The sequence below is a fragment of the Homo sapiens genome, chromosome 1, assembly GCF_000001405.40.
Source record: "Homo sapiens chromosome 1, GRCh38.p14 Primary Assembly".
Taxonomy (NCBI): Eukaryota; Metazoa; Chordata; class Mammalia; order Primates; family Hominidae; genus Homo; species Homo sapiens.
The window spans coordinates 117128119-117272297 of NC_000001.11; the positions used below are offsets into that span (position 1 = coordinate 117128119).

The 144179-nt window shown below is 42.5% G+C and overlaps 1 protein-coding gene, 1 long non-coding RNA gene and 1 pseudogene across 8 annotated transcripts, besides 6 other annotated features; 2 read left to right on the top strand and 1 right to left on the bottom strand.

Annotated features, from left to right (window-relative positions):
- Positions 1-652: 652 nt before the first annotated feature.
- Positions 653-15083, top strand: LOC124904387 (uncharacterized). Its single transcript, XR_007066500.1, has 2 exons — positions 653-923; positions 11697-15083. It is a non-coding gene; the product is annotated as an uncharacterized LOC124904387 (long non-coding RNA).
- Positions 10047-10530, top strand: RPS15AP9 (ribosomal protein S15a pseudogene 9; annotated as a pseudogene).
- Positions 11655-11855: a silencer, noted in NCBI's record as "peak386 fragment used in MPRA reporter construct". NCBI's record gives its function as "represses an SCP1 promoter by STARR-seq MPRAs in K562 erythroleukemia cells {active_cell/tissue: K562}" and the evidence as "EXISTENCE:reporter gene assay evidence [ECO:0000049][PMID:32103011]".
- Positions 15084-15468: 385 nt separating the features above from the next.
- Positions 15469-82809, bottom strand: VTCN1 (V-set domain containing T cell activation inhibitor 1). Of its 7 annotated transcripts, XM_017002335.3 has the most exons (7): positions 82706-82809; positions 43777-44054; positions 41989-42053; positions 28456-28803; positions 24973-25251; positions 19495-19664; positions 15469-17107 (listed from the first exon to the last, which is right to left on the bottom strand). In XM_017002335.3, the coding sequence occupies exons 2-6, from the start codon at positions 43821-43823 to the stop codon at positions 19540-19542; spliced, it is 864 nt and encodes a 287-aa protein (XP_016857824.1). In that variant the 5' UTR covers positions 43824-44054; positions 82706-82809; the 3' UTR covers positions 15469-17107; positions 19495-19539. The 7 variants fall into 7 exon arrangements, 5 of the variants coding, with proteins under 5 accessions (XP_016857824.1, NP_078902.2, NP_001240778.1 ...); NR_045604.2 differs by lacking the exon at positions 43777-44054 and having other exon boundaries at positions 24973-25131; positions 28542-28803; NR_045603.2 differs by lacking the exon at positions 43777-44054 and having other exon boundaries at positions 28456-28893.
- Positions 18325-19524: an enhancer, noted in NCBI's record as "CDK7 strongly-dependent group 2 enhancer chr1:117689065-117690264 (GRCh37/hg19 assembly coordinates)". NCBI's record gives its function as "activates an origin of replication core promoter dependent on BRD2, BRD4, P300/CBP, MED14 and CDK7 cofactors, with strong dependence on CDK7, by STARR-seq in HCT116 cells {active_cell/tissue: HCT116}" and the evidence as "EXISTENCE:reporter gene assay evidence [ECO:0000049][PMID:35650434]".
- Positions 43435-43997: an enhancer, noted in NCBI's record as "H3K27ac-H3K4me1 hESC enhancer chr1:117714175-117714737 (GRCh37/hg19 assembly coordinates)". NCBI's record gives its function as "activates a minimal SCP1, AML or CMV promoter by ChIP-STARR-seq in naive H9 embryonic stem cells {active_cell/tissue: H9 hESC(naive)}" and the evidence as "EXISTENCE:reporter gene assay evidence [ECO:0000049][PMID:30033119]".
- Positions 43998-44559: an enhancer, noted in NCBI's record as "H3K27ac-H3K4me1 hESC enhancer chr1:117714738-117715299 (GRCh37/hg19 assembly coordinates)". NCBI's record gives its function as "activates a minimal SCP1, AML or CMV promoter by ChIP-STARR-seq in naive H9 embryonic stem cells {active_cell/tissue: H9 hESC(naive)}" and the evidence as "EXISTENCE:reporter gene assay evidence [ECO:0000049][PMID:30033119]".
- Positions 140529-140823: a silencer, noted in NCBI's record as "tiled region #504; HepG2 Repressive non-DNase unmatched - State 24:Quies, and K562 Repressive non-DNase unmatched - State 21:Repr". NCBI's record gives its function as "represses a minimal TATA promoter and a strong SV40 promoter by Sharpr-MPRA in HepG2 and K562 cells {active_cell/tissue: HepG2 | K562}" and the evidence as "EXISTENCE:reporter gene assay evidence [ECO:0000049][PMID:27701403]".
- Positions 140785-141303: an enhancer, noted in NCBI's record as "OCT4-NANOG-H3K27ac hESC enhancer chr1:117811525-117812043 (GRCh37/hg19 assembly coordinates)". NCBI's record gives its function as "activates a minimal SCP1, AML or CMV promoter by ChIP-STARR-seq in primed H9 embryonic stem cells {active_cell/tissue: H9 hESC(primed)}" and the evidence as "EXISTENCE:reporter gene assay evidence [ECO:0000049][PMID:30033119]".

The following is a 144179-nucleotide window of genomic DNA, read 5'->3' on the forward strand; positions in this document are numbered from 1 at the left end:
TTAGAGTGATATATATAATCTCATATGTATATATGGTTTCCCATGACCCTGCCTCTGCCAGCCCAGTCAACCTCATTTCTTGCACTGCCCCATCCAAACCCAAGCATGCACACTGGGCTTCAGCCTTCTTTTATGATTATACAAGCTACTACTTATTCTGCTTCGGACACTCTGCCCACTCTTCTTTGCCTAATGAATTCCAACCCATTCTTCAAAGCTCAGTTTAGACATCAACTTCTTTAGGAATCCTCCATTCACCAAGTCTTCATTAGGCATCCCTCTGTGTGTTACCCGTGGTACTGTGATGATCTCTATCAAGTCTTTAACATTCTGCATTTCAATTTTCTACTCGCTTGTCTGATTCAGCCCTCTGTTCTCACTGTTCCCCTCCTCTTCCACACTGGGAACTCTTAAGCACAAGGGACCTTGTCCTGTTTCTGCATCCTTAATACTGGGCACAGTGTCTGAAACTTAATATGGTTTAATAAATGTTTGATAGTGAATAAATGGCCAAGATTCATGTTTCATTTCTAAGAAACTGATCATTAGGACAGATGACTGGAGAAATTTATTGTTTATTTCAGACAGATCATTTTTGTCTTCTGATTTTCTTTTTTAAAAGGGCCTGATTCCTGAAACACAGAATCTTTAGTGCCATCTAGTGGAAACAGCTCAATAAAAACGCTATACTATGAATAAAACTCAGCTTCCTTTGTTCTATTTTATTTATTTTGAACCAAGACGGACAGAGAAGAGAGGGCTAGGTTGCATAGACTCCAGGGCACACTGCATGCTGGGTGTTTTTATTTTTATCTAAAAGTTCACTCTACCCGAGAAGACTCTAGTTGTGAGATCTAACAAGTATAAATAGTCCCTTATCATTGACATTTTGTGAAAATGGGCAACTCTTCAACTTTGAGAAGGTAAGAAGGAAACAGCTAGAATAATGTGAGCTTTGGAACTCTCCTTGTGTAACTGCTTTTAGGTCAAACTAGAAGTACACAAGATATCAGTTCCATTATTAACAACTATCCTTTTAGAAAAAAATTCTGTACTGTTTTATCCAAGACAGACTCCTTAGCTCTTCTCAATTGACTCCTAGTTGTCTGATCGATTGTCTGTCATGACCCCAAACAATCTGTAGTTGATGTAGTAAGACAGGAAGCTGCACCCAATCTTAGTTGGTCTGATATAAATATAAGCGGTTCTTAGACATTTACACTTTATTCATCTGTTTCTCTGAACTCCCTTGTTTATGTTTATTACATAACAGAGCTCAATATTAATGTTGTTTGAAATACATGTTTTAAAAATTACCTGCTACATTCTGTTAATGTATTTTATTTTTAAAATGTGGATAAATGTGTTGTGATTATATTATTTTTACATAAATTTATCTTCCATATAAAATATTCATAAGTAAAATGAGTAACAGTAAGAAAATGGCACATTTTAGAGATTGAGTTTCGTGCTGCATTTGGCAATAATGCTTGTGATTAAAATTAGTACAGTGCTCATGCTGCTGTGTTAGAGAATTGATCATAAAAGGCTCTTGATAATATTGCATTATAATTTAACACTTTTTTCCTTTTAGGATTCTTTCATTACTAGTACTTATTAAACATGACAACTTTAAAGATTGATTTTGAATGGAAAGTTTTGGTTTAGAAGGGGCCCTTCGTTTGGAATATGTTTGCCCCAGTTATCTTGCTCTCTGTCAGAATGCTAAGTCAATGAGGGCAATCTGTTGAGTTTTCTGTATATCCTCAGTGTCTAGTTGGATGTCTCGCTCATAGTTGGAGCTCAATAAATATTTATTAAATGAATATATGAGAAAATTGAGGTGCAGCAAGGTAAAGACACTGATTTAAGGTCACGTATGACATTACTGGCAGAATTAGGGCAAGAATCCATGTCTTCTGACTCCCACTCCATTGAGTGGTTCAATATAATACTTTGTCTTGAATCAGTACTGCTTTTCGATTCAGATGCCTGTGGCACTTGCCTGGACCCTTTGCTTTGAAAGAACCCATCCTGGCCCTTCTCCAGCCACACCTCTTCCCATGGGCCAAGGAATTCCAAGAGTACATCTCTCCCCTCACCACCCCACCCTCACCTCCTTCAGACTAGGTTCCAGCCACCTACAAGCCCAAAATTCTTTGACAAATAGCCAGAAGCCCACTCCCAGGCCCATGCAGTTGTAGACTGCAGGGTAAGTGTGCACACACTTAGGCCTCAGGAGTGGTGAAAGGACAGCTTTTGGGGATGGTGGAACTTGATCAAGCCTGTTGGAGTGTCCACACACATATGCAAGGGCCTCTGGTAGGATGGAGAAAGATGAGAACAGGCCATGGGCTGGATGCCCCTGTTTGTCCTCTTGCTCATGGCCACTCAAATATTAGGGGTAGGCCTGCCTCCTATATTAAATCTAGTTTCTCCACATATTTAATATAATTTAAACCAGCACTAAGTGAACGCCAGTATTATGCCAGACACTGTGCTGGATATTTTCAAATGCATTACCTCATTTAAATGTTATTCTTCCATAAGAATGCTCAGAAGTAACTTACCCAACTTACCTAAGGGCAAGCAACTGAGAAGTTAAATGCATAACCCGTATCCTCAGGCAGTAAGTACAGTACCAAAATACTGGTGTGTGTGTGTGTGTGTGTGTGTGTATGGTATGTGTGTGTATACATACATATATACATATACTTTTTCTTGAGTAAATAATGTATCTGATAAAAACATGCAAACAATTTACAAGAATATAAGTAAATAGTAAATCTCCCGTGCCAGGCCTCGAGTCAGAGACAACCAGTTAATAATTTTTTTAATTAAAAATACCCACATATTTTAAAATTTATCATCAATAATTTTTAAACTTTTTTATTTGGGAAACTTCAGATATATGATATATACAAGCATAGGGAAAAGTATAAATAACCCCTAAGTACCCCTCACTCAACATCACCAGTTACAGCATTCTGTCACTCTTGTTTAATATACTTCCCCAACTTTTATGTTGTTTTCTCTGCTGGAGGTTTTCAAAGGAAATACCAGATATCATGTCATATTATTAAATTATATTAAAATATTAGATACTTAATTTATAAAGGTTTTGATGTAAAGATGGAAAATATTTTGAATTTTCCATGAAGACCTCTTAATTTAAAAAATGCCACATAAGATTATATATGCCATATAACATTTTACCAATGTTATTTAAATTTATTTATGTATTTATTTAGAGATGGAGTCTCGCACTGTTGCCCAGGCTGGAGTGCAGTGGCGCAATCTTGGCTCACTGCAACCTCTGCCGAGTTCAAGCAATTCTCTTGTCTCAGCCTCCCAAGTAGCTGGAACTACAGGCGCACACCACCACACCTGGCTAATTTTTGCGTTTTTAGTAGAGACAGGGTTTTGCCATGTTGGTCAGGCTGCTCTCGAATTCCTGACCTCAGGTGATCCACCTGCCTCAACCTCCCAAAGTGCTGGGATTACAGGCCTGAGCCACCATGCCCAGCCCTAATTTTTAAATATTTAATGTTTCCTCCTTTGTTCCAAAGGACTCACGGGGGAGTTAGGCAATAATAATTTTGTGACTATAAATTAAACTTAAACGTGCATTCCACCTCATGCCATGCAGTTTTCTCTGCAGAATTCTGTGAGACTGTGTCTGTTTTTATTTTATAGTCCGTCCACTTTTTATCTTTCTTTCCCTTCTTTTGGAAGAGCTGTTGAAAATGGTAAGCAAATAAATGCCATTTTTTCCTCACTTCTCTGAGTGATAAAACCTGAAAATGATGAATATATAAGGGCAGACTATGATTTAATGTAGTGCCTTTTCTAATTCAAATGACAACTAACTTTTCTGAGCTAAAGTGTGCCCATGTCGTGATAATAATATTTAGAGGATGAGTAGGTTATAATATATCATGGCATACAGAGAGGTCTATACATTAGTTCCAGGAATGTTGCTAGGAAATATTAAAAAAAAAAATGTTCCTAGATGCAAGGAAATATAAATAATCCCCACCAACTAGGGCAAAGCCTAGGTATTTATTTCTATATTGACAGCAACTATTTTTTTCTTAAGTACCTATTTTCTAGATGGCATTTAAATCTGCACTGCATTTTAGTAAATTTTTCACTTTTTTGCACAGTGTTCAGGACCTGAAAGCTCCTTCTCCTATTATTAATGAGGAGTATATGATGTCTTCAGGAAATTCTGAAGTAATAAAAGCCCTTCTATTCTTCAGTGTTCCGTGCCCCTCTTTTAGGCAGAATCCCGTCAAGAAAATCTTTGGAACAGTACTGTCTGGAGCACTGGACTGGGGAGGGCCGGGTGAATCTCTGTGTTTGAGGAGCTGAGAAGCAACACTCTGGGTGGAAAAAAGGCTCAGAGACTTGTTTGGAAGCTGCATTTGCAGAGTAAAGCACTTTTTGATATATGCATCTAGTGTGGCCTGGAGCAATGCTGATAGAGATTGTGAGGTAGGAAGAGTCTAGGTGGGTAAAGTCCCTCCAAGCCACCTTTGGTACTGCCATTGCTCTAGACCTGTGTTGTCCAATATGAGGACTTCAAATGTGTTTGGTCCAAATTAAGACAATGCTGTAAGTGGAAAATGCACACTGGTTTTGGAAGATTCATTATGGAAAAAAAGAATGTAAAATATCTCGTTAATAATGTTTTATATGAATTGCATGTTGAAATGATAATATATATGATATATTTTTATTTTTATAGCTTTTAAGGTATAGACTATTTTTAGAGCAGTTTTAGGTTCACAGCAAAATCAAGCAGTTTTCCATTAGAAAATTTACAACTTATCTTACGTGTATATGTTATTACTATATTAATATTCTTTCTAAAAACTAATTGTAATAGGAGTTCATTCTATTATATTCTGATTTATTCCTTCTTTATGTTAGATCTGTTTATCTCAGACATTCTAAGTGGGAGCAATATTGCCCCTAAATGGACAGAACTTGGTTCTTGGATTGTTAAAAAAAATCCTACTTTTAAAAAACATTTTTTATTTTAGATGGGAGGTTACTGTGTCACTCAGGCTGGAGTGCAGTGGCACAATTATAGCTCACTGCAGCCTTGAACTCCTGGGCTCAAGCAATTCTCCTGCCTCAGCCTCCCAAGTAGCTGGGACTACAGGTGCACACCACTATCCCCAGCTCTTTCTCTTTTAGTGTACAAAGCACAGATATATATGTAGTACAAAACCAGAGATAGATAGATAGATAGATAGATAGATAGGTAGATAGATAGACAGACAGACAGCTAGATAGATAGATGATAGATAGATAGATTAAAGTTTCCTGAGGGGTGATTAGGAAAAAAAAGAGTCTAAAATTGTTCCTTAGGGGGTTGGTCATGAAAGGCTGACTAACACTGGTTTATCTACACTAGATATTCTTAGAGTGTGTGCACATAACAATGGAACTTTTTAATGAACTATCAATCTCCAAAGTTTCCTAAGGAGGGAAAAATGTATAAAATAGATGAAAGTATAGAAAGATTTACATTTGCAGATTAGTGGGAAGGAAGTATCTGAGGAGTGTTAGAAATCTCTACCACTGGCCGGGTGCGGTGGCTCTTGCCTGTAATCCCACCATTTTGGGAGGCTGAGGTGGGTGGGTCACCTGAGGTCAGGAGTATGAGACCAGCCTGGACAACATGGTGAAACCCTGTCTCTACTGATAACACAAAAATCAGCCAGGTGTGGTGGCATGCACCTGTAATCCCAGCTACTCGGGTGACTGAGGCAAGAGAATCGCTTGAACCCAGGAGGTGGAGTTTGCAGTGAGCCAAGTTCGTGCCATTGCACTCCAGCCTGGGCAACAAGAGTGAAACTCCTTCTCAAAAAAAAAAAAAAAAGAAAGAAAGAAAGAAAAAAGAAAAAGAAAAAAGAAAAAAAGAAATCTCTACCACCAACTAATCACCAGATGTTAACCTTTTTGCCAATTCATTTCTCTCTGTGTGTGTGTGTGTGTGTGTGTGTGTGTGTGTACATATGTGTGTGTACGTGTGTGTATTATCTAGGTGAAGCAAACATAAATGTTCTTTGCATTTATTTTTTCAAATGTTTTCTAGGTGTGAAATTTTTCCAAATGATAGTTGGGGAAAGGCTGGGCACGGTGGCTCATGCCTGTAATCCCAGCACTTTGGGAGGCTGAGGCAGGTGGATCACAAGGTCAGGAGTTTGAGACCAGCCTGGCCAACATGGCGAAATTCCATCTCTACTAAAAATACAAAAATTAAGTGAGCGTGGTAGCTGGTGCCTGTAATCCCAGCTACTCAGGAGGCTGAGGTGAGAGAATCGCTTGAACCTGGGAGGTGGAGGTTGCAGTGAGCTGAGATCGCACCACTGCACTCCAGCCTGGGCGACAGAGCGAGACTCTGTCTCAAAAAAAAAAAAGGGGAAAATGCCATACTTCCCCACACCCTCTCTCTACCCATTCCTGTACTCCAGTTCTATACTGGGGTCCTATGGAACCACAGTTTCTTGGTAACATGTTTTCTTTCACTTCTAGATATTTGCATATATTTCTCCCTCTGCAGGGAACATATTGTCTGGCCTCCCACTTTGTCCTTCACACACAGCCTTTGCCTAGATAACTCCCAGGGGTCTTTTAAAGTTTCACTCCCTCCAGGAAGCCTTTCATGATCACCTAACCCCACTAAAGTCTGCGTTAAGACTCTCATATATATTTCCTTTATTGTAATTGTTCTTATTATTGTCCTTGTCATACAATATTATACGTGTACATTAAACTTGTCTGTTTTCACTGCACTATGAGTTCCTTAAAAGCAAGGATTATGATTTATCTTATTCATTCTTTGTCCTCTGAAACTATGACAGGGCATCTCACAATATTTATTAAAGTAATAATTGATTTTTCAATAAAATGCATAGTTGCTTTATATAACCCCATTCGAAAGGAAGGAAAAAACAAGAAAAAGGGGGGAAAAAGAAAACTTTGATGTTTTATTTGGTTTGTAAAGCTTTACTGATGACAACAGCATAATTTCAGGTTAGACTTTTATAAAATATTGAAAATAGCTCCTAGATCGCATTAGCCATGTAAAACTCTGGGTGAAATATCCCTGACAGTCCTAGAAAAAATTGGTTGGTTGTTTCTCTCAGCTCCAAAAGAGCTGTTTCTGCCTCTGTCTTACTCTGCAGGAGGTGCGGTAGGAGGTGGGAAGTCGGGGAGAGTGGGGATGGTACAAAGATGAAAAGTAAGGGAATGGTTTTTCAGGAATTTGGAGTTTAGCAAGAGAAACAGACTCATGAGTGATACTAACAGTTCTACCTTACATATGTATCATGTTTTTTGTTTGTTTTTGTTTTTTTTTTGTTTTTCTTGCAGTTTACAGTGCAATTTCCCATCATTTATTCCTCAAAAAGCCCTTTAAAGTAGGCATTATTAGCCCCATTTTAAGGGTGATTTTAATATAAGCCAGGATGTGCCATGAAAGTAAGATGTTCTTTTTTTTTTTGTTTTCTTGAGTCCAGGCATTTCTCCTGTATCTAGCGTCCATCATTTAAAATCTACCACTCCTTACCATATTCTACACCTTTCCTTTTGTATAAAAGTGTGAGGTATAACCCAGGCTGCAACTTCAGCCCTCAACAGCAGGAACTATTGTCTAATGAAAGATGTACTCCAGATGGAAAATTTCTCAAGTGAAATGGATGGAATTGGTAAATCCATTGTTTTCTAAATTAGCAAATATTTGGGTATGTAATAATATACATTTATTCAAGACAAAGGCTATGATCACAGCTTTTCAAAATATGTATGCAAACGGATGAGGACTAAAGCATACACATTTTGATCATTATTAGGGAGGTGGATTTAGGAGTAATTATTTTCTCCATAAATTAAAAATCGTCAATAATTTTTAGCTTATGTACATACCCAAGTTCTTTTGCACATTAATTAAAGAAAGCTGAGAATCACCTATTTTCAGTCCTAAAGGATTCTTGGCTTATTTAACCCACTAGGTGAGTGGCCATTTTCTCTCTGTCTTCCCAGCTCCAATCAAGACAATCTTCCCACCTTCTCTCAAGAACATGCATAGGACTTTGCCAGAATTATTGGATCAAACCACCGCACCATGACACATTGACCTGGGAAAGAATTGTTTATTTCTCAACTTGATCACTCTTCTGTTTTGAACCTGCAGGCGTAATGAATGCTTGCTCTCCTCTTCCTGAAGCAAATTACTTGTATTTTTGTATTATCCCTTAAAGGGGTGGTTCTCGGGCAGGGGTGGTGGCTCATGCCTGTAATCCCAGCACTTTGAGAGGCTGAAGCAGGCAGATCACCTGAGGTCAGGAGTTTGAGACCAGCCTGGCCAACATGGTGAAACCCCCGCCTCTACTAAATATACAAAAAATTAGCCAGGCATGGCAGTGGACACCTGTAATCCCAGCTACTTGGGAGGCTGAGGCAGGAGAATCGCTTGAACCTGGGAGGCGGAGGTTGCGGTGAGCCGAGATCGCGCCATTGCACTCCAGCCTGGGCAACAAGAGCAAAACTCCGTCTCAAAGAAAAAAAAAGGGTGGGGGGTGGGGTGGGGGGTAGGGGGTAGTTCTTGGATCACTAATTGGAAGTATGAAGGCAGGAAGACTAGTTGAGAGTCTGGGGCAATTGTTCACCTGAGCGATAATGCAAATCTGGGCAGAGTCCTGCAGGCCTCTTCTTCCCATACCTGGCAGGGAGCTGGCAACATGCACATGTGGCCACACCCATGTGGTCACCCTTTGTGTTGCAGTTTCAGCTGATCAATAGTTCAATGACATTTGTATGTAGGGAGGATTGCCTGACCCTCCTACAATGGCTGTTCGGGAGGTGGGATTATTCCTTTTCTTTATCTGAGCAGATATACATCTGAAAGGCCCTGGAAGTCCTTGGAAGAACAACCTAATAACAGCTCCTGAGCATTGGGGGTTCCAATTTCCAACAGGGCTATTTCTTCAACTGAGGGCTTGCATAGCATCATGGTTGCCTACTTTTCCTGCAAATATAATATAGACCATTACTGTGGGGAAGGGTCACTCTCTACTGGAACACTTGAACCTGATGAGTCCAGTACAGCTATACCCAGCCTAAGTGCTATAAGGGCCCAGAGATTACCCTGCTCCTTGAAATCTGATTGTGTTTCCCCAGAAAAGCCCTCTTTTATGTTTACACTACGTAGCTCTAGAAGTAAATGTGTCTGTATCCCTTTTGCCTGACTGGCCAGCACACAGGTGTTTTCAGTCTTCAAGGACTACAAAAAGTTAAGGGTGAAGGAAAGAAAACACACACACACACACACACACACACACACACACCGGTTTCTATCCTGAGAGCCCCAGGACAGAAAAGATTGTAATCTACCTCTAGCCTAAAAACATCCCTAGCACTCAGCAATTTAGTTTAGTCACATGGAGACAAACTGCCCCTTTATCACTCAATTCTCCTCCTTTGAAGATTGGACCCACACTGGTTTATTTTTTATCTTTTCATGATCTATGGTCTTTTGTAACATTTAAAATAGTAACCTGTGGTTTGGGGAGGCCATTAGCCAATTCTGTTCCCTTAACAGCATCTACCTGCTGAGCCATTGTGCTCTAGTTTTTAAGTGTCCTCTGGCCTGGTTTGCTATCAGTAGCTATTTGGACAAGACTTTCTGTTGTGCCGCAGCTGTTCAAGCATTAAACATCTATTCTTGGTCAAATGGAGGGAAAAAAGCAAAGTTCATGTTTTTTCTTTTGTGGTTCCTTGATGTTCATTCGCTCTGACCACCACACGTACTTAATAATAGCTAATTTTTATTAGTTCCTTCATATATGCCCATGTTATGGATGGAACTGTGCCCCCGCCCCACCCCAGATTTATATGTTAAATTCCTGACCTCCAGGATACCTCAGAACATGACTCTATTTGAAGATACAGCCTTTAAAAAGGCAATTAGGGTCAAATGAGGTCATTTGGGTGGGCCCAAATCCAGTATGGTGGGTGTCCTCAAAAGGGGAACTCCATGTGCCCTCCCTTCCCATCCTCCTTCCGCCATCTCTACATGCTGCCATAATGGAATGCATGAACGCCCTGGCTGATGCTCTCAAGAACATCAACACTGGAAAAGGAGGCAAATGCCAGGTTCTTATTAGGCTATGCTCCAAAGTCATCATCTGGTTTCTAACTGTGTTGATGAAGCATGGTTACATTGGCAAATTTGAAATCGCTGATGATCACAGAGCTGGGAAAACTGCTGTGAACCTCACAGGCAGGTTAAACAAGTATGGAGTGATCAGGCCCAGATTTGATGTGCAACTCAAAGATCTAGAAAAATGGCAGACAAATCTGCTCCCATCTCGCCAGTTTGGTGTCATTGTACTGACAATCTAAGCTGGCATCATGGACCACAAAGAAGTAAGACAAAAACATACAGGAGGGAAAATCCTGGGATTCTTTTTCTAAGGATGTGATACATACTTACAAATAAAATGCCTCAGTGGAAAAAAAGAAAAAGAAAAGGGAGCGACATCAGGAGTGCACACACACAGAGAAAATGCTGTGAGTACACAGCAAGAAGGCAGCTGTCTACAAGACAGAGAGGCCTCAGGAGAAGCCAAATCTGCTGACACTTGATCCTAGACTTCCAGGCTCCAGAACTGTGAGAAATAAATGTCTATTGTTTAAGCCACCCAATCTGTGATATTTTGTGATGGTAGCCCTAGCAGACTAATACAGGCAGGCAATGTAATAACTGCTTTTTATGAATTATCTCATTTAATTGTCACAGTTACTAGATGAAGTAGGTACTATTTAGACAGGCACTGCTAATATAAATTTTGCCCAAGCAGGAACTCTGTTCAGAGTATGCTCAGGCTTGACCCTGAAAGTAGGTAAGTAGAATACTCTGGCTCATAAATGGATGAGGTGGGGAGAGAAGTTTAATGGACACAAGAATTCCCTGACACTTGTGTATCTTTATCCAGATTGTATCTACCCGTTTGCTCCTTGTTCATTAAAGGAGAATGGTAATACCCTAATTTACACCAGGAAGACTTCTTACAAGTGTTTATTTATTAAACTGAGAAATCCTTTTTGATTATTCACTAATAATTTCTAATTTTTTCCTCTATTTTGTTCTTTCTTACCCATCTCCAGGGAATGGCTGGGTGAATGTATGTGCACATAGCATTTTCCTTTCTGTATATGCTGGCTAAAACTGTAGGTCTCAAAGGTTATCAAAAGTTCAGAAACAGATACAAGTATATGTAAGAAAAATACATATAATAAAATATTTTAAAAAGTCAGTGAGGGTAAGGATAAATTAACAAATGGTATTATAAAATCACTTGAAAAAATAATACTTAATTCTTCTCAGAATATACAAAAAATTAATTTCAGATTGGATTAAATATTTAAATGTTAAAAATAAAACATGGAAGCATTAAAATGTAAAGATTAATTTTTTGTATAATTGAGGGCTACAGAAGGCCTAAGTACTAAGGGAAGTACTTAAATATAAAGATAGAAACCAAAATAGAAATTATTGATAGATTTGACTATATAAAAGCAGTGTGGTGGGTCATGGCAAAGAGGCTAGAACCATATGTAATCTATTCTCAACATTAGTAGACTCAGGAGGATTTAATAATTAAATCTGTTCTTTCCAGGTATACTTGAGGCCAACAACAAGGAACACATAATCTGGTCTCAGGAAACATTTTGCATCATCTGGTAAAGGGATTTCTGCCTCATCAGATTACAGACTACATGTGAAGCCTTGAAGGATAGCTCCAAGGAGATGCGTGAGCACAAGGCAGTGTCCTCACAGTGAGCTAGGAAGAGGCTTGCACTGTCACTGCCAGTCCGTTTGTGCATCAGAGAAGGCCTAAGCGTAATTGAGCAGTCATTGCTGTCTCCTCCAGGGAGAGGAACCATCCTCCTCACAGATGGCTGAAGATCTTATGAAGCTGAACCTCCCAACAAATCCTCATATTTCGATACAAATAAGAATATGATTGTCAATATTCATACAATGTTTTAAACCTTATGTAGCAATTTTGCACATTCTTATACTCTTTCAGAAATAGTGTGGGTTGTGATGATAGATTTGGGTTTGAATTCTGGTTAACCTGTTGGCTATGTGATCCTGGGTGAGTTACGTAACCTCTCAGAACATATTTTCTCCTCTATAAAATGGTGATGGTGATGGTGCTAGGGTCAAAATGATACCACCTTATGGGATAAGGATTGGATGAGAGAAATACCTAGCTTGACCCATAAGAGGCACTCCATTTCCTTCCCTTTTATAAAGGTGGTTATTTGCATCAGTAGACCTCAGATTTCCACAATAGTTACATGTTTATATAGGTGATGTGTTCTCTTCAAACATGTCTCATGTTACATGGTGAATTTTTTTTTAAGAGATAGGGTCTCACCCTGTCACCTAGGCTGGAGTGCAGCAGCATGATCCTAGCTCACTGCAGCCTTGAACTCCTGGGTTTAAAATATCCTGCCGCCTTAGCCTCCTGAGTAGCTGGGACTACAGGTGCATGCCACCACACTTGGTTAATTAAAAAAAATTTTTTTTGTAAGGACAGGGTCTTGTTATGTTGCCCAGTCTGGTCTTGAACTCCTGGCCTCAAGTGATCCTCCTGGCTTGGCATCCCAAAGCACTGGGATTACAGGCATAAGCCACCACACCTGGCCTCCCAGTGATTCTTAACTCAGCAATGGGGCATGGAGGCGTTAATATCTGTATTGCTATAAAGCACCCCTGAGCCTCCAGACTGAGAATTGTCAGTCTACAGTATGATACCCCAAGTATCTCTCATGAGTTTGATATTTTTGTGATACCTTATTCTTCACTCTTAGTAGGTTTATTTCAATAAAGTAAGGCTTTGCTTATATGGGAGGGCAGTGCATTAAGCTAATGCAAATTATAGTTGATAAACTACCTTCTCATGTATCGCTGAATGCCAGGGAGCATTTTTGTTGGGGGCAGTGCTGGCGGGAGTTTTGATGGAAGTAATAGTAGAGAGATGGAGAGTACACAAGACCTAGAGGAGGGTTGATTGAACCATAAGGAAAAACAGATAAAAGGGAAGGTGAGAGGAATTGAAGACAATTATCATTTTTCTCATACAGCCTCATTTAGCAGGCTGAGACTTGGCTGTTTCGGGAGTACCTGCTGCCTCTCACTAGAAACTGCCATCTTTATGCTATCACCCTGTCTCTCATCCAGTCTTACCTACCTGAGGTATAAGACCTGGACTCACCACTTGAGTTATACATGGCTACCTGATCCATCTCTTCAAAGTCATATTAAATACTATAAGATTCTCAGATTTAATCTGTCAAAACCTAAATAGTTCTCCCTATAATGATACACGAATGGTTACAAATAAAGTTTGGAAACTGCAAATTAGAAAACTAGAGAGAAAGGAAGTGGTTCCAGTCTACCATGAGCAGCTCATAGGCTAGATGAACTGAACATAGCTTTTGGTTTGTTCTAAGGAAAGGATATAAGACCAAAGTGTCCATAAAGTTCTTATTTAAAGTAACTTTTAGAGTTTGGGGTAAGAGATCTTTCAATTGAAACTACTAAGAATACTTCTTAGGCCAGGCAATTTGAATTGATGAGATAAGATAAAGCTGAAGGTCAAAGTTATGACTTTGAGAAGAGTCAAGGCAATGCCATCATCAAGGGAGCCAATCTTCCAGTAGACAGGGGCTCCTGGAGTGAGAACTACAGACCTGCTGTTTCCAGGCTGCAAATTAATTGCATTGGCCCAGCAGACACCATCAGTAAACAAGCCTGCCAGGGAATATCTACTTGATCCTCTTTCACAGAGCAAACTTCCAAGGGCTGCCTGGGTCCCATCCTTATTTTGTTATCATCTTCAAGTGAGTCCAAGTGCACAGCAATGAAAAAAATGCATGTGTAGACTAAAGAAAAGAGTAACATAACGGTGCGTTGGACCATGAAGTGATAGATAGCTTCATGAGGAAAGAAGAATTTTGGAGGGACCTTGATTATGGGCAAAATTTAAAGAAAGATGGGAGACAGCAAATGTATCCATACTTCTGGAATGTTTTAGCTTTTGGCACTTAGGTTTGAGCATCCCCAGATGTCTGTGGTGTACCTCATAATCTGGTCCTTGCAGTTGGGCTGATGTGATAACATCTGTTATCTAAGGTATCTACTGTGTGCTCATGGACAAGGCATCTGTTTCTGTGACTCTGTTTATTTTCATTGATGACTCCCATATTGAAACTCCTGGGAATGATTCCATGAAAGATGAAATAAGCCAAGGTTCGAAGGAGCAAACAGTTCAAACACATAGTAATATAGTGGGAATTAGAGCAGCCTGATGGATGTGTGGAGACTTCACCAGCTGGAAGCAGACTGGGAATTACAAGTTTCATCAACAGAACCAAAGCACATGACATACGCCACAGGGCAGAATCCTTATTATGTAATAATAACCCCTGCACACTTCTCTCCCCCAGTTAACAATGCACAGATTGAGGTCATTGTGTATTTACAACCTGGAGATAGCTGACAGCCCATACTTCACCTTGAAGTTTGACTTGTCTGTTCCCTCAAATGTGTCGACACTTCTGAAATGTTTTCTCCTTTGGCACATCGGTTTGAACATCCCCAGATGTCTATGGTGTACCTCAAAATCTGGTCCTTGCAGTCGGGGTGATATGACACATCTGTTGTCTAATGTACCTACTGTGTGCTCACGGACAAAGCCAAATAATTAATCTGGGCCGGGATTGTTCATGCTTTCACAGTTCGGTTCGGCATTGATCTCTTCTTGCAGAAGGCCTATATTGGGACCAAACTGGGAATGCAACAGGGCAAAGTTGGTCTAAAAATCCTCTGGGAATTTTCCATTTGGCAATTAAATTTTCTGTAGATTACATCTCTCTATCAATTACCAGTGTGGCTTTTATAATGTTATAAAATCTGAGCATAGCCAGTTACATTTCTTTTACCCTGAGTCTCTGGGTCTTTATCTGAAAAATTAAAGGACTAGAAAAGATGACTTTGAGTTTTTTACAGCTCTAATGTTTGAGAATTTAATAATTTCTCAGTAGTGAAAGTCAGATTTCTTGACAATATAGCAATTAGTTTGTCCACCTGTATGTACTCTCCTACATGTATCTGCCTGAAGCCCATTGCTACTGGTATCTCCCAAGATGGAAATGTGCCAAGCTGGTATAAGCCCAGTGGAATTTCACTAAGAAACTAGACCCAGCCACTCAGCCCATACTCACAGTCTTATCTTTCCTCCCATTCATTTACCCATTCACTCAACAAACATTTATTGAAGGCCTGTTAAGTGTTAGGTACTAATCTTTAGAACCTGCTCTATGGCTTTTTAGTCCATCTTCCCTTCACTCACTTTTTTTGACAAACCAGGCAGACAATGGTGTAGGAAATGTATATTTAATCATTCTCTTGAACGATCAGAACTCTAAAATCAGTTTTCTATAACAACATGTAATACAGTCACCGTGGCTCCAAGGTCCAGGAAGGCAGTGGTTAACACATGAAGAGTGTGGGAAGGGGGCTGGAAACAAAGTATTCTTTTCCTTCAAAGCTTCATTCCTCAAGGCCTCAATTCAAGCAGTCATTGTCCTTGCTTTCAAAAGTCTGTGTGTGCTTCATGGAAGGTATATGTTTGTTGCCTTAATTTGAATTGTGGCCAGGCAGGGTCTGGAGATCTAAATTCAGAGTAAGAAAACCTGAGCTAGAACTCAGGCATTTCTCTTACAGAACTTGGCTTGCAGGGTAGAATGAAGGGAAAGAAACTTAGAAGCTCAACAAGCTGAAGATAATCCCATCAGGCATTTCCCATAGGCCTTGTCAACTCTGTTCACTGAGAGATGTTATCCTGGTGCCCGATAGAGTTCTGGCTCTCTGTGCTGAGGCAGCAGCCAAAGAGACAGAATGCTTATTTGCCAATGACTAATGTGAGGAAGCAGACAGATTTGTTGGCTCCCCTCTTTCCAGGCCCTTTTCTACTCAAAACCAGGGTTTCTTAGCCCTGACACAGTTGACACTTCGGATTGGGTAGTTGTAATGGGGAGACGTCCTGTACATGGTAGGAGGTTGAGCAGCATCCCTGGCCTCTATCCACTAGTTGGTAGTAGCACTGTATCCTCCTCCACTCCCTCATTGAGGTAACCAAAATTGTCTTCAGACATTCCCCCGGAGATGGGGGGCGAAATCACCCCAGCTGAGTCCCACTGCTCTAGATGCTATTGAAAACTGAGGTCTTAGCTGTCCACGCAGGATGGAAAGGAGAAGCCTCAGAGCTTGTGATGACATAATGCCATATAGACAAGGTGAAAGGTCCTTCCCTGGACCATTCACGGATGAACATCATCTGAGAAATAAACCCGCATTTGTTTGTTTAAAAAGAAGGTGCTCAGTTTATTTATAAAATCGGTGTCGCCGACTGCTCTGTTTATGCTAAAATTATGATCATTTTTCTCAACTTTGGCATTTGTCAGTTGGGAAGAGAAGCCAAGGCACCTTTGGAAGCATCATAAAAAGTGAATCATTTGACCCATTACTAAAATGCAGCCGCCCCTGAGTTGCGAAGTGGCAGTCAATTAGCAGCGTCTTAGGGTACATACTACAGCTTAATTTGTGGAATATAAGATGTGGATATGTTGGGATAGACTTTCCAGGGGCTTCCTCAGAGCAACATTACAGCACATATAACTAAAAATTCAGAGACAAAGAACATGCACTATCCTGTCCTCTCACTCCCCAGGTGACAGGCAGGGGGAGGTCCCTGAGATCTGGGGATGCACTTGTCTCCACGTGCATTTTACTTATCACTCTTAACACACTTGTCTAGTTCACATGAATTATTTTCCCAACTTCTAATATGTCTTTGAAGATAGATTTATCTTGTTCATATTGGAGCCTTCTGCTTTTGGCTTCTTTTTGTTTCTTGCTCTTGTTTGCTCACTCCAGACTTCTAGATATGAATTCATTTCCTCCCAGAAATATAAAACTAGGTCATATCTGGTGGTGAAATAGTTCTGTAGATCCCTGGGATTGTGGAAATAACAGCAATAAGATACCATTATAGCCATTCACAAAACAATTATTGAGAACTGAGAGCTTCCCTGCCACTGCGTGGTGTATCTCTTGTTTAGAAAGGGGCTTATTTTTCAGTATTTTGATGTTGTTCTATTGAGGCCACATGGTCCCATGGGTTGCTGGGGAAAAAGAGATGGCTTGAATCTCTCCTTAACGGGGTATCATCCCAGTGGCAGTCTCAAGGAAGAGAAGAGATGGGTCCTTATAGTAAATGAGAACTGAGAGGAGTCTGGGCAGGCTCCTGAATAGAGGTGGAAAGGTGGTTTCTGCCTCAATTCCTAACCAGGGAGTGTGTGTGGCCTAAAATGCCATTACCCATTATAATGTGTGTCTCAAATAATGTTCTATTCATTTACTTTTATCATTATTTTTTTGAGACAGGGTCTCACTCTGTTGCCCAGGCTGGAGTGCAGTGGTGCAAACATTGGCTCACTGCAGCCTAAACCTCCTGGGCTCATGCAATCCTTCCACCTCAGCCTCCTGAGTAGCTGGGACCACAGGTGGACCTCCACACCTGGCTAATTTTTAAATTTTTTTGTAGAGATGGGGGTCTCACCATATTGCCCAGGTTGGTTTTAAACTCCTGGGCTCAAGCAGTCCTCCCATCTTGGCCTCTCAAAGTGCTGGGGTTACAGGTGTGAGCCACCATGCCCAGCCTTACTCATTTACTTTAAAAAATCTACTTGATTTATGGTTATTCCTCTATGGTGCCAGGGAGAAAGAGGTGGACTGCAGCTAACTGGGTAATTGTATATAAGCCTACGTGTGCTGCATGTGAACATTATCCATTAGATGTATGTCGTGGATATTTTTTTAAAGCTGTAAATTATTACTCTAAGGGAATACAAGGTAAAGATGAGTCAGCTATGTTATATAGGACATATTATTTAGTTGCAGGTTATTAAACACTCATTTGCAGTGTTGTGGGGAATCAAGGAAAGAAAAAAGTGCTTTTCACTCTACTAGTGAGATTCCCAAGGGACAGTTTCCTTAGGGAAATCTCTGCTGACAACTGTGGAGGATTGGAAATGATGAAAACTGGCGGGTTTCCTTACAAAGAATCTCCTTTGTTCACTGCACTATAGTGAAATCTTGGAGAACAAGAGAAAGAATGAAAAGAAGCAGATCAACAGATCTTTACCTGCCTCTGAGGACTTAGCAATGTAGGCAAGGAATACATGTACCCTGGAGAGTGTAAGACATAAATCATACATGCATGCCAAGAGGATATAAAATACAAAGACTCTTGGGGAGGTGGGATATAAGCTAGGAAGCATTTTCCTAAAATGGATAAAGGAAGTAGTGGGTATAAATTGCCACAGAGTAGAGAAGATTTCCAGGAAAAGACAGTGAGGGAGGGAGCAAGACCAGAAAGTAATGGTAGTTAGCAGGTAGTGGTAGGCAGCAGTAGTGGTAGGTAGTAATGGTGGGTAGGTATGCTTCTGTGACTTTGACTTCGATATAGTTATGCCCAGAGAGTCACTTTAGGCTCTGGAGCAAAGGAAGGCTATGATGAAATCGTGTTTCAGAATACTTCGATTCTGGCACCGTGTTTCCTATCAGCTAAAACAGGGAAAGGAAGGAGCAGGTACAGTGTTTCAAAACCAGTCGGGGTGTGAGATGATGAAGGCTGGATTAGGGTCAATCTGAGAGGCAACACAGGGGAAAATGTGATAGGTAGGGGTTGATAAGAAATTGACATGCGGGACAGAGGGGAGACAAAAATAGCTCTGAGGCTGTAACCCTGGAGGCTTGGTGGGGATGCCACTGAGTAATATGGGAGTATCGACTGGAACTTCATGATCTCAGCTTTATACACATTTCATATGCAGAAGAATATTCAAAAGGAAATATCCTAACAATAATTGGAGCCAGAGGACTGAAGTGAGAAGGAAATCTCAGCAGGAGGGCTAGTTGGTGAGTCATCTGCCAACTGTCCACAGGGGCCGGCTGGAAGGGCAGGGAGGGGTTTTATGTGAATGATGATATGCTTTATAAATAACAGTGGAATCCAGGGTAATTACTCAGGGCTAAATATCTCTTTCTCTTCAATAAGTTATTTTGCCTTCATTGATGACTGAGTAACTTAAAAGGTATTTGAATTTACATAAATACTTGAATTGTATGTTATTTTTCCTATGGGTCTGTCAATGAAGTCTATGCTGTTTGCTGACCTAACAAATGATTACCTTTCCCAGTACTAGTGGAAATAATGTCACAGCCCTGGTGTCATTAAATGTTTCTTTCTGTGGCTGATGCTGAAGGCTATCCGACTCTCATTAGGAGCACAAGCACCCACAGAACCAATATCCCACACTATTTGTGATTAATCTCACCTGTTGTAACAATGACTTTGCATGCTTTTTTGTGGCCGAGGCACATTATTTTAGCATCAGGTAAGGGCTGAGAGGCAGAAGTGCCCAGCTGATGGCAAAGAAAGAAGAGACACACAGAGAAGCCTTTGAGTTTAGCAGCTGTAGGTGACTCCGCCTTTTGATCTCCGATTCTGTGAAGTGAGAGAAAAAGTTTAGGGTCATACAGGAGAAGCTGGATGTCTTCTTCACATGACTGGTTAGCAAAGAAAAGTACCTGAAAAACAGAACAAGTTGTTCCTAATTCAGGCAATTTTTTACCCCTTTGCCCACCTCTCCGTAACTGGCTTAAAAGTAGAGCTTTCTCTTTCTTCAAAGAAAATTCCATTCTGTGGTCCACTCCAGTGAACACTCAGCCGAATGAAAAACTATACCAATAAGAGATTGTTATGGGTTACCAAATAAAGAATAGGCTAAACAAACAGCCATGGCCAGTTCTTGGCTTGAGACGCATTTTCCCTCCAGGCAGTGATCTTTACAGGATCCACGTCATTACATTAGCTTTCATCATACCACTATAAAGTGTCTAGGAAGTATTATTCTCATTCTGAAGCAGAGAATGGTAGATGTAAAGAAATGAAATCATACTTCTTTTGCTCAATTTCCTCCCTAGACAATCCTATCTCTTTTATTTCATTTCAGCTCTGTCACTTACCAGCTGTGTGACTTTAGGCAAGTTACTCAATGTATGTGCTCCAGTTTCTTCATCTATAAATAGGGCTAGAATACTAATAACCTACTTCATAGGGTTCTTATGAGGATTAATGAGTTAGTGCATGCAAAGCACTTAGAACAGTGTCTGGCCTATAATAAGCACTCCATAAGTACTGGCTGTAAAAACGACAATAAAGCCAACATCACTCAAGCCTAATAAATATCACTTTCATGCTAGTCATTTCCAAGTCTACCTCCTTAGTTTGAACTCTGTCTTGAGTTCCACATCTAGATTTCCAGTTGCTGCTAGATATGTCATTTAAAAACATAATTATTCAGTAAATATTTCTGAGTACCTACTATTGGGGTTCAAAGAAGTCCAATAAATAACAGCCTCTTCCCCAGCTTAGCTCTGAACCAATTAAAGAGAAGGACAAAAAAATAAGGCAACTGGAAGATCAAAATATCACCTTTAGTGCTGAAAATATGTTAATAGAGAATGAGGCTTTGTAGTTAGGCAAGTGGGCTACAGCCGAGACTCCCCACTGTCAGACAGAACCAGACTGGTGCAAGTCTCCTGCAGGAGCAGATTCTACCCCTGAACAACTGACGGCCTGCAGGAGCACAGCAGAATGTACACGGGCTTCCTGAGAGTTAGCAAAAACAAAAAGAAAAAGGAGGAGCTGAGCTACTTATGTCCAGCTGCTCCTAATATACTCATCAATCAGATAAATTAATTCCTTGTTCTCTCAGGAAGAGTGAAAGAGGGAGGAAGAGAGAGGCTAAAAAGATGACACTGGTGGGGATCCCTTCTCATAAAAGGAAATATATGGAGTAAGGGTGTAGTGTTCTCCCCAAAACCTATCACATGCTGGCTATTGTGCTAAGCACTGGGCATCTCTACCTGGGTACACTATGGGCATTTCAAACTCGACATCTCTAAAACCCTTATCTACTCCCCACACATATTGCTCCTATGTTTTGGGGTGGGTTTTTTTTTTTTTTCTGGTAGCATCACCAACCTCCTAAGTATCCTGGGTAGAAATATCAAACCCACTTTGACTTGTGATTTCTCTTGACTTTCACATTTGCATCACCAAGGACTGTACATTATTTTGTTTATGCAACTTTTGATTCTTCCCCCTTTTCTTTCCCATTGCCCCTGCTCCAGTTAATACTCTCATAATTTCTCCCCCAGACCATTACTGTAAGCTCCTGACTTCAGGTCTTCCCATTTTATCCAAACCATTTTTTTTCTTCTTCAAAACCCAGCCGGAACTCTGCCTTATCTATGGATCCACTTCAGTCATAATTAACAACTCTTTCCCATAGGTACTAAATCTACACTGTGATTAACTTCTCTTTTGATACTTATGCTATTCATTTCAGTATCTCAGGGGGCTTAAAAAAGTACTCTGAACATACTTGGCACACAATAGATATTTGTTAAATGAATGACCTAAATTAGCAGTATAGGCAGAGAACACAATATGTAAATCCCATGGCCCTACTTGTTTAAAAACATGCATGGAGCACCTACTTTGTCTACAACAATAAGAAATTCTGCTATTTTCTTAATTTTGAGCTACCAAAAGTTGTATTTCATCCTAGCCTGACACTTCGAACACTTGTTTTGATGTATCCAACAAACATGTAAAGAAGACAGATCTGTTAATTGAATAAAAGGTGTGCTCAATGTCTATGTCTTGTTCAGTTGTGGCCCTTGCTACTAGAAGACATTATTTACACAGCTTGGAGCTTTTTACTGGGAACTGGACTGAGATACTGTTGTCAGCACCCATTGTTTTAAATGACCAATACTTCAGTCCCTCCTTCTCTTCTGGGAAGGCCTTTCATCAGATACTGCCTCATTGGCCTAGGTATGGGCAGCTGACCCAAGTGGAGTCAAAGTCCTTCTTGGGAATGTAGAATGAGACTGATGAATTGAGGTTCAGTCTCACCACTCTCTTGAGTAAGAGATTTTTAAATATAGGAATGCTTGGCAATCACGTCTTGCCATATGGACTAAAACAAGAGAGTAAAGAGAGAATTAAGTAGAAATGAGAGAAAAAGAATCTCAATGGGATTTAAGTTCCTGGTTCCAGTTGATCCTGAAGTCAACTGAACTTCCTGTCTTTGGTTCCACAACATTCTAGTACACTTCCTACACTTCCCTTTCAGACTAGATTTATTTATATTGGTTTTCTGTTACAGGCAACTAATAATCCTAACCAGGATAGTTGCCAATTTGTTCCTCAAGATGGTGCAAGAGCTCTCGCTCTCATATGTAATTTTTTAGTTAGATACTTTTTAAAAATTGCAGTAAAAACAACAAAATTTACCATCTTAAGCATTTTTAAGTGTACAGTTCAGTAGTGTTAAGTATATCCACGTTGTTATAAAACAAATCATTAGAACTTTTTCATTTTGCAAATCTGAAACTCTATACTCATTAAACAAAAACCTTTCTCCTTCAACTCTTCCACCCTGCCCTCTGCTAACCACCATTCTACTTTCTGTTTCTGTGCATTTGACTGCTTTAGATGCTTTGTTTAAATCATATAGTATTTGTCTTTTTGTGACTGGCTTATTTCACATAGATAATGTCCTGAAAGTTCATTCATGTCATAGCATATGATAGGATTTCCTTCCTTTTTGAGCCTGAATGGTATTCTATTGTATGTGTATACCATATTTTGTTTATCTACTCATCTACTAATGGACATTTTGGGTTGATTCTATCTCTTGACTTTGGTGAATAGTGCTACTGTGACCATGGGTGTTCAAATATCTCATTCAGACTCTGAATTCTTTTGAAGGCATACCCAGAAGCAGGACTGTTAGATCATATGATAGTGTAAGTGTGAGCCACCATGCCCAACCTGAGTGTTACAGTTCTTTTTTTTTTTTTTTGGAGAGTGTTACAATTCTTAAAGATGGTGTGTCCGGAGTTTGTTCCTTCAGATGTTCAGATATGGTGCATCTGGAGTTGTTTGTTCCTCCCAGTGGGTTTGTGGTCTCACTGACTTCAGGAATGAAGCTGCAGACCTTCGCAGTGAGAGTCACAGCTCTTAAAGCTAGTGTGGACCCAAAGAGTGAGCAGCAGCAAGATTTATTGTGAACAGCAAAACACCAAACCCTGCACATCACAGACAGCAGCCCTACCGGGTTGCTGCTGCTGGCTCCAGTGGCCAGCTTTTATTCCCTTATTTGGCCCCGCCCACTTCCTGCCTATTGGTCCATTTTACAGAGCGCTGATTGGTCCATTTTACAGAGTGCTGATTGGTTCATTTTTACAGAGTGCTGATTGGTGCATTTACAATCCTTTAGCTAGACAGAGTGCTGATTGGTGCATTTGCAATCCTCTAGCTAGACAGAAAAGTTCTCCAAGTCCCCACTCGACCCACGAAGTCCGGCTGGCTCCATATCTCAGTAGTTCTTTTTTTTAATTGTTTTGATGACACTTTATACTATTTTCTATAGAAGTTGCACCATTTTACAGTCCCACCAACAGTGCATGAGGGTTCCAATTTTTCCGCATCCTCACCAACATGTTATTTTCTGTTTTTGCCTTATTTTGTTTTTAGAGTAGCCACCCTAATGGGCATTAGGTGATATCTCATTGTGGTTTTGACTTGCATTTCTCCAATGATTAGTGATGTTGAGCATCTTTTCATTTGCTTTTTAGCTATTTTTATATCATCTTGGGTTGAATGTCTCTTCAAGTACTTTGCCCATTTTAAAATGAGGTTATTTGATTTTTGTTGTTGTTGAGTTGTAGGAGTTCTTAATATATTCTGGATTGAAACCCCTTAAAATGATTTACAAATATTTTCTCCCATTCCATAGGTTACTTTTGTGTGTGTGAGTGTAATTTATTTTTTAAATTGATATATCTGAGTTGTAGATAATTTTGGGTTCATATGTATAATTTCAAATTAAAAAATCATAAGAATATGATTTATTCAGTTAGATTCGGCAAACATTTATAGGGTACTTATAATGTGTAAGGTATTTTGTGCCCAGTGCTAGGCTTGATTTAAATGGCAGCCTCCTGACGTACTCCTTTCACTACAGTTTGAATCCAATTTCGCCCCAGGAAGGATGGTCTTAAAAGTCAGAATTCAGTCTATGCATTTTCTTGATACTAGCTCAACCTAAGGTTTTGTATGCACTAAAGCACTGCAGGGAGACTAGGGTGCTGGGTCTTCTCAGCCAGCTCTCAGCTAGGGTGCTGGGAGACCAGTTCCATCTAGGGGTTTCAGATTAATCTTGAGCCAATATTAGTGGGATCATGAGTCAGTCTCATGAGGGATGAATAAAACTAAGTCAGACTCCAGACTTTTAGTCTTCAGATTCACAGCCTTCTCAAAGGCAGGGTGGAAGCAAACCTTGGTTTCTAGCCTAAGTTTTGGAGGGCTTGAAGTCCAGCTGAACATATCAAAGATGTCAAGTAATTATCACTTCCTCACTGCTGTAGCAAGGTAGTCCTACTGAGTTACACAGAGCCTCAGAATCCTAAACACTGTTCTCCAGACAACCAGTCAATGAGAAAGCATACAAGATGAAACCTAATTGCCATCTTTGACCTATATGCCATACATATTGTTTTGTGTTGGGCTTTCTCTTATGTAATACAATCTCAACTGGAATTGAGTGATCAAATTCTTAGTGAAGAGGACTCTAGAGATTTTTGTGCCTTGGTATATATCTATTAATGAAGTTAAATTTTAATTTAGATTTTACTCTTTCCCCAGTAAATCCATACAAAAGCATGCAGGAACCCACCTGTCACTTTGATATCCCCTGTTGCTTTGGCAATGTCATTTTCAATCATACAGGAGTATGTGTTGTTGATCGTAACATTGTAGAGCACAGACACAACCTTCATGGTCACATTCTCAGAGTTCAGCTCAAAGCTGGTATTGGAGACTTCCGAGAAGTTGGCTCCCTGGTCAACTTGGGATGCCCAGACCACTGTGGGCTGGGGGAACCATCGGGGAGCCTCACACCGCAAGGTCTCTGAGCTGGCATTATAGTCCACATTCACTTCCGGCATGCTGAAGGCTGCAGGGTCAAAAGTCAGAAAGGGCAGATGCCAAAGTCAGACACGTAAGACAATATAGCCTTTGAAGCGCTAGGCCTTAAAAATGCAGTCATTTTTTTTTTTTTTTTTTTATCATTGAAGCCACTCAGTACTTCCTCAGAGGTCCACCTGTGTATAGCCCATTGTATTATAGGTGCGAATAATTATTTGCTCATAGTATTGCTATACATCACAACCCTTTGGCCAATCACAAACCCCAAGGACCTAAATTCTAGGTATATTATGGTTACAATAGAAAATTTTCTCCAAGTAAGAGGAACTTCAGTGGTCATAAAAAAGCCTATCCCTTAGGGAATTAGGCATTTTCCTAGGGATCTGTGAAGCTTCTGGATTTTATGTATTTTTCTCCCTGGAGGATAAAGTTAGGGTGGGTAGGGAGAAGGAGAAAGAAGAAACAAACAGCATTCATCTATCACCCACAGAAATTCCATTCACAAGCTTTGTCATCACAGGGATTTGGAGTTTGCTTGGGTAGAGATTGTCCAGCTCTGGTATCCAGGGATAGAAACAGACATTTGTTTTCCTCCAAGGTAATTCTCCTCGCAGGAGAGTTAACTGCATTTTGAAATTAAGACTTAGCTTCCCCCCATATCCAGGCAGAGAGACAGTTGTGGGAAAATGTTTAAGCCTGGACTTTTTATTGGGGTAAAATATAATTTATTAATTTATTTGGCGTCTTCCTTTACCTGGGACTGAGCTGGTGCTGAGTAAGTAGTAAAAGGAAAGCCCTTGCCTAACCCTTAAGGAGTCTGTTCTCTAGCAGGGGAGACAAGACTCATGCTCGGAGCAGGCAGGGAACACGCTCTTGGGCGATGATGTGGGAAACTAAGTTTACATGACAATGAACCACCATTCATTGAGGGTATATTCTGTGCCAGTACTGTATTCCAGACCTTATTTCATTTGATCCTCACAACACTCCTGTGAATACTATCATCCCCATTAAAAAAAAATCAACTTTTAATTTTGAAATAATTTCACGTGTACAGAAAAGTTGCATAGAAGGTATAGAGTTCTGGCATAGGCCTCACCCAGTTTCCTCTAATGTCAACATCTTAACCAATGTGCATTAGTCAAAACTGAGAAACTGGAGGCCAGGCGCAGTGGCACACGCCTGTAATCCAAGCACTTTGGGAGGCTGAGGTGGGCAGATCACCTGAGGTCGGGAGCTTGAGACCAGCCTGACCAACATGAAGAAACCCAGTCTCTACTAAAAATACAAAATTAGCCGGCTGTGGAGGTGCATGCCTGTAATCCCAGCTACTTGGGAGGCTGAGGCAGGAGAATCACTTGAACCTGGGAGGCGCAGGTTGCTGTGAGCCGAGATCGTGCTGTTGTACTCCAGCCTGGGCAACAAGAGTGAAACTCCATCTCAAAAAAAAAAAAAAAAAAAAGAAAGAAAAGAAAAAAAAGAAAAAACGGAGAAACCGCCAATGGTATATTACTATCAACTAAATTCCAGATTTGATTTGTATTTCAACAGTTTTTCCACTGATGTTCTTTTTCTGTTCCAAGATTCCTTCCAGAACACCACCATGCTTTTAGTCATCATGTTGCTTGAGTTTCTTCTAGTCTGTCATGTTTTCCCAATTTTCTGTATATTCCATGACGTTGACAGTTTTGAGGAGTACTGGTTAGGTATTTTGAGGAGTACCGGTTAGGTATTTTCCATGACCTTGACAGTTCTGAGGAGTACTGGTTAGGTATTCTGTAGGTTGCCCCTCTGTTAGAATTCATCTGATGTTTTCTCCTGATTAGACTGAGGTTACAGGTTTTAGAGAGGAAGAGCACAGGAGGTAAAGTGCCCTTCCCATCACATTATATCAGAAGGTACATGCTGTTAACATGACTTATTAATGATGTTAACCTGGATCACCTGGCTAAAGCAGTGTTTGCCGGATTTCTTTGGAAGCTGGACTTCACTAAGTCCAATATACCCTGAGTGGGATAGGGAAGGTTTCAAGCTCCACTTTTTGGAGGGAAGAGATCTAAATAAATTATTTGGAATTCATCTGTAAGGGGAATTTGTTTCATATCCCTCATTTATTTAAATAAGTATGAAGTCATATGTATTTATTCTATACCTTTGAGTTATAATTCAATACTATGTTACTTATTTTGTTGCTTAAATTGTTCCAGCTTTGCCATTGGAAGCTCTTTCAGTTGGCTCCAGTATCCCTTTGACATGACCCCATTTTAAGATGAAGAAACTGAGGCTCAGAGAGATTGCTTTGCCCAGGCCACTGTACTTACACAGGTCTGATTCTAGATCTGAGCTTCGAATCATTGCATATGCATGTTATGAGGTGTGCAAGAAAGACCTGTGCATACTAGTTTAGGCTGGAAAGGCCCGGTTTCTGCCTATCCTTCAAGGCTCCCCTCAAATGCCAGCTTCTCCAGGGGGCTTTCCCATCCCTTCCCTCCTATGCATTTGAACGGGATCTCTCTCTTCTTCTCAATCACTCCATTTATATTTCTCTTAAAGCATTTGATACACTTTACTAATTATTATCATTTACAGACTTTTATTATCTCTGTCCTGACCCCTAACTCTGTGAGATCTATATTATGAGCTCTGTAAGGGTAGGGGAAATCTGTTTAATCATCTTTATACTCTCACAGTACCTGAGTCCCTTGTATATAAATTCAGAAAACATATGTTAAATTGGGTTGGCAACAAAGGGTGGATTTCATTGTTGCAGGGGAAGGGGAATTAATGAGTTTATAGGACAATGTTGTTTTCGTTTTGGTTAGTTCCCTTTGAACTTCTAAAATGCACTCACTGTCATGAGTCTCTGAAGATACTGATTTCAGGATTGCGCTTGGGTCTACTTAGCGTGGAAATGTCCCAGGCTAGGCTGCTCTTATTAGCTGTACCAGGGGCTACCACAAAAGAGGCTACATTTATTTTGTTGAATAGAGAACACACCTGGAAATTCTGAAGCAGAGAGAACCCAGAACAAAAGATTTTTAAGGCCTCTCTTATAGTTGGCTACTTTTGGGGTTGGTGTGAGTCTTGGCCATAAAATGGCAAAAACAGCTGTTAGCAGAATTGGGAGCATCATTGTCTGATATTGGTCACAACATATTTCATAAGCAACTCATAATCTTTAGCCTCAAATACTTTTGGTGCTTTAAAAAATCTCTCTCCAAAAGTAACTCACCTCCAGTTTTATACTCAAGGTTAGCATTCCCCTTGCCTTTAGAAGTGATGATATAACATTTGTAGGTGCCAGCATCTGTGAGTTGCACGTTTTTCAGCCGCAAAGAGGCATTGCCAACTATCACTTGATCAGCAAACACTGCTGTCCGGCCTCTGAACATTTCATCCTGCTCCGACAGCTCATCTTTGCCTTCTTTGAACTCATGGACCAAGCCTAAAACACCTTCCTTCAGCCATTGTATCACGATATCAGAAAGTTTGATGTCAGGTTCAAAAGTGCAGCTCAGGATTCCATCCTCCCCAATGTTCCCAGCTGAGGCGACAGTAGTGACTGTGATGGAGTGTCTCCCTGCAGTTCAGGAAGCAAAGATCAATGCTAAGGGAAGCCTTGGAACTTCTACAACCAAACCCTTCATTGCTGAAAGCCAGACAGAGACTTCTGTGATAAATTAAAAATACAGAAGAACATGAGAGGCAATAAGAAGACAAGAAGAGAAAGAGCAGGAAGACAATCATTTTGATATATATATATATATATATATAGCAGATCTGTCATATATAATGGCTTATGTAAGACCAAGTAACCCAAACCTTGAGAACACATTGGACTTGGGGTTTGAAGATGAAAATTCAAGTCTTGGCTTTGTCACTTAATAGCCATGTAACCTTCAGTAAGTCATGTAACCTCCTTGGATCTTAGAAAATTGGAGGTAACAATGTCTGTCTTACCTACTATATTAGTCCATTTTCATGCTGCTGATAAAGACACACCTGAGACTGGAAAGAAAAAGAGGTTTAATTGGACTTACAGTTCCACATGGCTGGGGAGGCCTCAGAATCATGGAGGGAGGCAAAAGGCACTTCTTACATGGTGGTGGCAAGAGAAAAATGAGAAAGATGCAAAAGCAGAAACCCCTGATAAACCCACCAGATCTCATTAGACTTACTCACTACCACAAGAACAGTATAGGGAAACTGCCCCCATGATTCAAATGATCTCCCACTGGGTCCCTCCCACAACACATGGGAATTATGAGAGTATAATTCAAGATGAGATTTGGGTGGGGACACAGCCAAACCATATCATTCCATCCCTGGCCCCTCCAAATCTCACGTTCTCACATTTCAAAACCAATCATGCCTTCCCAACAGTCCCCCAAAGTCTTAATTCATTTCAGCATTAACTCAAAAGTCCACAGTCCAAAGTCACATCTGAGGCAAGGCAAGTCCCTTTCACCTATAATCCTGTAAAATCAAAATCAAGCTAGTTACTTCCTAGATACAATGGGGGTACAGGTATTGGGTAAATACAGTCATTCCAAATGGGAGAAATTGGCCAAAACAAAGTAGTTACAGGGCCTATGCAAGTCCAAAATTTTAAAGCTCCAAATGATCTCCTTTGACTCCAGGTCTCACATCCAGGTCATGCTGATGCAAGAGGTGGGTTTCCATGGTCTTGGGCAGCTCCACCCCTGTGGCTTTGCAGGGTGCAGCCTCCCTCCCAGCTGCTTTCATAGGCTGGCATTGAGTGTCTGTTGCTTTTCCAGAAGAACAGTGCAAGCTGTCAGTGGATCTACCATTCTGTGGTCTGGAGGACAGTGGCTGTTTTCTCACAGCTCCACTAAGTGGTGCACCAGGGGGACTTTGTGTTGGGGCTCCGACTCCATATTTTCCTTCTGCACTGCCCTAGCAGAAGTTCTCCATGAGAGCCCCACTCCTGCAGCAATCTTCTGCCTGGGCATCCAGGCATTTCCAGACATCTTCTGAAATCTAGGTGGAGGTTCGCAAACCCCAATTCTTGACTTCTGTGCACTCACAGGCTCAACACCACATAGAAGCTGCCGAGACTTGGGGTTTGCACCCTCTGAAGCCATGGCCCAAGACCCTTTTGGGCACAGCTGGAGCAGCTGGGATACAGGAAACCAAGTCCCTAGGCTGCACACAGCATGGGGACCCTGGGCCCGGCCCACAAAACTATTTTCTCCTAGGACCCCAGGCCTGTGATGGGAGGGGCAGCCATGAAGACCTCTGACATACCCTGCAGACATTTTCCCCATTGTCTTAGGGATTAACATTCAGCTCCTCATTACTTATGCAAATTTCTGCAGCCAGCTTGAATTTCTCCTCAGAAAATGGGTTTTTCTTTTCTTTCACATTGTCAGGCTGCAAATTTTCCAAACTTTTATGCTCTGCTTCCCTTATAAAACTGAATACCTTTAACAGCACCGAAGTTACCTCTTGAATGCTTTGCTGCTTAGAAATTTCTTCCACCAGATACCCCAAATCATCTCTCTCAAGTTCAAAGTTCCACAAATCTCGAGGGCAGGGGCAAAACATCATCAGTCTCTTTGTTAAAACATAACAAGAGTCACCTTTACTCCAGTTCTCAGCAGGTTCCTCATCTCCATCTGAGACCACTTCAGTCTGGACCTTATTGTCCATATCACTATAAGGCTTTTGGTCAAAGCCATTCAACAAGTCTCTAGGAAGTTTCAAAATTTCCCACATTTTCCTGTCTTCTTCTGAGCTCTCCAAACTGTTCCAACCTCTGCCTGTTACCCAGTTCCAAAGTTGCTTCCACATTTTTGGGTATCTTTTCAGCAGTGCCCCACTCTACTGGTACCAATTTACTGTATTAGTCCATTTTCACAGTGCTGATAAAGAAATACCCGAGACTTGGAAGAAAAAGAGGTTTAATTGAACTTAACAGTTTCACATGGCTGGGGAGGCCTCAGAGTCATGGCGGGAGGTGAAAGGCACTTCTTACATGGCAGTGGCAAGAGAAAATGAGAAAGATGCAAAAGCAGAAACCCCTGATAAAACCATAAGATCTTGTGAGACTTATTTACTACCATGAGAACAGTATGGGGGGAACCACCCCCATGATTCAAATGATCTCCCACCAGGTCCCTCCCACAACACATGGGAATTATGGGAGTATAATTTAAGATGAGATTTGGGTGGGGACACAGAGCCAAACTATATCACCTACTTTAAAGGTTTCTTGTGAGGATCAAATCAAATGGATATTAACCTGATTTGCAAACTGTAATTACACATATAAGGTATTGTTATTCTCAGTTAACCAGAAGTAGCACAGAAGTGAAATCTCATGTTAACTAAATGTGGCCTAGTCATTCTGAAAAATGCTGAATTCTAAAGTGCTGTAACTTTTATTTCTGTTTGAATGACATAGAAACTAAGGCAGTGAGAAAATAACTGATTTGATCAAGTTTACAGTGCTAGCTATAGCATAATGAAGAACTGTATTTAATTCAGTTGATTTTTGGTTTAAAATGAAAGCCACCCTCTCCTCTACTGACATACCACCAGTAGAAATATTAATTATGTGCCAGCTGTATCCAACTGCTTCCTCCTCACTTGGCCAGCCTACAGCCTACCCAGTCAAGGAAGGATCAATCAGCTGTTCATTGTACACTGGGGGCTGCTGACTGAGGACACCTATTGGGGTGATTTAATTAACTGAATCTTCTTGAGAGGCTCTTTCTGTGGCTTGGATATGAAACTAAGGGCAGATGGCCTTGGAGCCCAAGAGGAGAGTGGAGGAGACACAAAGAAGTATGGGGGAGAGACCATGGGAGAGAAAAATGGAAAGAGTCTTTCATCCCCAGAGCTGTCTTGGATCCTGGGGTGTTCAGGTCTAGTTCCTGTCCTAATCTCTGCACATCCTTTAAACAACACCTGATATTAAAGTGGCCTGCACAAGTCTCTCTTTCTTACAGCCAAAAAAGCCCAACATAACGGGTCCTGAGCACTTCCTAACTGGACTTATCAGCTTCTTTATTGGTATTTCTACCTTTCATCTTCGCCTCCATCCAATCCATTTTACATGCATTAATCCTACAGGTAGACCTTCTTACAGTACAATTTGAACATATCTGTTTTCTAATCACTCATCTTTAATGGTTCCTAAGAGCTGTGGAATGGATTTCAGATTTTCCAGCCTGGACTTCAAAGCTAAACACTGCCTGCTACATAGTAAATGCTCCATACATATTAGCCCTTATTGCTGTCTTTGCAGCCTTCTCTCCAACTACATCCTTTCATAGTCCATTCTGTCTGTCTGTATCAAATTATTTGTTGATTTTCTGCCTTAAATAAAAAACATACAAACAAAGCAGACGTGTTTGTTGTTGTTGTTGTTGTTGTTTTAATGTGAGAGGTAAACATTATCAACATAAGGATATCCTTGGCTCTTCTCCTCTTCCAGCCTATTAGGGGTTGGAATTATCTCATTGACTCCTAGACCTCTACAAAGTAAATGAGGGTAATGAATGAGGAAGAGAACTGGAGAAGCTAATCTAGATGGATTTGCAGCAGAAAGAACAGAAGGCTACTGATGGAAGAAAAATTATAGCTAGAAAAGGAGGAAGAGGAGACAAAAACAAGTACATAGCCTGGTTTGGAAGGATGTTTTGGAGGCTTGAGAGCGTGAGAAAAGACACTTTGGAAGCAGCTGCCATGCATGGCCATTCCTGTGGGAGATCTGGGAGACGAATTATGAAAGAGGACAAAATGAAGTTTTTGCTGTGTAATAAGAACACAACACACCTCCATTCCCTGCATTGGTATTTTCTTGAACATTGATTTAAAGATTCAGTTTGCTTTGCAAGTATTGTTACTTAGAGAATGATATCCAAGGCATCCCAGGCTAGCATGGGTTACACAATTACACTATGCGCCTTCACACTGCTGTTCATCTTGTACCTATTAATTCATAGCTCACACTTCTTTAACACCAGTTATGCAAATTCTACTTATATTCAAAGTCCGTTCAGATGGCAGCCCTCCCATGAAATCCTCTTTTAATTCACCAAAGGAAAAATTAGTAGATTCTCTCTTTACTTTCCTGTAACTTTTTGTCTTTTTGGCCTTTATTATAGCAGCTGTCTCCCTCTACCTGGTCTCTAATCTATCTCTGGAACTAGTTTGTGAGCTTTTCAAGAGCAGAAACTGTCTTAATCCTATCTGTAAGTCCTGTAGTGCCTAGAGCTATGTTTCTGCAGAGAAAAATAATGTTTGCTGAGTTTATGAATAAATGAATAAATAAATGGAAATCAGTAGAAATCAAAGCATTGTTTGAGATAGGCTAAAATTATTGTAGGAGTAAGGGACGTTTGGCAGGATTACCACATCTAAACTTTGGGGAAATGTGATCCAATGAAAAGGAAGGCAATAAAAATACTGAGAGGTTCACAATAAAATCATGAATCAAATACAACTATGTTACAGCAAAGGTAAATTTGATGGTTGTTGATAAAGTGCCATTAAAGTTGAATTGAAAGATTACTTCTCAGAAAAAATACATGATTAGCACAGTTTATGGAGAGAATGAAATGGTAATGACATACCTTAGTTCAGCAACTGTATTACTGAATTAATTTTAATATGTTGGCCTTGAGCTCACAGTTAGGGAATCCGTTGAAATATCTCCCAGAGAAGTTAATGATTAAAAGTAGGCAGCTGTGGAATGCCCTAGGGACCTGCTGCAGGTTCTAGTCATTTAAGGTTGCATTAATGATGTGGCAGATGGAATGAGTGTAATGTTGATTAAATCCCCTCCACCCCAATGTCAAATAAAGAAGAGAAATAAGAGCCAGTGAGAACTTAAAAAAACCACAGGGACCTAGCCATTGCTTTGCACCCAGAAAGCAGTCAATAAAATACTTGTTTGTTAAGTGAATAAATGATTGTTAAAAGTGACAAAATTTAATTTGCAAGCAACCACATGTAAATATTACTTCTCACAAGAAAAGAAACTATTCAGACTTGCAAACAAACATAGGCTCAAGGAGGATTATGCCATCTGGCCTCCTATGACTCTCCAGGCCTACTGACCACCAGAGATTCTTTTTTTTTTATTTTTTGGAGACAGAGACTCACTCCACCAGAGATTCTTGTGTGACTTGTTGAGTCAAAGGACAAAAGGACCCCATGGAGATGGGCTAGAGGCAGGTACCTATTGATAGAGAATTCTATTAAATGGGCACAGATTTTAAGCATTTCATTTACCTCTAAGATTTCATTAAACCCCTTTAAAATTGGAAGACTGAGCCACTTACTGAAAATTAATTATCCAGCTTGTGAGGGCTAATTAACTACCACAGCTCCTGTCTGCATGAGGAAAGTGGGGCTGTTAAAGCAGGGGCAAGACGAAACCTGAGCAGCTCTGGGTTCACACAGTGGGAGTACTATTCAATCAGCGCTCCGTTGTAGGAGTAGGAATATCTTGAAGTGGGGGTATAGGTAACACAAGACAAGGATTCTTTACAGAAACTATGATGCTGGGGCAGCCCACAGCGCTGGATAAAACCTGGAAAATGAGCTGTCCTTTGAAATGACTCAGAAAGACAGGTTCGTACATTCCAGTAGCATAGAGAGCATGCTAGATGTCTTCAGCAGATGGTCACCAGCATCTGCTAAAACTCAGCTGTCCAGATGGGCACCACAGTACATGGCTTACAAGGTCGAAATGCAAAGCTTAACCTTGGGGTCAAACCTGTGAGTGTCACTCTTGCCAAAGAAGACGGTGGGGTGGGGAGAACAGTTGCTTCCGTGAGAAGAAATTTAAAAGGACACTGGGCAAGGCCAGATACGGGAACAATGTAGGAAAGCAGCAGAACATGGTGTTTGAGAACATGGCACAGGTACAGGCTGCCTGGGTTGAAGTCCCAGCTCTGCCACTTATTGGATATGTGACCTTGGTCAAGTTTTCTAACCCTTTATTTCACCATTTTTTAAAATCTGTAAAATGGGGATGCTCCCTTAGAGGGTTCCTGAAAGGACTTAATGATACAATGCAGGTAAAGTGCTAAATATTGTACCTGAATTGCCACATGCTAAACCTTAAATCAGTATTGATATTAATAACCATTATTAACTACAATCATTTGGAAAGATTGCAGATCAGAGCCCCAGGAGGTAAGGAAAACAACATTTCACTAAATGTTTGCTTACAGAGACTCATTTTAAGCCATGAGAGAGTAAGAATGACCATTATACCCATTTATGGATGAGGATAGAGACTCCATGAGGTTAAATGGCTTGCCGAATGCCTTGGATCTAGCTGTTAGTAGAGTCAGGGTCAAACACAACCTGGTCTGGCCCTGAGCCTATGCCCTTTCTACCATATTTTGCTGATACCCAGGGCCAGATTGAGACATGTAGAGTGCCAACCCAATAAGAAGATATCCCTACTTCACTTAAAAATCAAAACAACTAAAAACCACAAAATAAGTGTAAGAAAGGCCCACAGCTGTTTATTTTCTCAGATGACTCGAAGGTTTTTTTGGACAGATCAAATATTTTCTAAATAAACTGTGCAATGTTTCCATTTTGGTGTTATCAGCACACACCTAGTCGGTTTATCCAATGTCTGAAGCTGGAGCATTACTGTAGTGTGATAGGTCACTCACCAGGTTATTTAGGGGTGTATGTCTGCTGCTTGAACCCCAACAGCTGGGTGGTAAGCCAAGGCCTTGGTGCCCAGCTGAGGAGCAGATGTCCCTGAGAACCTAAACATCCCAGAGAGTATCTGAGAACACACCAAGAAAAACAGTCTCATTGCAAACACACAGCAGGCAAAGAGCCAGAAAACCAGCTTAAAAGCAGCTTAGATATGGGAGATGGCACAGATCTCTAGGGCTGTCTTGCTGCCACCCAGGAGTGCCCTGTATGTAAGTCCTAATAAACTCATTTACTCACCAAACTGGACTTGTCTAAGTCATTCTTTGGTCTTTCAACAGCTTCCCAGTTCTGGCAGGGGGGTGGGGTTGCGGGGGCGATACGGGACACATGTTACAGTTCCAGGTTTTGTTTGTAACAATTATTAGGAGGCAGCATCCTGTGGCTTCAAAGGAGGCCTTTCCTGGTTGACCAGGAAATTGTGCAGTTCCTAGGAGGTGCTATATGAATGCGTTAATAATAGCAGATTTTTACTAAAAGCATTGATGGCATCAATATAAATAACAATGGCAGCTGTTTATCACACACAGGTGTGTGAGTGGACTCTCCTTTAATTCTCACAATGACCCTGCCTATTTTACCAATGAGGAAACATTTAAGTTGTATCCCAAAGGATATACAGTTAGTGTGAGCGCTGAGATTGGAATGGCTCTGATTCTGAGATTCTTCCATTATACAGAGCTGTTCAAAGTCAGAGGGTGCGTGATAGCGCAGGGACTGGGCTGGGTATGGTTAGGGGCCTTTCCATCACGTCTCCTTCCTTCTCGAAGGCTTATCCACAAGGGTTGTCCTTTAACCAGGGGCTGATTGGAACCCCTCAACCTCTCTTTCAAATGGTCCACCGCAAATGCATTTTATGTTTTCTGGGGTTTTTATTTAGAATTTGTAAGGAGGAGGATGGCTATGAGAAGGTGGCATATACAGCATCAGGAGAGTTACAAAGAAATAGAATTTCTTTCTGTATTGGGGAAAAGTTTTATGTTTTCAAAAGCTGTGGTCTCAGGAATCATGCCTGCAAGGCAAACCATAAAACACCCTTCTCCACTACAACTCTGTGTGAACGTTGTCATTGGTATGGGGTGATGGGTAGGAGTGTAGGTTCGGGAAACAAATTCCCAAGGCTTGAAATACAGCCATGCTCACTTGCTGACTGTTGTGTGTCCTTCCACACATTTCTCATCTCATCATAGTAATAACATCTACCTCCTATTTGTTGTGTGTAGTAAGGCAAATCATGCATGCAAAGTTATTTAGTACAGTGAAGTGCATGAAGAAAGGATTCAAAAGATATCATCATGATAAAGTTTAGATATTTGTCTTCACCCAAATCTCATGTTGAAATATAATCCCCAATTATATTATATTGGAGGAGGTGCCTGGTGGGAGGTGTGTGGGTCATTGGGGCAGATCCCTTATAAATGGCTTGGGTCATCCCCTTGGTGATAAGTGAGCTCTCAGGCCCTGAGTTCACATGAGATCTGGTCGTTTAAACTTATGTGGCACCTCCCCACCACTCTCTCTCCCTCTTGCTCCTGCTTTCGACATATGACATGACTGTTTCCCCTCGCCGTCCATCATGACTGAAAGCTCCCTGAGGCTTCACCAGAAGCCAGGCAGATTCCAGCACCATGCTTCCTGTAAAGCCTGCAGAATCGTGAGCCAATTAAACTTCTTTTCTTTATAAATTACCCAGTCTCAGGAATTTCTTTATAGCAGTGCAAGAACGGCCTAATACATATCATCATCTGCTTAACGCTATTTGCTTAATTTCAATGTCTTATATATTAAACCAGCTAATATTTTATTGAATTCATTTAAAATGTGATAATACGATCTCTGATAAAGGTTATAGTCCTTTTAATAGAGGCAATTGAAAAAATCCAACTAAACAGTATTAAACTAACAAACTGCCCATTTTATCCAAATAACCAGCTGTCACCCTGTGAAATGGGAAGGAGGCAGAACACCTTTTTATTGGCAGTAGTAGAGTTTTAAATTTTTGATGGTACATTACTGGATTGAGCAGACTGTTACTTCCATCTATTCACACCTCCATGCATCCATCCAACTGTCCATTCAAAAAGCACTTACGGAGCACCCTGTGCATTCAAGGAGCTGAGTACAGTTCTTGAGGTGGCTGTCGCTATGCAACAGGAAAAGATATAAGTAGCAAACCTCCTGACTAACACAGGGAAGTTATGATATTGTGAAAATTCTTGCTAGGAGAGTCAACACCACTAACAACCAAAAGATAAACAACTCTCTTAAGAGTTCTGATGCAAAGCCAGTGAGCCTTAGGTCCAAGAAAGTTTAGTCATCAAGATTTAGAGTGACAAATAAATACTAGGGTTTTAGTTGAAGGTGATGTATAAGATCAGGAATAGGGTAAATTATAATTAACAGTTAAGCCTTAGTGGCCTGGCGCGGTGGCTCACACCTGTAATCCCAGCACTTTGGAAGGCCGAGGCGGGTGGATCACAAGGTCAGGAGATCTAGACCATCCTGGCTACACATGGTGAAACCCTGTCCCTACTAAAAATACAAAAAAATTAGCCAGGTGTGGTGGTGCGCGCCTGTAATCCCAGCTACTCTGTCTCAAAAAAAAAAAAAAAGAAAGAAAAAGAAAAAAAGAGTTAAGCCTTAGTGAGGAAGGTACCAAAATGTACTTTAGCATTACTATCTTTAAAAGTTATTCCAAAATATTTGGTTTATCAGTCTATATTTTATTTCCTTATAAAGAATATATATGTAAATCAGAGAGCAGTGGCTCACACCTGTAATCCCAGCACTGTGGGAGGTCGAGGTGGGTGGATCACTTGAGGTCAGGAGTTCGAGACCAGTCTGGCTAACAGGGCAAAATCCCATCTCTACTAAAAGTACAAAAAATTAGCCAGGTGTGGTGGTGCACGTCTGTAATCCCAGCTACTCAGGAGACTGAGGCAGAAGAATAACCTGAAGCTGGGAGGCAGAGGCTGCAGTGAGCCGAGATTATGCCACTGTACTCCAGCCTGAGCGACAGAGCAAGACTGTCTCAAAAAAAAAAAAAAGAATATATATGTATGTAAACATAAAATGTATATATACATACATGACATTATATGCATTTTATGTTTTTATATATACATTTACAAATGTTTTTGTATGTCTGTACTGAAGTATACAAACATAAAAATCCACACATCATAACTGTACAGCTTGAAGAATGATTATAACTTTATTCCATGTAACCATCATCACACCAAGAAATAGAACCTTACTGCCCTCCCAGCAGTGCCCTCATGCCCCTCCTCACTGCTACCTGCTTACTTGTCCCCAAAGGTAATAAGAACCATTATTCTACCTTTGACCAGCAGAGATCCATTTGCCTGTTTTTGAACTTCATATGCATAGAATCATACAGAACTTACTCTTTTGTGCTCTTCTGTAGTTCCACATTATGTTTTGCATATGAAAATGTACTCAGTCTCTGTCACCAGGAAACAGAAATTAAAACCACAAAATTCCACAACACCCAGTATTGGTGAGGGTGTGGAGAGCTTGATCTCTCATGCATTGCTGGTGAAGAGTAGATTGACTCATCACTTTGGAAAATTGAATGGCAGTATCTACTAAAAGCTATTTATTGGCCTTTTGGACATACTCCTTGTGAGCTGCTTTTTTAAGCACTCACACTCCTTGTGAGCTGCTTTATTTTGAGACAGTAGAAAAAGAATTGAAAGATGGCCAAGTAAAGCAGGAAGAGGAATATTAATAAAGATAAAAGCCAAAATTAGTAAAATAGGAATACAGATCAGAGAAAATATAAATAAGCTAAAAGCTGGTTCTTTCAAAACTACTATAAAGCTAACAATACCTTATAAATCTATTTTAGTATATGAGAGAGAGAGAAAGAGAGAGCAGAAGAAAGAAAAAGAGAAAGAGAGAAGACTAGAGAGAAAGAAAGAGAGAAAAAAAACCGAAATTATGAACAGGAAAAGAAATAAATTAACATAGGAAATCAATATTAGAACGAAACAGGCTAGTGAATTCAGAAACAGATCAGAAACAGAAACATAGGAAATCAATATTACAATGAAACAGGCTAGTGATTTCAGAAACTTGGTTGAGAGAAAACAACCAAGATTATGAACAGGAAAAGAAATAAATTAACATAGGAAATTAGTATTAGAATGAAACAGGCTAGTGAATTCAGAAACAGATCCCCACACATTTGGATACGTGATTTACGACCATGACGGTACTGAAGGGAAGTGGGGGAAGGACAGTGTGTTCAGTAGTGGTGCTGGGTTTATTGGATACCATAAGGAAAAAATGAATCTTGACCCCTCTCTTGTACTACATATAAAATTAACTTGAGATGGTTTGCAGATATAAATGTGAAAGACAAAACAATAAAGCTTCTACAAGATAATCTAGAAGAACATCTTCACGACCTTGGAATAGGCAAAGATTTCTTAAACAGGTTACAAAAAGCTCCAAGTATAAAGAAAAGGATCAATAAAAATTAAAATTAAGAACTTCTGCTCATTGAAAAACATCATTAAGAGAGTAAAAAAGCAAAGTGTAGAGTAGAAGAGATTTGGTGATACCTGTAACTAGTTTGCATCCATGATAAAGAAGGAATTACCTACAAATCAAAAAGAGAAAGACAAATACCCCAATAGAAAAAAATGAATGGAAGATAAAATACACATGTTATTTACTTTTTTTATTTTTAATGTAGAGACAGGGTCTCTTTTTGTTGCCCAGGTTGGTCTTGAACCCTGGCCTTAAGCAGTACTCCCACCTCAGCCTCCCATAGTGCTGGGATTATAGGCGTGAACCACCACAACTGGCCTAAAAAATATATGATTGATGACAAAGAAAGTGGGGAAGGGATGAATGTCTTTTCTAGCAAACACAACTCTAGCAAGTTTTCTTAGCTTCGACTTTGTGACAGTATTGAGTGCCAGCATGTCTACACTGGAGAAGCATGGCAGAAAGGCCACTGGAATATAGAAAATAAAGTTACGGAGCTTTGGTCACAGACTGAGTTAAAATGAATGTGTTGGACTGAGTCAGGTGGTTTATGAAAAAAAGAGCAGACAATTTGCCTCAGAGAAGAAAACTGCCAGCCTTAACTCATTCAGTGTCAAAATTAAAGCAGCATCCATAAAAGATGCTTCAGAGCAGTGGCCTATGCAGAAGAGGAAAGTGAAGAGACTCTTCTGCAACTGACATTGGCTAGATACGTTCAGAAACTAACCATCTGTGCTACAGCGGTATCTGTTTCCTACATGGTACAGTAGTCATGACCAGTTGTCTCTTTACCTAAGACCCCTGTGTACAAAGACTTGATATTCTTTAACACTTCAGCTGAAGCTTCGTTGCAAAGAAATCATCTACCCAGGCCAACCGCTGACAGAATGGCTCAGAGGCAGCACTTCACCTATGATCCCAGAATGACATCTTCAGCACTGACTGATAGATAGACTACTGATAAACATCTCATTTGATTATCTCAACTAACTGGTGATGTTGACAGTATCTCCCCACTCAAAAATGAGGAAACTAGCCTGGGCACGGTGGCTCAGGCCGGCAATCCCAGCACTTTGGGAGGCCGAGGCAGGTGGATTGCTTGAGCTCAGGAGTTTGAGACCAGCCTGAGCAACATGGTGAAACCCCATCTCTACTAAAAATAAAAAAATTAGCCTGGCATGGTGGTGCACATGCCTGTAGTCCTAGCTACTTGGGAGGCTGAGGTGAGAGGATGGCTTGAACCCAGGAGGTGGAGGTTGCAGTAAGCTGAGATCATGCCACTGCACTCCAACCTGGGCAACAGAGCCAGACCCTGTCTCAAAATAAATAAATAAATAATAAAAAATGAGGACACTGAAGTCGAGGACTTAACTGACTAATGTAGAGAAAGCACAAGAAGTAGAAGAATGAATGCTATACTCTGAGGTTTTCTGGGTCAAAGCTCTGGGCTCTTTCCATGCTAACGCACTGAGTGATTAGGAGTTTAATGGTGAGGGGTGAATAGATTGTAGTAATGCAAGAAATCACATACCTGAAATACCAAAGCCAATGATGAGTGCAATTGCTCCAGCCAGAATAATGATGATGCTAATTATGCTACGGGAAGAGAGAGAGAAACAGAAAATTAGTTCTCCATTCCTCTTGATGTGCTGCTTTGCAACTGGGGTACAAATCTGTTGTGGATAAGATGAGTTACATAAAGCATCTCAACTTTTTCTTCCACATAAGCTTGTTCCTAGAAACGGGTACCTTAGAAAGGAATTTCAGCAATTCCATCCCCATCCCCCTGGGGCTCTGGGATCAATGAAAAGAGTGACCCTTGCCTCTGACTGTGCCATTTACTGTCCTATTTCCAGATCAGGGAAGACCATATATGGAGACTGTTGGGGCAAGAATGATGAAAACATTTCTTTAATGCCAGGTGCCACTTGAGAAGGACTGGTCCTGTTCCCAGCCTTCCCTGAGCATCACTGTCCACTCTCTTGTGTCATTTGTCTCCCTGTCTTATCTCCTTCCATAGACTTTAAACTCCATTAAGGACAATGGTCACATCTTCTTCACTTTGTACCCACTCACACCTCATCTACTGCACTCCGTAAGTCATCAGTGGGAGTCTGTTTTCTTTTATTAAAAAAACAAAAACAAAAACATATTTACTACAGAAAGTTTAGAAAATATAAACAAGCAAAAATGAGACAAATAAATCACCTGTAATCCCATCATCTAAATACAACCACTGTGTTTTGATATAATCCTCACCAATTATTTTTTATTTTATTTTACTTTAAGTTCTGGGATACATGTGCAGAACGTGCAGGTTCGTTACATAGGTACACATGTGTCATGGTGGTTTGCTGCACCTATCAACCCGTCATCTAGGTTTTAAGACCTGCATGCATTATTTGTCCTAATGCCCTCCCTCCCCTTGCCCCCAGCCCCCCTGACAGGCCCCAGTGTGTGATGTTCCCCTTCCTGTATCCATGTGTTCTCATTGTTCAACTCCCACTTATGAGTGAGAACATGTGGTGTTTGGTTTTCTGTTCCTGTGTTAGTTTGCTGAGAATGATGGTTTCCAGCTTCATCCATGTTCCTGCAAAGGACATGAACTCATTCTTTTTTATGGCTGCATAGTATTCTATGGTGTATACGTGCCACATTTTCTTTATCCAGCCTATCATTGATGGACATTTGGGTTGGTTCCAAGTCTTTGGTATTGTAAATAGTGCTGCAATAACCACATGTGTGCATGTATCTCTATAGTAGAATGATTTATAATCCTTTGGGTATATACCCAGTAATGGGATTGCTGGGTCAAATGGTACTTCTGGTTCTAGATCCTTAAGGAATCACCACACTGTCTTCCACAATGGTTGAACTAATTTACACTCCTACCAACAGCGTAAAAGCGTTCCTATTTCTCCACAGCCTCGCCTGCATGTGTTGTTTCCTGACTTTTTAATTATCAGCATTCTAACTGGTGGATCCTCACCAATTTTTAATGAACAGATTAACAAATGACACCCGGGAAACTAAATAAACAAATAAGGAAGTATTGCTTACATGTACTAAGTGCTAGAATTATATGGCAGACATGTTGTTCCAACCAAGCAGCATGTATAACTTATATCAATTATCCATTTAGTAACCTTAGGAGGAGAACAAATTTTATTGTCTCCATTTTATAGATGGGGAAGTGACACAGGGAGATTAAGCATCTTCCCTAAAGTCACACAGTTGGCAAGTGGCAGAGCAGAGATTAGAATTTGTCTCTTAAATCTGTACTCAACTCCCTCCAAGTGTACCAAGGGTAGGAGCTCACCGATGGGGCGTGTCCCTTTTCTTTGCCAAGGGGAACAAGCACTCCATGAGGGGTCACCTGCTTTAGCTCGTGAGAGTGACTCAGGCAGAGCAGAAGGCATAGGTCAAAGTGGTTCCTGGGAAGCTCGCCCGTTGCTGCCTGTCCTGGCGCATACATCATCGGTCAGACGTCCTCAGCCGCCCGCTCACACGGCTGCCAATTCACACGCTCCCAACACCCACGCTGATGTTACTCAATAGGCAGGACAAAAGAAAGGCACAGGGAGGCAAAGAACGATGCTATAGAGAGAAAAAAGAAACGCGGGGCTTTGCACTTTCTGCCCTGAATAGGCTCATTGTTCCCAGCCTCCTATGGCTCAGGAATGGGCCCACCAGACAGAAACAACAGTTCCCCTGCCGGCCAAGCCCTCATAAGGTGCAGCCACAAGGCAGCAAGCGAAGCTTTAAATAATAGGGCATCTGCTAAATTGATTCCAAGGGAGACCATATTTGGCCACTGCTCCTCTTTTCCCACACCTCAGTGTAGCCTCAGTTCTTACTGGTCCAAGAGAGTGAGAACAGCTAGATAAAGTCATAGCGAGAGGCACCATCTGCTGTCTTTGACTACTGACACAGGCAGCCGACTTGTGTGTGGCCTAGGGTTTTCATTTACTTTGGATAAAATACTTCATCGCTCTGAGGCTTATTTTTTTGTAAAATGGGAAACAGAGTAATTCCTGCTTTACCTATTATAAAGGCTGCATGTGTCCCCCCCCACATTCACATGTTGAAGTCCTAACCCCAAGTACCTCAGAGTGTGCCTTTACTTACTAATGGGGTCATTGTGAGAGGTGAAGCCAGCTGGACTTCCTAGGTCGAGTGGGGGACTTGGAAAACTTTTCTGTCTGAAGGATTGTAAATGCACCAATCAGCACTCTGTAAAAATGCACCAATCAGCACTCTGTATTTAGCTAAAGGATTGTAAACGCACGGATCAGCACTCTGTAAAATGGACCAATCAGCAGGATGTGGGTGAGGCCAAATAAGGGAATAAAAGCTGGGCACCCCAGACAGCAGCGGCAAACTCCTCCGGTCCCCTTCCATGCTGTGGAAGCTTTGTTCTTTCGCTCTTCACAGTAAATCTTGCTGCTGCTCCCTCTTTGGGTCTGCACTACCTTTATGAGCTGTAACACTTACCGTGAAGGACCGCAGCTTCATTCCTGAAGTCAGAGAGACCAGAACCCACAGGGAGGAGCAAACAACTCCGGAACAAACAACTCCGGACGCGCCACCTTTAAGAGCTGTAACACTCACCGCGAGGTCAGCGGCTTCATTCTTGAAGTCAGCAAGACCATGAACCCACCAGAAGGAATAAATTCCGGACACAATTGCAGATGTAGTTAGTTAAGGTCATACCAGAGTAGGGTAGTGGTTAATTCCTAATCCAATATGGCTGGTGTCCTTATAAAAAGGGGAAATTTGGACACAGATGAACACACACACACACACACACACACAACACCATGTAAAGATGAAAGCAGAGATCTACAACTCAAGGAACACCAAAGGTTGCCAGCAAAACTCCAGAATCTGGGAGAGAGATGCAATGGATTCTCTTTCACTGCTCTCACAGGTAACAAATCCTGCAGACATGTCCATCCTGGCCTCCAGCCTCTAGAGCTGAGAGATAATACATTTCCATTTCTAAGCCACCTGGTTTTCAGTACTTTGTTACAACAGCACTAGCAAACTAATACAAAAAGGTTGTTTCAGGATCAAATTAGATAATAAATGTGGCATTATTCAGAAAGGGCTATTCATACACTACTTTTTACTATAAATAAATTTTACTTATAAACTATTGCTGTAAGTTTATTATTAAAAGCTGTGACTTTTACGGGAGGGGACCTGAACAGCGACACTGAACAGATACCTGGGCCCTTGCCAAGAAGAGGGGGGACAATGGAAGTTGTGCATTTCGGCCAAAGCTCCTGAGCCCCTCCATCACACCAGGCCCACGTTTCCCTCGCTGTGAAAACAACCCTGCCATCTGTCACCAAATTCCCTATCAGGGCAGGAATCACCGTGAGGTTTGTTCTGAGCTAGTATTCCCTTGGGAAACAATTCAACTTCCAGAGCCTTGGAAAGAGAAGCAGGAACTACCAGAGCAGCTAAATTAATTCTTGCCTATTGCTTATTAATTTTTTAGAAAGATGAAAAAAATATTTCACTTCAGGGGTTCTTACATTGCTTTCTGATCTTTGCTTTCCCCTCAATGGTTTCCAATAACTATGCTGCAGGAAATTTTTAATGCAAAACTATGTCTTCTAACCACTGCATTGGGATTCACAGTGTACTTTTGGTACCCACTCATTACAAAAGGGCCCAAATAAAAATCAATGCTTTTGGAGGACTTGCTCATTCAGTAAACATTTATTAAGTACTTACTATGTGAAAGACATAGTGCTAGTCAATATGAAAGAAATGGAGAGATGATATAAACAAGGTCCCTGCCCTCAAGAAGCTTATAGTTAAACTGACGTGACATACACACAAACCTTTGTAATAATCTGAGGCAGAATGTGATCAGGGCTTTAGTAAAGAAATGAACAGGCCAGGCGCGGTGACTCACGGCTGTAATCCCAGCACTTTGGGAGGCCGAGGCGGGCGGATTACCTGAGGTCAGGAGTTCAAGACCAGCCCGGCCAACATGGTGAAACCCTGTCTCTACTAAAGATACAAAAATTAGCTGGGCGTGGTGGCAAGTGCCTGTAATCCCAGCTACTCGGGAGGCTGGGGCAGGAGAATTGCTTGAGCCCGGGAGGTGGAGATTACAATGAGCCAAGATCTAGGGAGGTAGGAAGAATTTAAACCCAGGGGAAACAGAGATAATCAAAGTGCATTTCCATGAACAAATTTCAAAGAAAGTGAAGAAAAAGGCTTTATTCAGAAATATATTGAGCTGATCCATGCTGTTACACACTCTCTGTCCAAGGCAGAAACACACAGAAAAGGTATTATTTCTGCTGCACTGGGGGTGCAGGGGGTCAGGATCTAAGCATTGCACTTTAGTGCTCTGGGCTGTGGGCTGGGAAGGTGCTTTCAGAGGCTGCAGAACCCAGAGCCTTCCAGGTGAAGGAGCAGCTTTGCAGCCTGGAATTCTGTCTCCATTCCTGAGGAGGGCCTGGTTCGATTCCCTCACATGCCTGCTTCAGCTGCTGCTGCCTTCTGCAGCATGTGAAAGAAATTGGGCCTTTGTTAAAACATATGCACATTCCTGAAAAGCCTCACATTCACAATAAAGGTAACAGGCCTTATGGGGGAAAATAGGCTTAAAGGCAGAGCGCTCGAAACCTATGCGACTTTGTAATTAGTCTACTAACAGAAACAATAACTAGTACCTCGGGAGATAACTTAGACAGACAAGGCAGGCACTCAGTAGGGCCAGAAACTACTTCAGGGGATATAAAAAATGCACAGATATAATAAAATAAACACTCCCGCTGCTGGGTGCTGTGAGCCGGCGTGGTCGCTGTGAAGCGGATGTGCAGCCTAGGACACGCAAGGGTAGGATGTACTTCTCTGGAGAGGGAGCCCCGTGTGCAGATGTTCATTCAAAAAAATTCTTTTTCATAAAATAAAAATAGAACTGAAAGCCATGCTAAGCTTTTCCCACTGAAGTTCTCATTCTATTCTGCTATTTCAACTCTCCTTGCTTTGAAAGAAAAGGCATGTGAACCAACACAACGTCCATGTTGTCCTGCCATCATTCCCGTTTTGCAACCACACATGAGCTCATTGATGCTATAGAAACATATACTGCAGCGGACAGGCTGTATTACTGTATCACACACCAAAAAATAAACCAGAAGAGAGATACCTATCTCTCTCTCTCTCTCTCTTTTTTTTTTTTTTTGAGATGGAGTTTCACTCTGTTGCCCAGGCTGGAGTGCACTGGCATGATCTCAGTTCACTGCAACCTCCGCCTCCCAGGTTCAAGCGATTCTCCCGTCTCAGCTTCCCGAGTAGCTGGGATTACAGGCACGTGCCACCACGCCCGGCTAATTTTTTATTTTTAGTAGAGACAGGGTTTCACCATGTTGGCCAGGCTGGTCTTGAACTCCTGACCTCAGGTGATCCACCTGCCTCGGCCTCCCAAAGTGCTGGGATTACAGGTGTGAGCCACCATGCCTGGCCAGAGACACCTATCTCTTAAACAACCTTTCATTTATCAGAGGTCCATGGCATGGCATAACAAGAGCCGATGCTTATCAGGCATAATGCCTCATTATATTGTTTCTCATTCAACCCTACAGCAACCCCATGAGGTAAGTACTACTCTCATTACCTTTTTACATGTGGGGAAACTGAGGCTTAGCTTAAGTAACAGATGAAGCTGTCACAGCTGGAAGGTGGGAATGTCAGGTCTCAATTTGAGGGTGTATGACTTACAGACTTGAGGTCTTAACTACATGCTATACTTCTAGAAAAAGTGGCAGGAGGCCTCATGTTTGGAAGGCTCCTGTCACCTCCTCGAGCACCTTTTCTAAAAACAAGAGCTTTCTGGATCTGCTACACAGTGTGGAAAGCTCAAAATGCTCAGTCTGGAAAACATAAAATGCTTTTTGTTTTATTCAAACATGAATGGTTTCTATGTTCTCGAGTTTCTGCCTCCTTCTCAAATACTAACAGAACTGGGAGATACCACATTCCTTATAGATCATTAGTTTAGCTCCACTCGTGTGATTGATAAATGTTTAAAACCCTGAAAACTAGATTAGTTTTGCAAATGTGTGATTTATTTGAATATACCAAGGAGGATATTTGAGTAAATCAAGTTGCAGCAAACATATTACATTGTTCACAAACCAACGAGGTGACTAGGTTTATAAAGAATGCTGAAATTAAAGACATTTACTTCAGCCTATCCAAAGAGGAGATTAAGGCTGAGTGTGGTGGCTCATGCTTGTAATCCCAGCACTTTGGGAGGCCCAGGAGGGCAGAGCACTTGAGGTCAGGAATTTGAGACCAGCCTGGCCAACATGGTGAAAGCCCGTCTCTACTAAAAATGCAAAAATTAGCCGAGCGTGGTGGTGTGCATGCGTAGTCCCAGCTACTCGGGAGGCTGAGGCAGGATAATCGTTTGAACCCAGGAGGCGAAGGCTGCTGTGAGCCGAGATCGTGCCATTGCACTCCAGCCTGGGCAACAGAGCAAGACTCCATTTCAAAAAAACCAAAAAAACAAAAAAGGAAAAAGAAGATTAAAAGCGGGAAAGGAAATTTCTTTATGGGGAAAAAGTATTTCCTATAAAGGGGAAAAGGAATTATTTTAAATGCTATGTGGAATAAAGCATTGGGCTTCAAGGTAAAACTAACCATTTCCTAGATATTGATTAGCATAGGTTTCAGGTTTCTGAGAAGCTTAGATTGTTGTCTACTCCAGTTTTTGCTTTGCTGAAGAATTCAAGGTGTAGAGTATGTTTCCTGGCCTCTACCCCTCTCCCTGTATCTCTTTATACTGGTAAAGTCAAGGCTGGCTTTGGTCCAGGAAACCGAGAGCAGAAGCATCAGGAATGGTGAGTGCAGGCTTGAGGAGAACTTTGCAATGAGGAGGAGTCATTATGTGGGGCTTGAGGGGTGTGTGTGGAAGAGACAGGACATCCTTTCTGGGCAGCCCCTGCTCCATCAACATGGCAGCAGATGGCCAGGCTTTGTATTTGGGAAAGGAATTTTGGGGAATTGCATATAAGAGACTTGGCTGCTGTTGAGTATCAGGTTGAAGCATCCTCTTTTCTTTCTAGCTACCCCCAAGAATCACAGCACAGTTTAGTGGATTCTTCCAAAGCACAGGACCCAGAATTAAATCATGACCTGGGTCCCAACACTGTAAAACTAGGGTAATATGGCTGGCAGAAAGATTTCATCTTGTATGCCAACAATCATTTGAATGACTGGTAGTGGTGGCTTAGAATATTGTGTTGAAAAAGACTGCAAGATTGCCTCTGTGCTCACAGGGAAGAGTGCCACCACTAATGAGTGTTTTCTTTTCTTTTTTTTTTTTTTTTTGGCGGGGTAGGTTGGGGGTGGCGACAGCCTCATTTTGTTGCCCATGCTGGAGTGCAGTGGTGCGATGGTGGGTCACTGCAGCCTTGGCCTCCCACACTCAAGCAATCCTTCCACCACACCTCCCCCAAGTAGCTGGGACTACAGGTGCACACCACCCAGCTAATTAAAAAACAAAAAATTTGTAGAGACAAGTTCTCACTATGTTGCCCAGGCTGGTCTCAAACTCCTAGCCTCAAGTGATCCTCCCATTTTGGTCTCCAAAAGTGTGGGGATTACAGGCACACCTGGCTGAGTGTTTTTGTTCTTTCTTTCTTTTTTTTCTTTTTTTTTTTTTTTGAGATGGAGTCTCTCTCTGTGACCCAGGCTGGAGTGCAGTGTCGTGATCTTGGCTCACTGCAACCTCCACCTCCTGAGTTCAAGCAATTCTCCTGCCTTAGCCTCCTGAGTAGCTGGGATTACAGGCATGTGCCACCATGCCTGGCTAATTTTTTGTATTTTTAGTAGAGATGGGATTTCACTATGTTGGCCAGTCTGGTCTCAAATTCCTGACCTCAAGTGATCCGCCCACCTCGGCCTCCCAAAGTGCTGGGATTGCAGGCGTGAGCCACTGCACCGCACCTGGCCTTCAGTGTTTTCTTTTCTTTCTTTCGTTTTTTTTTTTTTTTTTTTTTTAGAGACAGGGCCCGGCTCTATTCCCCTGACTGCAGTGCAGTTGCACAGTCATATCTCACTGTAGCCTTGAACTCCTAGGCTCAAGCAATCCTCTCGCTTTAGCCTCTTGAGTAGCTGGGACTACATACATGTGCCACGACGCTCAGCTAATTTTATTTCATGTAGAGACAGGGTTTCACTATGTGGCCCAAGCTGGTCTCAAACTCCTGGCATCAAGCAATCCTCCCACCTTGGCCTCTAGAGTATTAGGATTATAGGCATGAGCCACCACACCCAGCCTTATGAATGTTTTCTAAGTGAGCACGTGGGCCCTGTGTATTCCATCCCTGGGTTAGCAGAAACACATGAAAGGAGGCTTTAATTCACTGCTAGCTACAAAACCACGGGAATCTCAGGCTAATTTAATAGCAATGTAGTGGCGGTACAATAGCAATGTTAGCTGACACTCATCCATGCACATTTTTGGCCCACACTTTAAAAAGAACACTGATTAACATGCATACTTAGAACAGGGTTTCTCAAACTCCGTACTACGAACTATTTGTGCTAGATAATTCTTTGTTATTGGGGGTCATCCTGTGCACTGTAGCATGTTTAGCAGCATTCCTGGCCTGTAACTTCCAGATACCAGTACTGACACTACCCTTGCTGTGTCGACCAAAAATGTTTCCAGACGTGTCACCCCAGCTGAGAACCACTGATTTAGAAGAAGGGAAATCAGGGCGGTGATATGACTGGAAATCATGTTTTTTGAAAAATAGTTGAGGGAACTAGGGTGGTTTAATTTGAAGAAGACTAAATATAGTGATATCATTTCAGTATTTGAAAGGTGGTGTTTGGCCTGTTCTCCATCACTCTGGAGGAAGAAACAGAGGCACTGAGTGAAAGTTCTAGGAGATTAGATTTAGACTCAAAATACTTTGGAGAAACTTTCCAACAGAGCTCGCGGAGACTGGCCTGCAAATGCATGTGCAAGCAGGGCCTGGGTAAACACACAGGGGGTGGGAAAAGTTTCTAGTACCAGATAAAGCTTCAAACAATTTTGAAAGGCCCTTTCAAATAATTAGTTACATGATTCTGTAATTTGATATTCCCTGGGATTTGCTCTGGCCTTGGCTTTGTCTGCACATGCCTCCTAAAACCTTTGTTAATCATATAAGAATGATAGCTAATATTTATCTGAGTACACTGCCTCATCGATCTAATCTAATCCCTATGACGACCTACGGAGATAGATACTATTATCTTTGTTTTATAGATGAGGAAGCTGAGGCCTAATGTTAAGTAATTCCCCTGAGGACTCAGTCCTGGGAAATTAAAGAGAGCAGGATTAGACTCAGGTCTCAGATGCCATCATCGTTGGTCTTAACCATTATCCCATATTTTATATTAATCAAAAGACTTGTAAATCTTGGGATTCGAATCAGTGGCTAGGCTTGTGTTTGTACAGTTGTAACTGATGGAAGGACAGCACATACAATCTTACATAGATTGAAAAAAATTTCTCTCCCCCCCAGGAAGTGTCTTTCATTTGGGACTCTGGAAGGAAAACTGGAGGGGGCATGAGTATCAGGTGGAAAATTTCACACTGTTAACAAATAGACACCTTTCCTTAAACCGTATTTGAGTTTGCAGCAAAGCCATTCTATATTATTCTTAAGCCTGTCCTATTTATAGCATCACCCTGATTGCCATAAGCATGTATTAGCATTTCTTCATCATCCTTGTGCACACTATTTTTCACTGGTACAAGCAGAGCGAGACAAAAGGCAATGTAAGGTTGATTACCAGTCCTTTTCGTAATCATACCTGTGTTTCCTGCTCCTCCTTATTCTCACTGCAGAGAAAAAAACATTTCCACAAGATTCCTTCAGCAGCATAACTGATCCCATTGTACTGAATAACAAACACACTCCAAACCTTTCATGACCCTCCCACAAAGGGCCTGTACTGTTAGAAAAGCTGAGTATCCCATAAGCAGTCTCTGCCATGTGAACAAAAACAGCCTAATTGTCTGTCTTCCAAAGTGGAGGTTAAGAGAGATTGCAGGGGTGCTCACAGCACCTGGGTGGGATCTGGCTGCTAATGAACACTTCTTTTCATGGTTGGCTGTTGTCCTGGCTGCTGTCCATTCACCAACTCCTCCCCACCATAATCTTGGCATCCCCTTGCTCTCCCCGCCTCTCTCCACTTCTGCTCACCTCTCCTCCTCCAGCCCAGCCATAGATAAGGGCAGGAGCACTGCTCAGGGACAGCCTGATCATTTCTGGAATGGATGCAACAAAAAGAAGCTGCTGCTATTCCTCCCCTTATCCACTCTACAGAGAACCCGGCATTTCCTAATGGGGGCTCCACAGGAGCAGGAGACATGAACAGTTGGGCAACACTGCAATTCATCCTATACCTGCCTCCAGATTCAACACGACTTTTTCCACAGGGCTATCGTGAGGGTCCAAAGAAACAAACTCTTCCTTACAAAATGTAAATATTAGCTGTTATTTTAAAACTATAAATGTTAATTCTTGGCTAGGAGTGGTGGTTCATGCCTGTAGTCCTAACACTTTGGGAGGCCAAGGTGGGAGAATTGCTCGAGGCCAGGAGTTGGAAACTAGCCTGGGCAACATAGTGAGACCCTGTCTTTACAAAAAAAAAAAAAAAGTAAATGCTTATTTTTACTTTTCACTATTCCCAAATTTAAGTAACTCCTGATTGCTTATGAAAGTTCAAACTGTTCTTGACTGGTGGTCATGGAAAAGAAAAAGGAAAGTTGAAACTGATCCTAGAATTTAAGACCACCTTTAAATGCACCGAGCTATTTTTCTAACCCTTCTCCCTTTAGGAATCCCTGTATTCTCATCAGACTGTTCACTGCCCAGTTGCTCTCTGCTTAGAACACCCTTCCACCTCTTCCCAGGTAATGAGAAGCAGGCCCATCCAGAGCCTAGCTCAGCTCTGACCTGCCTCAGGCTCCTTCCTGAGGGCCAGCCCAGAACGTGCCCTCCCTTCTCTTTTTTAAATGGATTTAAGGGAGTGGGAAGGCAGGTGAACCTCAGGAGGCTGAACATGTGTGAAGACAAGAGGAGGAAGTGCTTGAGTGGCACTAAGGTTTGAGACAGGAGCTGGGAGGGGGAACTAGGCCCCAAAAGAGCTGAGAGGAAGAACAGGGCAGGCTCCCTGTGAGGGACGTGCATTTCAGCGAGGTCATCAGTCAGTGTGGTCATCAGTCAGCGTGGTCATCAGTCACCCTGGTCATCAGTCACCGTGATCTGGGCCTCAGGCAGATGGATGGCCTGACAGGGAGAGTGAGCTGTAATCTAGATTACCTTTGCAACACCCTAAAGCCACCGTGACTGTTTTGAATTTCATTCCTTTTCTTGCCTTCAGGAAACCTGTGCCTGTCACTGAAGAGATTCAGAGAAGCACTTGGGCTGGCTGCTTCTCGGAAAGCCTAGCCCTGGGATCAGTGCACTGTTTATTCATTAATAAAGCTGGAAACAAGTACGTCTATTGCCCTCAGAGCTTCTCTCTACGAAAGCCCATACACCTGTCTTAGGCAGTCTGATTTCTCTATGTACAATGTCATATTTGTACACTCCAAGTCTTCTGTCATCCACTATCTTTATTTTATAATGGCAGAAAGTCCTCCCAGTGAAAAGCAGACCACTGTATCCTAGAAGTAAGTAGAGGATGTATTGTTCAGTCTTCCAAAAGATCTACCAGGAGTTCCAATGCAAATCCTCGCCTGCTGGGACCTACATTCTCATATTTTAGACTGGGCCCCAGTTCTGTAGGTGTAGCTATGTAGAGCTTGTGAGAATTTAGGTATGAAAATCAGGCTGCCAGACCCACCCCTTGAGGGCCTGGCTTGCCTGAGCAATTTCCCGGCTGCAGCCCCTGCGGCTGCTCTGGTACCATAACAACCCTTGCCTGCCTATGTCAAGGGGCATTCTGAAACCCAAGGCAGGGAGACACTCCCTGTCCTAGGGTGGAGGCAACCTTATGTAGAACCCTTCTGTGGTCCTGACCATCTGTAGCAGACACAAAGGAAGCTTCCCAGGCCTTCCAGCCTGGAATCTGTAGTTTTCTTACTCCCTGGAGCTGCCTTCAACACAGGGCCTGCCTCGTGATTTCAGATTCTGTTACTTGGTCTTTTCTCTCTGGTCCAGCCTGACTTCCAGGGCACCAGTCTTAGTTTTCTTCTATAGATTTCAACATTCCCCTGGTAGAGACTCCCAACCTGATGCTATGTGCTGTGTCCTGTACCTACCCCACCTTTGGTTGCCATTCTGACCCACTGAAGCCCAGGGCCTGACACTGACCTGGAGATGGGCTACGGAGCTCTTATGAATCACAAGATGTCTGTTTTATTTTCTAAGCCTTCTATACATTCTGATACCATTTTTTAAAGAAAAAGAATAAGATTAAAATATAAAGTATTGATTTAAGCATAGAAAGCGAAGAAAGCATACTAAACCTGAAAGTTTGAATAAAAATATAAGCTCAAGAAGATTTTATATAAACCTGTGACTACTTTCTCCCATCTCCCGTCACCTCCACACTCCATCCATTCTAAACCACTCTGGGTCCCTGACTACGCCAGGCTGCTTCTTGCCTCCATGCCTTCGTTCCTATTATTTTTCAAGTTCTTGGAACATGCAAGGAACTTACCAAATGCTTGTTGAATAAATGCCCCACCTTACAGACTGCTTCCCTTGGAGCGTCTAGCACATAGTCTTTAAAATATGTTGAATTAATGAATAAATAAATATCCATGCTGTGCTACTGAGAGAAACTAACACATTCTTAACTTTTGAGAAACCATTTATGGGAGAAATGATCATTTATCTTTCTCTTTAAACAGTCTTTTAAAAAATTGTGGTATCAGAAATCTTGCTGATGCTATAAATTGTAACAAAATGCCTTGGAGGGTTGTACATGGAAGACCTGGTTGGCTGTGGCTAAGAAGGGGACCTAGAGATTCATAATAGCTGTGCTTGAATACTTGTTAAACTTGAGTCCTCTTGGACATTTCTCTCCACAAACAAGGGGCAAAATAGAAGTGTTTCTCTAAAAGAGAAAGGACATTGTAGGGAATGAAGAGTTAAATTTCCAGAATAGTGCATACTAAATAGCCTTTAAAAAAATCCTTGATAAAAATACTTGAAATGCTGAATAAAAAGAAAAAAATAAAAGACAAAACCACACACACATTTTTGGGTACTTCATTTTTGCCAGCAAGAAAAATGAGGGAGATTTGCAGAGGCTAAAAATGAAACCAGCACATGAGTCCAGATCAGTAAGAGAGTGCTGGGCGCAATGGCTATGCATTCCAGGGACCAAAAGCTTCTGTCTTCAGAGCCATACCAAACACCAGAGACAAAGCTAAGGGGCCATTCAAGCTGGGGACTCACTGCCAAGTAGGAGCCCTTTAAAATGAAATCTTGGTTTCAGAGGTTTTGGGAAATGGAGATGTTATGAATTCAGGCCTCAAATCTGCATGATGACTGTCTTATATATACACAGTTTCAGGGAATATATATTTTTTTCTTTACCCAGCACCAAGACCAAGTGAGGTTGTTGCCTTCTGGTACTCCCCCTGCCCCAGCTTTGCTGTGCAGCAGTCCAAGCTATCAAGAACCTTAAGATATGGAAGGCATTTGTTAGGCCAGTCCAGAGTCACCTGAAGTCTGGGCAGCACTGGGCTATCTGCGAGGCTGACTGAGCTTGTCCTTCCAGCATTAGCCAAGCAGGAGTGGCAACCTGTCTCTGCCATCCCTGACCAACACACACACAAAAAGTGACCAGAGGGAAAAGTTAAGCTTCAATGAACTTATCTAGAAATTTATAATCAGGAAAACTAGAAAGAAGTGACTTTAAGCAATTTTTTTTACCTTGTGTGTATTTTTATAGTTCAGTGTTCTTTATACTTTGAATTCTATGCTGGCTGGTAGGGGTGTCAGTGGGCAGTACTACCATCTTTTTAATACTTACAGCATATTTCTGAGCTTCAGGGAAGAATATTTAAAGTCCAGGGAGGAAGCTCCTTTCTTCACTTGGTGCCCTTCTTCATGATGTGTGTATGTAGCGTTGGGAGGATAGTGCCTGGCATGGAGCAAAGGCACTAAAGATGTTGGCTCCCTTTCCTGCTACTCAGAGGCTAAGGACCACAGCAAGAGCCAGGGTGACTGTGGATACCAAGCGTGTTGTGTTTCAAGGCCAAAGGGGTGAAGGATAGAGTTAGGAGAAGAATGTTTCATCCAGAGACACTTAGAGGCAGATTCTGTTAGGGACTGAGAATCCTCCTAGGCCTGGAAGCAATGCCCAGCCAGTTTTCCCTTAGTCTAGAAACTAATTAGCTTTGCTTCTTGCTAACCCAGAGGTAAGAAAAGGAACAAATGCTGGTACCTCTAATGCTGCCACAGCTAAGTCAGATCTTGACTTAGACTTAAGAAGTTAGGATAAATAACTAGCACCGTTAGTTTTATATTTATAATGTTTCTTAGTTTCTTCCATCTTTTAGGCATATCTTACCCAAACCAAGGGCAGAGACATTTTCTCATATTTCAGTCAAATACAACAGTTCCAAGTGGTCACTTCAAGTCTCAGGTTTCTTCCTGAGAAACCCAGGAAAGACCAAGTTGTGGCAGCAGAAACCAGGGCCCTATGGGAAAAGAGGCAGGAATGACTAGGGTCTTGGTCCTTTGCCATCTAGGCAATTTTTCTACTACTTCATGGAAGCCAACCACATTCCACCAGAAAAAGTTTCCATGGGCTGCCATCAGAATCAAAATATACCTAGGCTGGGGATGTCCTGATCAGTGCCAAAGTGGCATTTGTAAACCAAAAATAAAATTCTGAGCCCCCCAACCACCTGAATGGACCCCTCCTCTTGGCCAAGGGCATTCCAAAGTTAATCAGCAAAAGTAGTTCAGGCCGTGATAGGAAGCAGAGGGGGTCAGACATGCCCCATTATATCCTCCTCTCTTTTAGAATTCAAGAAAAGCCCACCAGCATTACAATCAACACAGGCTTTATCCGATAAGAAACACTTACAATGTATTCTCTCTGAAGCCTACTTGGAGGCTTCATCTGCGTGATAAAATCTTGGTCTCCACAAGCTCTTATCATAACCTAGAAATTCCTTTCTATTGATAGTAACTCTTTCAACCATTTGCGAGTCAGAAAATTTTTAAATCTACCTGTGACCTTGAAGCCCCCCAACCCCCACTTCAAGTTGTCCCACCTTTCCAGGTTGAACCAATGTAAAGCTTACATGTACTGATTGATGTCTTATGTCTTCCTAAAATGTATCAAAGCAAGCTGTACCCTAACCACCTTGGGCACATACCGTCAAGACCTCTGGAGGCTGTGTCATGGGCACATCCTTAACTTTGGCAAAATAAACTTTTTTAATTGATTAAGACCTGTCTCAGATACTTTTAGTTTCACACATTCCTTGCATGAAATTCTGCTTCACTGTTCTGAAATATGGTCCCTAGTTATAGGAACCATCTTTTCCAGAAACTGGAAATGTAGTTCAACAATGGTCATGAGAGCTATTTCCAGGCATGAGAGATCTGAAAGGCATAGTTTGGCTTCATAGCTATTCGAATTTCTGGAATATGTCAATGGTTGGAGAGACAATAAGTAATATAGCTGAAATTAGAACAATCGTATTAAATCTGAGTCATGTAGCTATGGTGTGGTTGGACCCCCAAGGAGGCATTTTCTTAGTGTATAAAGTGGATTGTACCTGCTTAGACAGCCAAATGAAGCGTCTTCAAGATGCTGGGGCTCAGAAGCATAAACCAGGCAAGGCCCTTAACTGGTTACAGCTTCCTCCATGCCTGCCTCAGCAGTATTAGAGAAGCAAGTTCATTCTTATGCTTTTTAAGTATTTTGTGATTTTATAATGTTGTGTTTTATGTTGGAACTGGGGCTTGGAAAGTGAAATGAACTAGTTATTGTGAAGGAAAAGAAATAATTGGATAAGAGATAGAATGCAGGGAATGAGAGGGTAGGTATAATGGATGGGGCCCCTTATTTTCCCTCTCCACTTCAAGTCCAGATATTCTCTGTACATTCACTGATGTCCATGAAGCCATGGGCACTGTAGGAAGACACATCTGAATTATCCAGGCCAGTGGTTGCTCACATCTGGAATCCCAGCACCTTGAGAGGCTGGGGCGGGAGGATTGCTTGAGGCCAGGAGTTCGAGACCAGCCTGGGCAACATACCTGGTCTCCATAAATCAAATTAAACAGTGTTATTCAGGCCCCAGAATTGACCCTGTTCTTGAATTCCTTAGGGCAGATTCAGAGGGGATTACTATTTTTACAGGTGGCTGCTAAGATTTCTGGGCCCTTTTACAAACCTTTAAAAAAGGAGCTTTTTGGCCGGGAGCAGTGGCTCATGCCTGTAATCCCAGCACTTTAGGAGGCCAAGGCAGGTGGATTGCTTGAGTCCAGGAGTTCAAGACCAGCCTGGGCAACAAGGTGAAACCCTGCCTCAGCAACAAGGTGAAACCCTGCCTCTACAAAAAATACAAAAATTAGTTAGGTGTGGTGGTGCGCACCTGCAGTCCCAGCTACTCGGGAGGCTGAGGTGTGAGGATTGCTTGAGCCCAGGAGGCAGAGGTTGCAGTGAGCTAGATCATGCCACTGCACTCCAGCCTGGGTAACAGAGCAAGACCTTGTCTCAAAAAAAAAAAAAAAAAAAAAAAAGGAGCTTTTTCCTACCCACTTTACCAATTTAACAGTATTACCAAGAACCTATAATTTCATTATTGTTCCTTCAGGCACTTGAGGAACTAGGGGACAAAGCAATAGCATGAAGTCCCCAATGACATACAGGATCCTGTCAGTGCATTTGTGAGATACACAGACTCCTCCTTCTTTAGTGTATAGCTTCCCTCCAGATAATTTTTCAGGGAAACTACTAGCCATATGCATCAGAAACTGTCTCTGTGTCCTCATTATACCAGATACATTGCTCTAACACAAATGTGTTACATTGTATTGAAATTATCTGGTCACACATTTGTGTCTCCTTTAGTCTCCTCTAAGTTTCTCAAGAACAGGGACCATATCTTTTCATTTTTGTGTAACAGGATGTTACATTTAAAGTTTCAACTGAGGTTCCAAGATAAAATAGATGCTGCATACCAAAGTGAGGTGCCACATCACTATGCAGAGTTTAAAAAGGGAATCTTTAAAGAACAAAACAAAAAATAAAAAATAAAAGAAATTATAAAATGAAAAAAAGAAAAGAAAAAAACTAAAAAAAGGGGGGATCTTTGACAATCATTTCCATAATTCTTACCCACTTCACTCACTTTGACAATTATTTCCATAATGCTTAGCTGCCTCACTCAGATGAAGGGTATTAAAAGGGCCCAGGGTAGGAAAAGATTTGGGAAGATATTTCTTCGGGGATTTTTTTTTCTTCTGTGCTATGTAAACATCCTCCTCCCCCTCTCTAACACACAAATACAAAGCTTAACTTGAAGAGCTTGTAATGTGTTCTTGATGGGGTAAGGTGGGGAACACCATGGATTAGAATTTAAATCATACTTGAGAAATTCAATATGATCTAGAACAGATCAGAGAGCGAGAGAGAGAAGGAGAGAGACGGACAGACAGAGACAGAGAGAGGGAACACAGAGAGCTGCGAGAGTCACCACTCTTTTATGAAGCAAGGAATGTGTACCCTTCCAGCAGGGCAGATGTCCTAGAACTATGTGGAGTCCTCACCAATAGGAATAACCGGGAGAGGGAACTGAGCAGTGAGAGTCATGTGTGAAGTAGACTTTTGGGGAATAAGGGACTGAGGCAATATCAGGCAATTGAAGGTGAAACCAGGTTTTCATCAGAGGCTTCAGAAGTTTCATCATGTATTTCTATATGTGCACTTTAAAAGGTCAGATATAAAAAGAAATTATTCCTTTGATTATAACTACTGGTCATGCTGAATCAATTCACCAATCACATTTATTTCTCTAAGTGTCAGACATCATGCCTGACTCATCCTAGGCATCTGATAAATGCTAAACTGAGCTCATCTGATTTTGGGACATATTCTACTACTATACCAAAATATGTCCATGACACAGCCCAGCTGCATGGCAGCCCATTTTTTCCCCCAAGATCCTTCAGGCCATTGAAAGCAGTTCGTATTTTTATTTCAGGGTAATGACTCCTTAAATTATACTTTTGGGTAGGTTTTATGCGAATAATTTTAGGTCGTTTTATGTGAACAATTACAATTAACTAAATATAAACACACATTTAGAAATCTGCTCTTAATTATTATATATAAGTAAAAAATAGTTTTCTAACTCCAGAGATACAATGTTATTATAACCCATATAAAGTCCAGATGTCTGTGGTCTAGGTTTTGGCAGTGTCACGGTAAACAAAATATCAGCCTGGCGGAAAAGTTTAGGTGAAACCAATGAATATCTAGAAAAATATCAAAGGCATTACATGGATAACGCATAGCAAAACTTCCTCTTAAAAAGACCCTCATTACCAACTTCTACCCTTCTTATCAGTTCCCCCAAACTTTCCCTTTCCTAGAATTTCCTCAAAACTCTCTCTGAAGTTCACTTCCTCGTCTCTTCTCCCTCTGTGCCTACCCTGCTGCCTATTTTCTTGTCTCGCACCTGCAGGTCCACTATCCTCTGCCCTTTCTCTCATTTCCTTTTCAGTTTTCTCTGCATGATTTACTCCATTGAACTCGTAATTGTGAGTTGGAGAATGTGGAGATTTAGCAAAAGGTGCCAAGATTTTCATGAGAAGTTGGGTAGAGAAAGAAAAGTCTGTGAGTATTTAACTGTTTTTCCCTGTCGTTCCACGAAAGGGAGACTTGGCAAAAGTCAGCATCAGGAACAAGAGGAACAGATGACCTGCTTTACCCGATCTGAAGCCCTGCAGAGGTGGACTTTCTTCACCCCAAAATAACTCTCATCTTTAGCTTGATAATAAAATGAAACTTTAGAACAAGGAAGTTATTTCTTTGTTTTTGTTCCTGATTAAAATATTTAGTATAACATTTCACTCATTAGTTATCGATAGCTAGGTAAATGAATGTATTAGTTACCTTACTGGAAGTAGAGTTGGGTGGTAAATTAAGAGGAAGGCAGCTAAGAAGAGGGACATCAGTAAAATGGGATAGGAGATCCCCCACTCCTATTCCCCCACAGCAATGTTAATTTGGCAACCACTGGTGGATACCAGTGCCTTTGTGGGAGCCTTGGAATCCACGTAGGAGGTTGCAAAACCCCAGTGAAGCCCAAGACCAAGGTAGGCTCATGCCTTGGTGGCAGACTCACCCACCACAAGCTACAGATCCAGAAATAGCTTCATCCTCTGTGGATTCAGCTACAACCCCATTTGGTCTTGGTCCTGCCACCAGAACCATCGGCTAAGGAGCCCAGGAGGAGTCACACACCACACACAAGTGCCTCAGGTAACAGGCCCATTGATCTTGTTCCCATCTTTGGACTGCAGATCAGCCTATGACCCAGTGCTAGTCCCTCTCTGCTGTGCTTATGGAACAGTCCTGTTCACTCAGGACTTGATGGGAGACATAGCTGTCTGTGCCCACGAAGACAGACTTGCCAATCTCAGTCCAACTGAGGATTGTGAAGCAGCCCTATGACCTACCTTCAGCATTTTTCAGGCTGTGGCCTCAGCAGTCCTAACCACCCAAGAACCTGGCAGGAGCCATGCCCATCCATGTCTGCAGAGGTAGGCCTGAAAACCTTGGTCTCAATTGTGGATGCTGAAGGAACTCTGTGACTTGGTTTCAGCCCCTTTTAGCCACAGACCAGAGCCAGTATTTCCTGCTTACTAACTCAGCAGGTATCCTCCCACAGAGACTTGGCAGGAGCCATAGCCATACACACACCTGATAACAAGCCCACTGTCCACAGACCCAACTGCAGATCCTGAGGCAGACCTTTGGTTCAGTATCAGCCCTACTGACCAAAATCTAGGACTCCTCCAGACAGGATCCATATCTGCCCAAGCCACTGGTAATGGGCCCACCAACAGTGGACCCTGCTGCAGACTCAGGAGCAGTTATGTAACCCCACTCCAACCTTGCTTAACTACAATCCTGGAGGCAATACCATCACTCCAGGGAACTGACAGGCAAATGTCCTTACCTGCCAAAACCAATCTATAAAGTCTAAAACAGATGTTTGGTCCTTACAATATATAAACACTAATGCAAGTCTATGCACATTAAGAAGGATCAGGCAAACGTGACACCACCAAAGAAACTAGTAAAATTTCAGCAACCAACCCAAAATATGAAAGTCTATTAATTGCCTGACAAGAATTTAAAATAATCATCTTAAAGAAGCTCAATGAGATGCACAAAAGAACACAGACAGACCATTAAACAAAAATCAGAAAAACAGTACATAAAAAAGAAGAGTTTAATAAAGAAACAAAAACCATAAAGAAGAACTAAACAGAAATTTTGGAGCTGAAGAATGCAATCACAGAACAGAAACATTTGATAGAGGGCTTCAACAGCAGACTTGATCATACAAGAAAAAAAATCAATGAACTTAAATACAGGTCATTTGCAATCAGTCATTTAGAGGAACAAAAAGAAAAACAATGAAAAATAGTAAAGAAAGCACAGAAGACTTTTGGGCCACCATCAAGTGATCAAATATATCCATTATGGGAGTCTTAGAAGGAGAAGCAAGAGAGAAAGGGGAAAACATACTATTTAAAGATGTAATAGGCCAGGCGTGGTGGCCTATGCCTGTAATCTCAGCACTTTCGGAGGCCAAGGTGGGAGGATTGCCTGCAGCCAGGAGTTTGAGACCAGCCTGGGCAACATAGCCAGATAGCCAGACACTATTTCTATAAAAAATAAAAAACAGACTGGTTGCTGTAATCCCAGCACTTTGGGAGGCCAAGGTGGGCAGATCACCTGAGGTCGGGAGTTTGAGACCAGCCTGACCAACATGGAGAAACCCTGTCTCTACTAAAAGTACAAAATTAGCCGGGCATGGTGGCACATGCCTGTAATCCCAGCTACTCGGGAGGCTGAGGCAGGAGAATCGCTTGAACCCAGGTGGCAGAAGGTGTGGTGAGCTGATACACGCCATTGCACTTTAGCTTGGGCAACAAGAGTGAAACTCCATCTCAATAAATAAATAAATAAAATAAAAAATAAGCTGGGCATGGTGAAAAACACCTGTAGTCCTAGCTACTTCAGAGGCTAAGGTGGAAGGATCTCTTGAACCCAGAGTTTGAGGCTGTAGTGAGCTATGATCATGCCACTGAACTCCTGTTCTCCAGCTTGGGCAACCAAGCAAGACCCTGTGGGGTGGGAGGGAAATGTAGTAGTTGAAAATTTCCCAATTCTTAGGAGATATATAGATATATATATATACACATCCAAATTTACAGAGCTCAAAAGATTTTAAGCAGCGTCCCCAAAGAATATTACTCCAAGACACATTATAATAAAATAAAATCCAAAGACAAAGACAGAATTTTGAAAGCAGCAGGAAAAAACAGGCTTGTCACATATAAGGGAAACTTTGTGAAGCTACTGGTGGATTTTTCAGCAGAAGTCTTACAGGCCAGGAAGAAATGGGATGATATATTCAAAGTGCTGGAAGAAAACAACTGTCAACCCAAAATACTAAACCTAACAAAACTGTCCTTCAGAAATGAAGGACAGATGAAGATATTCACAAACAAAAGCTGAGAGATTTCATTACTACTAGACCTGCCTTATGAGAGATGCTAAAGAAGGTTTCTCAAGTTGAAATTAAAGGATGCTAAGTAACAATATGAAAGCATATAAAAGTATAAAATTCACTGGAAAAAGTAAATATACAGTCAAATTGAGAATACTCTAGTTCTGTAACTGTGGTACAGGAATCACATTAAACTGTAGTATAAAAGTTAAAAGACAACAGTATTAAATATAACTATAGCTATAATTTCTTAATGGGTATACACTATTAAAAATGTAAAGTGTGACATTAATATCATAAGATGTGTGTGTTGGGGGTAAGATTGTAGAGTTTCATGTGCAATTGAAGTTAAGTTGTTAGCTTAAAATAGACTGTTATAGGTATTTTACGTAAGCCTCAGGATAACTCAAAAAAAATTCTAGTAGACAAAAGATAAAGAGAAATGAATCAAAGAATAACACTACAAAAAAGTAATCAAATCACAAAGGAAGACAGAAAGACAGAAGGAAAGAAACTTCAGACCACTTAGAAAACAATTAACAAAATGAAATAGTAAGTACAGTTAGCCATTAGTATTCATGGGTTCTACATCTGTGGATTCAACCAACTATGTATCAAATATTAATATATTAGGAAGAAAACAAAATAACAACACAGCAATAACAATGGAAATAAGAATAACAATACAGCATAACAACTATTTACATAGCATTTACATTGTATTAGGTATTTTAAGTAATCTAGAGATGATTCAAAGTATATGGGAGATGTGCATAAATTATATGCAAATACTACACCATTTTATATAAGGAACTTGAGCATCTGTGGATTTTTTTATCAGGCATTTTGGGGTGGGGGAGTGGTTCCTGGAACCAATTCCCCACAGATACTTAGGGATGACTGTACTTACCTATCAATAACTACTTTAAATGTAAATGGATTACATTTTTCAGTCAAAAGACAGAATGATTGAACAGATTTTTTAAAAAGATCCTACAATATGCTGTCTACAAGAAATTCATTTTACCCTTAGGACACAGAATGAAAGTGAAGAAATGGAAAGATATTCCACGCAAATGGTAACCAAAAGAGAAGAGCAATGGCTATGCTTATATCAGACAAAGTAGACTTTCAGTCAAAATTTGTTGTGAAGACAAAGATAGTAACAAAGATAATGACAAAGGGGTCAATTCATCAAAAGGGTATAACAATTGTAAATATATCTATGCATCCAACTTGGAGCATCTAAATATATAAAGCAAATATTAACAGAACTGAAGGGAGAAAAGACAGCAAAACCAAAATAGTAGGGGACTTTAATATCCTACTTTCAATAATGGACAGATCGTTTAGACAGAAAATCCATAAAGAAATGGTAGGCCTCAATAATTCTACAGACAAAATGGACCTAATAGACATAGAACATTCCATCCAACAGCAGCAGCAATAAATGGTACTGGGAAAACCAGAGTCCACATGCAAAAGAAAGAAATTGGATCTTTATCTTACACCACACACAAACATTAACTCAAAATGTATTGAAGACTAAATATAAGACTCAAAACTCAAACTACCAGAAGAAAATATAGGAAAAAAGCTCCCTTTGATGTTGGTTTTGGCAATGACTTTTTGGATATGACACCAAAAACACAAGCAAATAGCAAAAATAAATAAGTGGAATACTTCAAACTAGAAATCTTCTGCACAGCGAAGAAAACAATCAACAAAATGAACAGGCAACCTAAAGAATAGAAGAAAATATTTGCAAACCATATATCTGATAAGGAGTTAATGTCAAAATATATAAGGAACTCATATAACTCAATAGCAAGAAACCAAATAACCCAAGTTTTAAAAATGGGCAAAGACTTGAATACACATTTTTTTCAAAGAAGATACGTAAATGGCTAACGGGCAAATGAAAAGGTGGTCAACATCACTAATCATCAGGGAACTATAAATCAAAACCACAGTGAGATATCACCTCACACCTGTTAGGATGGCCCTTATCAAAAAGACAAGTGATAAAAATGTTGGTGCGGATGCAGAGAAAAAGGAACATTTGTATACTATTGGTGGGAATGTAAATTGGTATAGTTATTGTGGAAAACAGTATGAAGGTTCTTCAAAAAATTAAAAATGGAACTACCATATGATCTGTCAATCTCACTACTGGGTATATATCCAAAGGAAATGTAATCAATGTCTAGAAGGCATATCTGTACCCCCACGTTCATTGCAGCATTATTCACAAGAGCCATCATATGGAAACAAACTGTGTCTATCAATACATGAGTTGACAAAGAAATTGTGTCCCATATTTACAATGAAATATTATTCAGCCTATGAGAGGCAGGAAATCCTGCCATTTGTGGTAACACAGATGGAACCTGGAGGTCATTATGCTAAGTGAAATATATCAGCCACAAAAAGACAAATACTATATCATCTCATTTACATATGGAATCTTAAAAAGTTACACTCATTGAAGCAGAGAGATGAATGATGGTTGCCAGGGGATAGGGGTTAGGGAAAATGGAGAGGTGTTAGTCAAAGGGTACAAATTTTCAGGTATAAGAGTAATAAGTTCTGGGGATCTAATATACAGCATGGGGCCTGTAGTTAATAATATTGTTTTGTAGGCCGGGCACGGTGGCTCATGCCTATAATCCCAGCACTTTGGGAGGCCGAGGTGGGTGGATCACCTGAGGTCAGGAGTTCGAGACCAGCCTAATATAGTGAAACCCTATCTCTAGTAAAAATACAAAAATCAGCCAGGCATGATGGAGGGCGCCTGTAGTACCAGCTACTAGGGAGGCTGAGACAGGAGAATTGTTTCAACCTGGGAGACAGAGGTTGCAGTGAGCAGAGATCACACCACTGTACTCCAGCCTGGAGAGAGAGCAAGACTCCGTCTCAAAATAATAATAATAATAATAATAATAATAATAATAATAATATTGTATTGAACACTTGAAATTTGCTAACAGAGCAGGTCTTAAGTGTCTTCACTGCAAACACACACAAATAACTGAGGTAAAGTATATGTGTTAACTGACCTGATTGTGGTAATCGTTTCACAATGTATATGTACATCAAATCATCACATTGTATGCCTTAAATATATAGAATTTTTGTCAATTATACCTCAATTAAGCTGTGGGGAAAAAAGAGAAGGGAGGCTAAGAAACGAGAAAGAAAACCTCAAATATTGAAGAAGATGGTAATGTTAAATTAAAATTTTGTCATTTTCTTTTTCAATATGTTGGCAGGGTTAGTGCTGGTTCTGGAAAAAGGCTTTAGTGAAAGTTATTACTTTAAAGCATATAAATGGTTGGTAGGAGCATAAGTTGGTACCAACTTTAGTGTGGGGAGAGGGGAAAAATTTGGCCACATATATCAGAAGGCTTATGATATGCACAGCCAACTTTGATCCAGTAATTCTACTTCTAGGAATTTATTCTACAGAATCAACAGGATACATTTCCAAGGTTATCTATAGTGTTGACTAAAATTAATGTAATAGGATTGGGTGCGGTGGCTCACACCTGTAATCCTAGCACTTTAGGAGGATGAGTAGGGAGGATTGCCTGAGCCCAGGGGTTTGAGACCAATTTGGGCAACATAGGAAGGCCTTGCCTCTACAAACATTTAAAAAATTTAGTCAGGCATATTGGCATGCACCCATAGTCCCAGCTACTTGGAAGGGTGAAGTGGGAGGATCACTTGATCCTGGGAAGTTGAGGCTGCAGTGAGCTATGATAGTACCACTGCACTCCAGGTGAGGCAACAAAGTGAGACTGTGTCTTGATGATAATAATAAAATAAAATAAATGTAATAATTTTGGCAAATAATTGAAGGCAATTAAATGTCCAACAATAGGGAACTTAGTGAGTGAATTAAGGTTCATCATTAGCGGCAATACTATGCATTTGTTAAAAAATCATATTATAGAAGAAGATTTATTTGAGAAATACTTATAAGACCAATAAGTAGAAAGTCATTTCCAAAATAATATGTACAGTATTTTACTATGTATTAAATACATATATATATATATAGAGAGAGAGAGAGAGAGAGACGGAAAAAAAAGACTGGAAGGACATATAAATAGTGGTTATCTCTAGGTTAGGACCGATAGATATTTTTTTCCTTTGTGCTTTTTTGTATTTTCCAAATTTTCCACACTAATCCAATATTATTCTTATAAAACAAACAAGGAAAACATATGTTAAAAAAGAAAACTCTGCCTTTTTTTTTTTAAGAGTACAGTCTAACTCTTTTAGATGTTGGGCAAACAGGCATCTCTCCATTTAATGCTCCCATAAAGCTGGTAACTTAAATACTTTCCTGGGTTAGTGGTTTGCATTTTCAGAAGAGCTCTCATAGAAAGAGCTAGTACCCAAGTGAATATATGCTATAAATTATAGATAACTTGTTTTTCTTCATTTAAGTGAGCAAGCATGTTCTTCATAAGTCAATACATGGCTCACAAACTACCCCAGGCAATGATTAGACAGCAGCCTCAGTTCCAGAGAGCTCAAGCCAGCAGCACCTGGAGCCCCTAGAATTTTCGGATAAACAGAATACTTCCTTCACAGTTTGACACCTTTGGGGAATGCTAATGAAAGCCACCATCTTGCAGCTCACTTCTTTACAACTTTATTTGCCTTAAGGGTAGAAAATTGTGAAGCTAGCAGGAGCCTCTACCCATATTAAAAAGATTCTCTTGCAGTTCACCTATTTTTCTGCCTCAGAAAATCATCGTTTACTTTTAGACAACATGTTTATTAAGATAAGTACAATATGTTGGGGTCAGTATTAGTGAAACTGTAAGTACTTATTCGCTAAGCCCATAAAAGTCAAGCATTTCATTGACCCAGTAATTTGTCTACTAGAAAATATCAATGTAGAAATATGAGAAAACAGATTTATCATGCACCTAAAGAGAAGTAGCAATGTTCACACCCCTCCCCCTTCTCATTGCTCTCAGAGAACTCAGGATATATTATTAGGATATTTTTGACTTTTACAGAGGACAAATTTGAGGCAGGAGAATAGGGTCTGGAGACAGGGAACATAGGGCCCATTCATGCTGACTTCCTAGAACTAAGTCAAATGGAAACACTTCAGCTATAATAGTAAATATTCTCTCCATTTACTTAGGGAGTATACTGAGTAAACGACTTTGAACCTTTACTTCATCCTCTTCATTTACATAGGGCGTACACCAAGTAACCAATGGAAACCTCTAGAGGGTATTTAAGCCCCTGAAAACTCTGTAACAGGGCTCTTGCGCCCCTTTGCTTGGCCTGCTCCCACCCTGTGGAGCATTATTTCATTTTCAATACATCTCTGCTTTTGTTGCTTCATTCTTTCCTTGCTTTGTGCATTTTCTTCAATTCTTTGTTCAAGACTCCGAGAACCTGGCCACCCTCCACCAGTAACATATTTATACCCTCCACTGGTAACAAAATGAGAGGTAAGGATCTGAAAGATGGCATGGCTTGTTCAAGGTTTGCCAGCGTTTGCTTCTTCAGTGAGTCTAAGTCAAGGGCTGTACTTCCATTTCCATCATGAGAAAGCAAAAGGCTTGTTTGTATGCCTGCTGGTAACTGGGTGTTTGTACCAATGCCCCTGAAAGTCCAAGAATTTCTCCTGTAGGTACACTCACTCTGGGCACTGCCTTCTACTGCAGGGACACAAAACTGTTGGGGCCCCATTTAATGTCACTTCAACCTTACTCAGCTACAGTTAACCACTTTAATTAAATTAACGTGTGCTATCATAGGGAAGCCCCACCCTACCTTTCAACTCTCATCTTCCACTTCCCTGAAGTATCATGATTATTTCTACTCACATCTAACAACTGCTAGATAACCAGATCAGATCTGCACAGTGATGTCAAAATGCCTACTCACTCTCTAGAGAATTGGTCATACTAACATGTGAATGACAGACAGCCCTATTAAAGGCTTGTGTGTTATATGTGAATGACAGACAAGCCTGTTAAAGGATCTCTCATGGGAAGGATTCCAGATAGTGGGACAGTGGAGTAAAACAAGAAAAAAAGGCAGAAGCACTGGGGATTTAGTCCTGGCCGGCCATTGTTTCACTGTACTCTGATTCTACCCCCATCCAACATTTCCATTCCCTGTCTTAGACATTTGGCTCCAGTGGCTGCAGAAAAATTAATTCAAATTCTGGCTACGTGTGCCTTCAGCATCCACATTCTCTGTAGAGGCATAAGCAACCCAGGGCTGCATCGCCTCCTGCATCCACATCAGCACCACCCACCTGGTAGTTGTCAGCAAATGAAAGGAACACCTATAAACTAAGATGAGAATAATACCCTGAAAGATAAAGTAATTAAAATTATAACAATGAGACGGCAGTCAAAACAATACCCACGTTTATTTAATACCTGTCATTTGAGAAATACGGGGTGATCCATTCATATCACCTCATGAATCCTCCCTATACTTTTATGAGAGAGGCAAGAGCATAGGTCAGTTACAAAAAAAGCCAATGTGGGGCAAGGTTAGTCAAGAAAGCACTGCTGTAGAAGGGGAAGACCTGAAAAATATGACTTTGGATATCAAATATGGGAGGGCATTCCTGGAAAGTAAAAATACCAGCCTGCCCTTTGGTTCCTGGGCATCTGCTCAGCCAGCATCTGCATCCAGTTTGGAAGGTGGGAGAAGGCCCTAGATGCTGCTCCTGGGCTCCCACATTCACATAGTTTTGTCTCCTCGTGGCTTCTATTCTTTTGTAATTACCCCAGTGCCTAGTTTCTTGAAGGTGTCCTAATGTACATTAACAAGTATTATTTTTAAAGGGATTACATTTTCATAATGTTGGGTGAATCACAATTAAACAGACTTAAGTCTATAGGATTTTTGAAATCCTTTAATATGCTAATATGGATAATGAATGTCCTAGAAGAATATATATTAGGTCAAATCCTTTGAAATTACCATTTTTCTTTTTCTTTCTTTTTGAGACTGAGTCTCACTCTGTCTCCCAGGTTGGAGTGCAATGGCGCGATCTCTGCTCACTGCAAACTCTGCCTCACAGGCTCAAGCAATTCTCCTGCCTCAGCCTCCCGAGTAGCTGGGATTGCAGATGCCCACCACCACGTCCAGCAAATTTTTATATTTTTAGTAGAGATGGGGTTTCGCCATGTTGGCCAGACTGGTCTCGAACTCCTGACCTCAAGCGATCCACCCACCTCAGCCTCCCAAAGTGCTGGGATTACAGGCGTGGGCCACTGTGCCCGGCCACAAGGAATTTTTTTTTTTTTTTTTTTTGAGATGGAGTCTTGCTCTGTTGCTCAGGCTGAAGTACAGTGGTGCAGTCGTGGCTCACTGCAACCTCTGCCTTCTGGGTTCAAGCGATTCTCCTGCCTCAGCCTCCCCAGTAGCTGGGACTACAGGCATGTGCCACCACGCCTGGCTAATTTTTGTATTTTTAGTAGAGATGGGGTTTCACCATGTTGGCCAAGATGGTCTCCATCTCTTGACCTTGTGATCCGCCCACCTCGGCCTCCCAAAGTCCTAGGATTACAGGTTTGAGCCACCACGCCCAGCCTGCAGGGATTCTTTTAACTGTAAAATTGCTTTAAAATTTTGTTTTAATGCAAAAAGTTTTCATGGAAAAAGCAGAGCATAAAAGCACACACATTGTATTAATAACTATGTAAAAAACTATTCACAGTTGGGCTTTAAAAGGGCAAAAACAAAAAAGAAAAGAGTCATTTATAAGGATAGAACTATGGGCCAGTCACAGTGGCTTATGCCTGTAATTCCAGTAATTTGGGAGGCTGAAGTGGGAGGATTGCTTGAGCCCAGGAGTTTTTGAGACCAACCTGGACAACATAGGGAGACTCTGTCTCTATAATAAATAAAGTGGCTAGGCATGGTGGTGAGTACCTGTAATCCCAGCTACCTGGGAGGCTGAGTTGGGAGGTTACTGGAGCCTGGGAGGTCAAGGCTACAATGAGCCATGATCTCACTGCTGCCTTCCAGCCTGGAAAACAGAATTCTGAGAAAAATCCCAGTGCACCCCCTCCCCATTCTTTCCAAGATTGCAGAGTAGTGTCAAGGATAAGATGACCTCCAGCCAGGACTTCAGTATTAAGTTCCTCTGACCTCCTCATTGAGCTAGGTGGACTCCAAGACCTAAGGGACAGGTAAACATTACCCTTTGAATATCTTCTTTGCCTCCTTACCCAGATGTAGCCCGCCTACATAGATCCCCAAATCTTCAGGTATTCCCACCACCCAGTGGCTCTTTTCCAAAGTTTGTGTTTAAGTTGGTTATTTGAAGTTCTGTACAGGATCTTACAGCAACACTATTTACAAATGATGGTTAGCTTTTCCAGCAAGGCCCTAGATGTCTGTTGGATTCCAGTGTTTTAGATGTTCTGCACATCTATTTATTTTGAGGCAGGATCTCACTTTGTCACCCAGGCTGGAGTGCAGTGGTGTGATCTCAGCTCAGTGCAACCTCCAACCTCCCATGTCAGCCTCCTGAGTAGCTGGGACTATAGGCGTAATCCCAGCTACTACGCCAGGCTAATTTTTTTGGTTTGTTTTTTGTTTGGTGGGGTGCAGCAGGTAGAGACAAGGTTTCTGCATGTTGCCTAATCTGGTCTCGAATTCCTGGACTGAAGTGATCTGCCCCCCTTGGCCTCCCAAAGTGTTTGGATTATAAGTATAAACCACCCTGCCCAGACAATTCTATACATTTATAATGGGAAAGGAAAATAGTAGAAAAATAATCCTATCATAAATGCACAACTACAATATAGAATATACTCTTGAGGGTTAACTTAGGGAATAAGGTCCAACTTATAAAGCTGTGTCCACGGGAAAATGTCTTCCTGGGCTTGCTTAGGTCACTGTCCCAAAAGCCCCTCAGCAGCCTCTTGATGGAGAATGAGACTGTCATAGCCCAAGAGAATTCCTCTGTCCAGGCCTTTAGACAAAGCCTGGCCTGCGGGAGGGAGTCCCAGTGCAGCAGAATCACAGAGCTGCCGACCAGAAAGGCACAGTAACTCGGGATTATGGCTTTCTCTCCAGGGCTCTGTGGGGGAATCCCTCTGTGTAGGGGAAATTCTGGAATCCTGATCTCCCCCTTTCCCTGCATGCATCCCACTCCCAAATGCAGCCTTGTTCCTAGGTTCTGAGCCAGCAGCAATTTGCAAGCCTGCCCCTAATATTCCTTGCATACTGTCCTTCTGGAGGACCTGGCATGAGTAAGTACCCAAGAGATATAGCCCCTTTATGGGGAAGCACCCACAGAGCTGGCCCCAAGGTGAAGGTGACCACTGTGGGATGGGGTGAGGGGGAGCTTAAAAACTTGGCTTGTTTTGCTAAATTGCTATGACCCTACATTATGGTCATTAGACAAAGATCCCCTGGCCTAAGGCCAATAAAATGACACCATGACTTTCCCATCAAATCTGGCTGCTTCTCTCTTGGCTGCAGAGAATCATTAATATTTGGTCTCTCTTTAACAAATGGAAGAAAGAAGGAAGAGGCTAGAAGGCAGTTTCCTTGGATGAGCAGAAGTGAAATCAAATCTCAGCTTCTTGCCTCCCTCATCTAACTCTCTCCTGCCTCAGGGCTTTCCACCAGGACCTGTCTGGAAACCTTATCTCAAGCTTTAAGGGCTTATGCCTGGGGCTCCTCTGGATGTGAAAAGAAATTCCCTCCCACACAGTACCTGCTATTACATGACTTACCCTATCATGCCTCGTAAGACTTTAAGAAGCTTCTGCCCACCACTTTAAAGGATAATTGTTCTCATACTGTTATATTCTGTTCCTGAACACTTAGGTATTTTGGCAAAAGTAGGGTCAATCATCAAATATAGGAAATGGATGAAAGGGTTATGTCCTTGTACCTGACTACAGAGCTTGGTGGCTTCGAGTTGGGGCAGCAGAGGAGAAAAGCTGCCACCAGCAACCGGGTATAGAGAAACGGAGGCTGAGAGACCAGCTTGATGTCAGGAGTGAGGGGGAGAGCAGCAAATCAGGGGAGTGTAGTGTCATGGAAACCAAGAGAAGAAAGAGCTTCAGGGAGGTGGTGAGGACATCTGTGTTGAATGCTGAAGTGAAGACAAGATAAGAACAGAGGTGTAAACATTAGACTCAGCAATGTGGAGGTGATTAGAGGCACTGACCGGAACAGTATCTTGGTATAGTGGGGACAAAATCCATCTAGAGTAAGTTGAAAAGGAAATAAGAATATGCTGCTAAGCGCTTTATGTCTTAGCTCATGTAATTCTTATAACAATCTTATGATGTAGATTCTAATATTATCCCCATTTTACAGATGAGGAATCCAGGCACAGAGAGGATAACTAGATGGCCCAAAGTCTCACAGTTAGAAAGTGGCAGAGTTGGATGGACCCAGACAACCTGGCTCCAGCCTGTGCTTGAAACCTCTACCTCACTCTCCTTTCACAATGCCACGAAACCAGGATGAACACTCACTCCAGACAACACTAGCGACAAGTGCTGAAAAGGAAAAAAAGAGAGATGGGGTGGGTAGCTGGAGAGGTTGTGGGGCTGAGAGAGAGTTTTCTTTTAAGACAGAAAATCCTGATACACGGGTTGCATGCTGATGGGGATAATAGAGGTGCAGAGGAGAGATTGATGATGTCTGCTGGAGGAGGTGTTTGCGAGCTGGGAGATGAGATGGATCCAGAGCACAGAGGGGCTGACCTTTGATAGGAGCTCAGCAAATCCTCTGGTACCAGGAGGGGAGGCAAAGAAAAAGGGCACCCAGTGAGGGTAGCGGGTAGTTTTGGATGTGAAAAGATGAAGGAGTACCTGTCTGCTGGTTTCTCTTTTCTCAGTGAAGGGTAGAGCAAGATAATCATCTGAGGCTGGGGTGGGGAGAAGGGATGGGGGTTGTAAGAGGATTGAAGAGGGAAGAGAGGTATGAAATGGCCATTCTGGGGGTGGAGGTGCTGAGAAAACACAATGAGGAGGTGAGGCAGGGAGCTACAAGAGACAATTCCTAAATTTTATGGATGCACTGTCTGTCTCTCAAATCTTTCATGGTTTTTATCTATGAAATTTTTCATTTTAAATTGCAGAAAAAGAAAGAGGAAAAACTGCCTGCCCTCTTTCCCATGACCGCTGTGCTGGCAGCAGCAGGAACACATCTGAAGTGATGTGATAGGAAATCAGAAGCATTGCAGGCAGATGGTTTGGGATTGTGAAAAGCGCACACAGAGAGAAATGTAGCCTGGGTTTCTTACCTGTAGAAACTTCATGGCTTTTCCTTTGTTTTCATCAAGACCCATCTGTGGCTCTTTAGCACATTTCTTAAAGAAGAATGTGGAATGATAAATGATCCCAGGTGAAATTTATATCTATCTGGATTAAATCCTTGTGCTTTTCTGGAGGAATCAGGGAGCACAGAGCGGCTGCTAATACAGAGAATCACCTGGAGGTCTTGTTACGCCACAGATTACCAGGCCCTGCCCCCAGAATTTCTGATTCTTTGCAGGATGGGGGGAATGAAAATTTGCATCTCTAATAGTTCCCAGGTGATGTGGATGCTGCTGGTTGGAAGACCATACTTTGAACATCGAGTTTGGATGGGGAAGGCCTTAGGGTTCATCTAGTTCACCACTTCAGGTGGCAGAGGATTTCCCGCACCTCACAGAACAAGGACTAGAAAGACGATGTCTGAGTCCATTGAAATCCCAAAAGATTCCAGACACAAAATGTCCTTAAGTCCAGCTGCTATTGTTGGACTTGTCATTCCTCTCCCTCCCTGCAAGTCTCTGTTTTTCTGCAAAAACATCGGAGGGAATAATTTGAGACTAATTAACACATAAAGTGCTAACTATATACAAGACGCTGCTCTGAGCTCTTTACTTTATTAACTCACTTAGTCTTTATAACAGCCCTGTGACCTAGGTGCTACTATTATTAATGCCCAATTTACTGATAAGGTAATGAAGACACAGAGAGATTAAGTAACTTCCTTGAGGTCACCCAGCTAGGAAGTGGAGAGCTGGAATACATCCACAGATCAGACTAACTCCAGTTTCCACATTATTTCCACACTTTCATATGGCAAAAGTAAGTATGTATGAAGTCTTGGTCTCTCAGATTTGTGGATTCTTGCTGCTTGGGTAAAATGTGGTCTGCTAGGGTCCAACATAGTTCTTAGCTAGGGTCCCTGGGCAATATAGGATCTTGAAAAAACCCTGTTTTGGCCAGTTGCGGTGGCTCACGCCTGTAATCCCAGCACTTTGGGAGGCCGAGGTGGGTGGATCATGAGGTCAGGAGATGGAGACCATCCTGGCTAACACGGTGAAACCTCGTCTCTACTAAAAATACAAAAAATTAGCTGGGTGTGGTGGCATGCACCTGTAGTCCCAGCTACTCAGGAGGCTGAGGCAGGAGAATCACTTGAACATGGGAGGTGAAAGTTGCAGTGAGCCGAGATCACACCACTGTACTCCAGCCTGGGCAACAGAGCGAGACTCTGTCTCACAAAAAAGAAAAAAGAAAAAACCCTGTTCTACCATTTTTAATGTATGGCCCTTGGACAAGCTGCCTACTTTATTCTGATTATCCCATTGATAAAATGAGGTGTACTGACTTTCTGAACTTTTAAGCTCTGAAAGCATATATATATGCGTATATATACACGTATATATATACGTGTCCTGTATATGTATATATATGTATATATGTATATGTACATGTATATGTATGTATGTATATGTATGTATATGTATATGTATATATACATGTCATATATATATTTTTATATATATATATAGAGAGAGAGAGAGAGAGAGGGGGGTCTCGCTCTATTACCCAGGCTGGAGTGCAGTAACACCAATGATGGCTCACTGCAACCTTAACCTCACAGGCTCAAGCAATTCTCCCACCTCAGTCCCGAGTAGCTGGGACTACAGGCATGTACCACCACACCTTGTTGATTTTTGTATTTTTTGTAGAGATGGGGTTTCACCATGTTACCCAGGCTTGTCTCAAACTCCTGAACTCCTGGACTCAAGTGATCCGCCTGCCTCAGCCTTCCAAAGTGCTGAGATTACAGGTGTGAGCCACCATGCCTGGCCAGCATATAATTCTTACTGAGTTTCAGTAACTCCTTACTCCTGCACTCATTCATCTAGAGCAGCTGCCTGAAGCAACACAGACCAACAATCCACAGGCTGCAGCTAATTCTGGGAGCAGCTCTTCCCGTGGCCAGCTAAGAATTCTTCTGCCATGACAGTCACTGAGGAGGTGTGTTTTTGCCAGTGATGAAGGGTTCTGCTTAACTAGCAAGAGAATAAGCACAGCTGATTAGAAAGGTAATTTTTCAATAAAAGTAGGTATAGAGGACTAGGTAGTAACATGTTGGTTCCTGCCATTGGCTGCCTAGGAGATATTGAGCAAGGTAACTTGCCTCAACATTTGCATCTGTGAAATGGAGATGATTAGGACTATGAGACAGTTTAGCTAGTTAAGCATTACCACGTGCTTGGTCATAGTCGCATCGCTCCAATTGGCCCCTGAGGTTGTTGTTCTTGGTGTCAGCAGTGCCTCATCAGAGATCTAGACGCTGAGCTTGTACACACTAGGACCTCCCAGATGCATCTCACCCACCCTGAAGCTCTTCACCACCAACTTTTAATGCTCTATACTGGCATTAAAAGAGTCAGACATTTAATAAGTCTAAATCCTAGCATCCTCAGGTTTAGAGAAGGATTGTGTCTCAGATTCACGACAACAAAAGGTGTGGTGGACTTTATTATTATCATTTTTTTTTTTTTTGTAGAATAAGAATCTGGAGAACTCTATGAGTATTCTCCAGAGTTCTTTTAGAGCTAACTGAATTTAAGAGATCCCTGGGGCAATTAATCCAAAGTATACCCTCACTGCAACATCTGTTTCAGGATCAGAAGTGCCAGTGGAGTCGTGAAATTGAAGTTAACAAATTTTTATGGAGAGCCAACCAAGAACCATGGATTGTAGAGGGAGTTGCAAGTAATGAGTATAGCAATAGCTAACATTTATGGAGTTCTTAGGATGTGCCAGGAACATAATTATTACATATCATTCATACAGCCCTAGGAGTTAGGTACTATTATCTGCCCCATTTCATAGATAGGGCAATTGAAGCTCTTGGAGGGTAAATGTTCATGGTGGCACAAGGAGTTGAATCCAGATGCACAGCCATAGTGCTACATTGCCTCCCTACAACAAGGTGCATGACAGAGTCCCAACCCTCAAGGAGCGAACCCTGGTGAGGGAAACAGGCACAGGAACAGATATTCATATCTGTTGATGCTGACTATGAACATAAGATGGGCAATTGATGGCAACTAGAAAGATCCTGTAAGACTTCAAAGTGGAGGTGGCATTTGAGCTGAATATTGAAAGAAATGACTAGCATTGCAACAGGTGGAGATGGGGGAAAAGCATAACACTCAGAAAATCATCTACCCTCAATAGGAGCAGGAACACAGGTGCCACCTATTTAAGTCTTTCTTCCAATGTACAATTTATCTCATTTTGCAGATTCCTGTCCTGTTCACGGGATGGACTCAGAAGGTTCTGAAGGCTCAGATTTTATAGGCTCAGGGAAGCTGAAAGTTGGACACAAATACGGCCTGTGCTGAGATCTCCTCAGCCCAGGCTCAAGCAAGATTTTCTTACCAGACAAGCTTCCATGGTGTTGCGAGGCACTGTTTTCTCTGACCTTCAAGGTCTGAGATGTCTGAGCCAGGCACCAGCTTGCAAACTTAGGAGAAATGGGAAACCAAAATTCCAAAGCAAACTCCCTGAGCCTCCTTGTCCCAGGATCCCTCATTCTCTACTTCATCCACCTTCCTATGGTAGAAAGATCCCTGCTCCTTCTCTACTCAGTAGCTTCCTTCCTGTGACATGTTTTTATCAATGCCATTGTCACTAGTGATTTCAGATGAAACAGGGTAAAGGTTTATGGATCACTAGCCTTGTGTGTTCCATGAAACTCTGCTCTGTTGACATCCATTAATCTCTATCCTGGCCTCTTGCTACCTGTCTTGCCATTTATTCTCAGCTCTTTCCCTGACCCCCCTCTTCCTCTGCCCACCCTTGAATGTTGGTGTTCTTCAGCCATCCGTCCTGGCCCCTTGCTTCCCTCCCTCCACATGCTCTCCGTAGGAGCCACCCCCTATGACTATTCCTTGCCCTTGAGCTATTGACACTAGATGTCTATCCCCAGGCCTGACCTCTCCTAGTTTTAGCCTCATGCCCTCTGCTGCCCAGGGAGCATCCCCATCTGAAGGTCCCAGGGGAATCTCAAGCTCAACACATTAACTAGCTCTCCTCTCTCTTCCTTGTCCCCAACTCACTGCACCCAATCCAGAAACATGGTAGTCATTCCAGGATCTGCCCCTTGCCTCACCTACTCTTATTCTGCAGCATCCTACCTGCCCCTCCAATCATTGATCAAATATCACCAGTTTTAAGTCCAGTGTTTCCTGAATCCATTTTCCTCCTGTAGTTCTTTACTCTCACTCTCATCTATGCCAGGTCCCTGTCATCCTGTATACTCTGACCACAACTGTTTCCCAACTCTTCTTCTGGCCTCCAGGCTTGCTGCCCACCTGAGACGAAAACCACCTTGACCCCCCTCTGAAGGCTCTGAAGGCTCAGATTTTATAGGCTCAGGGAAGCTGAAAGTTGGACACCAATATGGCCTGTGCCTGTAAGGGCTCCTCATCACCACAAATCCCAGTTCTGAGTCTATCGAAGGCCCAGTGTGACCTGGTGTGACCTCTCAGCCTCATCTCCCAGCATTTCCTGCCTCAAACTTCATGTTATGATGATAATACACAGTAGTGTGTAGCTTTCCAACACACCATGCTCATTCATGAGTTTTATTGTATTTGATTTAATTCTGTTTCCTCTACCTAGACAGCCTTTTCCACCCTTCTTCACCTGGGTCATATGAACTCATTTTTCAAGACACAGCCCACCCATTCTCTGGCTCAGAAACCCTCCCCAAAAGCCTTGGGTGAGGGAAGTGCTCCCCTTGCAACCTGTGCTTATTGTCTGAGGACTTAAGGGTGGCGCGTTAGAGTTGTTATGTGGGAGTCTTTCTCCTCCATTAGGTTATGACCTTGACAGCATCTTAGTCACTTTTGCCCCATTGTCTAGTGCAATATTCAGGACACAGTGAGTGCTCAGTTAATATTGTTGACTGGAACTTAACCCCCTCAGAGCAAGGGTTTTCTACCCCTGTCCTCCTAGCAAGCATTCTGCAAATGTTTCATGAGCGAATGCTGCTGCTGTCAACAGCCATGATGGGGAGAGGGGAGGAGGGTTCTAGTCACACAGTTCCTAAATGTGCACAGAGGCCAGGCACGGTAAAATCTGCACATCAGCATTCCATCCCTGAGCAGCATGCATGCTGAGAGTGAGATCTGAAGGAATTAGGCTCTCTGGAAATTATGAATACTTAGGAGAATAACTCACTGGGTCTGCAGAGGATGGCAGGCCCTTTCATGAGCGTTCCAACATCACCACTGTCATGATCACCTCCAGGAGAGGTATTTTTATGAATTAAGGCCATTATGACAAAGGAAGAGGGTTATTAGGGTCAAGAGTTACCCCAGGCAGGCTCCACCTGCATCCCTGAGATGAGCTTTCATGATCCTGCTCCCCACTGAAGCTGCTCATTGGCCCTCTTCCTGGAGGTCCCTTGCACAAAGGATCTGCCACCCTCATGGACAGTCGCTGCTTCTGAAACTGCAGAGCATGAATAGCCAACAAGGCATGCAGGAGCCAACAAGAGGAGTCTCTGTTGATTCCAGTGGGTTTCTGAAGGGTAGGGGATACGAATTTTGAACACCCACCTCCTGCTAATCCTCCAGCAAAACCAGTCAGACTGGATGCAAAGCATTACGAGAGAGCCCACACATCCCATCTGACCTCTGAACAATGGAGCCACTTGTTGCAGGAGGAGTGTTTCATGTCCTTGGGATCAAGGCTGGAGGAATGGTGGGCATGGAGAACTGGGACTGGCAGGAGCAGGGGCAAGGGTGGCAGGGGGAGAGAGCTTGGGATTTCAGAGCAAGATCCCCTCATGCACAGTTTCACAGTCATCTGGCCTTAACTTCTCTGAGGTGATAACGAGTCTTCACAAGGCAGTGGTGGACACGCTGCTCTAAGACACCTAGTGCAGGGCAGGGAAGGAGTCACTCACAAAATGCTAGCTCCTCTGACATAGGTGCTTCTTAGGGACATCCTCTCAGGGCAGAAGGGTCTAGAGGGAAGCCCCTGCCACCCACTGCTTCTCCTGGAGCACAGTGCTGTAGCCAGGCACAGGGGTGGGGGCAGAAGTGCCGCTGCAGCCACCCCCACCAGCCCTGCAGAGTCCTTCACCTCTGCTACCCGGCAGGTGATTTCAGATAAACGTGAGTCGAGTCAGGGGAGCTGATATTTTGTTTCAAGGAAAAGAACTTTCTAGGCTGCCTCTGGGAAGTAACATTACTCTCGTAGTCTCTTCACAAACTTTTCACTGTTGACCTGAGGATTCCTTTCCTCTCTCCTTCCCTCTCTTCTTTTCTTCCTTTTGTGGGAAAAAGAAACAAATTGGAGGACTGGTCCTTCAAACAACCTCTAGAACCAACAAGTATCAGCCTCCCTAAACACTGTCCTGAGTTGTGACTGACACTGAATCAATCATTTCAAGAAAACCCTGCACTTTCCATCTCTTTCCTTCCAGGAGGGTAAATGCTGTTCTGAGGGAAAAAGAGGCAACTAGAATGTAGCTCAGGGGAGAAGCAAAAGGTAGGGGAGGGAACTTGCTTCCTTCTTCCTCTCTGGGGAGTTCAGCAGCAGCAGCAGCAGCAGCAGCAGCAGCAAGTTCTCCTCTCCAAGGAGCTCCTAGGAAAACTAGGGACCCAACCTTTGAGCTGGGGGGGCCTGGGGAGGGGTGTTGGTGTGAATTGCTCAAGAGTAGCAAGAAATCACACCCACAGAGAATGAAAGCACATTCTCCTCCGTCCCCCTGGGGGCTGCATAAAGGGTCCTCCTGCATCCCCTCCACTGTCGCAGTCATGGATTCCCTGCCATCCCACCATGCAACCCACACCAGCCTGCTCAGTGTCCCCATGGTGCTCACAGCCTTGACATCTCAGGGGAATGCCCAGCTTGGCACGTACTCCCCTCAGTCCAAGCTGCCCAGCAAGCGCCAGCCCTCCATGGCAGGCCACCAACCAAAAACCTCCCTAACCCTGAACAGGTGCCTTGAGCAGCTGAGGTGGGATGTTAAGTCAAATCCAGTTAGGCTCTTGTCTGGCCAGGCTCCCGCTGGCCCAATGCTGGATCAGATAAAATTACAGGTGGGGTCCTATGGGACAGCCCAGCAGTGCTCAGCATCCCCAAAAGACCTCACTGCTGTTCCCTTCACCCATAAGGATAGAGAGAAGAGTATATACTACCTCCAGAAGAGGATCTGCCCCAGGGAAGCCATGGCTGGGGAAGGTTCCCAGCGTATCTGGGTACTGGCTGAGTGGAGCTGCCGCTGCCTTCCTTGGTGACTCACAACCAGCTCCCGTGTATTGGCCTTAAATAGTGTGTTGAGGCCGGGAGTGGTGCGTGCAGCTGTAGACGGCTCAGGTATGAGGAAACTGGCTGTGCAGAATTCCCTGCAGGCACAGTGGCTGCCTGCTCCGGCCAGCCAGCCAAGCCAGGGGCTCAGAGCTGCCTTTCCAAGTCTTGACTTTGGGAGGGTGACGAGGAAAAGCTTCCCTGGCCCTTGCTTCAGGGCCTGCATTCAGCAGGACTTTCCTCCTGACTGTGGAAGGGAGCTGTAGGGAGGGAGATTTAATCTCAAAATAAGAAAGGACTGGAATAGCTCAAAGTGTCAGGCTATGCTGGGAGCCTTGGGGCCAGGAGTCCCCATCTCTGCTGGTAGATGACGCTCAAACAGAGGCTGGGTCACCATTGGTCAGGTCTCTCGTGGAGGAGACTCATGCTGGGGGACCTCAGGAAGGCCATGAGCTGAAGTGACAAGACCACTGAGTTTGTCACTCAAGACTGAACTTGCCTAGGTCTCCTGAGATGCCCAGCTGGGTGTGCAATTCTCTTCCAGCTTCATTTCAGTGGGAGCAGGAGAGGGCCAGCACTTCCCACCTTGCAATTTTTTTGAGACTCCAAAAAGACACTGAATGTGCTCTGCTTCAACTGCCCCTCTCTCTGGAGATCCCAATACTCAGAAGCTATTGCTGTCAAAGGTGAGTGGGTTAGCAAAAATCTCTGACATTTCATCCAGCAGATTGCCAACTAGGCAAGATTCTCGTTAAAGCCTAAACGTTGCTCTCTCTCTCTCTTATTCTCTCTCTCTCTCCTTATTGTTTCCTCCAGCCCCCAGAAGTACCTTGGATGGGAAAGTTTCATGACTGGTTGCCTGGCTTACTGCTGCTGCTGACTGACTATGTTTGCAGTGAAGGTGCTCCAGGCCTTCAGCAGCATCCTCCTAGTGTTTGCGTATGGGCAGGTGGAGCAACCATTGAGTAAAGATGGAGCAGAGAGAACTGAGTGGTGAAAATAAGGCAGCAGGAGAGGGCAAGGTCACAGTGGAAAGACCTTTAGAGTCAAACAGCTAGGTTCAATTCCTGGGTTCCTAATTAATCATGTGGCTTTGAGAACATCACTTTACTTCAATGTGTGTCTCACTGGGTTGCAGTGAGGGATAAATGAGAGGCGGGTCTATGTGCTTTCCCTTCCCCAGAATAAGTAAAGGGTGATGCCCTGGAATCTATGCAGTGCCAGTGCTGAATGGTCACTTCCCGGGTCTGGGGAAGCTGAGGGCAGTGGGAGCAGTGGTTTCTGTAATTCCAACCAAAGGCACAGGGATTCTGCCCTACCCCTCAATGAGCCTTAAGAAGAGCAGCTTCAGCTGGGCACAGTGGCTCAAGCTTATAATCCCAATATTTTGGGAGGCCAAGGTAGGAGGAATTTTTTTTTTTTGAGACTGAGTCTCGCTCTGTTGTCCAGGCTGGAGTGCAATGGTACAATCTTGGCTCTGTAACTGTAACCTCTGCCTCCTGGGTTCAAGCGATTCTCCTGCCTCAGCATCCCAAGTAGATGGGATTATAGGTGCACCACCGCACTCAGCTAATTTTTGTATTTTTAGTAGAGACGGGGTTTCTCCATATTGGCCAAGCTGGTCTCGAACTCCCAACCTCAAGTGATCCACCCACCTCGACTTCCCCAAGTACTGGAATTACAGGCATGAGCCACTGCGCCTGGCTGGTAGGAGGAATTCTTGAGCCTAGCAGTTCGAAACTAGCCTGAGCAGCATACTGAGACTTCGTCTCTACAAAATTTAAAAAAAAAAAAAAAGAATCCATCTAGTAACAGGAAAACAAACAAAAAATTAGCTGGGCATATAGTCCCAGCTGCTCAGGAGGCTGGGGTGGGAGGATCACTTGAGTGGGGCTTGAAGCTGCAGTGAGCCATGATCGTGCCAGTATACTCCACGATGGGCAACAAAGCAAGATGCTGTCTTAAAAAAAAAACAAAAAAGCAGCCCCACCTCAAACACCCTGGGGCAGAGCCATGGAGTTTCTCTCTTCTAGCCATGCATCATCACTAAAGGGACAGCTAAGGATGACCCTGGAGGGAAAATCAAGACAACCCAGCAGAGACACCTCCGAGTGAGAGGGAAAATGTAGCTGAAGTGGCCCACCTGTTAGAGGGCAGGCATTACCTGGCAGGGATGTGGAGCTGAAAAGCATTCTGCTGCCTCTGGAGAAGCAAATGGACAGTACTCTGGTTCTGACTCCAAAACTTGAAGAATATCACACACAAAATAATGAGGGAAATCATTACAAAGCAACAGCCCAAAAGTGTGTGTGTGCGCATGTGCACGCGCGTGCACGTGTAAAGAGAGAGTCTTGGAAACATTGAACTCTCCAGCATTTGAAAGCCTCTCTTGGCTCCCCTGACACTGTTCTCTGAGACTCTCACTAATGCCCCTCACTGTCTTGTGCCCAGGCCCTTTTCCTTCGCCTCTCCCATAAGTGATAGGGGTCCCTGTGGTCCTGTCCTCTGCCTTTTCTTCTCATAGCACACATGTGCCCTGGGCAACCTTGACCACTGCTCTGCTTCGACTGCTCTGGAGATCACAATATCTGCATCCTCAGCTCCCTTCCCTTGACCAAGCCCCAACCCCACATACCCAGCTGCTTAGTGGACATCTCCAATCGGCTGTCTAGAAGGCACCATCTCCCATCTCTAACCCGGCTGCTCCCCCTAGGTCACATCTTTTGGAACACAACAGCATCCCACACTAGGCTGCCACAGTCAGAAACCTCAAAGTCACCCTTTATTCCGCCTGCCTGGCTCCCTACATCCCTGATTCCTCCTCCTTGGGTTAGTCTACTAAGGCTGCCATAAAAAAGTACCATAGACTGGTGGTTGAAACAATGGAAATGTATTTTCTCACAATTCTGGAGGCTGCAAGGCTGAGATCAAGGTGTCAGCGGAGTTAGTTTCTCCTGAGGCCTCTCTCCTTGGCTTGTAGATGGTTTCTTCTCCCTGTGTCTTCACGTGGCCTTCCCTCTGTGTGTGTTTGTCCTGATCTCTTCTTCTTTTTTTTTGAGACGGAGTTTCACTCTTGCCGCCCAGGCTGGAGTGCAATGGCGCGATCTCGGCTCACTGCAACCTCCACCTCCCAGGTTCAAGCAATTCTCCTGCCTCAGCCTCCCAAGTAGCTGGGATTACAGGTGCCCACTAACATGCCCAGCTAATTTTTTGTATTTTTAGTAGAGATAGGGTTTCACCACGTTGGCCAGGCTGGTCTCGAACTCCTGACCTCAGGTGATCCACCCGCCTCGGCCCCCCAAAGTGCTGGGATTATAGTGCCAGCCCTAATCTCCTCTTCTTATAAGAACACCAGTCATATTGGATTAGGGCCCATCCTGATGACCTCATTTTAACTTAATTACTTCTTTGGAGGCCTTATCACCAAATACAGGGGGTTAGGACTTTATGAATTTTGAGGAGAGACATAATTCAGCCCGTAAAACTCCTCTATGCCTCCTAAGTCCATCCCTTCTCTCTATCCCCAATACTATTGCCCAGATTTCCTCCCTCATCATTTCCAATTTGAATTAAACTATTAAATAGTGTCCTTTTCCTAGTCTGCCTCTACTTGTGCTGATCCACCCACTTCCACTAGAATGATCTTTCTAAAATGCAAATCTGATGAGGCACTTGCCTGCTTGAAATGACCAATGCCTCTCCAGAGCCTGTGGTCTGGCCTCTGCCTACCTCTCCAGATTTTTCCCTCATGTCTCCTTTTGGTCCTCTGTGGACCAGCCGTACTGCACTGCTTCAGGTTGCTCTAAAATGCCAGCGTGCTCTCCCAAGCCATCCTGCCTTTACACAAGTTGCTCTTTCTACCTGGAATCCATCCCTGCCTTTTTCTTGTTTTATATAAAATTTATGGGAAACTTTCCCAACAACTACCATCTGGCAGGTGCCATGCTTCGGGATCCCATGTGAACCTGGTGCTACTTACTATGCTCCTAAATTGGGACCATTGAATTGTCTGTCTCCTTCACTAGACACACCTTAGAAATAGAAAGGTGTCTTATTCATTTTTGTATTTCACACCAGCATAAGGCATGCACAGAGTAAGCAATCATTAGATGTTTGTTGGATAAATGTACATTTTTCTTTCACAGCACACAGTAATGGTACTATTTTCCATTTATGCATCTATCTCATTGCTAGTCTGTGAGCTCTTGGAGGGTAAAAACTAGGCCTCGTTCATCTTTTTTTGTTATCAGGTCCTAGCACCGTGCCAGGCATAAAAAGCACTCAGTAACATTTGATGGATGAGTAAGCAGGGATCAACTTGGGGTGTGATCAGTCATTTTCCAGAGGAGATGTCTTCTGAGCTGGATTGACACTATTAGAGGCAGCAGAGAACAAGTTGCATTTGAGATAGAGGAACAATTTATGATTAGGACAAAGGTAAAGCAGACGTAGGAGATAAGCACAAAATCTATTCTCTCCTTGTTGATCTTGGGGAAAGAGAGAGACAGAGATTACTTAATGTATCTGGAACCAAAATGTCTTATGAATTTTTTTTTTTTTTTTTTTTTTTTTGAGACGGAGTCTCACTCTGTCGCCCAGGCTGGAGTGCAGTGGCGGGATCTCGGCTCACTGCAAGCTCCGCCTCCCGGGTTCACGCCATTCTCCTGCCTCAGCCTCCCAAGTAGCTGGGACTACAGGCGCCCGCCACTACGCCCGGCTAATTTTTTTGTATTTTTAGTAGAGACGGGGTTTCACCGTTTTAGCCGGGATGGTCTCGATCTCCTGACCTCGTGATCCGCCCGCCTCGGCCTCCCAAACTGCTGGGATTACAGGCGTGAGCCACCACGCCCGGCCTATGAATTTTTTTAAAAAATTATTTAAATAGCCCAGTCACCTGGAGCTCTGTTTTCTCATTGTGTAGCTGCATATTTTCCTGCGTATAAGGCTTACATTTCCTTGGAATCACAGCACATTCTGGCTCTGATAGGAAGAGCACCCGCCCATGAGTGAATGTGGACCTAGCCGGTTGTTCCAAGTGCTGGCACAGAAGCAGGCTCTGTGCTGTGCTTGCGACTGGACCAGGCATGTTGCAAGCCACTCCCCTGGTGGTCTCTGGCATCCAGACAAGGGGAATGCAGTGGCACCTAGGCAGGGGTGTCCATGACCCCAAAGCCCCAGAGGGGGTGTTACAGCATGCTAATTAGCTCTTATAGTCCCGGCTTCTGCTGCCTAGTGGACAGTGGCATGTTAACAGCTCTGTCATTTCCTTGCCCCACTCTCGCCAGCAGCTCTGGGGCAAACTTGGCACCACCACTGCTTTCCGTTGCATGGGGCAGCTGCCCTTCACCAGTCCCATGTCCAAAAAAAATGAGGTCATGCTGACAATCAAAGGGTTGGGCCTGAACAAGGCCTGGGCAGGGGCATTGCTGGCAGGAGCTCTCCAACTGGCAGAGTGATCAAGAAAAATCCTGTGTCATTGTGACTTCTGGAGTAATGGCTGGCAATTGTTTATGTCTACACCTTAGCAGAATTCAGGCTCCCCTATCCTCCTAGCCTGGTGGTCTCTCATTAGCTTTACAAAGGCAGTTAAGTTTGGCGGAAGGGCTATTCTCACTTAAACTATAAACTAAATGTCTCCCAAAATTAGCTTGGCCCAAGCCCAGTAATAATTAAGTATAGCTTGAAGGCTAAAGGCCAGAAATGAGTTGGCTAGATCAGATCTCCCCAACTGCCATAATTTTCTCACTGTTATAATTTCTGCAAAGGTAGTCTCAATTCTGATAAACACCTTGTCATTAGCAGGAATTTGGAATCCTGCTAAAGGAGAAGAGATCTTATAATATTTTGCAGAGCTGGGAAGAGCAGACCTTGTAGTCTTAATATAGCAAACTTCAAACGGCTAATTGAAAGGGATGCTGACATCTGGTGAAATATTAACGAGCTATCACTTTGTCTGAGACCTTGACTTTCTTCCACTAGTTACTAGGGCCTCCATATAAGGGAAGGGCTGATTGCTTCGTCACTGGCCAGGCAGAGGACCAGTATCTAAGGCAGATGCTATGCTTCCTCTCCATTCCTCCTTCCTCATCCTTCAGCCAGAAGCCCTCAGGCATCGATTCCTAGCAGCCCTGCCTATTGATTTACCAGTTCACAAATTTGTGTGACCCCTACTGTTATCACTAAGTCAGAATGTCCTGGGGCCTGAGTGGAATCCCTGGTCAGCAGAACCCACACTGATTTATTTATTTGAGACAGGGTCTCACTCTGTTGCCCAGGCTGCAGTGCAGTGGCATGATCTCAGCTCACTGCAACCTCCACCTTCTGGGATCAGGTGATCCTCTCATCTCAGTCTCCTGAGTAGCTGGCACTACAGGTGTGCATGACCACGCCCAGCTAATTTTTATATTTTTAGTAGAGACTGGTTTTCACCACATTTCACAGGTTTTGGTCAGGTTGTCTTGAACTCCTGGCCTCAAGTGATCTGCCCGCCTCAGCCTCCCAAAGTGCTTGGATTACAGGCATGAGCCTGCGAGAAAGGATCTGTTCCACACCTCTCTCTTTGGCTTGTAGATGGCCATCTTCTCTTTATATCTCTTCATATCATCTTTCCTCTATGCATCTGCCTCTGTGTCCGAACTTTTTCTTTTTATAAGGACACCATTTGGGGTGGAGCCAAGATGGCCAAATAGGAACAGCTCCAGTCTACAGCTGCCAGTGTGAGCGACGCAGAACACGGGTGATTTCTGCATTTCCAACTGAGGTACCGGGTTCATCGCACTGGGGATTGTTGGACAGTGGGTGCAGGACAGTGGGTGCAGTGCACTGAGCATGAGCCAAAGCAGGGCGAGGCATCTCCTCACCCGGGAAGCACAAGGGGTCAGGGAATTCCCTTTCCTAGCCAAGGAAAGAGGTGACAGATGGCACCTGGAAAATCGGGTCACTCCCATCCTAATACTGTGCTTTTCCAATGGTCTTAGCAAACGGCACACCAGGAGATTATATCCTGTGCCTGGCTCGGAGGGTCCTATGCCCACGGAGCCTCGCTCATTGCTAGCACAGCAGTCTGAGATCAAACTGCAAGGAAGCAGCAAGGCTGGGGGAGGGGCACCCTCCATTGCCAAGGCTTAAGTAGGTAAACAAAGCAGCTGGGAAGCTCGAACTGGGTGGAGCCCACCGCAGCTCAAGGAGGCCTGCCTGCCTCTGTAGACTCCACCTCTGGGGGCAGGGCACAGCCAAACAAAAGGCAGCAGAAACCTCTGCAGACTTAAATGTCCCTGTCTGACAGCTTTGAAGAGAGTAGTGGTTCTCCCAGCACGCAGCTTGAGATCTGAGAACGGACAGACTGTCTCCTCAAGTGGGTCCCAGACCCCTGAGTAGCCTAACTGGGAGGCACGCCCCAGTAGGGGCAGACTGACACCTCACACGGCTGGGTACTCCTATGGAACAAAACTTCCAGAGGAACGATCAGGCAGCAACATTTGCTGTTCACCAATATCTGCTGTTCTGCAGCCTCCGCTGCTGATACCCAGGCAAACGGGTTCTGGAGTAGACCTTCAGAAAACTCCAACAGACCTGCAGCTGAGGGTCCTGACTGTTAGAAGGAAAACTAACAAACAGAAAGGACATCCACACCAAAACCCCATCTGTATGTCACCATCATCAAAGACCAAAGGTAGATAAAACCACAAAGATGGGGAAAATCACAGCAGAAAAACTGGAAACTCTAAAAATCAGAGCACCTCTCCTCCTCCAAAGGAATGCAGCTCCTCACCAGCAACAGAACAAAGCTGGATGGAGAATGACTTTGAGTTGAGAGTTGACTTTGAGTTGAGTTGAGGGAAGAAGGCTTCAGACGATCGAACTACTCCGAGCTAAAGGAGGAAGTTCGAACCCATGGCAAAGAAGTTAAAAACCTTGAAAAAAGATTAGATGAATAGCTAACTAAAATAACCAATGCAGAGAAGTCCTTAAAGGACCTGAAGGAGCTGAAAACCACGGCATGAGAATTACATGATGAATGCACAAGCCTCAGGAGCAGATTCAATCAACTGGAAGAAAGGGTATCAGTGATGGAAGATCAAATGAATGAAATGAAATGAAAAGAGAAGTTTAGAGAAAAAAGAATAAAAAGAAACAAACAAAGCCTCCAAGAAGTATGGGACTATGTGAAAAGACCAAATCTATATCTGATTGGTGTACCTAAAACTGACGGGGAGAATGGAACCAAGTTGGAAAACACTCTGCAGGATATTATCCAGGAGAACTTCTCCAATCTAGCAAGGCAGGCCAACATTCAAATCCAGGAAATACAGAGAACGCCACAAAGATACTCCTCGAGAAGAGAAACTCCAAGACACATAATTGTCAGATTCACCAAAGTTGAAATGAAGGACAAAATGTTAAGGGCAGCCAGAGAGAAAGGTCGGGTTACCCACAAAGGGAAGCCCATCAGACTAACAGCTGATCTCTCAGCAGAAACTCTACAAGCCAGAAGAGAGTGGGGGCCAATATTCAACATTCTTAAAGAAAAGAATTTTCAGCCCAGAATTGCATATCCAGCCAAACTAAGCTTCATAAGTGAAGGAGAAATAAAATACTTTACAGACAAGTAAATGCTGAGAGATTTTGTCACCATCAGGCCTGCCCTACAAGAGCTCCTGAAGGAAGCACTAAACATGGAAAGGAACAACTGGTACCAGCCACTGCAAAAACATGCCAAATTGTAAAGACCATCGAGGCTAGGAAGAAACTGCATCAACTAATGAGCAAAATAACCAGCTAACATCATAATGACAGGATCAAATTCACACATAACAATATTAACCTTAAATGTAAATGGGCTAAATGCTCCAATTAAAAGATAGAGATTGGCAAATTGGATAAAGAGTCAAGACCCATCAGTGTGCTGTATTCAGGAAACCCGTCTCACATGCAGAGACACACATAGGCTCAAAATAAAGGGATGGAGGAAGATCTACCAAGCAAATGGAAAACAAAAAAAGGCAGAGGTTGCAATCCTAGTCTCTGATAAAACAGACTTTAAACCAACAAAGATCAAAAGAGACAAAGAAGGCCATTACATAATGGTAAAGAGATAAATTCAACAAGAAGAGCTAACTATCCTAAATATAAATGCACCCAATACAGGAGCACCCAGATTCATAAAGCAAGTCCTTAGAGACCTACAAAGAGACTTAGTCTCCCACACAATAATAATGGGAGACTTTAACATCCCACTGTTAACCTTAGACAGATCAATGAGACAGAAAGTTAACAAGGATATTCAGGAATTGAACTCAGCTCTGCACCAAAGCAACCTAATAGACATCTACAGAACTCTCCACCCCAAATCAACAGAATATACATTCTTTTCAGCACCACACCACACCTATTCCAAAATTGACCACATAGTTGGAAGTAAAGCACTCCTCAGCAAAAGTAAAAGAACAGAAATTATAACAAACTGTCTCTCAGACTACAGTGCAATCAAACTAGAACTCAGCATTAAGAAACTCACTCAAAACCACTCAACTACATGGAAACTGAACAACCTGCTCCTGAATGACTACTGGATACATAACGAAAAGAAGGCAGAAGTAAATATGTTCTTTGAAACCAACGAGAACAAAGACACAACATACCAGAATCTCTGGGACACATTCAAAGCAGTGTGTAGAGGGAAATTTATAGCACTAAATGCCCACAAGAGAAAGCAGGAAATATCTAAAATTGACACCCTAACATCACAATTAAAAGTACTAGAGAAGCAAGAGCAAACACATTCAAAAGCTAGCAGAAGGCAAGAAATAACTAAGATCAGAGCAGAACTGAAGGAAATAGAGACACAAAAAACCCTTCAAAAAATCAATGAATCCAGGAGCTGGTTTTTTGAAAAGATCAACAAAATTGATAGACCGCTAGCAAGACTAATAAAGAAGAAAAGACAGAAGAATCAAATAGACACAATAAAAAATGATAAAGGGGATATCACCACCGATCGCACAGAAATACAAACTACCATCAGAGACTTCTATAAACACCTCTAATGCAAATAAACTAGAAAATCTAGAAGAAATGGATAAATTCCTGGACACATATACCCTCCCAAGACTAAACCAGGAAGAAGTTGAATCTCTGAATAGACCAATAACAGGCTCTGAAATTGAGGCAATAATTAATAGCTTACCAACAAAAAAAGTCCAGGACCAGATGGATTCACAGCCAAATTCTACCAGAGGTACAAGGAGGAGCTGGTACCATTCCTTCTGAAACTACTCCAATCAATAGAAAAAGAGGGAATCCTCCCTAAATCATTTTATGAGGCCAGTATCATTCTGATACCAAAGCCTGGCAGAGACACAACAAAAAAAGAGAATTTTAGACCAATATCCCTGATGAACATCGATGCAAAATCCTCAATAAAATACTGGCAAACCAAATCCAGCAGCACATCAAAAAGCTTACCCACCATGATCAAATGGGCTTCATCCCTGGAATGCAAGGCTGGTTCAACATATGCAATCAATAAACATAATCCAGCATATAAACAGAACCGAAGACAAAAACCACATGATTATCTCAGTAGATGCAGAAAAGGCCTTTGACAAAATTCAACAATGCTTCATGCTAAAAACTCTCAATAAATTAGGTATTGATGGGATGTGTCTCAAAATAATAAGAGCTATTTATGACAAACCCACAGCCAATATCATACTGAATTGGCAAAAACTGGAAGCATTCCCTTTGAAAACTGGCACAAGACAGGGGTGCCCTCTCTCACCACTCCTATTCAACATAGTGTTGGAAGTTCTGGCCAGGGCAATCAGGCAGGAGAAGGAAATAAAGGGTATTCAATTAGGAAAAGAGGAAGTCAAATTGTCCCTGTTTGCAGATGACCTGATTGTATATCTAGAAAACCCCATCATCTCAGCCCAAAATCTCCTAAAACTGATAGGCAACTTCAGCAAAGTCTCAGGATACAAAATCAATGTGCAAAAATCACAAGCATTCTTATACATCAATAACAGACAAACAGAGAGCCAAATCATGAGTGAACTCCCATTCACAATTACTTCAAAGAGAATAAAATACCTAGGAATCCAACTTACAAGGGATGTGAAGGACCTCTTCAAGGAGAACTACAAACCACTGCTCAATGAAATAAAAGAGGATACAAACAAATGGAAGAACATTCCATGCTCATGGGTAGGAAGAATCAATATTGTGAAAATGGCCATACTGCCCAAGGTAATTTATAGATTCAATGCCATCCCCATCAAGCTACCAGGGACTTTCTTCACAGAATTGGAAAAAACTACTTTAAAGTTCATATGGAACCAAAAAAGAGCCCGCATTGCCAAGTGAATCCTAAGCCAAAAGAACAAAGCTGGAGGCATCACGCTACCTGACTTCAAACTATACTACAATGCTACAGTAACCGAAACAGCATGGTACTGGTACCAAAACAGAGATATAGACCAATGGAAAAGAACAGAGCCCTCAGAAATAATGCTGCATATCTACAACCATCTGATCTTTGACAAACCTGACAAAAACAAGAAATGGGGAAAGGATTCCCTGTTTAATAAATGGTGCTGGGAAAACTGGCTAGCCATATGTAGAAAGCTGAAACTGGATCCCTTCCTTACACCTTATACAAAAATTAATTCAAGATGGATTAAAGACTTAAATGTTAGACCTAAAACCATAAAAACCCTAGAAGAAAACCTAGGCAATACCATTCAGGACATAGGCATGGGCAAGGGCTTCATGTCTAAAACACCAAAAGCAATGGCAACAAAAGCCAAAATTTACAAATGGGATCTCATTAAACTAAAGAGCTTCTGCATAGCAAAAGAAACTACCATCAGAGTGAACAGGCAACCTACAGAATGGGAGAAAATTTTTGCAATCTACTTGTCTGACAAAGGGCTAATATCCAGAATCTACAATGAACTCAAACAAATTTACAAGAAAAAAACAAACAACCCCATCAAAAAGTGGGTGAAGGATATGAACAGACACTTCTCAAAAGAAGACATTTATGCAGCCAAAAGACACATGAAAAAATGCTCATCATCACTGGCCATCAGAGAAATGCAAATCAAAACCACAATGAGATACCATCTCACACCAGTTAGAATGGCAATCATTAAAAAGTCAGGAAACAACAGGTGCTGGAGAGGATGTGGAGAAATAGGAACACTTTTACACCATTGGTGAGACTCTAAACTAGTTCAACCATTGTGGAAGTCAGTGTGGCAATTCCTCAGGGATCTAGAACTAGAAATACCATTTGACCAAGCCATCCCATTACTGGGAATATACCCAAAGGATTATAAATCATGCTGTTATAAAGACACACGCACACGTATGTTTATTGCAGCACTATTCATAATAGCAAAGACTTGGAACCAGCCCAAATGTCCATCAGTGATAGACTGGATTAAGAAAATGTGGCACTTATATACCATGGAATACTATGCAGCCATAAAAACGGATGAGTTCATGTCCTTTGTAGGGACATGGATGAAGCTGGAAACCATCATTCTCAGCAGACTGTCGCAAGGACAAACAACCAAACAACGCATGTTCTCACTCATAGGTGGGAATTGAACAATGAGAACACATGGACACAGGAAGGGGAACATCACACACCGGGGCCTGTTGTGGGGTGGGGGGAGGGGGGAAGGATAGCATTAGGAGATATACCTAATGTTAAATGACGAGTTAATGGGTGCAGCACACCAATATGGCACATGTATACATATGTAACTAACCTGCACATTGTGCATATGTACCCTAAAACTTAAAGTATAATAAAAAATAAAAAATAAAAAAATAAGGACACCATTCATATTGGATTTAGACCCACCCTAATGACCTCATTGTAACTTGAATACCTCTCTAAAGATCCTAACTCCAGGCTGGGCACAGTGACTCATGCCTGTAATTCCAGCACTTTGGAAGGCCAAGGTGGGCAGATCATGAGGTCAGGAGTTCTAGACCAGCCTGGCCAACATGGTGAAACCCCATCTCTACTAAAAATACAAAAATTAGCTGGGTGTGGTGGTGTGCACCTGTAATCCTAGCTACTGGGGAGGCTGAGGCAGGAGAATTGCTGGAACCTGGGAGGCAGAGGTTGTAGGGAGCCAAGATCATGCCATTGCACTCCAGCCTGGGTGACAGAGCAAGACTTTGTCTCAAAAAAAAAAAAAAAAAAATTCTAACTCTAAATGAAGTCACATTCTGAGGTACTAAAGGGGGATGTTTAGGACTCTAGTATATCTTTTTGGGAGGTGTGATGGACTGAATGTGTCCTTCCAAAATGCATATGTTGAAATCCTAATCCCTGATGTGATGGCATTGGGAGATGGGACCTCTGGGAGGTGATTAGATCATGAGGGAGGAGCCCTCATGAATGAGATTTAGTGCCTTTATAAAAGGGACCCCTGGCCAGACACGGTGGCTCATGCCTGTATTCCCAGCACTTTGAGAGGCTGAGGTGGGCAGATTACCTGAGGTCAGGAGTTCGAGACCACCCTGGCCAACAAGGGGAAACCTGGTCTCTACTAAAAAAATACAAAAATTAGCTGGTCGTGGTGGTGGGTGCCTATAATCCCAGCTATACGAGAGGATGAGGCAGGAGAATCATTTGAACCTGGGAGGCAGAGGTTGCAGTGAGCTGAGATCGCGCCATTGCACTCCAGCCTGGGCAGCAGAGCGAAACTCCATCTCAACAACAACAAGAACGACAACAAAAAGCTGGGAGACCCCGGAGAGCTCTCTCACCTTCTCTCTTCCATGTGAGGAAAAACAAAAGGTCAGCAGTCTGCATCCCAGAAGAGAGCCCTCACCACAACCTGACCATGTTGACACCCCGATCTTGAACTTTCAGCCTCAGAATTGTGAGAAATACATGTTGGCTGTTTAAACTACCCAGTTCATGGTACTCTATTAAAGCAGCCCAAATGGATTAAGATAGTGGGACACAGTTTGATCCTAATGTTCCCTGGAGGATTCCCACTTTCCTCCCTATCTCCACTCTGCTGCTCCTGACTGCACACATGCTCTCTGCTCTGAGCAGGATGCAAGATCTTGGAGAGAAAGGTTGGGTGTGGGGTTAATTTGGCTCTGAGACACATCATCACAGGCCAGTGATGATGTGCCGGCCTACCTGGTGAGATGGGCTCCCCAGCCTGCTTCTGGCTCCAGGTGTGTGCTTTTTCAAAGCTGCACATCAACAGAAAGGACGATGATGGAGGATGAAATGTTCCCAATATTTGCTGTCCCTAAGGTCTCGGGAGGATTGTACTTTGCTACCCTGTTGACAGCAGGATTGGTCATGTAACTTGCTTTAGCCAATGAAATATGAATGGGAGGGACATGGGCTATCTCCAAGAGGAGGCTGTGAGAGGCAGTGCATGCTTGGTTGTGCTTTCTCTCCCTCTGGGCGAGACTGGTAATGGAAGACTAGATGGAAGTGGTCCACTGGCCTGGGGCCTGGAGGAAGGTTCATATGGAACTGAGCTTATGCCAAACCATGATGGGCACATAGAATGAGCCAGAAATAAACCATGCTGTTAAAAGCCACTGAGATTTAAAAGTTGTTTGTTATTGGTCATAACTTTGCCAATCCCGAATGAAAAGACAACCTTCCCAAATAGAGGAGAACTAGGCTTTAGCTAAGAACATATATGTGGAGTGAACACAAAGGTGAATTCTAAATGGATCAAACTTTATATGTGATAAATGAAGCCGTAAAAGTACTAGAAGAAAATAGGAATTACCTTCATAAGCTGAGAGTGGGGAAGGGCTTTCTAATTATTATTCAAAACTCAGAACCTTTGAAGGAAAAGATTGCATTACAAACTGCATTACTTAAAAATTTCATACTTGATAGAAAAATAAACTAACACCACTATCACCAAGAAAAGAAATAAAAACCAAGCAAACAAATGTCATAAGTGTGGTAGATTGTTTGCAAAAATAGCCACAAAATTCCTTCCTTTTATTCACATCTTTGGTATTCCCTTCCCATCCTAACTCTAGCCTTGCCATATTACTTGCTTTAGCCACAGGGACAATAACAAATGTGATGCAAGTAGGGTCTTAAAGCACGTGGGCATTGGTGCTTGCTCTCTTGCTGTTTCCTGGAACCTGTGACCACCATACGAATACAGATGAACTGTCTCAGCGGAACCCAAACCATAGAATCTTGAGCAAACAAGTGACTGTTGCTTCTAGCCAAACAATTTTGGGATGGTTTGTACACAGAAAAAAATAACTGACGTAAGGAGCAAAATCAACATGAGAAAGTTATTTGCAACTCATACCACAAACAAAGGGCTTAGGTTTCTAATACACACTTTTCCCTATGTAAATTTCCTTCTTATAAAATATGAAAGCCCAACAACTCAGTAGAAAAATGGGCAAAGATTATGAACATACAGTTCACGGTGAAGAAAATACAAATAGTTGTTTAAATATATGGACATACGCTCAATCTCATTCATAGTAAGACAAATTCAGATTAAAACTCCCTCAAGATAGAATTCTTACCTGTCAGATTGGCAAAAATACAAGGGTTTGGTAACATGCTGAGCTGGTAAAGACATGAGGAAACAGGCACTCTCATACACTGTGGGTGGGAGTAAAACCTGATGGAGGACAATTTGGCAACAGCTATGAAAATTACAAATGCACAAATTGTTTCATCTAGTAACTGTATTTCTAGGAACTTATCCTACAGTGTACTCATATAGAAAGTGACATATGCACAAGGTTATTCAGTATTGTTTATATGCAAATGTTTATATGCAATATGCAGTATTGTTTATAATAGCAAAAGATTGGCAATGACCTAAATGCCCATCAATAGGAGAATGCAGGCTGGGCACGGTGGCTCATGCCTGTAATCCCAGCATTTTGGGAGGCCGATGTGGGTGGATCACCTGAGGTCAGGGGTTCGAGACCAGCCTGACCAACATGGAGAAACCCCATCTCTACTAAAAATACAAAATTAGCCGGGCATGGTGGCACATGCCTGTAATCCCAGCTACTCAGGAAGCTGAGGCAGGAGAATTGGTTAAACCCAGGAGGTGGAAGTTGTGATGAGCCAAGATTGCACCATTGCACTCCAGCCTGGGCAACAAGAGCAAAACTCTGTCTCAAAAAAAAAAAAAAAAAAAAAAAAAAAAAGGACTGCATGGATTGCAAAGTACTGTCACAAACACTACCAGAACAGAGACAGCCTCCCAATAATCCTGTGGGTAGGTAAAGGTGGTGTATAGTCATATAATGAAATACTATGCAACTGTGAAAAAAATATGGAAGCTGGAAGGTACTGATATGAAAAAATACCCAAGATGTGTTGGTAAAAAATGATGTAAATTGCAGAAGTACATATATATATATATACACACACACACACACACACACACACACATTTGGATTTGCTTCTATATGCATAAAGAGACCAGAAAAGGATACACAGAAAACTAGCATAGGAGTCACAGATTACCCATAGGATGTGGTGGAACAGGGCACATAATGGACAGAAGTGGGAGGGAGACTTTCCATCATGTAGCTTTTTGTATTTTTTTAATTTTTGAAACTTGTACTATCTATTCAAGAATTGAAATAATAAAATTAAATATTTAGGAAATAATGTGGATGTAAAAAGTTGACCACAGGCCATAAAGAAGCTGAGGCTCAGAGAGGTTAAGTGTCCCTGCTGCTCACTGACAGAGTCAGCTTCTGAACTCAGGTCTGTCTGACCCTAAAGCCAGGAACTTGGGAAAGTCAAGGCTTCTCTAAACCTCAGATTTCCCAAATTTAAAATGGGAATCAGAGTCATGCCACCTCTACCTACCCACAGGATTATTGGGAGGCTATCTCTGTTGAGGTAGTGTTTGTGAGAATGTTTTGCAAACCATGTGGGGCTCTAACACCAGAAGCTCAATCAATTTCCACATAGTACATGATGTAAACTGTTTTTCTGGTCTCACTATTGCCAGCATAAAGGGCTGGGTACTTTACATATAGTATAACTTGATCTAATCCTCTTTCAGACTCTGGGGATGAAACGTTTTATTCCCATTTTAGAGATGAGGAAATTGAGACTCAGAAAGGTTTACTAATTTAGTTAGTGTGTGACACAAGTGGGATTTGAGTCCAAGTTTGTTTGACGCTGACGCTATTGTCTCTCAGTTATTGGAGGGGGTTATCCTACTCAGTCCTCAGGAGTGGGTTCCTCAATGCCTGATGGGCACAGAAATTCATCCCCATTTGTAGACTTGCTCATGCAATGCTTCCAGTGGATGGCCTCCTTTTCTTTTCTTCTTCTTTTTTTTTTTTTTTTGAGAGGGAATCTCGCTCTGTCGCCCAGGCTGGAGTGCAGTGGCATGATCTCGGCTTACTGCAACTTCCGTCTCCCAGGTTCAAGTGATTCTCCTTCCTCAGCCTCCCAAGTAGCTGGGATTACAGGTGCCCACCACCATGCCTGCCTAATTTTTGTATTTTTAGTAGAGATGGGGTTTCACCGTGTTGGCCAGGCTGGTCTCGAACCCCTGACCTCAGGTGATCCACCCGCCTCAGCCTCCCAAAGTGCTGGGATTATAGGCGTGAACCACCGCGTCCGGCCTGGCCTACTTTTCTTCTCTCTCCCTTCCCAAATGTTGCTGGTCCTTGCAAGCCCATATCAAATCCAACTTTTCATTTGCAGACTTTCATGACCACACCCTTAGCAATGACTTCTTCCTTCTTCATTATCCTTTTGTGTCTATATGCTTATTTCCTTAAATAATATTTACCTCCTCATGGTGAGAAACTTTATTCATCTTTGTAAATGAAATAAGGTATATAAAAGGCCTAGCTCAGAGTTTGGTACACAGAAAACAATACTCAACAAATGGTGGTTCTGTCGGTCTCCCTCACAGCCCCTAACATAATGCCTTGTCCCTGGTAGCCGCTCCACAAATGATTGCTTATTAAAAGCATAGCTGTCTTCAGTGACCATGGGACACACAATAGAGAGGGAGAACTTAGCTTGGGGAGGCAAACTTCCAGGTAAGAAACTGACAATTATGAATTCAGAAATGCTGGTCCAATATAATCACTCCCAGAACTTGTGGCCCTATCAGAAAATCATGTTGCCCCACTCTGCTGTGGCTTCCCATAATGAGAGATGTACCCATCTCCCAGTGGGCGGTCTTAGACACAGATGACTAAGGCCACATCCACCCAATCCAAATAACTGATGATGGGTTTGGCCCAATGATTGTGGAAAGACCCCAGTTAATTCAGATTCATAGACTTATTGAAGAAGATTTACTGTGTGTCAGAGATGCTCATACATGCTGTCTAATTTGATCTTTCTAACAAGCCACGAAATCAGAATGCTTATCTCTGTCTCATAGATGAGAGACCTTGGCATCAATCATGCCAGGATCCATCAATCATCTATGTAGCATGTACCAAGCACCTCAGGAGGTACAATTATAAGATTCAATTGCTGTTCTTGGGAAGCTCCGATTTAGTAGGAAAGTGCCTTATACACGTAAAAAGAAAATGACTATCCTGAAATCAGCTACATGACAGATCAAAAGCCTCTCAGGTTGGAAGGAAGGAAGGGAGGGAGAGAGAAAGAAAAAAATGAAGGGAGATATAAAGGGAGGAAAGGGGTTGGAATGGTAGTTAGGCAGAATAATCTGCCACCCCAAACATTTGTGAGGGACACAAAAGTGGGATGAAGCCCCAAACCCTCTTTTTACTGCTTCCATAGTCCCTGGATTGGTGGCATCATAAGAATCTTCGGTAAATGTGGGCACTTTCTGTGACTTCCTTTCTTCTCCTTTCCTCTCTTTCACTGGTCATCGCAGCCAGCTTTTACTTCAATTTGTCTTTCATCATCATACCTCTTTCCCCATGTCCCCCAACACCCCATAACTCCCTTCTTACCAAAACCAGAACCAAACCAAAGCAGGCTATCAAGCATCTTAGCCTTATGGGATATTCTTGGCTCGTGGCCTTCCTGAGGTAGAGCCATCAGTGTCACTGAGTCTGAAAGGGAAGAGGGTTTGACAGCAGTCAGTCCTGTTGAGTCTGCTTCCAACCACTCCACCCAAGGGGCACTTGAGCAGCAATGGGTGGAGGGGATGTGGGAGAAGAACCAGTATCTTGCTATCCTAGGCAGCACCAAAGCTTCCCTCACTTGCTTTCAGCCTGCTGGGTGAGTGAAGATCAAGGATTAGCAATGGGCAACAGAAGCTATGAACTCTCTTCTGAAGTACCTCGCAGGCTCCTCGATACTCTTATCACCAAGTCTGTTATTCACACAGTGGCAGCCACAGTGATCAAATGCATAAGGCAGATCACATCATGTACTTCCTAACAACCCTCCAGTCGTTTCCCACTTGAGCTAAACTGTCCTGGCCTATGAGGTCTGCATTCATCTGGCACCTGTTACCATGTCATTACTGCATCCTCTCATCTTGTCATCTGTAAAATGGGAATGAGCATGGCTGCTTTTAGAACGAAACAAGATGACGTATGTCACACACAGACACACACACCATCACCACCACCAGGCCATCATGGTAGAATCTGAATAGTAAGAAATGATTAAATTGAGATTTGCAGCCATGCGGAGAACGATAGAATCAGGTACCTAGTAGATGTGAAAGGGTCAAGTTAATGGCATGGTTAATCCATCTTTGAACAAGACAATTGGACAAAAGTCTGGCATAGAGAAGTGAATGATGGAGAGAATGGAAACTTGAGGCACTAACAAGTGACAGGTTGAACTGTAGTCTCCAAACTGTGACCCATAAGGAGTGGCTGGTCTAAGATTTTTAGAAAAGCAAAAACGTTTTTACGAGTTGCCTAACCCTTAAGCTGGCGGGCCACTAGTATCTAATAAGCTCCATCACACAAGCACAACAGCTGTGTAACTGCTTGCTATGGTTTGGGTATTTGTCCCCACTCAAATCTCATGCTGAATTGTAATCCCCAGTGCTGGAGGTGGGGTCTGGTGGAGGCGTTTGATCATGGGGGAGAATCCCCCATGGCTTGGTGCTGTCCTTGTGATAGTGAGTTCCAGGGAGATCTGGTCACTTAAAAGTCTGTGGCACCTCCCCTCATTCTCTCTTGCTTGCTCCTGCTTTTCCATGTGATGTGTCTGCCCCCTCTTTGCCGTCTACCATGAGTAAAAGCTCCCTGAGGCCTTCCTAGAAGCCAAGCAGATGCCAGAGCTATGCTTCCTGTACAGTCTGCAGAACCATGAGCCAATTAAACCTCTTTTCTTATTAATTACCCAGTCTCAGGTATTTCTTTCTAGCAATGCAAGAATGGCCTAACACACTGCTTCTGCCTGGTCTAACACTAGCTGGCTTTTATACATTAATGATGATATTTGAGCCTGAGTGTAATTCTATAACCTTTCATCCTACCCAAGTTTCATCTTGAAACTGGGCATTGTGGGGGATCCTGACAAATAGAATAATTGGTATCAACTGAACATCTGTATGTACTTGGTCCCTGCCAGAACTTGTAGGGCAAGCATGGACCATTTGAATTCCCATAATTATGAATAAAGGATTCATGTGGTCCACACCCAGGTATCTGTGGTCATGTGGCTTGCTACTAAGAAAACTGGGCGTGCCTCTTCACTAGTTAAAAGCCATCACGTTTGGAATAAATAATAAACATTTACCTGCTTCTATATTTCTTGAGGTCTGATAACACATTTTGAATAATTTTGTATGTGGGCTCATTGTATCTTTCAGGCCTAATTTCTGACAGTGTCATTTCCCATCTGGGTTTTGATTCTAGAAAGTCAAACCCTGCAGTAACTGCTATTGGCACCCAGTGTTCACCTTGGTCCCTGGTCTGATCACAAGATACTCTACACATTCCAAGCTAAAGTCTGAGATCACTGTTCAATAGTCAAAGGAGTCTAGTTCCTTAAAAAATGCTGGGTGCCTTTCTAGTATGGGGAGTGGGGGAAGAGACTGTTTTAGAAGCACATGAGGAAGTTGCTACTCAGTTTGATTATGTTAGGCAAACAGAAATTAGTTAACTGGCAGGAAAACACAAAGCCAAGTTGGAATCTCAAGCTGAAACCATGGTTTCAAGTGACTATTTGTTACTCCCTGAAATTGCAGCCCCAGACTATTTCCTTCTTTCCATCAGAGCCAAGGCCGATGACCTGCCAGGGCCTTGTAAATCATTCTCTTACTCCAACAATAAAGCCCATAGTTTATTTCTGGGCTTGCCATCCACGAGCTACAAGAAAACACACTCCAAGCTGACTCCATTGCTGTCAGGCCTCTTTGCAGTGGTTACGATTAGATGAGAGGGGCCACTTGACCTGCAGCTGGATTGGCTGGCCAGTGGCTCTTGTTGCGGTTAATTCAAGAAGCAGGAAAGCAGACATCATACAAGGAGCTCTGACCAAAAGCTTTAGAGGGCTGTTCAAGGAACGCAGGGACTGTGTGTTTATGGTTGGATTTCACCTCAAACACTGATCTGTTGTGTGACTTTGAGGAAGTCCCTTCACCTTTCTGTGCCTCAGTTTCTTCATCTGTAACATTACCCTAGTGATGAGTTTTATACCACGTACTTGAGTCTAAACTTTTAAAACCAGGGACCCAGCTAACATCCCATTGGTTTCTCTTCAGAAAGGTATGGTCTTTTCCATGCAGATTACACTCCATTTCCCAAATACAATGGACTGCTTTACAGTTTGGATGATTAGATTTACTGGCTCATTACAGTTTTAAAAATAGAACAAGTCACACAGAACTACAAATTTAGCCCCTGAGGCTGATTGTGTTGGCAGGCAAAGAGGCAGCACTTTCTTTCCTCTTTCAGGATTTGACCTGAACACACGGGTTGTATGGCATTTGAGGGATTCATATGTGGTCAAGCCTCCAACCTTTAAGTATCAGAGCATAGGAGGAGAGAGGACTGTTGACCCCAAGCTTGGGATTTTCTACAACTGAACCCTTGTTCTACTACCTCTTTTCCTGCTGGCTGCCCTCTGTCCTCCCTTGTGCAACGAAATCTTAGTTCTCTTTCAGGGCTTCAAAAGCCTCCTCCATGTTGCCTTCCCTGGGCCTTCCTCCTCCTTCCCTCTGCGGGAAGGGCTCTCCCTTCTCTTTCCCCTCTATAAGCACCCATTTGTGCTATACATGTAAATTATATCACAATGCTTTGTACCATGGATGTTTGTGCCTAGGTTTCATTCTCTTCCTTGAGGTCAGGGACATTGTCTGTGATGTTAGATCCCTTATAGTACCCAGACAGGGCTTTGTCTATAATAGGAAAATGGATAAACAAGAAAATGGAGGACTTTGGGCATGAGGATTCACTGACCTGGTTCTCCTTGTCTTTCTGTCTTGCATGTCATGAACCTCACTGCATCCACTCTGTTTTTAGATCTCACTGAGTTCATGTGTTCAACCATACACCTTATTGGGTGCTCTTACGGACACTGTGATGTGCTATCCAGCTCCTGGGGGTGCTGCTGACAGCAAGCCCTCAGCCCTTATCACACAATACAATTGTCTACCTAAAAAGAGCCCCTTCTCCAAAGTCATGCCCCCTTTCTAGGACAACCTGCATGAATAACTGGTCTATGTGGGTTTATAAAGGTTCAGGCCCATACACTAATTTGGAACAACTTCAGAGCCTCCTATGAGATTGGCTGGGGCTATCGTCAAGACTGCATCACAGCTCAACTTCTTCCTCTGCCCCATCCTGTTTCCTTCTTTTCCCTTTTATAGCTGTTGATCCTAAGAGCACTCCCTAATAGAAGTCATGCACATCAAATTATTGCAGAGTCTGCTTCCCAGAGAACCAACCTGCAACAAGTGGCTACCAAGTACCAGGTACTATTCTAGCTTGTGGCTTAGAGTAGTGAACAAGAACAGGTCCCTGCCCTCACAGAGCATACAATCTACTGGGAGAAGACAGACAATAAACAAATACACACATAATAAGTTAAAGGAGGTGATGATCAGAATAAGCAAATTGGAAAGTGACCTAGGAGCTCTATGAGTCCGTTCTCATGCTGCTAATAAAGACATATCCAAGAGTGGGTAATTTATAAAGGAAAGAGGTTTAATTGACTCACAGTTCAGCATGGCTTCGGAGGCCTCAGGAAACTTACAATCATGGCAGAAGGGAATACAAACATGTCCTTCTTCACATGGTGGCAGCAAGGAGAAGTGCTGAGCAAAAGGGGGAAAAGCCCCTTATAAAACCATCAGATCTCGGCCAAGCACAGTGGCTCATGCCTATAATCCCAGCACTTTGGGAAGCTGAGGCAGGTGGATCACCTGAGGTCAGGAGTTCGAGAACAGCCTGGCCAACATGGTGAAACCCTGTCTCTACTAAAAATACAAAATATTAGCTGGGTGTGGTGGCAGATGCCTGTAATCCCAGCTACTCAGGAGGCTGAGGCAGGAGAATCACTTGAACCTGGGAGGCAGAGGTTGCAGTGAGCCAAGATCGTGCCATTGCACTCCAGCCTGGGCAAGAAGAGTGAAACTCCATCTCAAATAAAACAAAACAAAACATCAGATCTTATAAGAATTCACTCACTATCATGAGAACAGCATGAGGGTAACCACCCCCATCATTCGATTACCTCCCACCAGGTCCCTCCCACGACACATGGGAAGTATGGGAATTATGGGAATTACAATTCAAGATGACATTTGGGTGTGGACACAGCCAAACTATATCAGGAGCCAAGCAAGAATATTATTTTTAATGAAGATGCTGAGGAGGCTTCACTGATAAGTAACAACGCAAATAAAATGAGGGAGAAAGACATGAAGATATCTCAGAAAAGAGTATTCTAGACAGTTGAAATAGCAACTTCAAAGACTATGCCAAAGGAACAGCAAGGAGAATGCTAGCAGATGAGGACGCATAGAGTTAGATCATGTAGGGCCTTGTGGGCCTTGGGTCAATGTTCTATTTTCTGTATTGGGATGTGTGTTCACAGGAATTTATTGGATTATTTAAAACAATAAATAAATAAAATTTAGAAAGAGGGCCAAGCACTGACAAAAACAAGAGTGTCATCAACCACAGATTATGATTCTATGTGCCTGAAATTTAGAAGAGAGAAATGTCTATTCAAAACCCAAGAGGAGATGTTGAATACATGAGTCTTGCATCCAGGGCCTGGATGTACACTTGAGAGTCACCAGCACTGAGACAGGACATTAAGATGGAGAGGGTGATAGAAAAGAGCTGTCTGGGGGCAGAAGCTGGGAGACTACAACATGAAGAGATTGGAGAGCTGAATAGGAAGCAGCAAATTCAACTGAGAAGAAGGGGCCAGTGAGGAAAAGGGAAGAAGAGGCGACTCACTTGTCAAATGGTGCTTGAAAGGTCAAATCAGAAAAGGTCTAAGAACTGGATTTGGCAAAATGGAGGTCACTGGTGATCTCAAAGGAGAAGTTTCAGTAGAGGAGTAAAGACAAAAGTCCAAACAAGTGACAGCAAGAGAGACTAAGAGGACAGGAGAAGACAGTGAGTATATAAACAATGATCTTGTGGATTTTGCCAAAAAAGGGTGCAGATAAATGGGATGGTAGCTGGAAGGGATGTGGAATCAAGGAAGGGACAATTGAAGATGGGAGATATCCATTCTTCAGTGACAATTTATCGAGCACCTACTTATTTTCAGGTGTAAAATTATGTACTGGGAAAACTGTGTAAACTCCTTTAGCAGGTGTTGTGGGTGCCTGCAACCCACCTCAAGGCAGCCCTGCGGACAGGTCTGTGCAAGTTGCTAGCATCCTACCTCAGACACACACCAGAGGACCTCTTTGCTTTTCCACCTCAGGGATTCCTCCAGAACTTCTCTGTATACTGATGGGAATTATCCCATTGAGAGGCAAAACTGATCATGCAGGAGACAGAAGAGTCAACCAGTAGGAAGGGTAATATCCATTGCACAGTTGGGAGGGTTAGCCTTAGACAGCAGCTGGGACAAGCTGAATGGTGATGAGTGGGAAGGAGCCCTGTGGATAAGGTTGCACGTGGGCTGGTTGACTTTGTTGTGGGAGTGTGTGGATGTTCTCTTCAGATTAATTCTATTTTCACAGTGGAACAAGTAGTAAGACCAACAGCTGAGTGCAAATTGTGGTAAATGAATTTGAGGTCTGAGGAAAGGCGAGAGAATATGAAATGCCTAGCCATACACATTCACTGCACATGTCATGTACCAGGCACTCTTCCAGGCAGCTGGGATAGCACAGAGATCTCTGTCCATGCAGAGCTCATACTCCAGTGAATCCACTAGAGAAATGTGCTCAGACTGCCAGGCAGCACTTGGGACCCACTTGAGGTTAGAACCAAAGCTATGAATGAGAGCAGTCCCATGACTGTGTGTTGGTCAGCTAAGGGATTCTGATGTCCAACAGAGCAGTGTCTGGGGAAAATGAAGTAGGAACAGAGACATTAAAAATAAAACCCATCAATTTAAAATACCTACCTAAAACTAAAGAGACCCCAACTTAGGCCGGGCACGGTGGCTCATGCCTGTAATCCCAGCACTTTGGGAGGCCAAGGAAGGCAGATCACCTGAGTTTGAGAGTTCGAGACAAGCCTGACCAATGTGGAGAAACCCTATCTCTACTAAAAATACAAAATTAGCCTGGCATGGTGGCATATGCCTGTAATCCCATCTACTTGGGAGGCTGAGGCAGGAGAATCTCTTGAACCCCGGAGGTGGAGGTTGCGGTGAGCCGAGATCACGCCATTGCACTCCAGCCTGGGCAACAAAAGCAAACTCCATCTCAAAAAAAAAAAGAGACCTCAACTTTATTGATTGGGTCTACCTGCCCCCACCATACCCTTCTTTATATCCCTATTCCCACCACTGTAGTTCAAGTTCTCTGTTCTCAGCTGTACTATTTCAATAGGCTCTTAATTTATTTCTCTTTTCCATTATTTTCTCCAGTTAGGCCAGTCCACAAAACCTTGTTAGATTACTTTGCTGTAAATATAACTGTCAATGTATCATTCTCCCGCTCAGAAACCTAAACACTTCTCACTCCCTACAGAAGAAAATCTGTCTAAACTTTTATTGATTGATTGATTGAGATGGAGTCTCGCTCTGTCACCCAGGCTGGAATGCAGTGGCATGATCTCGGCTCACTGCAACCTCTGCCTCCTGGGTTCAAGTGATTCTCCTGCCTCAGCCTCCTGAGCTGGGATTACAGGTACCTGCCACCATGCCCGGCTAATTTTTGTATTTTTAGTAGAGACGGGGATTCTCCATGTTGGCCAGGCTGGTCTCGAACTCCTGACCTTAGATGATCCACCTGCCTCGGCCTCCCAAAGTGCTGGGATTACAGGTGTGAGCTACCATGCTTGGCCTTGCCTAAACTTATTTTTATTTCCAGTGCTCTTTTCAATCTGGTTCTCAACGTACCCATACCATTCTTGCATCAGCACCGTTGAATGTCCTACTCGATTCAAACTAGATTACTCCATGGCCCTTGACCTTCACACGCTTTTCACAATCATCATGCTTTTCCTTTGGCACACAGCACCCTCTCTGCCTGTCTTAACGAACTTCTCCACAATTCAAGGACATGCTCAAGTGACATCTCTCTTCCCACCCAAGGCTGCAGTGAGCACTCGCCCCTCGACTTCCATCCCAACTAACGCCACTAATGCCAATTGTTTATATTATTCCTTTAGTTCTCTTACATGCTACCTACATTTATTATGATCTTTTGTGTCCCTTTCACACCTCTACAGCTAGATGATAAGCTCTTAGCAAGCAGAAAAGCAATGCCTTAGCTTCTCTGTCTGATCCTCAGCAATGATGCACTTGGAAAGCCAACCTTTCTTCAGCATTTCATTTTGTATGCTGACTCAGAGGCAAAAAAAAAAAAAAAAAAAAAAAGGATTCCTTCAGGGAGCCCTCATGCCAACACCTCTGATTGGTGGTTCCAATTACAGGAAGTTCACGAGAGAAGCCACCTCCCATTTGTTTTCACTCCATTAGGAAATTCTTTGTGTTAATTCAACATTTTGTCCTTTGACCCATTAAGTAAAGCTTTGCTGGAAGCAATTTAATTAAAACCCTTGTGATTTTTGCAAGATTACCAAAAATTTTAGCCTCCCTAGGCAGAACCATGGCTTGTAAAATGCAGCATTTTCAGACATCTACATATCCAGCCAGGAGCCCAGCAACTCAGGCTTGTGCAAAGTTGAAGTTCTGAGAAGTTCCTCCCACATTGGTTGAGGTCACTTGGCTGGTAGACAGATTTTGTAAATGTAGCTTACTGTCAAAAAGCTGTAGCATACCAAATACAGCCTCCCTTTCCCCACACATACAGACACATACACCCTCTCTTTCTTGTCTAAATAAATATAATAGCAACCTTGGTGAGCCAGCATAGTCTCAGCAATTACAGATAAAAACAGCAATTACCACTTCACAACATCTCAAGTTCTTGGTTCCCCAAATGAAAAGTCACCCTGTTTGAAGCTAAGTCTTTTCTGCACCCAGAACAGCCTTCTATGATTTTGCCCAGTAAAGATTTATCGAGGGCTTACTACATCAAAGATAAATGGAGTTGAAGTAAACAATACAAAGGAAAATAAGGTCTGTAAGCTCTTAAGAGGTTTACAAACTACTGATAGGAGGCAGGTAATATAAGGTTATTAAACTCAAGTTCAAGTGCTAAGAGATGTGTAAATTGGAAATGGTGGGAATAGAAGGAGGGATAACTTGGGTGGAAGGGGAAAGGACAGTTCAAGAAAGTCTTCAGAGAGGATGCCGTAAAAGGTGCTCAGTTGATTGGTGGTTCCTCATTAAGTTAAACATAAAATTAGCATATGATCTAGCAATTCCACTCCTTTGTATATACCACCCAAAACCGAAGCAGGTGCAACAAAAACTTGTACACATATCTTTAAAAACAGGTGATATAGGCTGGGCATGGCGGCTCACGCCTGTAATCCTAGCACTTTGGGAGGCTGAGATGGGCGGATCACAGGGTCAGGAGATTGAGACCATCCTGGCTAACACGGTGAAACCCCGTCTCTGCTAAAAATAAAAAAAAATTAGCCAGGCATGGTGGTGGGCGCCTGTAGTCCCAGCTACTCGGGAGGCTGAGGCAGGAGAATGGCGTGAACCTGGGAGGCGGCGGTTGCAGTGAGCCGAGATCGTGCCACTGCACTCCAGCCTGGGTGACAGAGCAAGATTGTCTCAAAAAAAAAAAAAAAAAAAAAAAAAGCAGGTGGGGTACTAGCCCAATGTGGTATCAGTTTTGCTGTTGTAAGTTTGCATAGAATAGGCAGATTGTTTAACCAATTAAAAGTGATTACTTAGATAGGACAATTTTCTCAAATTCAGGAGGTTGTATTAAAATGGTAGTTTATTGTGTCAAGAGAAAAGGTCTTTATATTATTTTATTTAAAGATAATCTTATAGGAACACAAACTTGGAATATGGCCTTATTTTATGAGGTACTTAAAACTAATTTAATGGGCCTGTCTGGAAAAGATAAAATGTTATACATGTGAACTACTTCTCCAAGATTCTATCCATTAAGTGATAATGGATGCTGTTTACTGGAATGGGGTAAGCCTTTTGCAACCATATTTTCTGACCAAAATAGTTCATAGGGTCACAGATGAAAGGACACCCAAAGTTTACCTATGCTTAGAAACACTTACACAAAGGGCAGTCCACTGACTTATTGTTTAGAAAGTAGCCTCAGGCTCTTTTGAAACACACTTTAAGTCACCAATTCAGCTTGGAAACACAACATCTACTCCCATTTGTCCTAGGGCCTTGTTAAAGTATGACCTTGGTCAGAAATCCTTTATTTCCTTCTTGTTTACCAGGATAGTTAAATTAGAACCTCTTTCCAAGGGAGTATCTTAGCTCATTGATTAAAGGTCTTTAAAGCAGGCAAGAACATTGCCGCTGAGTGTGAGGCTCCACAGCAGCGCTGACCCATGGAAAACAACACGAGCCACATCTGTGGCTTTACATTTCCTAGTAGCCACATTAAATAAGTTACAAGAGATGTGAAATTAATTTTACTTATATATTACTTAACCCAATATGTTCAAAATAATATCACTTTAACATGTAATCAATATAAAATTATTAATGAAGAAAACCAGGTGGAAGAAAAAGGAAGAATGAAGGGAGAGAGATGAAAGAGAGAAAGGGAAGCATGGAAGAAAGTTCTTCTGCAATTTGCTGGCACAAAGATATATTTCTCAAGATATAAACACCTTTTCCTCTTAACAAACACCACTCTCATGGATCCAAATCTCCACAAATGTATAAGCACACTCATCTATACATACACACATGTCCCCACAGGAGAGGGTGAAGAATCATTTAGCACTTAATTATGGTGCTGCTTCAAGGTATCAGACATTATTCAGTTGGTCTAGGTTACCACTCTAGGTTCAAACTCCTCTCCCTCATCGGTGTCAGCTCAGCCCTGCCAAGGCCCATTCTCCTCTGTTGATCTTCCTCATCACCTCTGTAAACTGTTACCTTCTTGCCCGAAAACCGCAGCTTCCTCCATGTCCCTCATCTGGTTAGTAACATAACCGTCCACCTTGACCCCCAACAGCATCTTAATTATACCATCTAATGGCTTTTTCAGTCCTTGCCTCCCTAGCTTAAATGCAGCATTGAGTCATCCAAACATTCATTCAAAACATATTTGTTAAGAGCTTGCCCTGCGCATCATGGTGCAAGGCATTAGCAATACCAAGACATAGAAGGCTCTGATGTCCTCTTTTCCTTTGCCTTCCATCCCATTACATCATGTTTATTTCTTAAATGTTCAATCGTTCCTTCTGCCAAAACACTAGAAAACCAGAAAGTTCTCTCACATACCACAGCTAATCCTTCAGCAGTTGTGTTGTTTCTGCCTTCAAAACTCATGTCAGGTTTGCCCGCCTCTGACCATCTCCCCTGCTCCCATCCATGGCCCAACCACTGTGATCTCTGGGCACCAGCTTAGTGGCCTGCTGGTGAGTCTTCCACTCCATACTTACTTTCTACCATCCACAGTAGACAAACTGGTCCTTTAAAAAGCAAGTCAGATCATGTCACTCTCCTCAGAGCTCCCAGTGAGGTCCCCAACACATCTAAGAATAAGCTCCAAGACCTTTACCATGGCCTACAAGGCCACAGCCAAAAGTCCTCCTTCCCTGGCCCAGCTCCTGCTGGCTCCTCTGCCTTCCTCTCCTGCTCCCCTCCCCAGTACTCACTCTGCTACAGCCCCACTGGACCCTGCCTGGCCCTGCAGCCATTCCCCAGACACAACCAGCTGTTTCTCAACTCAGAATTGTTACGCATCTCATTCTCCGCCTGGAATGCTCTTCCTCCAGATCTTCTTATGGCCACCTCGTCTCAGGGTTCTACTCAGATGTCACTGCCTGAGAGGCTTCTCCTTATTCAATCAAAAAGTGCTCCTCCACCCCCACTCCCCTTCCCCCCTCCCCCACTTCCCCATGTCCCATCACTCTCAAGCCCTTATTCTGCTTTATTTTCTCCATGGCACTATTTAAACCCATGTTATATATTTATGTGTTTGTCTACTGTATGTATTATTTTACATTAGAATGGAGGCTCCAAGAAGTCAAGGCCTTGCTATCCCAGGACATAGAAAAGCACGGGGCACACAGTAGGACATCCCAGGAAAAGCATGGGGTACACAGTAGGAGCTCCAGTGTGCAGATTCCCCTCCTCCTCCCACCTCCTGAGTGTAGGTGGTTCACAAAAGCTGTTCTCAGGAGGCTTTTGTTCTTCCTAGGCACTCTGGGGGACCTCCACTTCCATCGCAGTGCTTTTCAAAGTGTGATCAGCCCAGCACCTGCATCCACATCTTCTGGGATGCTGCTTAAAAATAGATTCCTGGGCTCAACACTGAATCTTCTCTCGGCAGAGTGGAGCCTGAAACCTGCCATTAAATAAGCTCTCCAGGTAATTCTTGTGCTTGATAAGCTTAAGAACCACATTTTTAGATTTTAGTAATTACCTTTACTGATTGCCAGATCTGTGTTTCCACCTCTTGTTTCCAAAGCATCCCCAAGGTTTGTTGATTCTGCATCTGAAGCATCTCTCAAATCTGTGTGTTCCATTCACATTTGCGGTCTCTTACCTGGCTCACAGCTTTATTTGAATCATTACAATAGCCACCGAGCTAGTATCTGTGATCTTTCTAAACCACACAGCTAACCCATGTCATTTTCCTTTCTAAAACCATCAGTGGTTTTCCATTCTCTCCCCTCGGGGTCCCGTTTCAACACTTTTTAAATCCTCCCTCTCTAACAAGAATCAGTTTATGTGCCAATTTCTCTGGAAAATTCTCAGCTGAATGGGGTCTCCGCTCCCACTTTGATGCCCGAAGAGCTCTGTCATCTCTTAAGGTATTTATTCACTTTACCTTTAGTAGAGCTATTTATTTATCTGTCTTATTTCCTCAAATCATGTTCCATGAGTTCAGGAAATGCAATTCATTCATCTTTTTATACTCCAAAGCACTTAGCCCAATGATTGGTACTCAATAAATGTTTGTTGAATGAATGATTGAGCTCATGTTTGGTTCAAAATATAGTTTTTCATTCTGTGTTTTTTCTCTTCCAGTAGTTAAAAATGAAACCCACAAGATAGTAATTCAAAAAATGTTGTTCATTCATTTCTGCTAAAAGAAAAACACTGACAGCCAAGCACTGACACTCATTTGTGATAATCATCAATTTAGATATTGCAATGAATTTCAAAAACAAATGTATCATAATCAAGGAACATAAAACCATTTACTAAGTATGACAAAGGACAAAAAACCTTTGCGTCCCCAATCATGGTCACAAAACAGGATTCAAAATGAATGCAAAGACAAGCAGCCCTTTGTGAATATTCAATGTGTAATATAATTTAAATATAGCAAGGGAGAGAGTTGACACTCAGAACTCCACTCCTCAAGGTAACTTTTCCTTGTTCTCCAGTTTGCAACAATTTTGCCTTCTCTTAGGCAGATATAAAGCTTGGGTGTACTGAGTGGATTTGATCACCTACACCGATCCCTGCCCATAGACTGTCTTCACACTGCAAGTCTGTTTCTACTGCTGGGCTGGGGGAGATATGTCTATGGCATTACAGCTGGGAGTGTGGACTTTTTTTCCTAAGAAAAAGATGCTATACATGAGGCTAAATAAATCAAAATAAAATTTTGAAGAATCCTATTTACTTATTTATTTATTGAGGTGGGGTCTTGCTATGTTGCCCAGGCAAGAGTGCAATGGCTATTCACAGGTGTGATTCCACTACTGATCAGCACAGGAGTTTTGAATTACTCCGTTTTTAAACTGAGCTAGTTCACCCCTCCTTAGGCAACCTTGTGGTCTTCCATTCCCGGGAAGTCACTATATTGGTGATGAACTTAATGCAGACACCTGATCAGCACACAGCACTGCAGCCCAGGAGCAAGCTCAAGCGATCCTCCTGCCTCAGCCTCCCCAAGTAGCTGGGACTACAGGCATGAACCACCATGTCTGCCTTAATAATCTTTTTATATTTAGGGTTAAACAGGCTCTTAGAATCTAGCCTGGTAACCTAACCATATAGTCTCAATGGTTTGGGCAAAGGCATTTTGAATTCCTACCAAGAGATGAACTTTTGAAAAACTCTCTTTCTGGACACATAAACAACTGGATAATGTTCTCCCCTTTTCTCACTTAGTCCCATTGACCTTGCAAAATGGCTCTTGGTCCTGTGGCTTCTGTCCTGGGAATATGGAAGAAATTACAATTAGACATACCATTTGCTGAATTACGCTTGAAACCCCACAATAGTGGCATTTCTTACAAAGTAAGAAAACCAAAAAATGAAGCTGTACAATAATAAAGCATTTAAGATAATTTTGGAAATGTTCTTCCTGATATTCGTTGCCGTTATGTTCTATTCATCTGTGCAAAGACAATATACTTCTCACACAATTAATCTGAAACCTATGCTGTTGTTCTCATTTGCCCTAAAATCATAAACTCACAAGGTTGGAAGAGCCCTTGGTGAACATCTGGCTAAATGCCCTCGTTTTGCCTACAAACACAATGAAATTGCTTTAGTTTTATCTTTGTCATAAATTTGATACATCACAAATATTCTGAATGCTTCCCGTGGGTTACAGATGTAGCCCATTGGGTTCTATATTGAATGAGTTTTGTTTATAAAATTGCAGGAAGAATTAATACATGGTATCTCTTTAGATAATACAGGACAAAAAACAACGTCAGAATCAATTTTATAAAGCGGTATTCTGGAAATAAAAGACAACAGACTCAAAATTTTAAATTAAAACTCTGCATGAAGGAAGAATAAATAGGAAAAGCACTCCTATTATTATTATTTAACCTCAGGAGGAATGAATGACTTAACTAGTGGTTTCACTCCCAGACTCCTTGGTACTTTAGAGACACATTTAAGCTTGCATTTAACTTGTTTGGAAACTAGCTTAGTAACTTGAGCAAACAGAAGCCTCTTTATGAGAACTGTCTTTCTCTGTGGTCAGAGACAGCTTTGTCCAAAAACTTGTTCATTTGGTTTTTTCATGACTGGGAATTTTTGACGATACATGAAAGCTGTGAGCAGGGGCGCCTGGTAGCACAAAGAGTTGTTTTGGGGGATATTTCATGATACAGAAGGGTTACAGATACTTCTATCTAAAAAGGGTGAATGGAGTCTTCATCAGGTGATGGAGAAGATGAGGAAATCGAGGAAAGTGGCAGAAAAGCAAACCTCTTATATATATAGATGCAGACAGAAAGAAAACTATGAAATACCAGAATAGTATCTGCATCAAATACATTAATTTACTCTTCAACAAGATCAGTTCCACCTTCATCTAAACTACGTGTTGAGATTCCTTGTACCATTTTGTTTTTAAAGAGTTGTACTGAGGGGTATTCAAAAAGGCTTGAAAACCATTGATCTATTTCAATTCCCTCGATTTAAATCAATTACACAGACATTAATTAAGCACCTGCTACATTTTGTGAAGTATCCTTGTTTCTAGGGATATAAAAATAAATAAGACACACTTTCTGCTCTTTAGAAGTTTATCATCTTGTGGGAAAAACAGACTCATTAATCACCACAACAGAGATGATAAGAGCTATGGGAACACAGATGAAGGAACAATTAATTCAGCCGGAGAGAGCCAAATAAAGATATAAAAAGGCAACATTTGAGTTGGGCCTTTAAATATGTTGGAAGTTTGTCAGGTGGACAAATAAGATAAGAGCACTCAAGGGTAAATATACTTGGCATGGCTGAGGTTCAATTCTTGCCAGAGTGGTGGGTCTGCTGGAGATTTTTGGGAGGGGACGCTGGGGGTTGGCTCAGTGAGCACCATACCATGTTAAGTGGTCACCAATTGCCAATATTATTTTTTTAAGAAGGGGGATGAAAGAATCAGATCTATGCTCTAAATATGTAACTTTGGAAACAACATGGCAGATAGAAGATGGGGGAGAGCCCCCTTGGGAGGCCTTAAAAGAGTCGAAGTAGAAGAGGATGGGAGCCTGGACTCTGCACATCTGGAAGGGAAAAAACAAATGCAAGAAATATTTTGAGGTAGAATTGGTTGTACTGGGTGATAAACTGAGTGTGACAGATAAGGAGGAAGAATAGTCAAAATGGACTCTGATTCTTTCTTGGGAAGAGTGTGGGTAAATATTGGTCTTATTATTCTGTCTGCAAAAGTCAGAAACTCAGCTTGGGCAAAATGATAACTATATTATCCTCATAATCCAAATTTAGGTTAAGAAAACAAATTGGAGACACAGCTGGGCATCTATAACTAAAGAACAAATGTAATCTAAATCCATTCTTCCTCTTGCCTGCCCTCTCTCCTACTCACAACCCTCCTTTCTGCTTCTTTCTACTAGTTTCCCTCCCATCTCTGCTTTTTTTTTAAAAAAAAAAAAAACAGCTTTGTTGAGGTATTATTGAATTAAAATGATAAAATACACTGCATATTTAAAGCATACAGTTGTATAAGTTTTGAAATACGCACACACCTTGAAACCATCATTATATCCATCACCCCCAATCTCCCCATATCTCTTTGTAATTTCCCCCTCCCATACCTGCCTCACTTCTCCTCTCCTCCTTTCCCAGCTGTGACTGACCTGATTTCTGTCATTACAAATTAGTTTCCATTTTCAAGGGTTTTATATAAATGGAATCATCTAGTAGGTATTTATTTTTGTCTGATTTCACTCAGATTGATTCATGCTGTTGTGTGATCTGTAGTTCATTCCTTTTGATTGCTGAATAGTATTCCATCATCTCTGCTTTTTTCTCTGTATTGTTTTATTCTTTCTCTGCTGCCTATTTCTTGCAGAAAAAACCTGGCTCATGGTAGTTCCGAGGTTTACATTTTATGATTACCTCCACCAAGAACTGCCTGATTCTCTTTCTGGTCTCAAGTTCAGAAATTCCTGGAAAGGTTTTTGATTGGCTCTCTGTTGGGTCAGAGCCTCAACCCTGGGCCAGATATCTATGGCTGGACGGGCAAGGCTTCATGGAGAACATAGCAAAGCCACGAGTATCATCTGGATGTTTGTGCCCAGCCTTCAGATCACACAGGACCATCCTTCTGACCTTTTTCCTGGCCCCGCTCCTCAGATTCACACTGAAATTGTGAAAGGCGAGTATTCCTGTAGAAGGCTTCAGTTTAGTATTATTTTCATTTCCCAAATTTCTCTGTCCTTTAGGATATATTTCTGTTTTGGCTGATAGCTCAGTGATTTACACAGTTTTAAATATTCTGTTATTTGACAGATCAGTACAACAGAATCAAAAATTTAGAAATAGGTTCAAATACATATAGGGATTTATGATAGAGTTGCTATCTCAAATCAGTGAGGAAAATAATAGACTATTCAATATATGATGTTGGAACAACTCTGGGTCCATTTGGAAAAAATAGAGTTGGATTTATGCCTGATGCATTATACCAGGATCCATTCCAAATGAATCAAATATTATAAGTAAAAAGTAAGTCCTAAAAGAAACATTCCTGTATAAATCCAGAGCAGGAAGACCTTTCTAACTATGAGAGATAAAATCTAGAAGGCATAAAGGAAAAGGTTTTAAAAATTAAATTCCATAAAAATCAAAATTTTGCTTGGCAAAAACTACTTGAGCAATGTCAAAAGACAAACGGGAGCAAGTTGTTTGCAACTCATTTCACAGACAACGTTTAATGTCCTTAATATTTTAAGCACTCCTACAGGCCAATAAAAAAAGACCAATTATCCAAAAGAAAATTGGGCAAAGAATATAAAGAGACAGTTCAAAGAAAAAAGGAAGTACATATAGCTTTTAAATATATGAATGTCAACCTTACTCATGTTACTCGAGCTACCATGAGATACCATTTTCACTATCAAATTAGTAAAAATGAAGTGTACTAATGCACACTGTCATCATGGAAGAAGGAAATGAGCACTATCCTACCCGCTGTTGCAAATGGCATTTGGTGTCTCATGTAGGTGGGCAACTTAGCAACAACTATCAAAAGTGGTTATTCAAGGCAGAGTGTGGTGGCTCATGCCTGTAATCCCTGCACTTTGGGAGGCTGAGGCAGGCAGATTGCTTGAGCTCAGGAGTTTGAGACCAGCCTGGGAAGCACGGTGAAACCTTGTCTCTACAAAAAATACAGAAAATTTGCCAGGCATGGTGGCACACACCTATAGTCCTATCTACTTCGAGGGCTAAGGTTGGAGGATCACTTGAGCCCAGGAGGTTGAGGCTGCAGTGAGCTGTGATCACACCACTGCTCTCCTGCCTATGTGACAAAGTGAGACCCTGTATATAAAAAAAAAAAAAAAAAAAAAAAATTAGTTATCCATTGCAGTAAATACTGGTTACTGTAGCAAGAAATTTGACAACAACCTAAATGTCCACCAATAGGGGATTGGTTAAACATATTATAGTACATCCATATAATAGACTATTGTACTATTGTATAGTTGTATTAATATAAAGAGAATGAGGACACTTTCTATGAATAGATATTGAAAGATTGCTAAGATGAATTATAAAGAGAAAAAAGTAAGATACAGAATAATATGCATAGTTTTCTAATTTGTGTGGAAAGGAAGAGATTGAATTGTAAATTTGCATTTGCTTGTATATAAATGTAAAATCTCTAGAAGAATTCAAGGAAGCCAGGCGCAGTGGCTCACACCTGTAATCCCAGCATTTTGGGAGTCCAAGGCAGGCAGATTATGAGGTCAGAAGATTGAGGTCATCCAGACTAACATGGTGAAACCTGTCTCTACTAAAAATATAAAAAATTAGCCGAGTGTGGTGGCACACACCTGTAGTCCCAGTTACTCAGGAGGCTGAGGCAGGAGAATTGCTTGAACCCGGGAGGCAGAAGTTGCAGTGAGTAGAGATTGCACCACTATACTCCAGCCTGGGCAACAGAGCAAGACTCCATCTCAAAAAAAAAAAAAAAAAAAGAATTCAAGGAAAACATTGGCAGGTTACTGGTTTGCAAAGGTGAATAAACATATGCAGGACAAGGGTGGAAAAAAGAAATATAGGTGTAAAAGTTTATTTAATTTTGAATCATATAAACATTTTATCTACTTTAAAAATTAAACAATTTTTTTAAAAATTATTCTTTGTCTTAAATCAAATTAAGCCCTTTTTTTCTAAGCTTTGGTTCAAGGTAAGCTTAATTTCTAGATTTACCTTAGTTCAGCAAACCAGTATGTTTCCTTTAGGATTTAGCTTCATGGTTTTGGCTTAAGTCCCTGACCCTAAATATCTATGTCACACCAACACACACATTCACATGCACACTGCAGTGAACACTGTACATAGACAGGCATAGACACTCATCAAGACAGTGTGGTCTATGCAGAGGATCATGCATATATAAAACTCAGTAGCAGAGTTGAGTGAGTAGACATCTGCATACAGGATGTGAAATGAAAATAAATCTTGGGACCCCAAAATCACTAAGCTAAGCTGGGAACTGCTTAGAGCAAACCTGCCTCCCATTCTATTCGAAGTCATCCCTCTGCTCAATGAGATAAATGCATATCTGATTGCTTCCTTTAGAGAGGCTGATCAGAAACTCAAAAGAATGCAACCTTTGTATCTCATCTACCTATAACCAGGAAGCCCCCCCACCCCACTTGTCCCACCTTTCCATACTGAATCCATATACATTGTACATATATTGATTGATGTCTCACGTCTTTCTAAAATGTATAAAACCAAGCTGTGCCCTGACCACCTTGGGCACATATCATCAGGACTTCCTGAGGCTGTGTCACAGGTGCGCATCCTTAACATTGGCAAAATAAACTTCCTAAATTGACTGAGACCTGTCTCAGTTATTAGGGGTTCACAAGGAAGAAGGTGGGGTCGGAGTAAGCACAATGTGGGAGTTAACTGGAGGGGGAAAGAGAAAATAAGTAGGAGGAATGGAGGATAGAATCAACAGAAACAGAATGTAGTTCTTTTATGTCTCTTGCTGCAAATGCTACACGTGCCTGTAAGGAGACCATTACCTCTGACTTAGCAGGAGATCTCAGAGCTGAATCATGCATCCTACAGCATCATGGATGCTGATCAAAGAGGCCCAAGCTGGCCCCACTTCTTGACTCCCTGTATTGTATTTTCTTTAATTTAGGGCATGGCCAGCAGAGCTGTGAGGACAGCCAAGGGCTCTCTGGGCACATCAAGGCCCATTATGACTTCCCTACTGGCTTTCATTCCTGATGGTGAGAAAGAAGCCTAGTGGAGAACGCCAACTTAATGTACTCATTTAGGGGAGTGACAGAATCTCTGTGTCACTGTGCCAGATTCAAATGGAGTCCTTCCTCCATGGGAAAGGGTTTGCTGGCTTTAAGGCCTCTGGGACTAGAATCTTCATTTTTGGCTCAGGTACAAGGTGTGCCTTCTGAAAGCCTCCAGCTCATTTCCTGAGACACTTTCTGTGTCAGCCTGTTTTGTATTGCTCTAAAGAACACTTGAGAATGGATAGTTTATAAAGAAAAGAGGTTTATTTGGCTCATGGTTCTACAGGCTGTACAAGCATAGCATTGGCATTGGCTCAGCTTCTGGTTGGGCCTCAGGAAGTTTTCCTCATGGCAGAAGGCAAAAGGGGGAGCAGATGTATCACATGGCAAGAGAGGGAGCAAGAGAGAGAGGCAGGAGGTCCCAGACTCTTTTTCACAACCAGATCTCATGTGAAATAGTAGAGTGAGAACTCCCTCATTACTGTGAGGATGGCACCAAGCCATTCATGAGGGATCTTCTGCCATGATCCAAACACCTCCCACTAGGCCCCACCTATAACATGGGAATCACATTTTAATGTGAGATTTGGAGGGGGCAAACATCCAAACTATATCATCTCCCTTATGTCATCACTGGAAAATGTTCTCAGGCAAGGGCTCCACATGCACTAGAGTTTGATTTCAGTCCTGCTCTGGAATGCTTCCAGCTCTGAGTCTTAGGCTCCTCAGAACAGACCTCTGAGAATAAATAGGAAGATAAACAATTGCTAACATTTACTGAACACTTACTATACACTAAGCAACTTACATACATTATTCAATTTAACATTCAGAACGGCTTTATACACTTTATGTACCTGTAACCATAATTGGCTTATTATGGTTACATAAAAGTTATACTTTATGTACTTGTAACCATAATAGGTTCATTGCCCAATGTGTAGCAAGTCAATATGCCAAGATGGCAGGTTGCAGCAGAGAAAGAGGTTTAATTGTAGGGCTTCTGACTGAGGAGATGGAAGGATACCTCAAATCCATCCCCCTGAGGAGTCTGGGGTTAGGGTTTTTAAAGGTTTTAGAGTGGGTCAAAGTGTGGAGATGGATGATTGGTTGAAGCATACAGGGTTATGTCATGAGCAGGAAGATAAAGAAACTGTATTCCAATGCTGATTAGGTTCCTCTGTGGGGGTCTTCAAACTGGTTGGCATCAGCTATTCAACCAGAATTCAGGATCTGCTTTAGCAATTCTTAAACAAAAGCTTTATGATTCTAATGTCAGATATTCTATCTATCTTAAACAAAAGCCTTATGATGCTAACACTAGAAATCCTATCTATAGGAACAATGGGGATCCAAGTGGTCAGTATCTAGTGCTCCCTGACTTTTGCTTGCAAAAAAAAGTGAGTCAAAGTTCAGCCTGATTAATGCTCAATTATAACTATATTTCTGTCCAGAATTAACTATGTTTCTGTCTTCTTGTTAGCCTTGTGAGGAGAGCTTCATACTGTTATCATCCCATTTTACAGATGAAGAAACTGCAGCTTAAAGGTTAACTAACTTGGCCATGTTTGCAAAGTTGGTGAGAAGGGAACCAGTATCTAAACTCAGACCTGTAAGATCCCACCCCAGAACACGCATGAGAAAACACTTTGCAAACTAAGGTTCTACACACATTACCTCTTGTTGTAATGCATAATTGTATAGCTGTTGCTGTTCATAGCCAGCAGTTCTTGAGTACTTATGATGTTTTTACATATATTGTCTCAATTAATCTTAACATTAGCCCTTTGAATATATTACTGCCCACATAAGGTGTTCTTTTGTTTGTTTGTTTTCCCAGAGTAACACAGCTGATAAGTTTTGAACCCTGGCAATCTGGCACCTGCTTTTCTCATCACTAAACTATGCTGTCTTCCCAAAGGCTCAAAGATTCATGAAAAATGTATGATGAGGTGTTACTATTTCTTTTTTTCTTTTCTTTTCTTTTTTTTTTTTTTTTTTTTGAGATGGAGGCTCACTCTGTTGCCCAGGCTGGAATGCAGTGGTGCGATCTCAGCTTACTGCAACTTCCTCCTCCTGAGTTCAAGCAGTTCTCCTGCCTCAGCCTCCTAAGTAGCTGGGACTACAGGCGCATGCCGCCATGCCTGGCAAATTATTTTTTTTTATTTTTTGTATTTTAGTAGAGATGGGGTTTCACCGTGTTGCCCAGGCTGGTTGCAAACTCCTGAGCTCAGGTAATCCGTCCACCTCAGCCTCCCAAGGTGCTGGGATTACAAGCGTGAGCCACTGCTCCTGGCTGAGGTATTATTATTTCTAAACAGAAACAAACAGAATTGCAACATTCCCATTCTGTGTGAGCTCAGAACTTTAATGCTTGTGCAGATCCTCTTTGAGTGAGACACAGTGTGAGCGTCACAAATTTTCTCCCACAAGTACCTTTCTAACTCCACCCTAATTTTGTGTCAGTTATTTAGTGCTCTATGCCCTTTTTATGAAGACCATTAATGATCAGGGAGCCTGCACAATTGTTTTTGTTTTTGTTTTTGTTTTGAGACGGAGTCTCGCTCTGTCGCCCAGGCTGGAGTGCAGTGGCGCAATCTTGGCTCACTGCAACCTCTGCCTCCCGGGTTCAAGTGATTCTTCTGCCTCAGCCTCCCGAGTAGCTGGGATTACAGGGGCCCACCACCACACCCAGCTAATTTTTGTATTTTGAGTAGAGATGTGGTTTCACCATGTTGGCCACGATGGTCTCGATCTCCTGACCTTGTGATCCGCCCGCCTTGGCCTCCCAAAGTGCTGGGATTACAAGTGTGAGCCACCGCGCCTGGCTTTTTTTTTTTTTTTTTGAGACGGAGTCTCGCTCTGTTGCCCAGGCTGGAGCACAGTGGCGCGATCTCGGCTCACTCCGAGCTCCGACTCCCGGGTTCACACCATTCTCCTGCCTCAGCCTCCCGAGTAGCTGGGACTACAGGCGCCTGCCACCACGCCTGGCTAATTTTTTTTATTTTTATTTTTAGTAGAGATGGGGTTTCACTGTGATAGCTAGGATGGTCTCGATCTCCTGACCTCGTGATCCACCTACCTCGGCCTCCCAAAGTGCTGGGATTACAGGCATGAGCCACCGTGCCAGGCCAACAATTGTTCATTTAAGTACTGCTCTCCTTTCCTCCTCCCCTCAAAACTTCATTTGTTCCATCAAACAGGCTGATGTGTCTTTTTCCCATGGGATTTTCTTCTGCCTTCTCTCTCATGGAGGAGTGGTTATCTGCAGACCTACTCTCAACTCAACTGTGCATGGGTAAACCAACCCCCATCTGCCAGGAAACCACATTCAATTGTCCTCAGGAAGAGATTCTATTTGTTCCCTCTATAACACAAAAATGCATTTTAGCCATGTATACAAATTCCACATGCCCAAAAAATTACTCCTGAGTTGTACTTTAAGATTGAGAGAGGCCAGGCAGGGTGGCTCATGCCTGTAATCCTAGCACTTTGGGAGGCCGAGGCAGGCAGATCACCTGAGGTCAGGAGTTTGAGACCAGCCTGGCCAACATGGTGAAACCCCGTCTCTGCTAAAAATACAAAAATTAGCTGGGCATGGTGGTGGTCGCCTGTAGTCCCAGATACTTGGGAGGCTGAAGCAGGAGGAGAATCATTTGAACCCGGGAGGCAGAGGCTGCAGTGAGCTGAGATTGTGCCACTGCACTCTAACCTGAGCAACAGAGCAAGACTCCATCTCAAAAAAAAAAAAAAAAAAAAAAAGATTGGTGGGGGAGCTACTGCAAATTTACAAAATTCTCCTATCTAAATTCACAGGGCTGACATATGCGCATATATCTCTCAGGCTCTAGTACAAGCTAAAGACTGGGACAATTTTGTATTCACTTGTATCTCCCACAGTATTTTACACATAGTAGGTGCTAAGTATTCATTTGCTAAATGAATGCCATTTTTATACTTAGAAAACTATTTTAGCCAAGGAGTATGCTTTCTTTTCCTTTTTCTTTTTTCTTCTCTTTCTTTTTTTTTTTGAGACAGAGTCTCGCTCTGTTGCCCAGGCTGGAGTACAGTGGCACAATCTCGGCTCACTGCAACCTTGACCTCCCACATTCAAGCATTTCTCTTGCCTCAGCCTCCTGAGTAGCTGGGATTACAGGTGTGCACCACCACACCCAGCTAATTTTTTTTGTATTTTCAGTAGAGACGCGGTTTTACCATGTTGGCCAGGCTGGTCTCAAACTCCTGACCTCAAGTGATCTGCCCGCTTGGCCTCCCAAAATGCTGAGATTACAGGTGTGAGCCACTGCACCTGGCCTATCCTTTATTTTTCTTATGCCTTTCTCTAAACCATAAAAATTTCTATTGACCTGACAGTTAAGATGGCCTTGTTCTAGGCTATATAAAGCTCCTACTATGCACCAGGTACTCTGCCAGATGCTGAGAATACTAATAAGATAAAAGCTAGTTCCTCTGCCCCAAGGACATGGTCTATTCTTTAGCCATTTTCCCTGAGGGAGGAGTCCCATTGGTCACGTAAGGCATAGAGATAGTTCCAGACTACAGAATTCTGTCCTACATTTCCAAATTACCAGATGTAAGCACAGAGAAGACAATTTCACAAGCTGGAAAATCAGGCAGCTTGAAAAGGAAAAGCCAGGCTGTCATGCTTGTGCTCATGATGCCCTTGTTATTGTTCCAGGTGGAAGGCAGAGGAACAGCAGATGAAGGCTTTTAATATGCTGGCAATTAATTCTTTCACTTACTTTAAATTAAAATGTTCAGCTTCTCCTGGTCACTCATCAACAACAGTTAACATCAGTGTCTTTTCAGCATTTGGAAGGCTCTAAGTATAAATAGCCCATTACTTTGCAATGAAAGATAAATTGTAAAACCCTGATTAAGTAGAATACTCTCGGAATGAGCTTTCCTGGCTTATTGATTCTTCTACTTATAAAAGACTTAGCTGGAAAATTAATTTTTTAGTATTCATTCATTCAATCGATTAATCAACACGACAAATGATAGTGGTTAAGATCAGTCACTGGAGCCAATCTGCCTGGATTGAATCTCAGCTCCATCACTTTGCTACGTTGAGCAGACTGCTTGTTCTCTCTATGCTCTGTCTCCTCATCTTTAAATTGGAGATAGTAATAGTACTTATCTCATAGTATATATATGAAAATTAGATAGATTAACATATGTAAGGTCCATAGGAAGGTGACTAGCACATGGTAGGTGCTACATAACTGTTACTATTATTATTGATCACCTCATCTATTCTCTGCATGAGAGAGCAGTGAGCAGGATAAGTATGATCTCTGCCTCATCATGAATTCCCACCATCATAAAAAATTCAAACAATATAGAATTATACAGAGTAAAATATGAAAGTCTACTCCATCTCTCCTAATTCTACTCCCCAGAGGTAATCATTATTAATAATTTCATGCATATCCTTCCAGACTATTTTTCTAGGTATATGAAAATGTATACATAAATATCTATTGTCTAATTTTATCAAAGATAGAATCATTCTGCTAACAATATATTGTGGGCAGCTTTGCAAGTCAGTCGATACAGACATACCTTCTTTGAAGTGGCTGCTTTGCTTTATGTAATAAGACAAACTATACTTTATTAATCTTCCTCATACTGCTGGCTATTAGGATGTTTGCACTTTTTTGCCAATGTAAGCAATACCACAATAAATATCCTTATATGTGTACCTTTGCACATTTGTATAGTGTTTCTTTATGATGTATTCTTTAATAAGCATTGCCATCCATTTTTCCCCTCAAATAAAATGCTTTGACAAAGCAGAGACTCTCTGATCTTGAAAAGATGGCCTCAGTGATATTATGACAAATTCTCACTTCATCACAGAGAGTTGTGGTTGTCACCATGGAAGGGTAGCCAATTGGGCTGAAACTCTGGCATAGGCCTACAAGATTGTTTTTTTGAATGGATCTCTAATAACAGCTGATTTGATCATGGTTTTTTTCTTTCTCTAGGTGTGGTGAAAACATTCATATTAATGGAGAGCTGTGACTCTGGGTAACTAAGACTTTCATCTTCATATTAGAATCTCATTCACATCCCCTTTCTCTCCTAGTCCACTTTTCCCAAAGTATTATGACCTAGCCAAGAAATCCCATGACTCCATGACTTCAGTTCTCAAAATATTTAGAGCTTCTGTACAATAAAAGTGAGCATTAGGGGAGGATGAGTTAAAAGAAATGACAGCCAGATGGGGATCATGAGAAAATTTAAACTGGAAAATCACTCAAGAGAAATCTCCCACTGAAACTATACACAGATTATGACAAAGTGGATAAATGCTTTTATGGCCCTCAGCTAAACTAAAGACATGCCAAAAGGCAGCGCCTGGATATATGAGTTAGGATACAAGTTTAACTGCCCTGGCAAAGAGACCCCAAAGTACAGTGAGACAGAAGTTTAATTTTCCCTCCTGGAAGGGTCCATAGAGAGTCTAGAATTCCAGAGCAGACAGGCAATGCTGCTCCCTAAGATCATCCCAAGGTACTGGCACTGGGGCAGCTCTGTCACCCTCAGTGGTGGCACCCATGTGGCCTAAGGTGGCTGCTGCTGTTGCTGCTCTTTCCCACACAATAGGAAATGGATAGTGGAGCACAACAAGCCCTTTTATCTATAAAGAATGTGGCCCTTATGTTCTTCACATCACTTCTGCTCACACTCCAATAGGAGGAATTTTGTCATATTTCCCTCTTAGCTACAAGAAAGGCTGGGAAATACAGTTGCTACCTGAGCAACCATTTGCCCAGCTAAATATTGATGTTTTATTACAGAAGACAGAGAAGGAGACAAATGAAAAGAGAAGGATAGATAGCTATTGGGGCTTTGATCTCTGGTACAGTGAATTTATATAGAGAGGCATTTTATAGGATTTTGAGCTAGAGGGTAAATATGAGAGCATTGCACACCAAAGAGTAAAACTAGCCAGGCAGGAGTTGGGGACAAGTGTCTTCCAGCTTAATTTAAACAACATAGAATTATGTAGCCAGGCACTGGGGCTCATGCCAGCACTTTGGGAGGCCGAGGTGGGCAGATCATGAGATCAGGAGTTTGAAACCAGCCTGACCAACAAGGTGAAACCCCATCTCTACTAAAAATACAAAAATTAGCTGGGGATGGTGGCATGCACCCGTAATCCCAGCTACTTGGGAGGCTGACGCAAGAGAATTGCTTGAACCTGGAAGGCGGAGGTTGCAGTGAGCTGAGATTGTGCCACTGCACTCCAGCCTGGGTGACAGAGTGAAACTCCGTCTAAAAAAAAAAAAAAATTATGTACCCATTGAGGGCACCTTCTTGGGATCTCCACTGTGTCAGTTTCCCTACTTTACCTTGAAACATCACACTGGGCTTCTCCTTTCAAAGCTCTGATCACACTTACAACTGATTACAGATAGTATAGGTACATAAGCAATTACAATACTAGGTAAATCCTATAAGAAGGGAATTCAGAAAGTGTCATAGGCACACAAATAAAATAATTTCCAATTGAGAAGGTGGCTGCTGCCATTGAAAGTTTGTCAAGTTGAAGTTTAGGTTCTCTTGCTGAGCCAAGGAATGAAGAAACCAGATTATCCCAAATAGGAATAGAAATCTTGACATGTGACTAATGACTGAGCCTTGGGTAAATGGTGCAAACCATTGAGAAACAAGGGAATCATTGCAATATTTTATTGCCCCAGGCCCCTAAACACCCACTGAGTACCCATTCTTTCAAAACTCAGCCTGAACATCACTTGTTTATGATAATTTCTCTGCTTTACCCTATCCCACCCCATCCTGCTCAGATAGAACTGACCTCTTCCTCCCTATATCCACATTGTATACTACATTTCAGGCTATCACAGCACTTATAGCTCTTCAGAGAACTTACAATTTAGATTCTGAGACCCTCTAATAGTCCATTCTCATGCTGCTATAAGGACATACCCAAGACTGGGTAATTTATAAAGGAAAGAGGTTTAATTGACTCATAGTTCAATACGACTAGGAAGGCCTCAGGAAACTTACAATCATGGCAGAAAGGGAAGCAAACACATCCTTCTTTACATGGTGACAAGAGGGGGAAGAATGAGAGCCAAGTGAAGGGGGAGGCCCCTTATAAAACCATCAGATCTTGTAAGAGCTTACTATCAGAAGAACAGGATGGGGGAAACCTTGCCCCCATGATTCAATTATCTCCACCTTGTCCCTCCCACGACACATGGGGATTATGGGAACCACAATTCAAGATGAAATTTGGGAGGGGACACAGCCAAACCATATCATTCCACCCTGGCCCCTCCCAAATCTCATGTCCTCACAATTCAAAACACAATCATGCCCTTCCAACAGTCCCCCAAAGGCTTGACTCATTCCAGCATTAACTCAAAAGTCCAAGTCCAAAGTCTCATCTGAGACAATGAGACCCTTCTGCCTTTGAACCTGTAAAATCAAAAGCAAGTTAGTTACTTTTTAGATACAATGGAGGCATTGAGTAAATACACCCATTCCAAAGGGGATAATTGTCCAAAACAAAGGGGCTACAGGCCCCATGCAAGTCCTAAATCCAATAGGGCAGTCATTAAACCTTAAAGTTCCAAAATGATCTCCTTTGACTCCATGTCTTACATCCAGCATGCACTGATACAAGAGGTGGGCTCCTGCAGCCTTGGGCAGGTCCACCTCTGTGGCTTTGCCAGGTACAGTCCCCCTCCCACTTGCTTTCACGACTGGAGTTGAGTTTCTGCAGCTTTTCCAGGCATATGGTGCAAGCTGTCAGCGGATCTGCCATTCTGGGGTCTAGAGGATGGCCCTCTTCTCACAGCTCCACTAGGCGGTGCCCCAGTGGGGACTCTATGTGGGGGCTCCAACCTCACATTTCCTTTCCACACTGCCCTAGCAGAGGTTCTCCACAGTGACCCTGTCCCTGCAGCAAACTTCTGCCTGAACATCCAGGTGTTTCCATCCATCCTCTGAAATCTAGGCAGAGGGTCCTATACCTCAGTTCTTTACTTCGTGCACCCACAGGCCCAATGCCATGTGTATACCACAAAGGCTTGGGGCTTGTACCCTCTGAAGCAATGGGCCTGAGCTGTATGTTGGCCCCTTTTAGTCATGGCTGGAGCTGAAGCAGCTGGGACTCAGGGCACTACGTCCAGAAGCTGCATAGAGCAGAGAGGCCCTGGGCCTGGCCCAGGAAACCATTTTTCACTCCTAGGCCTCCAGGCCTGTGATGGGAAGGGCTGCTATGAAGGTCTCTGACATGCCCTGGAGACATTTTCCCCATTGTCTCAGTGATTAACTTTCAGCTCCTTGTTCCTTATGCAAATTTCTGCAGCGGGCTTGAATTTCTCCCCAGAAAAGGGGATTTTCTTTTCTGTTGCATTGTCAGGCTGCAAATTTTCCAAACATTTATGCTCCACTTCCTCTTGAACACTTTGCCACTTAGAAATTTTTTCCACCAGATACCCTAAATCATCTCTCTTAAGTTCAAAGTTCCACAGATCTCTAGGGCAGAAGAAAAATGCTGCCAGTTTCTTTGCTAAAGCATAGCAAGCGTGACCTTTACTCCAATTCCCAACAAGTTCCTCATCTCCATCTGAGACCACCTCAGCCTAGACTTCATTGTCCATATCCCTTTCAGATCAAAGCCATTCAAGAAGTCTCTAGGAAGTTCCAAACTTTCCCACATTTTCCTGTCTTCTTATGAGCCTTCTCAACTGTTTCAGCCTCTGTCTGTTGCCCAGTTCCAAAGTTGCTTCCATATTTTTGGGTATTCTTATAGCAGCACCCCACTCCCTTGGTACCAATTTACTGTACTAGCCCATTCTCACACTGGTATAAGGATATACCTCAGACTGGGTAATTTATAAAAGAAAGAGGTTTAACTGACTCACAGTTTAGCATGGCTGGGGAGACCTCAGGAAACTTACAATCATGGCAGAAGGGGAGGCAAACATGTCCTTCTTCACATGGCGGCAGCAAGAAGAACTGCCGAGCAAAATGGAGAAAAGCCCCTTATAAAACCAACAGATCTTGTGATAACTTACTATCACAAGAACAGGATGGGGGAATCCTCTACTATGATTCAGTTGTCTCTAGCTGGTCCCTCCCATGACATGTGGGGATTATGGAAACTACAATTCAAGATGAGATTTGGGTGGGAAAACAGCCAAACTATATCAGACCCCCAAGAGGTAAAGCTCTCCAAAAGGCAGGAATTGTGCTTGATTTATCTTTGTTTTCTAGCACATTGAATAGGCCCTGGTGTTTAGGAGGCACTCAATAACAATTGATTGATGAAAGTCAATTTGTGGTTATACTTCCAAACCAATGACTCTGTACTCAGAAACTACTTATTGCCTTTAAAATAATCCCTTTACACACAAGTAGGATTTTGACAGGTAGGGATGGGACTTGACCCTTTGGTTAGAGAGATGGGGATTCTTAACTGCGGCCGGCAAAACTCTTGGATAATTTTCAGTCTCAGCATGGTTGACCAAAGGACAATGAGAGGGAAATAACAGAGGTACAAATGGCTCAGAAGATGCTGTTGCTACAGTTATGCAAGTGAAGGTGCTCAGAATAGGCCACCCCCAAATATGCCACTTTGGCATAAGGATTATTTTGAGCTGAAGGCAACTAAAAAACAGCAGACACAAAAAAAGTTCTCTATCCTCCTCCCATTTGCCTAAAGGCAGGGCATAAATTCCCTTTGTGAGGACATTACCCTTTTCCTCTCTCATAGCAGGAAGGGCAGAGAGATTAGACTCTTAATCACTGGAGTCTGAGAGGAACCAACATACCAAATATTACTAAAATATCTCTTTTATTCCATTTATTTCCTCCCTGTATTTACCTTCCCACAATTTACTACTCGTAACAACTTCAAACTCTTTTTATCTTCTCACTTCTTTACAAATTTATTTTTGTTTGAATTTATATACCATTTTGTTAAAATGGTATATAAGCCTCTAGGTATGAGCACCCCTTGGATTTTTTTTCATTTCTGTGAGCCTCCTCCATATGTGTATGAAAGAAACCCTTTTCTCTTGCTAACCTGTGTTTTCTCTGTTTCATCTGCAGAACCCCAGGCACTAAGCCTAAACACAGAGAATAAAGGTCTTTTTACTCCCCGATACAGGCACCAGCTGAAGTTTCAGTGGCTCTGATGGCTGGTTTCAGGTTTGTAAACACCCCTGTTGAAGAGCTCTTGGATGCACTGGGGTGTAGTTTTTGATGGAGTATGTGGACAAGATTTAATCTTTTCAGAAAACTGAATGTATGTTATTTATTAGGGCTGTGTTTGGGGGTGTGGTCTAAAAGTTTCAAATTCCTCAATTTGTTTTCACTCCTCTCTTGAGGAGATCAGAACAATGAGTGGCTCACACCGGGACAGCTGGGCCCTGGAATACAAGATCTCTTCTTCATAGTCCAGGGTATAGAGCTCTGCAGCTGGCAGAGCACAGGAAGACCATGGTCAGAGAGAGCCGAAACATAATACCAAACACCAATAACCACCGTGACCACCACATGTACAGTCTACTTGTTCAAAGTGCTTTCACATAGTAATTTAATTTGATCCTGCCAGAAATCCCATTAGACAGGCAGAGAAAATGTGGACACAGAAAGAAAAGGTGAGCTTCCCAAGGTCACTTAGCAAGGTTGTGGTGGAGGTCTCCGAGAAAGGGACAACAATTCTGGCGAAAGAAAGCTACAGAAAGATTCATTGTCACTCAATCCAAAAGGAAAGTTTCCTCAGCCACAGCTGTGTTCAGGAGACAGAGAGCAACTTGCTCTCATGATACCCAGCTGTTGGTGGGCTGCAGGGCACCACAGCTCTGGAGGGAACTGGAGGGCAAGATGAGGCTGGGATGGTTCTTTTTTTTTTTTAATTTTTTTAAAATTATGCTTTAAGTTCTAGGGTACATGTGCACAATGTGCAGGTTTGTTACACAGGTATATATGTGCCATATTGGTTGCTGCCCCCATTAACTCGTCATTTACATTAAGTATTTCTCCTAATGCTATCCCTCCCCCAGCCCCCCACCCCACGACAGGCCCCCGTGTGTGATGTTCGAGGCCAGGGTGATTCTTATATGTGATGACCTTCGCACTGCTTCTACTTCTGGAATTCCTGATTTTAGGAAGAAATTTCAATCGTTGGTCCTAAAGGAATCTGAGGCTTTGTAACTGCCCAGTGTGTTCACCTTGCCCACGGCCTACACAGAGCCAATTTATCAAAACAGGGGAATTGCAATGGAGAAAGAGTTATTCACACAGAGCCGACTGTGTGGGAGACCGGAGTTTTATTATTACTCAGATCAGTTTCCCCAAGCATACAGGGATCAGAGTTTTTAAAGATAATTTGGCAGGTGGAGGCTTGGGAAGTCAGGAGTGCTGATTGGTCAGGTTGGAGATGGAACCAAAGGGGGTCAAGGTGAGTTTTTCTTGCTGTTTTCTGTTCCTGGGTGGGATGGCAAAACTGATTGAGCCAGATTACTGGTCTGGGTGGTGTCAGCTGATCCATCAAGTGCAGGGTCTGTAAAACATCTCAAGCACTGATCTTAGGTTTTAAAATTTGGGGCGGTTCAGACTCTTGGAGCCAGAGACTGCATGACCCCTAAACTGTAATTTCTCATCTTATAGCTAATTTGTTAGTCCTGCAAAGGTGAACTGGTTCCCAGGCAAGAAGGGTGGTCTTTTCAGGAAAGGGCTGTTATCAATTTTGTTTCAGAGTCAAATTATGAACTGAATTCCTTCCCAAAGTTAGTTTGGTCTATGCCCAGGAATGAACAAGGACAGCTTAAAGTTAGAAGCAAGATGGAGTTGGTTAGGTCTGATTTCTTTCACTGTCATAATTTCCTCAGTCATACTTTTGCAAAGGCCATTTCAGCTTGTAAATAAACAGCCAGATCTTAGCTTATCCCTCAACTCCCAATATGAGGATTGCAACTAGGAGCTGCTGCTTTGCTCTCCAGGTGTGTGTGTTGCTCTTTTGGGCCTCCCCTGAAGCTCCACCATCAGCCCCACCCCAGCCTGTAGACCCAGTGTTCAGTGCATCCTGGTCTCACCTGAATGATATTATGAGCTGCTGCTGGAGAAGGGTTCCAGTAGATAGTCAGGCAGATGGGAGCAGGACAAGAGGGGGCCCCTTCCCACACCTGTAATGTCAGGCAACCATCAGGTGATGGTCCGGTGGTTTGTTAACTGTCTCTCTAAAATAACAATTGGGCACAGCTGGCTCCAGGGAAAGGCAGTCTCCTAATAGATAGAAAACACTTAAAAGTGGTGATCAGCAGCTTCCTGATAAGATCTCAGGAGTTGAGCAAGTGGGCTCAAGCATGCACACTAAGAGGAAAATGGCAGAGTTTAACTGGTATGTGATCTTCTAGAAACTTTCGGCTCGCAAGGGAGGAATGCCTCAAGTGAGCATGCGTACAACTCCCATAAACACACTGCGCATGCAGACAGCCCATTCCAAGGGAACAATCAGGGAAAGAGGGATTCAATCTCAGAAGCATGCCAGTATATAAGACCCCAAGTCAAATGTCAAACTGTGCACTTGATCTCTCAACTTGCCTGCTTGGTCCTTTTCCAAGTATGTTTTACTTTTTTTCGTTCCTGCTCTAAAGCTTTTTAATGAACTTTCATTCCTGCTCTAAAACTTGCCAGGACTTTTTTTCTGCTTTATACCCCTTGGCCAAATTCTTTCTTCTGAGGAGGCAAGAACTGAGGTTGTTGCAGACCCATATGGATTCTCCACCGCTAACAGACGCACCCAACATGCTCTCTAGCTTGTGCTGCCAGGAGTAGTCTGCCCAATTTGCCCTGTGCTCATGGCTGCCTCAGCTGAGCTGTGGCTGCCTTCTCCAAGCCATGGCCAACTCCCCCAGGCCTCCACCTGCCCCTCAGCTTGGACTTCCCAGTCAGAAATTCACACTCAACACCAAAGGGAAGACTGATTTTTCTAGTTCCAAGAATAAAACTTGAGCAGGTTCCTTCTCTCTACATGAGTGGACTTTACACAGCCTTGGATTTTTGAGAAGGTACAGTACGTTAAAAACATAAGCCAGCTGGCCAGGCGCCATAGCTCACGCTTGTAATCCCAGCACTTTGGGAGGCCAAGGCAGGCGGATCGCGAGGTCAGGAGTTCGAGACCAGCCTGGCCAATATGGTGAAACCCCATCTCTACTAAAAATACAAAAATTAGCCGGGCATGGTGGCACACGCCTGTAGTCCCAGCTACTCGGGAGGCTGAGGCAGAAGAATTGCTTGAATCCGGGAGGCGGAGGTTGCAGTGAGCTGAGATCACGCCACTGCACTCCAGCCTGGGCAACAGAGCGAGACTCTGTCTCAAAAAAAACAAAAAAACAAACAAAAAAAACAAGCCAGCTTTAATATGGTCTCCCCACAACTGACCCTCATTGGGAAGGAAAAGAGGAAGACTCCTGGCTAAAATAGAAAGTTAAAAGTTACAGTTACTTAGCCAATTAGACATACACATTTTAAACATAGCATTGACATCTCATGTCTTCTACTCATATTATATTCTGTTCCATTAGACACCTAAATTATTCTATTATAAGAAATTTGCATCAGGCAGTTTAACAACTAAGATCTGCAGGCTTTAATTACTTCGGAGATATTTGAGCAACCAAAGAAAGTCTTACTACAAAATGGAGCTTATTTAAGGGGCTCTAGGCCCTGAAAAGAATCTGACTAGCAAATCAGGTAGTTAGCTTTTTGCCTACAGAGCCCTTGATGGAGTACACACCTCACAGATGCTCCCATTGTCTCTCAGTCTGGTATGTGCAGTTTTGTTTTTCTAAACACTTTCCTTTTCAATTACCCAAAGCCCCCTCAGCTTCCCTTACCTGATTAACTTCTACTTACCCTTCAGGTCTCAGTTTAGATACTATTTCCCTTGGGAAACTTTTCTTGACCTTCAAGAATAAATTGAATGGACCCTAGAGGACTGCCTTGAAAATTTAATAAATTAATAAAAAGACGGCCGGGTGCAGTGGCTCACGCCTGTATTCCCAGCACTTTGGGAGGCCAAGGTGGGCGGATCATAAGGTGAAGAGATCAAGACCATCCTGGCCAACATGGTGAAACCCCATCTCTACTAAAAATACAAAAATTAGCTGGGTGTGGTGGCGGGTGCCTGTAATCCCAGCTACTTGGGAGGCTAAGGCAGGAGAATCACTTGAAACCTGGAGGTGGAGGTTGCAGTGAGCTGAGATTGCACCACTGCACTCCAGCCTGGGCGACAGAGTGAAACTCCATCTCAAAAATAAATAAATAAATAAATAAAATAAAAATCAAAAGAACTGAATTTAATGTTCCTCTTGAATCTTCCTAACGGAGCTGTCATGCTCAGTAGAGCATTTGTGCACCACACAACCCTAGGGGAGACCATTTACATCTAAGACTATGTGTGGTGCAATGCGCAACCAATACAACTCTGTGTGGCTTCCCTGCTCCCATAGCCTGTGTACTCTGAGTGCCATCTGCCCTTGCATAGTGAGGGCGTGTTTACTCAACTCTTTCCTGTACTGACTGCAAGTTTCTTGAGGAAAAGAAACTGGACTTGATCATTGTTATATCCCCAGAATCTAAAACGGATCTTGGCATGTAGTAAGCATTCAATAAATGTTTGATAATTAACTTACAAATAATGTTTTAAAAATTATTAAGCCCACAAATACCTCAGAACAAAAATCATCACTGCTTCTTGCTTTCTATTTTGCCTTCTTCCATTTCTTTCCCTATCTTCTGCTACCCATCAGTCAATAGCCGCACCTGAGCCCTATAAGTACCTGCTGTTCTATCACTGAGCAGGGAAAGCCTTTCACGATTGTATTAGTTTCCTAAGGCTGCTGTAACGAAGTACCACAAATGATGTTGTTTAAAATGACAGCGACTTATTGTCTCACACTTCTGGAGGCTAAACTTTCAAAATTAAGATGTTGGCAGGGCCATGTTGCCTCGGAAACACGGAGAAAAAAACATTCTTTTTTTTGCCTCTTCTAGCTTCTTTTTTTTTTTTTCTGGTCATCTTTGGCATTCCTTAGCTTGTAGATGCATCACTTCAAACCTCTGCCTCTGTTGTCATCAGATCATCTTTGCCCTCTGTGTCTCTGTGATGTCACATGATCATCTTAAAGGACGCTGATCATATTAGGCTAGGTACATCCTAATGATTTCATCTTAATTTGATTAAATCTGCAAAGACCCTATATCCAAATAAAGTTACATTCATAAGTACTAGAGGTTAGGATTTCATATATTGAGTTCTCTATATATCCTTTAGAGGAGGGACACAATTCAACCCATAACAATGACACAGACAGTGGTTCTCAAACTCTCACATGTATCAGGCTCACCTGGAAGGTTTGTTAAAACACGGATTACAGCCAGGCACAGTGGCTCACGCCTGTAATCCCAGCACTTTGGGAGGCCAAGGCGGGCAGATCACTTGAGGTCAGGAGTTCAAGACCAGCCTGGCCAACATGGTGAAACCCCATCTCTACCAAAACTACAAAAATTAGCCAGGCATTGTGGCAGGTGCCTGTAAGCCCAGCTACTCAGGAGGCTGAGGCAGGAGAATTGCTTGAACCCGGGAGACAGAGGTTGCAGTGAGCCCAGATCACACTACTGCACTCCAGCCTGGGGGACAAGAGTGAGGGTCTGTCTCAAAAAAAAAAAAAAAAAATAGAGATTACTGGATCACATCCAGGGGTTCTGATTCAGGAGATCTGGGGTGGAGCCTAAGAATTTCCATTTCTAACAAGTTACCAGTTGATGCTGTTGCTGTTGGTCCTGGTAGCAGACACTTGAGAATTACTAGTGTAGGACCTTGCAACTCAAAATGCAGTCCTTGGACTAGGAGCATCAGCATCACCAGGGGCCCTGGGAGAAATGCAGACCCTCTCCTGGACCATGCCCCAGGCTTTCTGAATGAGAATCTACATTCTAACATTAAAGTTGGAGAAGCCTTGATCTAGGAGGCACTGCCCCAGAACAAGCTGGAAAGTCAGCTAGCCTCCGCTATAGAAGGAAGTTTCTACAAAGTCAAGCCAGTAGGCTCAGTTCAGTCAAGTTGGCCTTCTCATAGAGGTCTCTAAGAACCTCAATTGGTATCTGGCTCTCAGAAGAGTTTCTATTGGGTCCACATCCTAAAACCTGCTCATTCCTGGGAGATACCAGGAAGTCATGCCTGAGGTCTCATTTTCAGACAAGCAACAGAACATAAGGTTGCACACACCACCTTTGCTAAAGAGACAATAAGGCTTATTCAAAGAAGCCAATGAAACATACACTCAGAGATGGTGACAGGCCAGAGGGAATTAAGAGACCTGCAGAGGCACAAAAGAGGAGATAAGTAAAATGTATTACGAAGGAGTTTTCTTGGCACTTTGCCTGATCTACTGACTTATTTTTATTTCTTACAGTGCAGTTTTGTGGATAACTATTTATTTTCATGACTGCTTTAATTGGAGAAACAGGTTCACTTTGTTGTGATAAGGTTTGTGTTTCAAAAGCAAGGAAGAAAGTAGAAAACAATACAGTTCCTGTGAGTTCCTCTGAATGCACTGAAAGATTGTGCAATTCTCTCTAATATAGTTCCCAGTGATATTTTTTGGGGTGAGGCATTTGCTCTGGAAAAGAATGGTTTAAGTAGTTCCTATTATGGTTTCTAAATAAAGAGCCAAGCCCTGAACTGACCCCTGAACTAATGTGACAGAAAGCTCTGGCATTCAAAATGGCTGCAGTGCTTTGGGCCACACCTCTCTTCACTGGGCCGGGTCCATAACCTTCCAGCTGCTCTGAACCTGAGCCGGAGTTGTTTGCTAATTACCTATTCGTTTGCACCCATTGTCCACTGCCAGAAGATACACCTCCAAAGTCAGTTTCTCTTGTGAAAATTTGACTAACAAGCAGTGGCATATTAGAATTTCAGAGCTGACACCCACCTGACAACATCAACTCCAATCTCTCCTTCTTATAGGTACAGGGAAAGAAAGTGACTCAATGTGGCTCATGTAACCAGCCTGTGGCAGAACCTGGAGTCAATCCCAGGTCTATGGTCACTTCCAGCACTTCCCATGCCACCTCTTTATCCTGCCCTCTCCCTTGGAGATGAACTGACTTTGGAATTAACCATAAATTACCTGCCACAAACCCTCAGCAGCTTACACTTGAGTTCTCTGTTCCTAACCAACCCAAGCTATGGTATTGGCACAGAATTCTGTTTCTAGGGCTATGCCAGGTCAGGGGTACACACAGCACCCAAAAATCATGCTATAGAAGGCTATAATGCAAGTCTGGCTCTTCTGGAGCAGGTACATGAATGGAGCCAGCCTGCCATACTAGGTTCTATGGGAAACTGGGAGCACATGCCCCATGTAGCAGGGAAGCCAATACTTACCTCCAATAGCCAGGAGCCTTTGGGATTGAGGACCCAGTGTTGCCAGTCATAGCTATTTTTAAGAGATGTTAGAATTTTGTTTGTTTATATGTGAAATCACTTGCATTTTAAATATTGGCTCAGATTTTTAAATGTCTTTTAAAACACTGGCAGGCTAAACAAAATCCAGCCCATGGGCTGCCAATTCATCCTCTGCAGCATAGTAACAGTGAGGGATGAATGCTAAAGCCAGGCAGACCAGTGTGAATCCTGGCTCAGACCCTTGGTATGGCCATGGGTAAGGGAACCTCCCAGCCCTTCTACCTCCTAGCACTAATGGTCCAATCTCATAGCATTCTTGGGAAGACTGCAGTAATATAGGTGAAGCACTTAATGTGCTGCCAGTTACATCAGTACGCAAGAAAAGTTAGCACCGCCATTATAATAACCCTGAATCATAAAGACCTGAATGCCCTTAGTCAGAGCACCACCCAGAAAGCTCTCTAAGGCAAAGCCAGCACTCGTCTGCTAAAAGCCCTCTGTCCCTCTCAGCTAATTTCTGAACCAGTATCTTCCATGGCTTTGTGATCCCTGCTGGGAATTCAATGTTAAGGTAACATAGCAGCTTGTCATGTACTTCCCTGTGGCGTTTCTCTCTGGGGAGACAGAGACAAATGGAAAGAATGGACAAGGCGGGCTGCTCAAAGCACTCTGGATAGCCTTGGAGGATGCATGGACAGAGGAAAGCCCAGCTTCAGCCAGGAGGCCCCAGGGTGTTTGTTCCAGCAGATAAACATCCTTCCAGGAACAGTTTAGATCATCTGATATAAAAAAGTGGCCTCTGACCCAAGGCAGTTTTGTTCTGTTCTTTCTCAGCCAGTCAAGTGTAAGTGAAGAATGTGGCTGAGATTGGGATCTGGCCTGGAGTGCCTCACAGGGGGACACGACGGTTTAAATGCGGCTGAACCTTCTTTGGAATGCTGCCTGACTGGTGCTTCAGGTGTTACTTAAATTCTTAGCAAAGACAAAAGGAATCGAAAACAAGGTATACTAAACTGACCATTGTGCTATAGGGGCCTAAGGAAAGCTTCCCCTCCCCACTCTAAAATTTCACTGAGGGCCGGGGGCGGTGGCTCACCCCTGTAATCCCAGCACTGTAGGAGGCTGAGGAGGGCAGATCACCATGAATATTCAGTGTGAATATTCATGTGAGGAGTTTGAGACCAGCCTGGCCAACATAGTGAAACCCTATCTCTTCTAAAAATACAAAAATTAGCCGGGCATGGTGGCAGGCACCTGTAGTCCAGCTACTCTTGAGGCTGAGGCAGGAGAATCTCTTGAACCCGGGAGGCAGAAGTTGCAGTGAGCCGAGATTATGCCACTACACTCCAGCCTGGGTGACAGAGACTCTGCCTCAAAAAAAAAAAAAAAAAAAAATTTCATTGAAAAATCAACTCACAAAAGGCAGATTGATTGAAGAAAAGGCATACAAATTTATTAACATGCACACAGAATGAATTGCAGAGTGATTACCCCACCCCAACGGGATTCAGAAACTTATGTACCATCCTGGCAAAATAGGTTATGGGGTGATGGAGAAGAGAAATTCTGTTATGGGAATTGCTGGAGAGAATGAACGGTTCAAGGAACAGAGATGAACTTGTATGTTATCTTGTGAAAGGATCTGTTCAGGATCTCAGACAGATGAAGAAACTTCTTTTTTTTTCTTTTTAGTAGAGATGGGGTTTCACCATGTTGGCCAGGCTGGTCCTGAGCTCCTGGCCTCAAGTGATCCGCCCACCTCGACCTCCCAAACTGCTGGAATTACAGGCGTGAGAGACCATGTCTGGCCAGATAAATGAACTTCAACATCATCCTGTCTTTGGGACAGACTGGGGGGGCCAGATGGGGAAGATCAGAGAGACCTTGAGGCTTCTTCAGTTAAGTATGTCAATGAGCATATTTTGAGGTATCAGTTTGTGAGCCCCAACAATGTTTTGGTATAGGGGGTCTTACGGAAATGCAGGGAAATTTGATTTCACTTACCACAGGATCAGAGATGTATTTCTTTCATGGGTACCACAGCTGCTAAACCAAGCAGGTCTTCTCAGGACATAACCCACAGTGAGCATGTTAGGATGCAGGAACATGTGCAGGGCTCTGGCAAGAGGTACTGAAACATTGAAAACGGCCTTGATAGAGTATCTCTCTTTGAAAGAGGTTTAAAAAAGATACACTAAAAGTTATTTTGCTTAACACTGTCCATATAAACCAAAGAGGGCATTGAAATTACCAATGGCCCTGTATCTCTTGGGCAACAGATAAGGCCTATTTTCAAGATATATCTTTCCGTAGATCCTACTGTCCTGAATAATTTGTAGATTCCTGATGTATTGAATATTGAGAAATGCTTTTTAGTCTATGTCCAGTTATTTTCATGGATGTTGAAGAAAATAGACTAAGAGGAAGGGTTTAATATTTATGCAGCTACAAGTGTCCATTTTTCCCCCAGAAAATATACTACATAACACACACACTCTTTTCTTTTTTTTGGCATTATACAATTCTCTTCTCAGTGCTACAAAAGAACTAATTATTCACAGCAAGGAAAGCATGCTGTAATATAGTTGCAAGGGGCATTTTGTCTAGTTGTTAATTAGCCAAGTTTTTGGTGTCAGACAGAATTGAGTTTCAAATCTCACTCCACCACTTCCTAGATTTGAACTTGGGCAAATTATTTAGCCTTTCTAATCTTAGTTTCTCATAGCTATAAAATGAAGCTAATAACAGGATCTCTGCAAAGATTGTTATGAAAATTAAATGAGCTAATAGTTATATAGCATTTAGCAGGATTTGGCACATAATAGTGCTAAATCAATGGTAACTATTGTGAAACCAGAAAATCTGAGACAGATCTCGGTTAATTTAGAAAGTTTATTTTGCCAAGGTTGAGGATGCACTGGGACACAGCCTCAGGAAGTCCTGATGATATGTGCCCAAGGTGACCGGGGCACAGCTTGGTTTTATACATTTTAGGGAGACATGAGGTATCAGTCAATATATGTAAGAAGTACGTTCGTTCCATCCAGAAAGGTAGGGACAACTCAAAGCAAGGCCCCCCCACTGGGGGCTTCCAGATCACAGGTAGGTGAGAGACAGATGGTTGCATTCTTTTGAGTTTCTGGTAAGTCTTTCCGAAAGAGGCAATCAGAATATACACCTATCTCTGTGAGCAGAGGGATGACTTTGAATAGACTGGGAGGCAGATTTGCCCTGAGCAGTTCCCAGCTTGAAGGGGCCCAAGATATTTTCCTTTCACACTATTATTAAAATTTCCCTCCAATTTAACTCTTTCAATAAAACTCACATAACCAGTGTTTTCTTAAGGTGAGGTATACCTGTACTCAAGATGTGCTTAAATTCTGGTGAAGGAATGTTGAAAGAAATAAACAATTTCCTATGCCACTCAAAAGACCACAAGGATGGCTAAATAGTAGAAAGGCAAGTTTACTGGCAACATCAGTTTGCAAAACGGGAAGAGTCAGTCTTCAGTGTGTACCAACGGTATCCTCTCTTTGAAAAGGGAAAGGGCAGGTTGGGTTTTATGCCTCACAGGATCTGTATTACATAATAGTCATACATATTTAGCAGGTCTGGGGGGAAAGCCATACTTCTTTATGAGAGGAGTTGAGTGCATGCACAATGGGCAAACATATATATATAACACGCATCTCATGTTCATGTAGGGGCAGGGTTTTAGTATTAAAATGCGGTAGAGTTTGGCCCTTTACGACAAAAGGTAAACTATAGGACACAAAGACATAGAGATTGTGTGTAGTCTCTGTAAGCCAGCTGAAACTGGCTTGAGGTCTGCAGTTGCTAATCAGAAAAGAATGCTTTTCCTCTGTCCAATCAGAGTTGTAGTGATCTGCGTTGTAAATCAGAGTTAGGAATTTGCCTGATAGCACCTATTGTTAGGGAGTTTAACATGCTCAAGGTTTTTCTTGTAGTCAGAATTTAGGAAGTTGCTGTGCCAGCCAAGCTCTGGACCCTTGACTCACAGGTAACTTTTGTTT

Coding starts and splice junctions, on each gene's coding strand:
- VTCN1 (XM_011542143.2), bottom strand. CDS start 52,483: ATGGCAGAGACTGCTTATGGGATACTCAGCTTTTCTAACAGTACAGGC. Junction 28,804..41,988: donor CATTGGCTTTGGTATTTCAG/GTATGTGATTTC, acceptor CCTGAACTGCAG/GGAGACACTCCATCACAGTC. Junction 25,252..28,455: donor CCTTGAGTATAAAACTGGAG/GTGAGTTACTTT, acceptor TTGACCCTGCAG/CCTTCAGCATGCCGGAAGTG.